This window comes from Parasteatoda tepidariorum, chromosome 1 (assembly GCF_982258835.1).
Source record: "Parasteatoda tepidariorum strain Cologne lab strain chromosome 1, Ptep-v5.0, whole genome shotgun sequence".
Taxonomy (NCBI): domain Eukaryota; kingdom Metazoa; phylum Arthropoda; class Arachnida; order Araneae; family Theridiidae; genus Parasteatoda; species Parasteatoda tepidariorum.
Window position 1 is genome coordinate 431,133 of NC_141755.1, and position 144,179 is coordinate 575,311.

Genomic DNA, 144,179 nt, shown 5'->3' on the forward strand with positions numbered 1-144,179 from the left:
CATCGGAACTGCCCGAAATTTCAAAATGCATACCAGTTGATGACCGGCGCTAGAAGTAGTTTCTGAAGACATGGAAGTGGGACCTATCTGCTGCTCGTTGAACAGCACATTGGCGCTCTTGATTGTGTCATTCTTTGATGGCATGAAAACACGATAGCCATCATAATCACAATATCCAACAAAATATCAATTTACAGCCTTGTCGTCCAGTTCACTTCTGTTGACATCCGGTACATGTACAGAAGCAGTTGATCCGAAAATCCGAACCATACCTCGAATGGAGATTTTCCTGTGATTTTACTTGGTCCAGTTCGATTAAGAATATGGACAGCCGTTGATGCTGCTTCTGCCCATAAAGACTGCGGTAGGCCTGTATCTTTGAGCATAGTACGTACTGAGTCCATTATTGTGCGGTTTTCTCTTTCAACTGCACCATTTTGTTCTGGCGTGTACGGCATAGTGATTTTTAACTTGATGCCTTCATCATCAGTCAGTTTTGTCATCTTAGCATTGTCGAACTAACGACCCCCGCCTGTAACCAGTTCTTTCACATTTGTGCCATCCTTATTAGCCCGAGCAATTCTACACTTCGAAATTTGGAATAATCATCTTTGATCACTAGCATGTACTTATTTCCACCTCTTGATAAAACTGGTGATTCGAGTAAATCTGCATGTATGATTTCACCTGACTCCTTCGATTTGAATCGCTTTGATTTGAAAGTCCGTCGACATTGTTCACCGTACCTGCAAGGTTCACAAAAGAGTCCATCATCGGTGAAGTCTATACCATTTTGGTGCAGGTACTGTTTCACATATTGTACTCCCTGATGCCCGAGTCTTCTGTGCCGAACTGAAAGTGGCAACTTTGTCGTTGTCATCATTGTTGTATCTGGGAAAGCTGTTGTTACGTCATCGTCGACTAGGTAAGCTGAAGCAGCAGAACCTTTTTCTGTCTGGACCGGTTTTGCACGTTATTCAAAGAGTCCACTTGATGAACATGGAGCTTCTAAAAGTACATTTTCCGGGTTTTCTTTACGAAAGAAACTACAAACCATGTCATCTGAATCTGCGAAGTGTGAAATTCCTCGTTTCATTGCCTTTGACGCTGATAGTAAATTTTTGCCAATATCTGGTGCATATAGCACATCACTGAGCTCAATAGACTTTTGTAGGGTTCCAACAGTTGCGCACATGTCAACTTCTCCGCAGCCATACGCTGGTATTGTCTGCTTGTTACCAACTACGATTTCTACTGGCTTGCCAAAATGACGATACTTCTTGAAATATTCGGCTGAATTTGTGATGTGTGCTGTAGCTCCATCGTCTTTGAGCCACACATTTCGGCTACTGTCATTTTGGCAAATAAAAGCACTACAATGAGTAAGAAAAGTTTCGGTTTTATTACCTGACATCTTCGGCTTGTCTGGAAAATCAGGACAAAACTTTCCCATGTGCCCTGACTTATTGCACCGAAAACAGTTGCCACGGAAGCTTTTCACGCCGTCATTGGCCTTACTAAGTTTCATGCATGTAGCTGTTGAAGATTGAGATTTTCTCGCCATCTGGGACCTTGTCCCCTTCCACCATTTCTTCACTCCGTTGGCACCATGCCTTGCACCGCTTGTTACAAAAGCTGTTGTAGCATCTTCTTTCATGCATACACTTTGCCTTTGAAGTCGCATCTTTATTTGCTCCATCAGTCTTTTCAGCTTTTGGTATTGAGTCCCATTGGGACTTGAACTCACTGTATTCGTCATCCGGAAGAATCGTTAATATGCGAGGCATGAGCAAATTCTGAGGCAACTTTCCTACGCCACTTGCCTCCTGTTCCCGTTGCAAGTCGACCCACAGCGTACGCAAACGTGCGAGAGATTTCATTACGTCTTCATCATTCTCTATTTTGAAAGTGAAAAATTGTTGAAGAAGAGTATCCAATTTTACACTTGACACGTTGCCGAAGTTGTTCAACAACTGCTTCCATATTTCCCGTGCAGAGTTACCATGCATACGAATTAGATTTAAAATATCAGCCGATACATTTGATCGAATAATTATTGCGGCTTTCGCAGTCGTCTTTGTGTAGGATACCAGCACTTTGTTGTACTCGCTGACCGTCTCGGCACTGGCGTCTTTCACAGGTACCGACGGTTCTCCAACTGAGCCATCCAGAATACCAACACAGTCATTAAGGACGAATAAAGAGTTAATTCCTAACTTCCAGTCAGTCCAGTTGGACGCACCTTCCAACTTCGTGCACTGTATAAAGTTCCTTCCATCCATCGCCAAATTGTTAATCCACAAAAATGAGCAATCACTTCACCACTAACGTTAATGAAAAACGAAGTACTACTCACGATTTGGCATACAAAAGTTCATACACGTCGTCAAAAACAGCTATCCACGCAGTAAAACGTTGCTAATAGCCCATAACCATGAATTAGATATAGCCTCCCGCAACGTACTTCTCCAAGTATTTGCACCTCCACCGTAGAAAGATATCACACCTGTTCATCCACCGTTCATATTAAATACTATTTAAAATAGCTGTCACCTTTATTTTGCTAATATTTACAACAACTCTCATAAGTATGAACACACATGTTATCGAATTCGATTAAGAAATCCAAAAAACAGCGTAACTTGTGACATGGAAGCTTTGGATCAGTCTTTTACATGTGATAACATTACACCTGTTACTTAAGTTTCGTGGATCAAGGAGCTTCGGGAAATGAAGATAACTTTATCAGATATTGGTAATGAATTGCAATCTGTACAAGTGCTTCTTGGAGCTGACGTGATAGGGAAGCTTATGACAGGTCAGCGTAAAGTATTAACTTGTGGATTTGACGCCATGGAAACTTTACTTGGTTGGACTTTGTCGGGAAAAGTGCCTGAAAGCAATACATCTTTATGCAATTCTATGTTGGTAACTTCTCTTTTAGTAAAAGAAATGGATATATCTGATATGTGGACATTAGATTCCACAGGGATACAGGATCTATCAGAACAGGAGACTAAAGACGAACTTTATAACGCTTCAGTGGATCACTTCTTAAAGACTGCTAAAGTTGATGAAGACCTACGTTTCCTTGTTAGCCCTTCCCGGACAATTTTAATTTAACACTAAAAGGATTGCAAGTGACATCTCGGAAGCTAAAAGCAGAAAATTTGTTTGAGGAATACATTTTATTTTATTTTCGACCGCCATTGAACAGTCGACCCAATTTTTGGGTTTAGAAATGTTTTCAAAGAATGGGAACGAGGAGGCATCATCGAAGAGGTTCCTGTAGAAGAACTGAAATTAACTAGTCACTATATGCCGCATTGTCACGTGGTGAAGGAGAACAGTACAACAAAGATTAGGCCGGTGTTTAATGCTTCGTCTAAACAAAAGGGACATCCCAGTCTTAATGACTGTGTTGAAAAGGGTCTTAATTTGATCGAATTAATTCCTTTCATAATGGCAAGGTTTCGTCTCCATAAGTTTGGCATAACAGCAGATATACGCAAAGTGTTTTTGTTAATAGGTCTCCATAAACCAGACAGAGATTTTCTGCGTTTTCTATGGTACGATGAACAAGGTGTGCTCAAATATTATCGTCATCGAAGAGTAGTCTTTGGTGTTTCTTGTAGTCCATTTTTTCTTGCGTCAACCATACGATACCATTTAGAAAACAAACTAGATGAAGCCACACAAGGAAATGGAAGATATCCTGAAGGCATTATCCGTCAACTACTACTCAGTTTTTATGTGGATAATTGTTTAGTTAGTGTTGAAACTGAACAAGAGTTAAAACAGTTTATCGAAGTTACCACATAAATTATGGTTGAAAGAAAATTTGATTTAAGAGGGTGGGAGTTCACTAATCCCTCTGAATCCACTGTAAGGTCAACAAACATTCTAGGAATGATATGGGAAAGACAAAGTGATACTCTTTCCATAAATATTCCTGATGTTAATGAAACAAAGAATGAAGTGATCACAAAGTGAAATATTTTATCAGCTTCACACAAAGTTTTTTATCCCAAAGGGATAACCAGTCCAATGATGATGCGTCCAAAATTCTTGTTACAAAATTTGTGGAAGTCTAAAATTGGTTGGGACGCTGAAGTTGATTAAGAAAACGGGCGAAGAATTTCTAAAATGGTTAAATGAGCTTGAATATTTGAAGAATGTAAAAGTGGCAAGATGGTTGCACTGCGATAAAGGAGTTGAAAATATTTCACTTCAATTTTTCGTGATGCGAGCAAATATGCCTATTCGGCAGTAGTCTTTCTGCGAGTTTGTTATGGGACTAATGTTTATGTACAGCTGGTACAAAGTAAAACAAGAATCGCCCCTTTTGGGAAGAAAGAGACAACAATTGCAAGATTAGAACTTCTTGGTGCCACAATATCTGCTCGTTTTTCCGAAAGAAGTTTAAAACCGACGATGTGCATTTTTGGACAGACTCCACCACAGTGTTAGCTTGGTTGAAAAGAGAAGAAACGTGGGGTGTATTCGTGCAGAACCGTGTTCAAGAAATTAGGAAACTGACACCAGTTCAAGCATGGAGACATGTACCTGGATCCCTGAATCCCGCGGATCGGCCAAGTAGAGGTTGTTCAACTAAACAATTGCGTCGGTCAAAATGGTGGGAGGATTCCTGTTGGTTGTATCTTCCATTACGTGAATGGTCAACTAACGACTCAGAGGAAGATGTCAATGGAGAAGAAATAATTAGAGGAAAAAGAAGAACAATCGCATCTTCAATTGTAAATATTGAAGTTTCAGAAATATGGAGCTATCATTTTTCCTCTTACAGTAGAAACATCAGAGTGGTGTCATAGATTCTTCGTTTCATACATAGCACATCATATGAAAATAAATTAAAAGGTAACTTGAGCTTTGAAGAATTCAAAGAAGCAGAAACTTAAGTTCTCAAATCCATACAATTAAAAGCGTTTCAAGATGAGAAGTTTCTTAATAAAATGCAAGCATTTAGAGATGAAAAGGGATTACTGCGAATAAGAACCAAACTCGTAAATAGTGATGAAACTGAAGATTTTAGATTTCCCGTTCTCTTACCTGGTAATAGTTTTGTTATGATTCTTTAATTTTTTTCTATGTGTTCTTTTTGTGTTAATATGCGTTTGTCATGTGTTTTCTTTGTTTGTTATTGTAATTTTGTTCCTTTTTACTCCTTTTTTATGTCCACTTAAAGTTGAACACTGTATATGGATTAATATTTCCAATAAAGCCATATGTAACAACAGTTTCGTTATGAAGTTAATACGTGAAGAGCATGAAAAATCAATGCATGCTGGTTCCTCTATCATACTTATCAGACTTAGGGAGAAGTTTTGGATTCTTAAGGCTAAAAAGTTAGTAAAAGAAGTCATTTCTAAATGTGTGACATGCAAGCGTTTCAAATCTAAAATAGGTGAAGTTCCCTTCGCTCCGCTGCCTAGAGAAAGAGTTACCTTGACAAAAGTCTTCGAGGTAAGTGGTGTAGATTATGCTGGTCCTCTCTACTTGAAGTCAAAAGGAAAAGCTTGGATCGTTTTATTTTCGTGCGCCGTTTACCGAGCGGTCCATTTTGAACTGGTACAATCTCTCACCACAGATGCTTATATCCAAGCCCTCAGACGTTCATTGCCAGACGAGGCCGGATTTCAATCCTTTATTCCAACAACGGCACAAACTTTGTGGGAGCCAACAGAACATTGAAAACATTAGATTGGGACAAGATAGCCGCATACTCAACCGCTCAGAGAATCACTTGGAAATTTATTCCACCTACCGCAGCATGGTGGGGTGGGTGGGTAAGAATGGTAAGAATCCTCAAAGAACTTCTACGCCGAGTTCTAGGGAAATCTACCATCGATTAAGAAGAATTCAATACGATATTATGTGACTGTGAGACAGTAATAAACTCAAGGTCATTCACTTACATGCAAAATAATCCGAATGAATTAGTACCGTTGACACCCGAAATGTTTATTCACAGTGGCGGTAACAGCGAAACACCAGATCTAGATCATGTAAATCGATCTTGCCTCATAAAACGAATAAAGTATTTACAGAAGCTTCGTGAAAATCTCAGGCAAAGATTTAGAAATGAATATCTTGCTCTTTTAGTCCATAAAGGGATAAGAAGAAATAACGTTTTAGACGTTGGTGATGTTGTGTTAGAACATGACAATGTCCATCGTATCGATTGGCCACTTGGAGTTATTTAAGAAATTTTTCCTGTTAAAGATGATATTCCTAGAGTTGCAAGACTGAGGACCAAGAAGGGTGAAAGGATCCGTCCATTTCAAAGGCTTTACCCATTAGAAGCGTCTATCAAAACTGATATTGAGGTCTTAAAAGCTGCTAGAAAAACTGACACTTTTGAAGAAAACAATGAATCTTTTGAAGAGAATTACTTTCCTAAAACTAGGTCTGGAAGAATCATCAAAATTCCTTTTCGGTTATACTTGTGAACATTCTTTTTATTTTTAGCTCTTGTTAGTTTAAAACTCTAACTTTCGTAAAATTTTGGTTGAAAAATTCAATAAGCCTTAACTTTGCAAGGTGGGAGTATGTTAGAGATTGTAATATGTTGGTATAGTTAATGTCAAGGGCCTGTAACTACTTCTACTTCCACTTGAATGTTATTGTTTTACTTTAGTTTCGCTTATGGCAACGTTCTTGAAATGTTTTATGTTAGATATTTTGATGTTCGATTTTTCAGGATTTATGAATATCACTAAATTTAAGTTGCTTTAGAATTAATAAATGTTTGCTAAGTTTTAATTCGCATCTGTTTATTCATCTGTAGAACTAGTAGTTCATTTGAGTAACACTAAAAGGCGTCCGTAAGATTTATTTGTTTGCTGCAATTTACAGTCTTTATTCTAATTTCGTCATTCTAGTTCACAATATTCCACAATGCACTACGGTGAAGTTTCGAGATGAGGAAACATTTTCGTCATATGTTTGAGAGTTCGCGTTTCGTCACAAATCACGCGATTTCGTGATGAAATGATTCTCAAAAGTAACAAAAGACTGCTCAATGATTGATGGATCGTCTAAAGGGAGAGGTTTATTTCTGAGAGTGTTTTACTGGAAACGTTAAAAAATGCCTAATTATTATTGACGCTACTGATGCGGTACGCACACAACTGGTACTACAAGGTAATATGCTCTATAGGTTTTGTAGTGATCGGTACCATATACATCTGTAGGAACCCATATATAAGTATATAAATATAGGTACCTAGTATGTAAATATATAAATATAGGTACCTAATATACAATTATATAAATATAGGTACCAAGTATATAAGAATATTAATAAAGGTAAATAATATGAGTGACTAATACACAGACTTGGGCGATAAGAATTCCCCGCGAAATGGTTAAACTTTTTTACGAAACGTCTTAGTTTCCTTACATGAAATTTTGTATGAATGTATTAAGTTGAATCAGCGTGCTTTTTCCACCGAAAAAAATGTAACATTTTCCTTATAATTTCTTGGATTCCTTTGCAAACATTTTCAGGTAAAAATGGTTCAATTTTCCAGAAACTTTATTTAACTATTCAAGAATATCTTATGATAATTTTCCAATTACCGGCCAGTGTGTAATAAAATAAAATGAAATTCCAGAGCACGTCTTCTAGAAAGTAAAGCGGTTCTTTCTATTGTAGGTCTTTTCTGGTATATTTAACGTGAGAAAGTCTTTCTAATAAGTTTAGTGTGTCTTCCGTAACCATGGTGATGCTCTTTATCCCTCAGCAAGCTGTTACATTTTTAGTATAGGGGAGATATTTTTCTGTGATTCTAATTTAAAGATATAGTTTAACGATACAATTTAAATCGAAATAAAAATACTAAGTATTTCAAAACAGTTTATCAGTTACTCAGTATTCAGCAACATTTACAAGACATAGCATCTCTTTGGTCATGTTTTATTAAAAAACAAAACTTATAAAGTAAAAATTTGCAATTAGTATCAAAAGTTTTTAAATCAAAACTTAAAGAAATTTTTTAAATATTTATTATGATAAGAAGTAAATATGGAATTTCATTTTTTTTATTTTTTTTATTTTTGTCTTTGTGGTGAAGTAATAATAAGTAGTAGTTTGTAGTAGATATACTTTTGCCTCTAATCAGGAAAACAAAAGAAGAAGTAAAAACATTTTTCAGATGAAAATAAGAAAAATCGCGAAAAAAATAATTAAATATTTACAAAAAAATGCCAAGAAGCAAAATAAAGAAAATATATAATCTTGTCGTCAGCTCACAGGACTATATCCACAGAATAGTGCTTTCTAACATAGTATTTATCTAGCCAAAGCAGAATATATCACTACAACGGTGTAGGGAACATAAAAAACAAAACAAAAAACGCTTTCAAAATTGTTTTCTTATTGTCTTAAAAAAAATGTTTTCTATTTTTTATTTCCTTGTCTTCTTTTCCATTTTTATCTCACATTATGGGTTCCATATACACTCATTGGTATAAGAAATAACGTACTTAGAAACAGTAGTTAGAATGAAACGAAATTTTACATACAAATTTGATATAAGTAAAATGATTAAAAAATCAAATCAAAATGATAATTTAATACGGGAAAAAGTGAATATGAAAGAAGGATTTACTACTCTCTAGGTCCACTTTCAGAATGAATTCAGGATGAGCTACGGCCAGACATTGAAGCTTATAAATCTTCTGTGATGTCCTGAGGCATCACGTTCTACAGTTGCTGCAAAAATACCGATAAATCGACTAACTTTAGATGTTGTTCAACTAGCCATTCCAAGTGGTCCTAGATATGCTGGCTCGAAGACAAATCTGGGGATCGAGGAGGCCAGGGAATGGCGTAGAGAAGTCTTTACTACTTTGCTGTGTGTGGCCGAGCATTGCATGGTGAAAAACGGAAGATCTGCCATGAGAGTCTAAATGTCATGGATCAATATTAGGGGTGATCGTGTGTTTCATTGCATCCCACCAGCTTTAGAAGCGGCCTTCAGCTGTACAGCATAGTCATAATTGAGGTGTTCACCCCAGGTCCTCCACACTTGTACGACATGGTCATCACTGCCCAATTAAATTTGGATTCGTCACTGAATACGGCCTGATTTCATCCGCTTGCAGTAGAATCCTGTCGAAAATGACTCTACTCCCACGCTGTACAGCAACACACCGTTTCTAGAGCTGATGGGATGCCGCCATGACACACAATCATCCCTAACATTGATTCACACCACCATGATACCAAAGTGTAACGTTCGTAACATCCTTCATATTGTTGTCATGGCAGGGCTCTCAGGAGCAATTTTTCAACTAGAGAATGATCAGCCATTCAGAAGAATATCACTCCCCCCCCCTCTCTGGCCTACTGAATTTTTGAACCCAGATTTGTCACACTGAAAGAGCATATCTTAGATCACTTTGGACGGCAAGTAGGAGAGTTTAGTCAATTGAGCGTGTTTTTACAGCTAATGTGGAACGAGAGACCGCAGGTTATCACAAAAGACTTGTATGCTTCAATGTCAAACCAATCCTGCTTTAAAGCTAGGATTGCCCAAGTTACATTTGTATTTTTTCCTGCAAGGATTTTTTAATCTCTTACTTATATGAACGTTTTACTTGAATGAAAAATTTGATTTCTCTTTCTAGGTGTGCCAATTTTTATGACAATGAGGGTATTTGTAGATTTTGCGCAATTAATAAAACTTGCTGGAGTGGTTTGCTACTCCTCTGAATACATTATATTGACAGAATTAAGTTTCGGTCGTGTGTTGGCAACAGATATTTTCCTTTCAGATAACTAAGTGACGTCATCCGTGGATATAATTATGGAATCTGTATATAAGGCATGCATTGTTGTAAGAATGGGTTCTTATCTTGTCTCTTCACTTTGTCACGTCACTGTATTATTGTTTCCGGTGATGGTGATGTACCAAACATTTTGTTACGCTGTATTTATATTTAATATCTTCAGTTGTACGCTGTATCGAGATGGTACTGTATGAAATAAAGAAATGTTTAAATCTTCAAGTTTCTTTATGTGAGTTAACACTTTCACTCACTACTGTGCTACTCCGCTAACTCATCAACAAAACTTAATAAATTCTTAGCAAAAAATAAGTTTGAAATTTAACGAATCGTTATTAAGATGGTGAGACTGAAAACATCAAAACCTGTTAGCTTATTTAAGGGTTTAATGAATTTTGAAGGTGCACCAAATGTTTTTCCCGACAACCAAGTTTTGATGGTTGTAGTCCCTTCTTTCTTAGTGAAAAATATTGACAGAGATAGATTTTCATCGCATTTTTATTTTTCCTCTCATTTAAAAAACTTATAGAGCGTGAAATTTTTCCGTGAAGATTGCAGTGATGTATAATAAAGATGTCTCTATGATTACACTATTCGTGAAGATAGAAAACACACTTAAAACTAGGAATTGGGAGATCAATGATAAGTAAAAAAAAAAAAGAGATTTTAAAGTGAGAGAAATAAGACATCATTATTTTTCTTTTTGTTTCGAAGTAATAATGATGAATGAATGAATTTTATCAAAGTAACTTTTTCACGCGTCTTATTCCCAATTCAGAAAAATAAGAAAATGAATTCGGAGTGCAGTAAATGTAAGTTTAAAATTTTATTATAAGGTACTTAATGTCTCAATAACTAAATTATTTTAAGGGAATTTTATCTGTTATGCTTACTGTATTTACTATAAAAACTATTGAATGTATTAGATAAAATCAAATATTTCAAAACATAAATTTTTTTTTAAATATTTGTAAAGGAGCAAACCATAAAGTAAGAAATATTTATGTTTAAAGCATAAACCATTTGATATCTTAACATAGAAGTAAACCTACTAATCTTTGCCAAATACTGTATGTAATTGAATATGAAATATGTACATGAGATGGAAAAAGAATCTTGATTAAGGCTTTGAATCGACTCTGCATTGAGTCAATAAATTTATGCAGTCCGTATTTTATATTTATACAGAAAGTTAGTGATAAGGAAAATCTAATTTCTTGTTGTTTACTTTTATTCTTCAGAGCAGAATTATTCAGAACTGAAATAACATGAAACTGACAATGTTGACTAAATATTAATTTGTTCAAAAATTAATACACTGCAGGTAGAAAGAAATTCTGATAAAATTACTGTACTGCCTGGTAATGACATTTTTAGTTTAAAACAACTATAATCCTGGTTATAAAAATTTAAATATATATTTAAACCATACATTTGGTAGTTTTTTTTTGTCAGCAAGTAACATAATATCAATTGCTGATGTTTTTGCAAAGATCTCACTTTAACAAGTAGCAGATTACCTAAGCATTTCAAGAAAAAAAATTTTTTTTTGGCACTTTAATGCATCTCACAAGCACATTAGTTACACAATCACGCTAGCAAGGAAGAAAAAATTCTGGTAAAATTGCTGTGATGTCATTTCCGTTTATATGGTGACGGTGTTGTTGCGTTAGCAGAGCAAGCACAGTGAAAGTGTTAACTCATATGAAGAAACTTGAAGATTTAAACATTTTCTTTATTACATACAGTATCATCTCGATACAGCAAACAACTGAAAATAGTAACTATGAATACATCTTAACAAAATATGGTACATCGTCACCGGAAACAACATAGTGAAGTGACATAGTGAAGCGACACATACTACAACAACGCATGTCATATATACCGATTCCATAATGATATGCACGGATGACGTCACTTACGTTATCTGAAAATAAAATATCTGTTGCCAACACACGACCGAAACTTAATACTGTGAATTTAATGTATACAGAGGAGTAACAAACCACTCCGACAGACGGTTTACCGGAATTTCTTATTTTCAAAATTATTGTTCTTATTGCCACACATTTAGTAAAAAATACAAAATAGAAAAGTTAAAATAACTGTACAAATGGTTTTTATACCATGCTCTGAGGTACCATGATAAAATGACAAAATTTTACCAAATTTTATGACGTATATTACGATATTTTATTGTTAGCTTTACGAAAATTACAAGCTAAGCGCATTTGTAAAAATTATCGAGCTTTTTGGTGTTCCAGTAGAGTCAGAAACTCCAATAGAGTGAACTTTTTTATAGATAGGTGTTTCAATAGAGTAAACTTTACCATATTCTGCTATTTTTGACCATGTTTTTTTTTTAGAGTTTAAAAATTTTTCGTATATAACGTCAAAAATGGAGATAATTAGTTTACACTAAAAATGGTATAATGAAACACCAAGGATAGTTCTTGGTTTATTAAACACAACTGTAACACATTTGTAACTGAATTTCTATTTTTTTTTTTAAATTTTTAACAATGTGCAAGACTATAACAAACTCACATCTTCTCGAGCTCGATAGTAAACAATCCAATGTTGTCATTCCAGACGTAGCCAAAATTGTTTCCGCAAGCAAAAACAATTCATGAATAATGTAAAAACATGTAAAAAATGAATAATGTAAAAACATTTTCTTATTATTGGTGTTTAAATTTAAATACACCCTTTAAAGTTTATATGAACCATCAATTTCCGTCTATTTGAAATAAAATATTAATTTCGATTATGCTCGTAGTTTTTCATTCGGAGAAGTGTTACACCTCAATTTATTGTTCATTTCATATAATTTCACCTCCAACATTCTAGTTCTGTTTTAAATTTAAAAATGTTTTCTAATCGTGGTTAAAAACCCTATAAAAATAAATCATGATTTCTGAAAGCAATATTTTCTAGCAAATGCCACTACAACTGAAAGAAGAGATGGAAATAATTTGGCCAGTATTGAATGGTAGACTACAGAGAAAAATTCAAAATAATATTTTTGAAACTTTGTGAAACGTCTCTTTCTGTATCACGTTTGAAACATATTACTAGAGAAATCTTTTAATCTACTACAAAATTTATAGCTTTACTTAAAGTTTATCATGCATAAGCAGAAAAAAAAGCTGAAAATGAAGCCGACAGACGCATTAAAAACTTTGTTTCGAGCTCACGTATTCCACAAAAACGGAAACGTTTTGAAAGAAATATCTGAGCAGTTCTTTTTAGTATAAAAACGGAACTAAATTTTTGTTTAAGATCTCAGTGGGAGCATTTATGGCTTCGTAAAAGTCACAAATGTAAGTTTCCAGTAATAGTTTTTTAAGTATATCCTTTATTTATTTGGACAACGTCTTTATTTTCATTATTAACTAGATCGCCCATTCTCAGAGAAAGAAGTATAAGTGGTTCAAAGATAATACATGATATCAGTAGTTTGAACCATAATAAAAATGTATGTTGATGCATAAAATATTTTGAATGAAAATATCGTGCAAAATTTCTTATAATCTAAATAAGGTGGAAAAAAAAACCAAATTTACTTTGTCCATTCCTCTTAAATTCGTATTAAAATTTCAAAAGTAACACTATAAGGTGTTCCTAATATACCTTGAAGATGTTTCGAATAGTCTACTTCCCATCGCTTTCAATTTTCTCTGGCTATCAAACATGTTTCGATATTTGTAATCTGAACTTCCACAATAGTGATTCGTGAGATTTTAATTTGTCTTTCGTTTTTTTTCCTGACTTAAATATTAATTTGCATCTCCTTAAGCTTTTATTTAACTTCATTTTTTGCATAGAAGATAATAATTGCGTATGAAGAATAAAGTACTTTGTAAGTATTATATCATTGTTTTTATATATTTTCATCCTGAAACTTCTAATTAAATTTTAAATGAAACTAGGAGGCTCCGCCCCCTGCTCGCTAACGCTCGCCAACCCCCGAGAATTGCTACGCAATCCTATGTGGTTCACGCCGTGAATCATGGCTCGCTGCGCTCGCTCGCCAATGAACACAATGTTCTAGCACAAAGACATAATATATTATCATCAAAGACATAGTATTTTATCATCAAAGACATAGTATTGTACTTATGTCGAAGAATTCTACCAATGTTCTTATTGGCTTTTAAAAAAGTATATTAGCTATTTAGATTGTACATGGTGAAAAAATCAAAACATTAGCTAAATAAGAAACATATTAGCAAAATAAATTATCAAATATTGCTTCACTAATATTCTGCATTTTAAAGCGTGAAAATTCAATGCATAAATAAACGCGAAATATAAAAAAATTCAAAGCATTCAATACAAACACTTAAACGTTTTTTAGACGTTTAGGTAGCTCCCAGTAGAAAAATATCAATTCAACAGCGGCCTTTTAAAGCATTCTCACTTCAATTAATTAATTAATTCCTAATTGAGTTTAAATTAAATATTGTCATGTTTTTAGTGCATGAATCTGAATTGAACAACCTGATAATGCTCACTCTGGTTATTGTTATCTGGTTGCTCACTACGTTCCCAATTGTTTAGAGAGCGGTATAAAGTTTGGACCCCTAAATGCTAACTTTATTTCTGTACTTATTTATCATTATTTATTTTTTATTACTATTTATTTTGCGTTTTTGGCCGAAAAAAAATCGAATATCATAGTTGTGTGAAAAAACTGTCTGCTTAAGTTATAGAAAGATGGCGAAATACCCAAACTCTGTGGACTCTATTTTCTAGATTGCAGCTATCCCCCCCCCCACCATATTTTGATGGTCAAAATTCCAAATCCGTCTAAAAAGAGTATGCTTATTCTGAGAAAAAATTTTGTGTATGATTTCGTATTTTAAAATATCATATACACTAACTAATTAACATGTTTCAAATGATGCTGTAGAACACTTAAGATTGATTCCTAGCACGTGAAGGTCTGACCATTAATTTAAAAGCTATTCAGAGGGTCGACTGTCTTATTTTGCACACTGTACAATAAACTAGGATTACGTTAGACTCTCTTAAATGTGATCTATAAGTTATATAAATAGTTTTGCTTTGTTTGAAGACTTTTCCACGTTATATCTGCCGTAAATTAGAGAACTAACTTTTTAACAAGTTCTAGTAATTCTAGAAATCTTTATTAAGACAAATATCTCTGGTGTTTAATCTTGGCCTAACGCCTTTTTCAATGTTATTTAAAAACTTCACTGAGAAATACTTTTAGCTTCGAGCTCTTGTTAAAGTATTCCTCTTATTGAACTTTTATTTGACTATGGTGGCGTTAGAGGCTCTTTTTTTCTTCACTTTAAAAAGGATAAAAATCAAAACCGCTGTGAAATATATTCCTCCCAGCAATGCGTGTGTGGATGACTGCCTTTTTCATTCCCTGTTGAAGAGTTCGACAGCCGAATCGATTATTCCATTGTTAGACTATTCAGATAAATTCCAGAGTCAAAGAATATATATTATGAGACATTTTAGCATTATTGCTGTTGTAAATATAACACTATTGAAATTTGCTTGGCTTTGTCATGCATCAATTGTTTTATTTATTTGTTTAGATTTTTTCAACAAGATAATATTGCTATTTATTCCCGGGTGCCTATTAAAGTTTGGAACTTTCTTGTTATTAAAATAACTTGTTGCAAATAAATAAAATTAAGAATCGATAATCTTTAAAAATCCTTAACCCTTAAGCACTCTCAGAAATAAAATTCTCCCTTCTGATGATCCTTGAGCAGTATTTCGTTGATTTTGAGAATCATTTCGTCACGAAATCATGTGATTTGTGAAGAAACGCGAACTCTCAAATATAGGACGAAAATGTTTCCTTAACTTGGATTCTCATTGCAGTGCATTGTAGGAGATGGCCAGCTAGAATGAAGACTAGACGAGCGGAGCTAGAATGACTCAATAAGGCAACCGGTCTGTATAGATATATGATGGTCAATGAGATGGTCTCATACCGGGAAGATCCCGGGCTCAAATCCTCTTGGATTTAACTTATCTCACTATTTTATGCATTCTTCTTGTGCTGTTCCACTTACAGTCTGACAATGGAGAAAATTCCCCTCGTCTGGTACAGTGACTATGGTTATGAGGTTTAGCTATTTTAAATAGGGATGTTAGGTCAATATTTAAAACATGTTTTAGATCGTTTCAGAGGGTGAAAGGGAACCAGGGAAAAGAGAAGCTCCCCTCTTTGAAATGTGCTGTTTCTTGTTTTCATAACTGCAGACGACCTCAGACCTTTTGGCGAGGGCAGTTCTTTCTAGATGCAAACTATATTTGGTGCATGCGCAAACTTATCAACAATGTCACCCACTAGTTTTTCGTCTTTTTATTTCAAAAATGAAATAGAATGACGAAGGATTTCTTCGAAAGTTTTTTGTGACCCTCGAAGAAGTGGGAAAAGTTATTTAATAATTTTGACAAAATGTTCGCTCGGAGCATATACCAAGCATATATCGTCAAAAACGAAAAAACGTTTCGTGGGATAAGAGTATCTATTTTTTGCACTGAACGCGCAAAATGTACAAGGTCAGAAAAAAATTAACCTTAAAAATGCTTTGATCAATTCTGAAAGTTTGCTTAAGAAAAATAATGATCAATATCTGTATGGTGAATTCTCGTATTGATATGAATTCTAGGAAGTTCATAAACTTGCTTCGAGAAATTGAGATGAATTCAAAACAATTTTGGAAAATATATTTTCACTTTTCCGACTTATTAAATTTAACTTTGAAAATCTAATCCCAACACTACGATTAATATTTTCATATAAAAATCTTATCAAAATTTAATAACACCCTACAATTTTTTCAAACCTATGTTTCTGGTATTAATTTTACTTGAGTAATTTTTCTACTTTATATTCTGCATCAGATTCCTTCTTCATGATTTAATCTAAAATATTCTTGATTTCTATTTTTACGGCTTGAAAGTTTTTGAAGAATATTTTAACAGAACTTTAATTTTATTTGCAAAACACTTTCTGAACATATTATGATTAGATTTTCATTCATTTTTTATTGAAAAATTTCTCTCAAGCAAAGATTAAATTTTGAGTTTCATTACCGAAAAATTAAGAAATATATATGCTCATGGAAGGGAAAGTATTTCAAAAGACTTATTCCTTTTCTTGTGTAAAAAAATTTCAGAGTGAAAAAAATACACACCCTAAAATGAGAAAATTCAAAACATTAATTTGCATTCATGTGATTACAAGCAACTAATTATTTTTCCTACTTTATTTTGAGCAATTTCCTAACAATAAAGTTTGGGGGTAACTTCACAGTCTTATACCAAATAGAAAAAAATCTAATAATGTATCCGTTTGACCAGTGCTCAGCAGTCAGTGAATACGTCGCTCACACCGCTGGCGGAAGGATGGAGGGTGCAAGTTCGATCCTGGCAGCCGATTAAACACGAGTACGCACAGCAAGATCCTTCTGCGTCTCTCTTTGATTGTGGAGTGTAAAATTGAAGAGAGGGATTCAAGCGCTGTCCGCGTCACTTGACCGGTATTAAAAATCACTTAGTATCTCTACCGTATCCTTTAAGGTAATGTGATGTTAATTCCTAACTAAGCATAAATACATTGTTTCATTTGTCCTCCCCTCTTTATTTCGAACATAATTTTAAAAAGCAAATTAGTTCCAGGGTTTAATTTTTCGACAAGTTATCCGACCTTTAAATTAGAAACAAAGACAAGCAGATAAAAAGGAAAAGTGTTCAAATTTGGTCAAATGAATACAAAGGTTAACTTCATGCTGCTAGGTTCAATTGTTTTTACTCTGACCAACCCTGGTTTTTAGATAGAGCTCAACCCATAACGTATTTTATTTCTCGCTTTACCATTGTAATGGAATTGAAGAGTTACTTAGGATATTATTTTCCTTTCTTACTCTGTCTTCTTTACTGCTCCTTTCTCTACAAGATTGAAACAAATAAGACTGAAAGAGAAAAATATTTAGATTAATCTGTGTAATATTTATACAGTCTAACTCATTTATAACGAACTATGATTTAAGGAAAGCCTGGATTTAACGAAAAAAAAATAGAAATTACTTGGTTTGTACAATGTTTAATCTATTGGAGGAACTTTTAATAAGCGATCCCCGATTTTAGCGAGTAATATTTTTGCGATTTATAAAATTTTGCGTACTTCTAAATCACCAGCTTTACTAATCACTAGTTGGAAAGACTTGTTTAACATTATGATGACAGCTGAATACGAATCCAGCAGACGAAAGCAGGGTTGGAAATGTTTTTCGGGTCTTTATCTGAAGAACACATAATAAAGAGACAATGCGATAGTACAAAGCAAATTAACTTTTCGCAGTGTAAGGAAATAAACATTTCATTTATAATTTAGTGAGTATGAAAGCTTGTGATTTTTCACGTACGTGTTTTTTTCGAGAACTCGGTTATAACAAAGAAATATTTCAGTCTCTTTGCACTCACTATAATAGGCGAGTTCAACTGCATTCATTTTAAATTTAAATTTTCAGGATTATTCATGGACTTTAAACTAGTTTTTTTTAAATCTTATAAATGAAGTAGCAAAAAACTACTTTTCATCTCAACTAATATAAAATATCGGTACGACAAAACATAAACGCAATACAAACTAAAAAGTAATCGAAACACTATCTTGTCTTTAATTTATAGGTATTAATAGTTTTGTGAAATTATTACGAGTAAGTATGAAAACGAGTAAGTATGAAAAATAAACAGAGCAAATAATTTGAAAGAAACCAAGCGAATCCCAAGAATATTCCAAAAATGACTCTGTGTCATGATTTGAAACCTACCTGATTGTGAGTTATGCTAAGAGAATTTTTGGGAGACTCTTTATAATGTGACCAGAAATGAGGCGCTACCCACTCTATTCATAACTAACTCTTAGATTAAGGAGCACTGTTATAGATACCTCTGAAACGGGAAATGAAAGCTAGAAAAGGAACCAAAACATAGATGAAAGTTTACTCATTTAGATAGAGGTTATTACCTAAGTTTGCTACTTAGTGAAATAGTGTTAGTCTAAATAAAATTCCGAAACAAAACAAAGATTTTCATCTAGTCCCAAGTCTATACTTAATAATAAATTTCAATTATAAGCTTAACTTTTTAAACTGAACAGATTTTTTGCTAATGTAGTAGAAAATCTATATCAATTATAAATTTAATTATCCTCAGAAAATAAACTTTATTTCTTAATTATTGCAGAAAAATATATAAACTGGAAATTTAAATTGCCATATCGAATTCATTTTTACCTAAACATAGTAAAATGTATTAATCAAAAATTTAATTTTTAATACCGAACACATTTTTTCTTAAATATAGTATAAAATATTAATAGGAAACTTAATATTCGATAAGGTGCAAAAGTTATTTCTGACCTTACAGTTTTGCAAAAAATAAAGATTATAAATTTAATTTTCAATAAAGTATCCAATTTTTTCCTAGTGCAGTAAGAGACTGCAGTTTTAACTTCAAAAAAGCAATACTGCTTAATAACTTGATAAATTAATTAACGGAAAAAATCAGAGAGATTTAGTGAATTAGTATAAAGTCTGTTTCAGAATGTTTAATTGTCAGAAAAATGCTTGTGAAATTTGATCAGAATGGAAAGATAGTCTCATTTGTTAAATGATTCAAATATGCTATAAAAGTACAGAAATTTGTCCAAACTAAATTGAGGGAAACTATTTTCAAATCGATGGGGGAGCACCGCAAGTATTAATTTTGAACAAAATGTACAATAATATTTCCTGTAGACAGTTGTTTTCCAAAATATGTCTTGAATACTATACTGTCCATTTTCAGAAAAGTATTTCGATTTTCAGTAAAGTTTTCACTGTTTGTAGGATTTAGAATTTAAATGAATAGCATAAAATAATACTTTGTATTACTTTACCTTTTCAACTTTTTAGGAACAAAATTAATGAAAATTAAGTTATCTAAAAAAATTTTTTAACTTGATAAATAGTTCAAAAAAAAACGTGAATAGTTTCTTTTCAGAAAATAATGCAACTCAGACATATATAAATAATAACAAATATGGTATGAATGATTAGAAAACTAAACGCCATGAACTTTGAAAGTAATAATGGGCGACTTTGAAGTCATGTTTTTCAAGTGTTCCTAATTTGAAGATACGGTGTAAGATGTCGATTTTTCACAAAAAATACGATTGGGTCGCAATCTTGTTAGTGTTATTATTAGCTAAAATTCGTGCATCGAGTTGTGTATTTTTTTTTCAAAGAAAAATTTTGTTATTTATGACTCCAGCTTACAGCATGGGATATCTTACCTGTATATCTGTAAAGTAAAATTTTCTCAACCACATTACAACATAAATTAAGGTATATAAAAAAACATTTATTAAATAAAAAATGAAAGCCCTTACGGGACTGGTAAGATGAATACATTACAACCAAAAAACATAATTGTTAGGGCAACCATGCTCATCCCCCCCCCATTCCATTCAGTTGACACATCACTATGGATAAGCAGATAATCACACTAGTGAGATTAAATGAATTCAGTTACCATCACACACACTTTAGTCTACATCACTTGAAGGCCTGCACACATTCACCTCCCGATCGGCCAACACGTCTCAGCATAATCCATCCAGGTGGGGATTCAAAGTACCCCTTATCAGAACTCTCATTTCTGACCACGTTAGATTTCCAAACTAAATCACCTCATCAGACAATACTTTAGTGGCACTTTCAGCCGGTGACACCTAAAAACATCTCAATAGTTTAGTTGACTTAGAGAGGTGTTTTGTTGTCATCCACGACCATTGATGCCAACCGCGGAATCTTCATTACTAGCCGGTTGCCATCCCAACCAGTAAATGCATACAAAAAGATTTTATCCAAATTGACACATATAAAAATTGACACTGTGGGAAAATAATTGTTAATATTACATAATTACAACAATCTATTGGAAATCGATTTCAAATTTAAGCTAAAATAATACCATAATTTGAGGGAAAAGTTTTTTTACTATTACTTTAATGAATCACGATGTATTTAAATGGGTTCATACTGCCACTTATTGGTAAAAAAAAAGAAAATAAAAGTATAACTGTGAAGATACTTCAACAGTACCATCTTAAGCATTTTGATGATGACTGAGCTTTGACAAACCAATATCGTGAAAAATCAATTCTCCCCGAGGGTAATAACACAGTGAAGAAGGGCCTTGCTGGGGTGCTGTCCACACTTAGACAAGGGGTACAAAGAGAGTGAGAAAGTATTGATTGGGAAGGAAAAACGGTTCTCGTCCAAACCGATATTCAGATTTTATTTTTTCTCAAACTAAAAAAATGCTAAATTTTCTTTTGAAAATTTTAGAGGTTTCTAGTAAACGCTGGTGCCATTCATCTACATTTTTTTTAATGATTTTATTCGAATGCTTCCTCCTCAAAAATCCCCAAACCTTAAAATTCTCAGAATCAGCTTTTGTGAATATAAACCGTCATTCATTTGTAATACGCTTCAGAGGAAGCCTCTCAAATGAAATTTATTGTTCACTTTTTACTGTTCAACTTCTGATTCATCAATCGTTGTCAGAGATCAACCATCTATGTTGACATTTATAAAATTTAGAAAAACGTTTTAAAAATGACGTTAACTATGAATTGACTTCGAGTCATTCATAGTTAACGTCATCGCGATATTTTTGGATTAATAATTTTAGTACATATTTATAAATTCTTTACGTATAATGTAATTTTAAAATGTATAGTTTTAAAATTATATCCTAATTTTTTTAAGCGTTGATGAACACTTTTCTAGGTGTAAGTTAACATCAAAACTAAAACTGAATGCGCAAGATCGAAATAATTTAAATAGTATATTGCCTACACGTTTTAAAGAAGATCTTCTGAAATAAACTGCAAGAAAGACAATATTAAGTATAATTTGAATCCTTTTTAAATCATCTATCTATTCCAATCTATCTTCTGAATTATATATTCTAATACTCCGTTGCAATGAAAATCTCCTCAAACCGTGGTTTCTCTGCAAGAGATCACATGTATTCACTAAGATTTTATGGTTTACACTATTTCCAATTCTAGAGATTTGTAATGAAATTTTCTTGATCATAAATACCACGCCTTAATGTTTCTTAGAGTCTTTAAAGAGTTGTCAATGATTTTTATTTTATAATTTCTATTATATTTTCTTATTGGTATTAAATAGAATTCCATTCTAAATTTTATTTTTTTAACTTTCAACTAAGGTAAGGTATAACAAGAATGATTTCAACGTATATAAGAAGAGAACTTTGAAACTTCTTTTTCTACATTAAATTTAAAATACATCATTATTACAACACTGTGAACCGGCTAAATTTTAAGAATTTACTTCGGTATATTTATTAAATTATAGATCAATACTGATAAATACTTTAGTAACGCTTAGTTAATCATAGTACTACGAACTGTATACAAGGGTGACTCGTTATGGCTACGCTTTATGTATAATTTCAGAAACCTTGACAAAAAAAGAAGTCGGAAAAGTACACACAAAAGGACTCACAAATAAATATTTAAGTGAGGGATGCATAAAACTTTAGAAAATGTTTTCTATAGGATTTGATAAAGATATTATAATATGAGTGTTTTGCTTATTTACAATCAAATTAATTTATTACATGCTTTTGTGACCTGGACGAGATATGTGATGAATGGTCCACATTAAACAGTTGATTTGCTTAAACAATATACTGCTCAAAGGAAGAAAAAAAATCCGGGGAAGTAAATAAAGGTTCCCGGTCAAAAATCAATATTGAAGGGAAAAAAATGAGCGAAATGCTATAAACAGAAAATGAAGAAAAAAATAATGAGCAAAATGCTATAAACAAAAAAAAAATTAAGAAAAAAAATAATGAGCGAAATGCTACAAACAAAAAAATGAAGGAAGAAAAATATAATGAGCATAATGATATAAATAAAATAAAAATAAACAGCATGAATCAACAAGTGATATTCTTTCATCGAATTCTATGACAAATAAAATTCTGGAAGGGGAGTAATGTGGCACCACTATGAATATTAAATACCAATTCACAAGACATGTTAACTTGATTCCATCATGAGGAACCTTTTGATGGATGAAGGTTGACATAGTCTAATTAAAACCTTTCACTATACTCTCAAATAATGTAAACTCAACAAAAGCTAATAAAATAAAATTGAAGTTATCTAATAAATCATGTGAAAATTGTTATAAATTCTGAATATCATAAGTTAGTGAAAATTTGGCCTATGGTTATTGATTCCAATGATGTTTAAAATAATTTGGTAATAGGTGCAAATTAAAAAAGAAAATTTGACCTAAATATCTTAACTCATTTAGAAATATACACATTCATCTAAGAAAATCATAAAGAAATTTTTTTTTTATTGACGCTAATCTTTTTTTAGTAATTATGTGCTACTAACATTATATTAATTGATATTTTTTTTTTGAAGAAGGCCCACCCGTATGCATTGATATTCGTCATTCGGATATCAAAATGGCAGATGACCACTCTTTCAAGTAAGAGAGAGAAGGATGATTCGATTTCGGGACCTTTCTGCCATAAACTTTCTAAAGCCACCGAGAAGAGCGGAAAATAATAATATATGTGTCAGTTTTGTGCATGTATAGTCTTGATCAATACCGATTTATTACTTTTTTTCATCCTCATCGAAGAACAGGTATTTAGCTAGTTATCCATTAAAGCAGAAAACAATTGAAACATATATTTATTGAGCTTAAATACATCACAAATGAATTATTTACAATCATAGTAGATAAGATGTAAATAATCTTAATTTTTTTTAAAAATCCATTCGTTACATTAAAAGATAAATTTACGAATTTTGAAAGCATTACAACATATTTAATCACGTAAAGACAAATTTTCAAGCAAAAAATAAATGCTTTGCTAAATTTTTATTACTTGATTTGAGTAATTCCATTTATTTAAAATTAGAAATAAGAAATTTATTCAACTCTCGTTTAAATATTTGACATGCTTCTTCTGTAGTTTCATAAAAATATTTACAAATAAGGAAAAAAATAAACCTTTTTTATCTAAAATATTTTCTAAGCTCCATAATTATGAACAGAAAAATTCATAGCTCTGATGTTCAATAACAATTTGTAGAAACAAAGCTTAATTATAAAAACAATTTTTAATAAAATAAGGCGCCAGAAATTTCCATTCGACTGCATAACCAAGCATCCATGATGAAGAGCAAATTAAGCATTTAAACGAGCATTTCTGTAATAAAAAAATACTTTTTTCTCTGAAAAAGAAATTCATGCAGGGTATTCCGTAATCACAGCTCTTTATACGAGATTTCTTCATCTCGTACATAATTTTAAAGTACTAGTAAAAGACATTATAAATTAGGTGGTTATGAATTATAATTGAAGCAAAAAAAATTTTGAAATATTTGGTCAATCATCATCAAGGAAGACAGGTTATAAGAATCAAAATCATTTCATTTGACAGATGAAGAATTTTTTCATATCTCCTTATTTTTCGTCATTTTTTTCCACCAATTAAATAAGTATAGATATTTTCATATCTGTACTTATCATATGCGCTATTTGCTTTTACATTACGTACTTATTTACACTCACGTTAAGGACTAGTTAATTTTGATACCGAAATTATATTTTTTCTTCGTTTGTTTAAATAACAATTTGCTATCCCAAGAACGCATATTTTATTAATTTATTTTGTACAAGGATTCGGTGATTGCAGAACATTGTGCATAAGAATTTATCAGAAAATCGTTCCATGGCGTGTGAAGATAATCAACGGTCCACTAAAACATTTAAAGCTATGACAAAATTTTCATTTTAAAATATGTTTCTTAAACTACTAGCTTTTTTTTACTGAATATTTTTGGCTATTGTAGCTTGTGAAATTATAAATAAAAATTTTTTATTTGATGTTTATATTTTATTTATGTTTTGTTTAAATTTTGCCTCTGCAATAAAACGAGATTATTTTAAACCTCGAGATCACTTTTTTAATTTTCTGTCCCATCATCTATCCAGTGCCCATCGTTTTTCTGACGGTGCCATCCTTAAATCTATTCACTTGCTTAAAATCTTGCATATATTACAAGCAATGCTATAAAGTTCTTACAATAAAAGTGCAAATAAAATTTGAGTTTAAATGCATAAATATAGTCAGAACGACACAAGGAATACGAAGCTCGTTTACAGCAGCTTTATTCATGAATATTCTGTAGATACTTATCACAAAATAACAATTATTCCTTACAAAATGAGATGTCTGTTTAACTATTATTTTTTATTTAAACGAGGCTAGAAATTTAGAAAGCAAGTTTTAAAATAAAACTAGCGCATGTTTTTCTTAATACAACAAATACTTATTCTAAGAAAGCTTTTTTAGTGTAACGAATACATTCTAGATGTATAATAAGGTGTTCTAAGTCCTTATAAAAAGATTCCGCAAAAATTAAAATGAATTTTCTGATATTGTGCGTAATTGATTTATTTTGACTTGGAAGTCACCTTTTTTCTGCTCTTCCCAAACAAAAACTGCATATTCGATATAATTTGTTCTATATCATGATTATTATTTTGATAAGTCTTTATTTATTTATTTTTCAAATGTGTGTATGAATAATACACCAAAACAGGAGCTATTTCAGGCAATTTAAAAAGTCACATTGTTTTGCGAAAAAGGGAAAAATGTTATATGTATGCGCCGAATTTTTTAAATACAACTTATTCAACTGATACAGACTACATGATAACAAATCGAAGTTTACGATTCGTTTGAATAAAACGGATCATGAACAAATCACGAATTTTACCGATTACTGTTATGCTGTTGAATCTAAAACACGTTTTAGCTCTAGGTATAACTGAAAAAGCTGTTCTGAAGTTGTTTTTCTTTAAATCAAATATAAAAGTCTTTCCAATGATGCGTGTCACTAAGCGCATAGCCCAATTTTGGTTTTATATAGAATTTTATCTTTATATTTAGCCATGAGGAGGTAAAAATGAGTTTTGCATATTTCATTGAGGAAGACTGAATGAATCGATCAATTGAGAGGACTGTATCCAGAGGAGAAAATTCAAGCTTTCTAACGATGATGAAATGAGAAGAGGTGGCTAACAGTGACACGGATTTTTGTTGATCTAAATATGGATGAAACAAAAATATTTAAAAATTCTTATTTCCCCGGTGTATATGAAATGGGTGTAGCATTAAATGCCACAATTTTTGGAGAAACGCTATACTGGATACTGAACCCCCATTGGTATTTTAAAATTTGGAGAAAAATAAATTTAGGTAAACCTGGAATAAACCATGATGTTGAAATTGCTTATCAAAATATTAAAATAGAAGTACAGTAAAAATATTGCTTTTTCAAAATTCAATTTCTCTGGACTGCTCCACCGATTTCACTCAAATCTCGTATTTGGCCATGTAAAATTGCATTCTTTGAAATTGCGTACTTTGCAATTAAATTTTTTTAAACTATTTGTAAAGAAAATAATAAAAAATAATAAATATTTATTAAATTTTATTTTTGAATGCAATTATCGTTGGATAAACGGAATCAGGATTCGAAATCCGTTGAAAAACAGTTATGTTTATTCAGAGTACAAAGTACATTTCTGTATCTGAATTCGTAACTTAAATTCGCCTACACTAATTAACTAGCATATTTGATGTCATTCCTTCGAACTATTAAGACTGATTTCTAAAAAGTGAAGATCAGATCGTTAGATAAAAAAAAAAATTGTGGTTGGTCTGCTCATTTTTTTGCGCAATATAAATTATGGCAAGATTATTTTCCCACTTTGTAATCCTGAGTAATTCTGTTGTCATTTGTGTGTAGTTTGATATTTTGAAAAAAAAACAATAATTTGAAATTTTATGGATGACTCTAGGTTTACCTAAACTCTATTTTTCTATACTGTTAAAGTTTTAACTACATATCTGGGTGAAAGAGAATTTGGTAAGAAGTATTTCTGCCATGGTATGGCATTCTCTTAATCATAGCATCAAAAGGTGTAGAAAAGTTAGAATTGCGACAACTCAAATGCAAGTCAACTCCGATTGCTGATAAAAAGCGGAACACTAAAAAAATGAAAATAGTTTTATACTTATTAAAGCCATCATAGTTTTATACTTATTAAAGCCATTTAATCTCACAAGGAGTGTGCCGACACTTAATGTTCGGCCTCAAAATACTTTGTATCACCCTGCAGAACATTTATAGAAGAGCTTCACGACCATCATCAACCACAATACATATCGCAGATAGAAAACACAAATTCTTCGCAGAAAATGTTCAACAACTTTGTAAAAAGAGAAATCGAAGCAATATAAATATGTAGAAGCTTAAGGGGAAGCCATTGATTGATGCACTCGTTATTTTCGACGATGTTGACGATGAATTTAAAGAAGATAGGCTATATCCGTCTACCACAGTTTCGGCAAGCAAACCTTTAGTCCTCTGAACAATAATGTTCGAATAATTGCTGTAACCAACAACATTCCGAACAGCTATTCGAATCGAATAGTCACTTTCTAAGCTAAGATCCTGTATGATGAATTCATCTCCTGAAAGAAAGAAAGAATGATTTCAAATAAAAATAATTTTCAATGTTGATTCATTCTCTATTTCAAAATTTATATTATGATGGAGAAGTTTATTAAAAGCATTAAATCATGCGTCTTATATGTGTATATATTAGGGCAGTCAGTTAGGCACTCATTGATGCACAGTCGTGCCCAACGTGTTAAAAAATTACCAAAACGATCTAGTACATAATTAACAAAGTGAACGGCAGTTACATAATAGATCCAATTTTATTACTAGAGTGTTTCCTACACTTCATTTTTAAAAAAATTTTTTAATTCTTAATAATTTCGTCACTTGTGAAACAATAACCCTAAATTTACTACATATACTAACAATCTGTAAAGAGACTTCATTAATCTGGATTCTTTGTATAGAGAAATGTTATGCATTCTCTAAATACATATATATTTGTATTTTAAAGCAAGCTGAAATACTTTATTATTTTTTTAACATGTATTTTACCTTCACTAGCTTGGCGGTATCGAGCCTGATACCAGTCCTTCTCTGACGAAAGTTTCCACTCAATTCTGTATCCTAAAATTGGCAGAAACTCAATGGGAGGTGGAGGTAGGAAATTCATTTTTAAAACTCCTGGTTCGTCACTTCTCACTTTCAAACTTGGAGGATCAGGATGAACTAAATACAAAAAAAAATATCCTTCAAAAAAGTATTTATGTAATGGGAAAATTACCCAACCTTTTTCTATACAATATTTAATAATATCCAACTTCTTGTGATTCTCTTTCTTTAATTTAAAACTCTAAAGACCAAAAAAAGTTCCGAGAAGAAAAAAATTTCGTTAAGAAGCTTAACATTTTGAATGCATTTCAAATGCATTTTTTTTTGTTTCAAATTTAATTTCTTAAAGGTACTTTGCGTTGAAAATAAAAAAAAAAGTAAATAGAAAATTTTATTTTTCACACTAACCCTTCGCTTTCTGATAACTTTTAATAATTAAGAGATAGTATTTTTAAAAAAATCAAACAATGTTGGATACTTGAAATTTTTATTTTTTAAAAATTTTCAGGATAAAAAACTGTATAGGATATGAGCTTCTTTGTGTAAAACTATTAGAGACACATTTTTTTCCGAAAAAAAATATGTTTTTTTTTTTTTGGAGAGGAGGAAGAGTAACCTCCAAGGTTAAAAGTAAACCTCTTCTGGAATTTTTAGAAAAATACATGAAATTACATGTGTGTAAATATTTTTTGTAAAATGTCTGAATTATGGCATCGACCATTATTTTGTGTTCTACTACCTTCATACTAATTATTAAGATATAAATACTTTCAGTGGACCTTTGCATCAAAAATCATTCGAAATCTAATTGTGCTAACACAAAGGCATATATTTCTATGTATGCATACCCAGGAGTAAAGATATTTGTGGTGTTAATTTGAGTGGTCTCAAAATTAACCTTAACAAAGCAAGAAAAGGAAATTTTACAAAACATTTAAGTTCATTAATTGCTTTCACCAGAACCAGACCAGTACAGCAAAAACAAAATCAATTTGCAGATCTATGGTTACTGATTGAATTTTCATATGAAATGGTTCTAAAGTCTGAGACTCATAACAGATTAACTGAATACGGAAAAAGTTATGGAAAAGCTGTAAATTGCTTTAAAGTATGTGATTTGCGCCTAATATGTATATTTGAAGGAACCCCCGAGAAGAGCTTCTGTCTCGTTCTAGAATTTACTGAGGAGGGTAAACCATACACCTTGGCAAGAGCACTCGCAGAAATAAAACCATTTCTTTTAACGATTCGGTAATCCTTGGGCTGTATTTCGTAAATTTTGTGAATCATTTCGTCACAAAATCACCAGATTTGAGATGAAACGCGAACTTTCAAATATATGACGAAAATGTTTTCTTAAGTCGAAACCTCATTGCAGTGCATTGAGAAACATAGCCAACTAGAATGAAGACTTAGCGAGGGGAACGAGAATGATGAAATAGAACGATCGGCTATATGGTAGTCAGGGAGTTTTCCTCCTACCAGGAAGACCCCGGGTTCAAATCCCGTTTCTGTCAGTCCTTTTATGGTTGTTGGGTGGCGGTCCGGAATAAGTGATCAACAATATATGACAACACCTGTTAAACACAATGCGGTATCAAAAAATTAGATTGACGAAGTATTTTCATTACTTTTGATGGAATTTGTTTCCATGAAGAAGTGATGATTGTTATTTCGTCACTTTGATAAAATGTTCATTCATAGCATTTATCAGAAAGCGGTTGGGGTAAGTTTTCACACTGATTCGAATAAAATCACATCAGAATCAATGCATTTAATAGTTAAGGAGTTATTTAAGTTTTAAATAGAAAAAGGGCAAATTCTGACTCATACATATTTATGCGTCTGATATATCTATCCAAGCAAGTAAGATATTGGTTCCAAAATATTTTTTAATCAATCAATAGAATCACTTCACTTTAACAGTTTAAAAATTATACAAGATTTCAGTTTTGTACGTTTAAAAGTTTAAAAACTACAGTTATGTATGTTTTTGCACTTACTGACTTATTCAACTTTCATACTGTTATTGAGCACAGCGTTCCAATCAATTGTTTAACCAATACACTGGACCTTAGTCACCTGGGAGAAAGGTATCTGGGACTCAGAATTTGCTCCCTTTCTTTGTAAAACTTAAATAATGTTTTAGATATATCGACTTGGATCAGAGCACTTAAAAGTGGCTGCACATTGAGTTCCACTAACCAAACTAACCACCCAATTTTTCGGAGGTTTTTTTTTATCTCTAATACACATCTAAAGTCTGATTTTTTTTGGAGAATTGAAGCAAACTTGATCGAGACTTTAATGTTGCTATTCATGTTCACATATTTCATTCAACGCCTCTCCACAGGATTTTGATATTGTGCAGAGAACTAATGTGCTATTTAATACCATAAAGTCGTGCAGCATTGGCTAAGGACACAAGAACTAAAATGAAGGATTTCAAAGTTGAAAGACAACCTAATGCATGCAACCTAAGAAATTAGTTGCCAACAATTAACCACCTGTTATGGAACAGAATAGTCTTCTGCCTCAAGTCTACTGAACGATGCCTCCCAGATGATTACTCTTGAAATGTACTGCAGACTTTAATAGGAATTTGTTGAGAAAAGACCAAATGTTCTACTACCAGATTATTCTGAAATCAATTCTTGCGTTGCCCTTATGCTGCAAGACTTAAAGGAAGATGGTATTAAATCACTTATCAATGCGAATTAGAGAAATTCCGAAGTTTCCCTTCCAGGCTATGGAAAGGTGACTGGGCTTCGAATAAAATAAGTAAACATGAGGCTAGAGATAGATATATCCGAGTTAATCCTTATTTCTCCAAAAAAAAAAATCAGACTATAAATGTGTAGTAGATGTAAAAAAAGGAGCTTATCAATACCGAAGATTTCTACTTCATTGAAAATTATTGTAGATAGTTGTAAATGTAATAAAAAAACACATAAAAAACCGGCGGTGTGCAGGTCATCTTCACGTAGTGATTTCTGATCTAACATAAAGAATGAAGTAAAAATTACGAAATATTGGAAAGCCTATGTCTTTTTCTAAAGCGTTGTGTGAACGAAAAAAATAAAATTATTTATCAGAATTTAATATATTTAGATTATGATAATATATTTAGATTAGATTTAATATATATATTTAGATCAGAATTTAATATATTTAGATTATATTTAGATTACTATAAAAGAATTATAAAAAGGTAAAGCATGTTTATTTCAGAACATTTAGCCTATCTTAAAAAATTAAAATGGGGGTGATTTTTTCCAATTTTCATTAATTTTAAGCTCGATGCGCTAATGAAAAACATGAAAAATTTTATGTCGTTTTTTTCATTTACGATAGGCAACTTTTCCGCACTGAAGCGTTTCGAAATTGCAAAATTCACTTTTTTTCAGCCCACTCACTCTCCTGTACATGATATACCATTGGATTATTTAGATGGAATTCCTTGAAGTGTTTTTTTTATTAGGGCACAATTCAATTTTTAAAAATCTAGTTGAAAACTACTTATTTTAAAGTTTTCAATGCAGCATTGCTGCATTAACACAATAATGTTATCTCATAATCACCACTTTTGACCATCATTTTCATCGTCAGTCTCTTATTTTAAAATATTTTTGGCATCAAAATTTTTCGGATTTATTGTTTAACTTTTTATACCAAATAGTTTGAAATAAATCATCTTAATTTACAAAAATAGAAGTTAAAAAAATGTTTTAAAAAAAGAAATAAAAAGGATTTGTATCTCAATACATGTATATTTTATTCCTACAATTATTTTAACTTCTCTAAAATTTTACTTTACTTTTTTTAATTTTTAGCTGCTATTTAGTACAATAAATCCATCATCACAAGTTTAAAAATAAAATAAAATAAAAAAGTTATTCATATTATGTGTCATTTTAAGCAATAAATTAATAGGTTATTAATTAAATTTAAAATAAGTTAGGCAATGAAAACTAAAAATATGTTGCATTCCATTGAAATCTCTTAAGAAGCTATAACATATTTGCAAAATATATTAAAATTTAATATAGTTAAAATTTTATTGAAATCGAATGAAGCTAGAATTCCGCAATTATTGTTTGATTCAAAACATAAGGTTTAAGTTATGTTATGTTAAACTATGTTTATGTTTTATGAAACATATATAAAATAGAATTTAGGCTAATTACACTTCCTTTTATTAATTTAAATTTTCATATAGTTGCTTTTCTATAAAAACACTATAAACAACCTTGAAATACTCTTCGTAATAGGTTAGAGAAAAATCAAAATTGTCAAAATTATTTTTCGATCAAAATTTCTTATAGATTTTCATCATCAAAAATATCAATACCAATAAAACATAATTTTCAATTTGGCTACAATTTATTTCCATTTTGTTCAGATGAGAACTATGGATATGCTAATAAGAATAATCTTCCATTAATTTAAATGAGTTAAAAGATCTCTGATTTTAATTGTTGAACTCCCGTGTGGCCTAGTCAGATGAATTAATAATGATTATTCGTAATTGCATTTTCGCTATCCAAAAATAATAATGACAGAAAATTGTTGTAAAAGAGTACTTTAATAGAAATGTTTCTCGAACAACCATATTTGTCAAAATCATTACTGCATCTTCATATCAATTACTTTGTCATTATTAGTTTTTGAGAAATTCCTTTTCCCTTGAAACGTTTCAGAAACAATTAACTGTGCTTTTTTAACGTTTTGAATGTATTATTTTCAAGTGTTTCGCAGAATTGTAAATTTATTTTACTATACATATTTTATGGGAAGGAAATAAACTTCGTTATAACATATTGTGCTATATCATTTATCTATTTAATCATGGAACCTTGCAATTATGTATATGAGAAACACAAGTTGATAATTAGTGAAATATACTATCATAATTATTTTTTTCTAGTATCAAAAACGTGACGGACGCAGTATTTTTTCTTGATAAATTTCTTTGAACTCTATAAGTGTAATTCATTTGTAAATTGATTTAATGATTTATACTTCTTAAATTATCGCAAATAAAAAAGCGTAAAAAATTGAATTTTTTAATACTATATTCGGAACTATTAGCTACACTGTAAAGAATTCCGGATCAAATCACGCTATAAAGTACAGGCACTTTGGGGAATCATCCGTAAAACCCATTTTTACAGTAATATTTGTTTCATTAGAGTGATTCGGCGATTTTACGGTGATTATTAATGTAAAAATAACGGTATTTCAGACTTTTTATTTCGAAACATGTTCTAGTAAAAATGAACTTTTCGGAAAAGAGGACTGAGACTCTGAGTGCCGGTACTTCTTACTTTTTTCGGAATTTGATTCGGAATTTTTTTGAGACAGGCTATCATCGATTAAAATGAAATAAATTAACGCAAATATTTAAAGGGAATAAAACAAATCATGCTTTGAATGCTATTCAATTAAAAACTGAAAATTATTTCCAAATTAGATTATAAAATTTGGAAGAGCTGATTACCCCATATGTCCGTATCTTTTGGAGTCATTGAAAGATTTAACAGAATTTCTCTCCCATAAAGAGGAGGTGGGTCAGTGATGAACAAGACATGCATGTCCGGATGTTTGATTTTATAATTTATGTTCAAAATTTTAAAGTTCAAGATAGGATAACTAAGAGATGCATAACAGCTACACTAGCGAAGAAATAAAAATATTTAATACTTTTATATGACTCAAAATTAAATTGTTTGACATGATTAAGTTTTTTAAAATTTATCAAAGATTTTGCCAAATTTTATTAATTTCTGTAAAGTTATCGAATAGATAAAAAAAATGAAAGACTTAGTTTACTTACTTCCTTCGATCAAATTAATGATTCTCTTTATTTCTCCCATATTATTACTGACAACACATTGATAGCTTCCGAAAACAGACGAATCCTTTATGCTGACCTGAAACAAAACCAATTTTTTTAATGTATTATATTCCATGAACAGAATAAAAAGCAATTATATTGATTTGATTTATTCAACAATTTAATGAATCTCCAGAAAGGTTAGATCTAGGAATGAATATTTGAAAATAAAGGCTTAAATTCCTACCTTTTAGATAAAATTATAATAATTTCTATTTAATTTTAAATGTTAATCCGAAAATATTATTCGATTGATTTTTCAGTTTTATCATTTATAGACTACATAAATACCTTATTCTTTCCATCAGTAAAATTATATTAATTTTCAAACAGTGTTGCAACTTAAAAAAAAGGACCATGAACTGCCGAAAAAGGTATGGTCAAAATTATCAGAATTCGGTAAAATGTGACGTTTTTATGTGACGTTGCTCTATTGGAACACCTAAGAAAATCGAATTTTAACAAAAGCTCTCTGGGGATGATTTTGGCAAAATTAACAATAAAATAGGGTGTTATAGTATATGTGGTAAAATTTGATGAATGTTTTAAAATTTGGTAATTTTATCACGATACCTTAAAACATGGCATACGAACTATATTCGGATAAATTTACTTTTCAGTTTTGTATTTTTCAATAAATGCTTAATAATAAGAACTATACATCTGAAAATTGGATTTAGCGGTAAACCGTTACCATATGAACGGAAAGTTTACCAAATGAATGGTTGAAATACCGTATTTTAGTTTTTATTACCAGAATTATGGTTTGCTTTTTTACCAGAAATGCCATTACTATACAGTAAAGTTAATTGTGACAGAATTATTTTTGTCCGTGCACACTTAAATATCCACCTTTTGGTTTAAATTATAAAAATGTGCATTTAATTTATCTGAAAATATTACTTAATTCATGTTTTAGTTTTATCATTCATTAACTATGTAATTTAATTATTTTTCACATCAGTAAAATTATCTTAATTTTTTAACCGAGTTACAATTTAAAGAAATTCCCAAATAAGCACCATGCTTTTCAATGCATAATTTCGGTGAAAATTTGAACAATTTAATTTACGGATATAATTTTGTTACATACTTTTATCCTAATTACTAACATTCAGTTTCTAGAGCTTTAGAATTTAAATAAAAAAGTACTAATATCGCAATATTTTTATAAGCACTGTTTAATTCAACACATTATCTAACATTTCTGTAGTGTTGTTGTTGTCATTTGTCAGTAAGGCAAAGGGAGTGCGCTTTTTCTAGTTTTCCAGTGACGCCCTCTAAGGTCAAGAATTCGACTTCTGCCCCCTACACACATACATCTGAACCCGTTTATAGGTCGGGCCCATTCATACATCTATTCATTCATCCACAAATCGTAATTTTGACCTAAACCAGTGAACAATCAATCTCCTATTCGGTATGATTTTTTTACTGGGGCATGAAGGAATTCGTGACCCGACAGATTTAACATGCAACAGTCACCACTTATTACACGGGGAGTCTTCGTCCGGCGGAAATCGAACTCATGACCCTTGTGGACATGGACCATACCCGGCTATCCCGGCCCATCTATCATTTCTCCTGAAGTGAAATAAAATCTGAAGCATTTATTTCATGGTGATATTGGCTCAAGTTTCTAAAGAAAGGAAAAAATAATTTATTTCTATTGGACAAATCAATTAATTTTCTTAAGTCAAATTCATTCTTTGTTTTGATCCATATCTATAATGTTCGTCAAAGGTTGGTGAGGTTGTGAAATAAAATGATTTTTACTATAAATAAGATTTTAATTATTTTAGAGGAAAAACTATCTATTTAGAAAATAAATAATTAAACTTCCCGATAAAGAATGCAAGCACAGAAGCCGACAATTGTTTCAAAACTTTCTTTGTATGTGAATGCTGACATATAATTACTTGAAGGATACTTTTCCATTTTTTGTTTATTAGTCTATATATTTTACTGTTGCCAAGCAACGCTCTTTCTCGAAACCATTCGAACACTGGAGGAGGTTGTGAATGTGCAGCACAAGTCAAATTAGAACTGGATCCAATGGTACCATGGGTTATCTCCATCTGATGGATGTGCCAAACAGGCCTATCTGTGAAAAATGAGTCAATATAATATATACTATTACTTACTACAGTTTCAATTAAAATGCTTATTAACAATCACCAACAATGACTAGAAGTAATCTTGACTGCATTTTTAAATACTGGCCAAAGTTTAAAAAAAAATTCCAAATGCTAAAAAATGAAAATTTAGAAGAATTCTATTGAAAGAAATTAAAAAAGTAAGACATTTTTGTTCAGAAAAAAATGATAATAAGTGTTATAAACTGCTGCTTATATACTGTTAAAAATGTCTAATTTATAGGGAAAAAAACTGTCAGCTAATATTTCAATATAAAATATTTTATTTCGCAGAATAACGGATGTCAGTTTTTTAAGCAGATACGTAAAGTTATTTTATCAAATAAACTTCGTTATTTCAACAAAAAATATCTGTTACTTTATTAAAAGAAAATTATAAAATAATATGTGATGGATGCGGGCCGAGATTCGCATAAGAAATCAAAGACAGATAATATTACCCTTATAAACTAAGTCCACCCTTGTAAAAATGTCTTTAAACTTCATTCACCGAAAAATTATATCTAAAGGCTAATAATAATCAAATAGAGTATCAATTCGGCAATAAAGTCGAATCATTTATACGCTGCTCAAAACCATAAACTAATGTTTCGAAAAGTAATAGCAAGTATAGAAAATAATCGCAAATGATTTGAAAAAAGATGAAGTTATCTTACGGTAAGCAAAACTACGTGGCAAAAACTAAAATTTGAGTTGACAGTTTTAATTCGTTTATAAAAAACAGTTTTAAAGCGTCAAATAAACGGTCTTTTAAAGATGGAAATCTTTCGCAATGATTAAAAATCTGTATTTGTCTTCAAACAGTTCTTTCACTGTGAAATATAAGTTTTTTTTCGTAGAATTTATAGTTATTTTTTACAATGTAAGAGACCCTCCATTTAAATCGTCCTTCAAATGGCACATAAGAGTTCTGTCACATAAAAGTGAGTAGAAATTGTTTTAGGATTCAAAGAGATTATTAATAAACTACTATTGATATATTAAAAAGTACTTTTTATGACTTTCTTTGTCTAAATGCACAAAAGAAAACCTTTTTTAACTCCTTTGAGTCTGGGGGGCTGTCTAGTTAAGCGATCCACTTTATCATCAAAAGAAATATTTATCTTTACAAGTTAAATGAACTAGAGAATGCATCAACCAAATTCAAGATTTATAATAATCATAAATAATTTAAAAAATCACACTTGCACCTTCATACGGAAAAAAAATTCAACAATGATAAGTATACTTTTATGATATCTGTTAACTTTACTTTTACTCAATTTACACTTTTACTCAAAATCATTAATTAATATCATTAGTCATTAGTTATGTACTGGAATTCGTTACTTTTTAAGAGAAGAATTTCCACGCCGGCAAAAAAAAGTATGGCCAAAATTACTAAAATGTGGTAAAATGTACCGTGTTTCTGACTTTATGGGTACACCTAAAATCTCGGTAATTCTTACCGAAGCGCTTTGGTTATGATTTTGGTAAAACTAACAATAAAATATAACATGAGTAAAAATTTCTTAAATGTGGTAAAACTTAGTAATTTTATTATGATACCTTGGAGCAGGGCATAAAAACCATTCTTTTCGGTTCTATTAGCGTTTGTATTTTTTTACTAATTGGGAAGTAATAAGTACTATAATTTTCAAAACCGGAATTAGTTCAGTAAATTTAGCAAACCACCACATGAACGGAAAAATTACCAAACGATAAATACTCCCTATTTTTGTTTTATTAATCAGAGTGATGGTTTTTTTACCAGAATGTTTTTTCCGCGTATTTGAATAAATGAACTATTGAAGGGTGACCAAAGCAAACCGTACATTGAACATAAAGTGTGATGTCCTTATCTTTCATTTGAGAACTATGAGGTGTGACAACGAAAGCTCGACACGTATATTTCCCATAATCTGAGGGTCGTAGACTACGAATGTGAAGACCATCATCACTCATTGTGTATCTTGAACCTAGAAGAAATATAATTAATTCTTTGAAAACCATAATTATTTTAACCTCTTAATCGTTCTAAATTTTATCTGGGATCCATATTTCGGATTAAATAATTAGAAAAAAGGAAATGTAAAAATATATAAGAGTTCTGGATAATTAAAAAGATGATTAAATCATATTTTTAATGAATCTACTTTTTTTACTTAAATAATTATATGGAAAGATAAAAAAATAAAAAAATTTCAATTTAGATTGTTACTTCTAAGTGGAAACAAAATAATTACATTTTGTAAACTTGGTTGCAACTCATTTAATTTTCGGAAATGTTATCATTTCATATAAAAACGAAGTTGTTTATTTATCATTCATTTGTTCTTCATATAACCTATTTAACTATGAAGAAGACTTTTAAATATTTGAACCAAATGTTCTTCAAAAACGTGCCAGAAACATAACTTTTCTACGATTTGAAACGTTTTAAGTGTTTCAAAATATCCTATAAGTGTTTTCTATTTGCTGCAAATTTTTATTTGTAATACAAAAATCTCCACTTTTCGGCCTCATCTATCGAAACCCTTTTTTCAAGTTTAAAAACTTATTTTTAACGCATCACAAATCCTTTCATTTGTTACCAAATCATTGAATTTTCATACAATACTACCAGATGGTTTCTCAACATAAACTATCTTAAGATTTTCAACAGTTAGATACATTTCTGAAGCATGAATGCACCGTAAATGAGACATACTTTATGGGCTGGATATTTTTACACTTTTACAATTTAGGCGCCTGTCAGTAGTTTTATGTTGGATAGATAAAATTTATAACTGAAGAATTGGCTTATTCTTGATAAGGTATAAACAGGCGGAAAATACTTACTATCTAAAATAAGAGTTCCATTAACATACCACGAAATTATAGCAGTTGGATCAGATCTTACATTACAGGTAACTGTAAGGTCTTCACCTTCCTTACCATGCTGTTGCTCAGGTGTACCCCAGAATGCAATGGAAACTGAAAGAATTGTATAATATTACACTGCTCGAAGTACAACATTTTATACAAAAATTCCACATTAATTTTTCGTATGGGTCAGTTATAAATTTTCAAAGACTCATGAACAAGTTCCTAGACAAAAATCTATACCTGGGGTCCCAAAAGTAACCAATGACTTGGAAAACCAATTAAAGAAAAACGGATTGAAATGTCCTGCGTTTACTTAAGAGATAAAATATTTAGTCGCATCAAAACTTTAAATTTAGTAAAAAATTTCCTCAATGGATGACGCATAGTGCTTGAAGAAATGTAAAATTTCTATCAGCATTATTACTATCTAGCTATTCGTCTAGAAATTTAAGGTGTTTTATTTTATATAAAATATAGTTAAAGTAAAATTATACTTTAAAAAAATATGAAGAAAGAATAAGATAAAAGTATGTAATTAAATAATTATATTGTATCTAAAAATGTATAGAAATTTATCAAAATTTTATATTATATTGGCTTCTGTTGATCTGCCGCTGTAAATATTATCCCCCAAAAAGTATTTTATTTTATTTAATAACCATCGTTGAAAAGCTGACCCAACTTTGAGTTCAAGACTACTAATGTTCAACTCCGTGGCCTTGTAATTTTGAGCTCATTCCAGAAGACAAGGAAACTCCCGGATCAGGTATTGGGAGAAATTTGCCTTCGTGGAGAACTTTTTTTTAATTGAACTAACCTGCATTTGCGCTACATAGAGAAGAAAACCACGGAAAACTTCCATGGTTTGTTGGTGTCAAGGGGACTCTAATCCAATATCTGTCTACCACTGAGAATATTTTGCAACCGCACTGTGGTTGGAGCGAGCCGGGTGCGGAATTTGTATCGCTGGGATTCGAACCCGGCTCTCCTCATTGGAAGATAAACGCTCTACCCCCTGAGCGACCATGGTTCATCCCAGAAAGTATTTGGAAAACCATTCCTATTGGCAGAGGAGAAATTTTTCATACAAATATTTGTGGAATCACCCGTTTCCTTTTCAAACAAAAGTTTATAAACGTATTGGTTGAGGAATATATAGATAGCGATGGTCGTTGTACCCCATAAATAGGTGATCTAACTCGAACTATATATTCTTATTGGGGGTCTGGTGAGGCCAATTCCTTCGGCTGATAAAATTTTTGCCATGCTAATTCAAGGTGGACGTGACAGTTAGCGTTATCGTCCAACAAGTAACAGGGGTTCAACCGTCCAAATTGTCACAGCGTGGTATGCGTGGTTGTTGACGTGTTAATTGATGTTTCCCCTTGTAATTAAAATTGGTGTCTCAAGGTCGTCTACCTTCGTCATCTTGGTAACGATATGACAGGCGTTACTCTTTTTATTCACACGGCCGTTAAGGATATACCTCATTACAGAATTATAACGAATCAAGATATACTAAGAAACAGTTCCTTTTATATATATATATATATAACAACTTTATTCAACAACCACAGACCAACCATTCAACAACATGACCAGGACTCAAGCCTTCGCAGAGTGCGGTTGTGCTATAACCAGCTCTGTGCGAATCATGTCTCATCGAACTGCCCGCCGCGGGAAGGTTAGCCCTCGCGGGCGCTCACGGACCTCATCTACTGATGTTGCACCTAAGTTAGATAAACGGTTTCTACCGCCTAGTGATTATGACTCCTACCAGATTAAAGATAATTGATTGAACATCATATACGTAAAGACTTTCCTCGAAACGAAGGATCGATATTATTTGGGTATCGCCGGTGGAGCCTTTCATGCCATTCAAACCCTAAATGCCAGACCGAAGAAGCCGAGGCAGAATTACTCCCCCCTGAGCCAATGGAATCTGAAATGATGCCTAATCCAATAGAGCCAACAAAGCCAGAGCAGCCTGTTCCTACACCTCCAGCTGAGATCACTGCTAGTAATCCCACTGAACAACAGCCTGAGCCAACAGAACAAGAAAAAGAGACACAGAAAGAGGACACCGAACCTCCAAAAAAGAAGAAGAAAAGGAAGAAGAAAAATCCTCCTTCAGAACCCTCAGAAAGCATCCCACCTGCAACCAGCATCCACGAACCTGTAGTCTCACCTGCAGCCCATTCAGCAGAAGAGATCACAGTTCATAAACAGACTGATAAACTGCATAAGATCAACAGAAAACTTAAATTTCTCATAAAAGGACTATCAGAAGATTCCAAAACAGAGACTTTGGAGAAAGAACTCATAGCTATTGGTCGACGGCCAATCAGAGTTGAACAACTGAAGAAGAGGCGGGGCGAAGGATACAAGCTCTTCCCCCTTTTTCTGATCATACTGCCAGATAGCCCAGAGAACATGGATTTTCTCAACACCAAAGAGATTCTATCATCTGAAGTCCAGATAGAGCGATTTAGAGGAGGTCGTTTTGACATACAGTGCTATCGATGCCAAAAATTTGGCCATACACAAAAGAACTGCTCATCTGATCCAGCCTGCATGAAATGTGCGGGTGATCATATCACATACAAGCGCACTAAACTAAGAAGCCTGCCTGCTACTTGCATTAACTGCAAGGGAGAGCATCCCGCCTGTTTTACAGGCTGTGTTGCGAGACCAAGACGAAAGCCACTTCAAAAGAATGGAGAGCACAGGAGTGCTACCTAAACTGCAGGGGAGGGGGAAAGATGGGCGCACGATGAGCCCACTTAAAGCTTAAGGAGGGGGGAATTTTTACACTAAATAAAATGAATAGTTTGGGGGGGGGAATTTAGACCAGAGAATTTTTTTTAAGTACATAAATAAAAGAAGCAACAGGCCATTTTCAGGGCTTTTTGGGAGGGGGATGAATGTGCCCAAGATCTCGGAGGGGAACAAAACGAGGAGCCGTTCCCTCTTACCAGAAACAAGTCAAAGTGACATCACTTCTATCCACCAGGCCAACTACTCTTCCAAGCCACCTTCAAAAATTTTTCCTAAGGACATTATTCTAGGTGCCCACGGGCACTATCTTCGATGAAGCAGTGAAGTGTCCGCTTCGCGAACAGGTACTGCATATACAACTTTAGTTCAAGTTCAACAACCACAGATAAAGTAACAAAATTAAAGTACCCGTCATGGGTTAGTAACAACCTCAAATTCAGAAACAAAATCTATCTTCTCAAAAATCAACAACTCTCTCCTTCAAAATATTGTACTTTTAATTTATCTCGTTATTTGTCTTGTTTCTTTTGTCCATGCTTTTGCTAGCCAGAGATTTTCTTAAAAATAATCTTAAACTTTATAACTCCTCTCCCCTTGAAGGAACTTTTCCATAGAAAATAAATGAAAAGTTATTTATAAGCTTATTTGTGTACTTCATACAATTTTTATATAGGAAGTGATGTACAATATTTAACTTTAAACTCAAAATTACTAAATTATTTTTAGACTTTTGTAGTAAACATTAGTAGACAATTCACTTGTAACTCAATTTAGATATCAAATTAAAAATTCAAACTAAATTTTGGAATGCAAATAAATACTATAATTTAACTTCACGCATAAATATATTACAAAAGAAATATACCTATTTACACGTATGCAACAATATCTAAAGACTGAAGCTAACTGGAGCTTTTTCTTTATCAGAATGCTTATTTTCATCTTGATGTCACTAGTTTTAAAACCAAATAAAATACTTAACACTTTTAAATTTCGCATAATTAGATCCTAACACAATCTTATTAATATTTATATGCATAACTTGAAAAAACATAATTTAAGAACACTAGCAGTTTTCTCTACAATCAAATTCGCTTAACACTAATATTTCATTTTCAAGTAACATTTTTTAAACACTTTCTCAAGCTAAATTTTGACTGGCTGAATTTCAAAAGCTTCAATATTTTTCTTATTTTTTCTATGACTAGCATAATTTAACTTTAGTTCAAACTTCAATAATAAACTGATTTCTGTGCGAGTTTTTTTTTTTTTTTTTTTAGTAAATCAAGCATATGAATAAGAAAATAAGACTAAACTGTACAAAACATCACAGCTTACTATTTATAATTAAGAAAACAATGTTTAAAACAAACTAAAGAAATAAGAAAACAATCTTATAATTTAAATAGAAATCATTTGAAGTGAAATAATTAACTTTCTTTTAGTTTAGTTTAAGAATAATAAGCCTAAATTTCAGTTGTCTTAAGTCTTTTCTTTTTTTCTCTTTTTTTGGCGATTTGATAAATTCACGTTTTCTCTTAAAACAACAGTCAAATGCAACTGGCGAATTTTGAGATGACATGACTTCTATTGTAGATTTTAATATTTTTTTTACCAGTCTTTGAATGTTGTTCTTTGAATGTTATCTTGAGTGAATGCTTGGCTTTGGTTTCAGAATCAGGTCCCAAATTAAGAATATAGTTTTCTTTATCAAGCCCCACTCTATAAGGGAATGTTTATCATATTTTGCAATAGAATTTGCTTTTTCTTTTTAGAAATATGGTTTACTGGTATTTCTCTGCCATTTTTCTTTTCTTTTTTCTAGATTTCCAATTCTAAGATCCTATTTCAGCAATTATCTCCAACTTTTCCTTCGCTATCTCCACAATTCTTTTCCTAAACCTCCAGTCCCACTAATTAATTTTCTGGCAAGTTTTACCAATTCTGCCAAGTACACTGGATTTCTGTTTCTTGCTCCAAAAACAGGACTTTTCTTTTAATCTTACTTTATTAGCACGGTAATTTTTCCAATATGGTAGATATCTCTTGCACTTATACTCTTTGGTTCGATGATCAAAATTACATTTGACTCTTAAAATTTTCCTTTTTACTTTTATCCGCAATAAATTTCCTCGAAATCGATTCTTTTTTTGTTTCAGTCGTGTGTGAATAAATTTGTGATCAAAATTATTTGGCGATCATTTTAGTTTAACTCTTTGCTTGGCACTAATTCTATCAAAGTACTTTTTTCTTTTCCTTTTGACATTGACTCTTCGCAATTTGATCATTTTCCGGGCACTTCCATTCTTAACAAAGTTCTTCTTAGGAAAGAATTTTACCTGTTTTGCTGACGTTTCCTTTCTTGAGCAAAATTGTTCATTCCTCTACGGTAAGTTAACCACTTGGTTTCAATTTTATCTTCATTACTGTTCCAATCTCTTTTACTTGAAAATCTTTTCCATTTCACTGTGATTAATGCCTTACTTCCCATTTTGTCACCAACAATACCTGGCAAACTTTGCTACCTTTATTAGAATCAATCTCCATCACTTCTTCCATAACTGATGATTCAGTACTAATATCTTACTTCCGAAATTCTTTTAATTCTTACATTTACTCCTTTCTGATAAACATTTTCATTTTCAACCATTACACAATTTTTCGACGAAAAAGTGTCTGCATACGATACTTCTTTCTCGCATTCTGGAAGTGCTATTTCTTCTTCTACAATTTCTACCACAAAACTGACTCGATTGACTTGGCAATCATCTTTTTCTTCATTTTTCATCACAACTTTTCCCTGAATGACTACCACCTTTACTATCTCTCTAGAAACTCCGCCGATTAATTCGTTTTTCTTTTTTTCTTTTTTTTTTTTTTTTGGTGCTGCAGCTTTTATTTCTGTGTTTTAAGGAATACATGGAATAACTTCCAACATCATATCTTTTTCTGCTCCTACTTTTTAATTGCGTTCCTTCCGATCCTCTATAAAGATATTTCTAACACTTCCCACAATACTTTCATCAAATTTTTCGATTTCTTTACGAAAGTATGTTTTATTTCTTATTATTTTATACGCCTTGTAATTTGGAGAACTCCAATTAGATACTTTTTTGAAAATATTTTCTTCCTAATCAATAATTACTTTCTTATTTACTTTAGTAATTGGTTCCATTTCTTCAGGTACAACTGTTGGCGAGACTATTATTTTTTTTAAGTCGATTGGCTACTTTCAGAATAACTGTTGGTAACATTTCCAGACTTAGTGCCATTTAATTTACCAATATCAAGCCAACTTGACTCTGTGTCCTTCGTTTCAACTGATGTTTCAATATAAGAATTTGGTACTTTTCGGGAAACATTTGGCGATATATTTTTTTAGTTGGATTGGTGGTTACTATATTTATAACTTCTATCATAATTCCCTTTTCTATAATTCAAATCTCGATGTTTACAGTATTTCTTAATGTTCTAATGTAATTTCTTAATGCCTTAATGTAATTTCTTAATGTTTACAGTATTTCTTAGTTATTTGTCCTATTTCTCCACAATGGAAACATTCACGCTCAGATCTATATTTCTTCCCAATACTTGGAGAATTCCATTTCACATTTAACTTTTCTAACTGGAACTTGTTATTACAGGGAATATCTTGTGAATCATACTGAAAAATTGATAATGAGATTTTCGTTTTATTAATCATGATCCTCGTCATAAATTTCTGGCATTTCAGCGGGAATAAGTAGTAAAGTACACGAAAACCAGAGATCAAAATTCACCTTAAATCTCTTTCTGTTCAAAGAGTTCGAAGTACCATCGAATTCCACACTTTTTGGCGTCAATTTTAAACATATCATTCACAAATGTTATGGTCGATTCCGGAGGAGATACAATCTGGCTCAAAGGTTTACTTCTATCCAGTTTTTCATCCTTCCTAGGTTTAGATTCTGATTTCCTGTAATATCTTTTCCAACAATCATTTGTAAGTACATCACATTATTTCCTTTTTGAACAGGAAAGCTATAATGATAGTTCCCGCACGCTTCAAGCCTAAAACATTTCTGGAACTGATCCCGACGCTGCCACCAATTGAATATAGCTGTAACGCATCAAGCTATAATAAGAAACAGTTATCTTTTTTTTATAAAAAAAGACACATTTACTTAATAACCACACATGAAGTAACAAAATTAAAGTACCATTAACTGCTTAGTAATAACCTAAAATATAGAAAAGCCTGTAACAGGTTAGTATATATCTCAAAATCAAAAAGCAAAAACTATATCCTCAAAAATCAACAACTCTCTGGCGTTCCATCATAATTTCGTGTTTTTAAACTTATCTCGTTATATGCTTTGTTTCCTTTATCCATGCTTTTGCTAGCCAGAGATTTTTTCAATAATTTCAGACTTTATATTATTACAATAATAACAAATTTTGTGGATGGTAACGGAGAGGAGAAATCACGCAACCTTGAAATGCCTAATCTATTTACAAAGATTATAAAAAAATAATTTATTATTTTCATAATCATTTTTTTACCAAGCAAAAATAATAGAAAAATAAAAAATCGAGACTGAATCAAAAAGAAAAAAAAACTGTGCGTACACTTGTTAAAAAAACAATTGATGGTCGTACAATATTTTGCGCTTTTAAAAAAATTACTGATGAAACTTTCTACGAAATGTCTGTTACATTGAAAGAAATATTAAGAAGGAAATATTAATTATAGTAATATAAAATATTTTTCTGAAATTACTGTTATTGTTTTGAAGTAGCTATTTTTCTGAGCAGTAATTACTCATCAGTCTATTCAATTTCTGAATTAACAAATGAAATATATTACGAATAAACATACAGAAATTATGAAAGAAAAGAAGATTATATATTTAAAAAATGGCATACTTGAAAAATAAAGGTTCATTTTATTTAAGATTGGAAATTTGATTCTTAATCCAATTACATAATTTAAATGTGAATAGCCAACATGTTAAGTAATAAGACAATAAAAATATTGCAGATATTATTTCCTCTATCACTTTAACATGAAATCTTTATCCCAAATCAATCAGTTTATTGATATTCTATTACTATTCTTTCGGAATTAGCAAAATCATAAAACTGGACTAAAAATGCTCTTTGAGATAGCGTGCCAGAGGTGTTTTTGACAGCGAAACAATTAAACTAATTAACTTTCGTGAGCCATTCTTGTGTTTAATTAAAATTCTTCCGTTGCCTTTCCCTCATTAGATTCGTTCGTTAGAATAAATGCTTTTCTAGTTGCCCCCATCATATATATCTTTAACTATTAATTACATTTCTTAGTTTGCTAAATAAAGGAGACTTCTCGCTCAAAATGAGATCCTGATTTGGAAACATTTGGTCTTATCAGATGTTTCCTGTATCAGAGTAAATTGAAAAACATAAATTCATTCGTTTCGTGTAGGGCTGGACGATATAAAACTTAGACAATATTTCAAAAAGAATTCTCATAATACATCGGGAATCTTTACAGTAAATATTGTATAAATTAAAATAATTGAAAAAAAATTTGAGAATTAGAACTATAACTATCGAATATAATAAGGTAGCTAAATAATAAGATCGCCTTCTTTATCGATTACGAAAAAAATTATTCAATGCAATAACATGAGGGTATATTGATTTAAATAAGTGTTGAATAAAATTTTTTCATATCGACGACAAGTATTGTAAGCGATTATATTGTTTGTATTACTAATATTAATAAGTATTCAAAAGGGCGCTTTCCCGAACACTTTCATCAACGATGAATATCGAATATAATATTATGGATGACTACTATTGTGAGTGTTAATTTAATCGATTTAAATGGGGTAGAATAAATTGTCGTTTCGACCGCCATTTTTGTTTCGTAAACATACTAAGCAATAAAAATTCTTTTATTTGTATTTTGTCAGCTATTTATAATAATTATGCTTTGTTTTACTTTTACATGAGTTGGCTTATGAGTCTCATAAATTAGTTTAAGGCAGGACACTATATTAAATTGTAAAAAGAAATATAATGAGCAAAAAGTCCTGAAAATATTTGAAACATTCCGAAAATAGCTATGAAAATATTATGAAAACAATCAAAACATACATAGTTTTAAATGTTACCATTTTCGGCTTACTGCAAGAAAAAAATAAATATTTTATTATATTTTTTTCGAATACTTAATTTTAAACATCTAATAAAGGAAACAAAAAAATATGCGCTAACTAGTACAAAACTAAAAATATGACATTAGTTGAAATCTCATATTTTCTTGCACTTTGAGATTACAGTAATAAGTTAAATACATTCATAGATATAATTACATACATATAATTACATCGATATAATTGCATAAATATTTGCATAAAGGGAAATAATATCTGTAATTTAATATTTTAAGTAGAAAATTGAGTTTTGAGATATCAAAACTTATCAGATCTTCCTTTTTTTTTTTTTAAATTACATCCATTTCAAAGATGAGATTCCCGATTAATAATGATTACTAAATATATTTTTTTAGTAATGGTTCGTTACCAGTTATTAAGCATTGTTAACGTGCACTTAGAGTTTAGTTTCGAATTTTTTAAATCGAAAAAGTTAACATCTATTTTGAATTTAATTGTTTGTTTGTGTTCATCAAATATATTTTAGAGACATGATTGCTCATATAATAATAGTTTAATTTATAAGCTTTCAATTTAGAAAATTTAAATTTTGTGCAATAATTTATAATTAATTTTCCATCTTTTTCTATTGGCTGTAGAAAAAAAAACAGCTTCGTAAAATTCACAAAGGTGTTTCTGACGGTTTAACACAGTTTTGCGCTAAAAGGTGCAACAAGAAAAAAAGTATGGTCAAAACTATTAGAATACGGTAAAATTTATAATGTTACACTTAATGTTAACACCAAAAAGTTCCACACATTTACAGAAGCTCTTTGGTAATGATTTTGGAGAAACTAACAAGAAATATGGTTTTGTTATAAGTGATAAAATTTGGTAATTTTATCACTACACCTTCAAAGAGTGACATTATTTAGTATTAACGATTTTTCTCTTAAATAGACTTTTCAGTCATATATTTTTTTATGAAATGTGTGATAATAAGTACTATAATTTTGAAAAAGAAAAGAATTTCTAGTAAACCGTTACTATATGAACGGAAAAAAATTGCAAATGAATATTTTAAATATTAAATTTTATTGCAGGAAATATTTTTTATCAGAAATGTCAACACCATAATTTTACCTTAATTTTTTCCTACAATTGAAAACCACTGCTTTTTTATTTCCCATGAATTGTGCCCCATAACCCCGTTAACTCTTGTTTTTTAACTCTAACAGAGGCGCCTTCCACCGGAAGAGCAATAGCGATGATTTTATCCTACATGTTATCCATTCAAAGCATTAAGAAAAATTAAAATCTCATGTGACACTTGCTGAATTTCAGTGTAATATCATTAAGAGAAAAAACGCTTTTTAATAACAAACACATAATAACATTAAAATAAACACAAAACTACCATTGATAATTCAAATTGCATTTTTAATTTTACAAATAAAACGTTCTGAAATAGAATTAGATTTTGGAGTTTTTTATTCTGTTTTTTTGCGCTTTGTTTAAAAAAGGGTAACCAGATGCAACAAAAAAAAATGCAACATAAGCACAGCATGCATTAATTTAAAAAGATGTGATATATTATTGAAAAAGAATAAAACTGTAATGATGTCATAATATTTTTTTTATATTTGAATTTTAAACAAAATATAACGCTTGAAGAAAGTTGTTTATATGTATAAAGAAAAGAGATACATTTGTCTTAATAAACACGAGCGCTTAAAATCTCTTATAAAAATGTGTTTTCTGCCTCCTATAATAACGGTACTCCTAAAAATACATTTAAAAAAGAAAAAGAAATCATGACTAAATGATGCAAAATGAGTTTCTTTTATTTTTGTTTAAGATTAATTTCGGGAACGAAAAAGAGTTGAGAAAAAAAGTTTCTGGAAGCATTTTTCATCTTAATTGTTGTTCACCATAAAACATGCGGAATTAAATTGACATTGAAAAATGAGGGAGCACTTTTTTTGAAATGAAATAAGTTTTTTTTAATTCGTTTCAATTACTTGTCCAGGTAAGCTTAATCTAAGTTTAAAATTATTATTTTTTAAATAAAGGTGTTTTTTTTAAAAAGATTTTCTTCAAAATTACATTTCAACACTATAGGATTCAAACCATATCCGAGTACTATCAATTCGGAACTATCAGTGACAAGTTAGTAATATTATATCATAAGAGTGTCTCAAATGTAAACAAGAAAGAGTTTTGTATCTTAGACAAAATGTAGAGTGCGCAAAAATAAAAAAACCAACACTCTGAATAGCTTATAAAAATGTGTACTCAATCTTACAATCTCTAATACTAAGAATCAATCTAAATTTTTTTGGGGCCTAATCTTAAATTTTCTACTCAATTGTGACAGACGATATTTGAAATTACGAAATCAGACACAATAAAAACATACTTTTCCTGAATAAAGGTTTTTTTTTTCTCCTTCCCCCGATAGATTCAGACCCTCAACATGTGGGCAGTCGGGAAAATAGGCTCCCATTTGTTTAGGCCGGACAATGGTCGAAAGTTTTTGCCTTTTTATCCCTTTTCGTGAATTTTGCCATATCTTCGGAACTAATGAAGAGAAACAAAACACTTTTTGCACACAGTTATAGAACTTAAGAGATATTTACACACGCTTTGAAATATTTTCGAAAAATATTGGAAGAGTTAGGTTTACAAATTTTTAAACCAATTTAATTTACATAGTTTTAAATGTCGAATTTCAAAATGTGAAGAGAATGGGTCAAATAGTTCTTGCGAAATGAGAATTTAAAGATATGACTTCATTGAAATTTCTTACTCCGTTCAGCCAATTTTGCATGTGCGAATTGGTTGAACGGATTTTGTGTGCGAAAGTTACTTAAAAATGATTCGCTTAAAAACTGTCCGCGATATTAAAAAATATGGAAAAAAAGAAGTTAACTTTAACTTTTGACCCCCAGATTATATTTTCACAATATCTAGACCATACTGTATGAGTCAGAAACTTTATCAGGAAATATACGAAATTTGAATGAAATCGGTTCTTAAAAAAATCGAATTTTTAAAAAAGTTATGTGCATTCATAATTTTATTTCTAAGGAGCTCTTCGACTGATTTCACCTTTGATTGGCATCGGATCAAATGTCAAAAATCCAAATCCGTCGAAAAAAAGGGTGTTTATTCAGAGAAATTCGTTTTTTTCTCTTTTTTCTTTTCTTTCTTTCTTGTATTTTTTGCCTGATTTCGTAATTTAAAATATCGTCTGCACCTATTAATGTTGTTTAAGACTTTGAACCACTGGGATTGGATCCTAAAGAACAGCCGAGATTAAAAATGAATTCGAATGTTCGCTTATTTATTTTGAGCTCTGAACCATTGTAAACATTTGTGCCACTTAGTGGCAGAATTGTGCAGTCACTATAAGGGGTAGGTTGTACCTAAGGGCACTTTGGACCGTGTTCAATTATTTTAATGTTATTAAATATTTTTAATAGTTCCATCTATTAACATTTTGCATTACTAGTTCTACAAATTCCATAAAAGAATCACGTGTCTCAATTAAAGTGGTCCATTAATATACAGTCAGTCCTGAAAAGTAATTTTTTTAACTCCACTACTTGACCTTAAAATAATTGTTCAGTTAAGAATAAAACAATAACCTGTTCAATGGTGACAAAAATATTTTTATCCAATGAATGTCTAATAATAATGCATGAAGATAATATAATTCTTATTTTTTATGAATTCCATTCAGAAAATATCAAGTTATAGTCACTGAACAGCTATATTATTTAACTTGCGCTTTCATAACTTTCATAATTCACTATAAATTATTTTAAACACTTACGTCTTGTTTCATTAAGCAAAGTCCATCAGTATAAGCTTCGAAAATTTCTTAATAGAATTTAATAAACGTAGAAGAATTTTTACGTTTGAAGCGATACATATTCCGTTCATCTTTATATATTTCAATTTCTAATGTTAAAAAATCTAACTCAATCTTAAATCAGTTAAAAAATCTAACCTTCAATATTGTTTCCGAATATAATTTTGTAACAACATGACTCAAGTGGTAGAGAAAACTCTTCTATTTTTTTTCTTCTTAATAATTATTTTAAAAAAATACTGACTAGAGATTTTCAACAAATTATGAATGGGGGCAGTAAGTAATTTATTTTATTAAAATTTAAACTATATGGTTATTTAGGGAGATAAAAAATAAAAGGCCCAACCAAGATTGGTTCCTCTTATATGTGGCTGTAACAGTTTTCATTTCAGATTTCTATAGAATTAAACCTAACGATCAGAAGTTATCAAAATTAGAAATCAGTGAAAATGTATAAATAAATGGATATAAATAAAGTTCACCTCAGGAAAAAATTTTGATATCGGTTTCAAAAATATTCTACTCTGTAAAAAATTAAGGTTTCTCAAAATTAAGCAAGAATGTGATAAAATATAGTCAAAACAAATAAGGTCGAATTTGAATACCTCATATATTCATTTTTGTGTAAAGTGACAAAACAGCACTAACTCATTTTTGAAGGTATGTCCACAGTCGTTTAAATAACAAATTACATTAAATGAGTACATGATGGTGTCATTTTTAAATCTATGCATTTTGCTCGACATTTTTGTATTATATACCGGTTTTCAGCATTTAATGAATCTCAGGACTGATTCCGAAAAAGTGACAGTTTTTGAGCTAGATTGAGCTATGAAAAATATTTCTGAAATGTGTGATGCGATTTTGTTGCTATCCCTTAAAGCTCCTTTTAAAACCTGGATGTATAATTCTTTTTAGAGTCAGGAACAATACTTAACAGTAATCATTAGAACATTTAGAGAAGTATAGACTTGAAGACATAAAAATTTCCAAAAATAAATACGTACGCATGATGTTAAAAAAAAACGCAATCTCGAAATTCAATAATTCAGATCTGTCGACGTTTAATTCTCGCTTAACCCCCCAAGAATTAAAAGTGAAAAAGAAAATGGAACGCGACTAAATTTCAGTAAAATTCGTGAAACACCTTTCCCTGAAAGATTAGTACGACATTATCATTAAGAACAGATCATTTCCTGAATTAATAATAATAAAGAAAACACTTTAAAAAAACACGTACGTACGGTAAACCGTAAGCACGAAATATGTCTTCGCTTCTCTACCATCTATAATGGCTGAGCATGTATATTTCCCTCTATCTTCATATTTAACGTCTTCGAAAACCAATTCAAGACGATGGGGAACTTCAGTTGTGGCTTCCACATGAACTCTGAAAACAATATCATGACGATTAGTAAGAATCTTTGATTTATACTTATTATTAAAATGAATTTTTTTAAAAGTAAAGAAATTTACCCTTATATTTCAATAACTAATATTAGACAAAAAAAATTTCCCATAACTTTTGAGTCATTTTGAGTTAGATGATTTCCAAGTTAACTGAAATAACGTTTATCTTGGCTTCTAAAAAGAAATAGAGATAACAATAGTTTATTTTGTCAACTCTTAGATCATGAAGATACTAAGTAACAGTCTTTGAATTTTTAAGCGGAAAAAAACCCCCAAATACATTTGACAACCAATTGTACATGAGCAACTCGGTGAAGCCGCCATTTTTTTACAGCCAAAAAGACCAAGAGTGCGAACGCTCTGACGCAAACAGTTCAAATGAATGTTAGAGATTTATAGATTTCGCCCCCTGTGAGCTTGAGGACAAGAAATAACGAAAGGCAAAACCTTTATTTCCTTCATAAAGGCAAAAAATTTTAGTTAATTAACTCAAGTTCACTAAAATGTCATTTAAATTCTTCAATCCTTCAATTATCAATAAAGAAGAAAATCACTTTTTGAAAACTATAAGGACCATGAATTGATTGGGAAATTTCAGATTTTAAAGTACCTTTACTTTCGTGCTTGTGTGATTTGATGGAATAGTATCAATGCGTAAAATTTAAAATGCAAATGCTTTTATTTACCTTCCAGCACTGGTAGTGATGTCCCTTCCATTAGGCGCCTGCCAAGTGAGTCTAGTGGCGAAGCTATTTGAAGGTGCAGCACACGTAATGAAAAAGTTATCCCCAGTGAAAAAGGCATGAAAGTGACCCGCAGGTTCTAACTTTAAGTTTCTATACGAAGATCCTAGAATAAAAAATAGTTACACTAAATCAACAACTTTTAATTCGTTCATCAGCGAGGAAAATTGAAAAATCATTGCAGTAACTTTTGATTAGGATAGGTAGAACTCCAATCCACCCCAGGGGGGTAAACGGAGATACGAAGTTAAATTATTACGTAAAAAATGTAAGCTAAAAACTAAAAATACAGTAAAATCTTGCCAAATGAAAGTGGTGATGATCGGTCAAAAGTGAATTAACTTAAAAGTTTGACAATTAACAACATGTTTTAAAAGCAATGAAGGCTAAAAGCGCCGGTATAAATGTCGAGAATTAAATAATTATAACAATAAGAAAACAAGAGATGAAACTAGAATCTCAAAACTAAAATCAATGAGAGTTAAAAGTTCTAAGTGTAAATGTTTAAAAGTAAAAGTCTGAATAGAAGTCTAAAATCACAAGTAGATAAAATTTCAAAGCGCAAGGCTAAAAGTTGATCAGTACAAAATAACGATGACATGTTCTATTGTTGGTTCATGACTGGGGTCAGTTGATCTGGTGCTAAAATGTCCTCGGGGGTTTGTTTTATAATTTGAATCACAATTTTTCCTGCAGGTCAATATAGCAAAGAATTGGTGTTCCTCTTCGTAATTATTCATGTGGGTTCCACGAAGTGTCCTGAATCTTGGGCAGTGCTTAATAAGATGTTTAATGTCCTGTTTCACCATGAAACTGACTTCCTAAAATATTTTTGTTGATAGGTCCCGAACACTCTGTTGCCAGTAAGGAGCTGGTTTAAGTAAAAATTAGCCTGCAGGCGATTTATTGTAGGGTCGTTAAAGAATTTATAGGTTTGTCTTCTCCTGTCAATACACTTGTAACTTTTGATTTAATGAGCCGTCAACAAAAAAGAAATACTTAGGATTCGAGAGACTCATCTTTAAATACACTGTTATAATCTTCATTCTGAAATTACGGTAAAATAACTTGAAGTAGTCTGCCCAATTAATTAAGCATAAGGTTTATGGCCTGGAACATTTTTTTACCTTTACGGTTTTCAAGCATTTACAACTAGCATAGTTTTAAAGCCATAAAAATAAAATTTAAAAAAAGCTTTAGTGACCTGTAAGTGCTACGCCATTTATGAGGGAATTATAATTTCGTATTCTAATAGTCCAGGGTCATCGACTGAAGGCACTGGAAAATCTGTATGTATTAAAGAAGGGGACTAAATATTGTGATGTCAACGCTGGAATTTGCACCCTTGTTCATCCGATCATAAGATTGACCGATTAGTCCTCTCAGCTACAGTATGTACTCGGCTTCATGGAACAAAATGGTTTCATAAGATAGTACTTCTTGGTGTGGATAGAATTCTGGTTGTTAAACCGTATTAGATAGAAACCTGTTTTTCTTGTTGTTAAACCATATTTTCCTAACTCTTGACAGCTTCAATATCATCTTTTTTATGCTTATTTGACTTTTTTGGTTGAATATGGTTAAATAACAATTTTAAAAAAAAGTGTAGTGTACCCATTTTTACTGAGAAATTTTTAACAATGTACAGAATATATAAAATATATATTAAGCTGCGGATTTCGATTATTTCACTCCAATGCGTTTCCTTCAATTCGAAATGATTTTGTAAAAGTTAAATTGTTTTTATAAGATAAAGATCCAAGACATATGTTAATCTGAAACTGTAAAGAAAGAAAAAAAAACGCAGCAATTGATCTCTTAAAATTGTTTCAGTTTACAGAAAAATTTAAACAAAACTAGTTGAAATTGGATAAATAACTTTTATTTATACTAACTGCTTCAAAAAAGAAACTGTGCGTGAAGGAAATGATTTAAAAAATGGTTGCCTGATAAAATGTAATTCTAAATAAGCTAAAATAAAAATGGATGGCTGTTGTCTTTTGAAATTTTATGATATTCCAATAATAAAAAGATGTTACATATTATTTTATTAAACCCTATGAGTGTATAAAATAAAAATCAAGAAATCAATCAGTTGGACAAAAAAAGGAATATAATGCTTTAAATGTCGCAAAAAACATAGAACAATTACTAAAATCTACCTAAAAATTGTTTTACTAAGAAAAAGTATATTTAAATTTAGAAACGCAATTCTAATTCAAATGCAAGCAAAAAAATTAAAATAAGAGCTAATATATGATTTAAGACAAAAAAGTGTTGTTACATTCCAATAATTTTGTACCTTCTATAATATTAGCTAAATATGAATAATTATTAAAAAGCTAACACTTGTTTTCAAACCGTGAAAAATATTTTCGCTTTCAGTTCGAGAATTAAAAAAAAACATTAAGAACTGAGGGCTTGATAAGTGCTGTCATTATAACAATTTAAAAATACATGTATAAATTTTCAAAAAAATATTTATTCCAAGAAAATTCCTTTTTAGCTTAAAATGGAATTTTTAACCTTTCCTACGCCCTCGTAAGTTTAAAAAAATAAAAAATGACATCTCGAATTTTAGAAATTCCTTTCAACTAAACTATTGAACAAGGGGATTCCATTTTTCTGATTTCAACCCATTGTGATCCCTTTTAAAGTTCACGAATCCACTCTAAAATCACGAATATTTCTTTTTCCACAAATTATTCTAAAATAATTTATGTTTATTTTTTAAATTTCTTCATTAACAACACTAACAGTTTTTTCCGATAATAATGTTGTCCTTTTAATTTATTTTTTCATTTTATTTTTAGGTCCGTCTCGAAAGTATAGTTCGTTGCGCGTAATGTAACGAACGAGTGATAGTTGTTTTATTATTTACTAATTAATGTACAGTGCGCAAAAAAATAAACGGACTACCCTGAATAACTCTTGATCTAATAATCTTGTCTTTATGTTCCTGGACTCAATCTTAGTGGTTGATATGGCAGATTTCAAATATGCTAATTAATTAGTGTTTACTATTAATTAAGTTACAAAGCGAATAAACGACTCTCAAAATAACTGCAATCTGAGAAATAGAGGATTTCTATCGATCCAAAATTTGGACCCTTTAATGCTAATTTTACTTTTCGTGGTTTTTCGAAAACTTCTTAAATGAATTGAAATATTTTTGCACACAATTTAAAAATTCGTTTTGTCCAGAGGTGATTTCATGCAAAAAAAGACTTTTAGTAAATGTTTATAATTTTTTATTATCACGTATAATAATAGCCGATAAAATTTTGAATTGTAAGTAACTGTAATTTTAAAAAAGTCGTACATATGAAAATTCCAATTAGGAACTATCAGGCCTCAAATTTGGAATTTCCTATGCAAAATTGTATTCTTTAAAATTATGTAAAAAAAATTATATACCTTTATTATTCAACTCAATTTAGAACAGTTATTTTACTCATAAGAGAAACAATGATAATCTGTAAATTTTAATACTAGTTATTTATGATATTCTAATAAATAAATACAATTACATCTTGAATAATTCCCATTTACAATTATATTACCTTTAAATTTCATTAATAAAGCAAAAATTAAATTAAAGCAATGACACTATTCAAATACTTCGTGAAAGATACGAAGTTTAATTAAAATCCTTCATTATTTTCCATCTTGGACTGTTTAAGAGATTGTTTTTAATCAAACAATACAATTTTTTTTTCAATTAATGCAAATTTTGTTGAAATTTAATGTTTATTATGCATATTGTTTAAAAATGAATATTGCTTTTATTATTTTCCTAATATCTTAAATTATACAGTCACATTAATTAAAGCGTGACCAAATAAAAATAAATATAAACTGAGTTTTTATGTAGCAATTTTTATAAGTATTTTTATGTAATGCTTTTAGATTGATAAAAATTTACATGAATATATTTATTTATCAATGTTTATATTACATTATGTTGTGCAGTCAAATGTAACCATACAACGTGATTTAGAAAAAAATATTTTAAATTTGTTTCGGTTATGTAGACAACTTTTTCGTACTTCAAAGTAAATCGATCAAAGTGTATCGTATTTAACAGACAAAAATTAATTTCGACAAAAAGTATCTCTAGGAATAATCATATCAAAGATTTGAGTCCAGTTATAGTTGGGTAATATGGAGAAATTTCTCTCTTTATAAAACCTTTCTTTCTGAACTGGGAGTACGACTGTATAAACAGCAAAAATAATTACAGAGTTAATTATACAGTTAATTATAAAAAGTACAGCTGTATAATTAACTCCATAAAATTAAGTTGGTTATTATATAAAGAGGAAGTGGTTAATTTCTCTCGAAAAGTACTCCTCACAACTTCTTTGTCAATAGCTAGTTCAATGGAAAATTTCAAGAAATGAAAATGTGGACGTCATGGTTCACTATGAAATAAACAAGTATAAAATGGTAAGAAAAAATTAATTTTCAATAAAATCAAAAGGTAAGTCAAGCAAAGATAAGGGATGGAAAGGGAAGCGAGCAGGATGTGGGTTGTAGGATTGAAAAGTTGAACAACGTACGGTTGCGTTACGTTAGTATGAAATATGAGTGTAAAGTAAATTATAATTATCTTTACAATAAATAGTTTATTTTAAAAGCTAATTGATACTTTTGAGCAACAAAGTATACATTTGTAAAAGATTTGCTCAATTAATGATCTACGTGCAGATTAACTAGCAGCGCCACCTTTCCGTGACTTCAAACACTCAATCTTCGAAATTGAAGGTCTCCAACATCTGGCTATCTTCTAACTCTGTGCCATGTGACAATGTGATTAATTGTTCCTTCTATCCATCTCTGTTTTAAACAATTCTTTGAGAGAAATGAATTTTAATATCAAATGACTCTGAAATCATTAGAGATGAAAGACACATTCAGAAAGGTTTGACATACTTTTGACGAAATGCCAAGTGAAAGCAAACGAACATACAAAAATAAGGTTTTTGGACCGTCAAAGATTTCTCATTGATTCAAATGTCTTGATACGTTGAATATTTGAAGCTTTCGTCACGCCAAAATTATGAAACTTTGCATTCATTAGCAATTCATTTGCATTCAAATATTTCTCTCTATTTGACCATTTAAAAAATCTTCTTAAATTTATAAATGAATTAAAAACAGAAGTCGATTATTATTTCATTTTAAATTTCAATTATTTTTCAACTCTAAATTACAGATAAAAATGAGAAGCATACCTTTAAAACACCTCAAATTTTATTCACTTTTATGCTTTATTAATTGCTTCTAATTATGGATTTTGAAAGCGAGTGTGTTTTTCTTTTATACTTCTTATTTATGTTGAATCCTACATTAAGCTTTGTAAGCATTTTTGCTCTGGGTTTCGTTTAACTGCTTTGGCACAAATAAACTAAAGACTGAAAAATCATATTGATCAGTTGAGGAAATAAATTAATTTTTAATTTAATTTTAAAGATAAAATTAAAAAAATTATTTAATCTTTCACAATTTCTTACTTATTTTTGAATTAAAAATTGTGAAGTAAATTAATGAGACGGATATTGAACTGTTTAAAAAATATGATCGGAAAATTTGCACTTGAAATTGTGCAACATATTCTCCAAAACAGCTCATTTGGTATAAATTTTTAAATAAATCAATGTTAACTATAGTTGGGGATTTTAAACTTTAATTAAAACAGAGCTTCATAAATGTAATAATCACATTGAACTAATATATTTTAACAATAAGTACATGGAGAAGAAAAATTCTAGTAAATTTTAAGTATATTTTATTGTGATTTTCACAAATTTCATTTCTTATTTTTTTTGGTAAATTCTAGTAAACAGAATTTTGTGTCTATAAAATTTGTGTTGCGAACACAAAATAACAATTTCTAAGCATTTTTATGCAGATATTAAATTGATATCCATGTTAAATGTTTTAAATATTCATTGTTAATATAAAATGTTTTCATGCTTTTCGGTAGTTTTAAAACGATATCTAAAAAGCATAACAAGTGTTTATAAATTTTTGGCGCTGACTTTGACGTATAAATGTTGGCAAAATTGAGAGGGACTCCCTGTACCAAATTTTACTACAGTGACTAAATTTTTTCTCATATTATAAAGCCATATTTTAGTGTTCATTTTACCAAAAACGCTACCAAAGTGTATTGATAAAACTTTCAGAGACTTTTGGTGCTCCCATAGAGCTAAGAAATATAGTAAATATTTTGATAGTTTTAATCATAATTTTTGTCTCATTGTAAGATAGGTAGGTGGTCGTCTATCCATTTTCTTTCCATCACTACAACTTAAGTAGATTTTTTTATGCGTCATTAATAAATCTATACGTATATTTTATTGTGATTTTCACAAATTTCATTTCTTATTTTTTTGGTAACATTCAACCAGCACTTATCGATATCCTGATATAAACCTTCCAAATAATTTTCAAAATCCTTTGAAACTATATATTTTCTCTGTGAGTAAATGAGTAAATTTTCTATGAGAGTAATAAAAATATTGTTTTATTTTTCAATTTTCTAATGTTGCTTGTTTGGTTATAACGGGAAAAAACTCATTTCCAACAATGAACACATTATTACACAATAGAGCTTTTCATTCGATTACTTTAATATCTCAATAAAAACATGATAAATAATCCTTGTACCTGGCTAAACTCATCCTAACGTAAGAATTTGCCTGAAATTTTTAAAAGAATTTTTTTTTTCAATTTCTTATAAATCGAGGAAACAAATTTCGATATTTTTTAAGTTCTTACGCTTCAAATACTTTATTTTTGATTTATTTACATCCTTTTTTATCTTATAGAGAAAAAGTCAATGAATCGACTTTTAAAAAATTTATGTTTAAAATTAATTAAACTGTTTAAAAATTAAAAACTAATTAACGTTCAAAAAATTTATGTAACATAATCCAATGTAGCATAAACATGATTACTTCTTAAATGATCGAAACATAAGTTTTGTAGAGTTTTAATCTACAGGATTTCAGATATCGAATGAAATGAAACTAAAAAAAAAAGAAGAACGCAAATAAAATATTAGCAAAAATTTAAAAAAAAAAAAAAAGAGACGAATTTTTGGTAAATAAAAAAAATTTTCTTAGCAAAAACAAATTATAAAATTGCAAAAATTTAGCTTCCAACAAAGCTGCAAATTGGACTCTTGTTTATATAAAATGGCATGTGTCACTTTTCTCGCTTAAATTAAGCAATGAAGATTGAATTGCAACTAGAGATCAGCCGAGACCGAGCCACCTCGGACTCATGATGTAAATTTTACTCCTTTTATATAAACGTACGTAATTATATCAAAACAAAATTTGTTTCAATATGTTGAACAATATTATGCAACATTTTAAATCATTCTACATCTTGAATTTTGCTACATAATATTATATTCAGACAGATTACAACAGATACAGCTAGGTATGCAGTTCGATATTATGATATGAAGATGGTGATAAACAGAGAAAACGTAAAGTTGTCAACGAAAAAATGAGAAAATGGACTTCTATTCATTGTTTCACTGCTAAATTTACATTTTCTATTTTAAACCACTTCTGTTTTCCTCATTTACGTCTGGCCAGTTTCGAGACTGGGCGCCTATTTTTGAGCGCTTGAAGCCCTTTAATTACCCTCTTCATGCTTTTTGAAGTAAATGAAAATTTTTATATTTATCTTTTCACCTCAGTTTCTAGGGATTATTCACTTAATATCATTACTAAAAGGAGAAAAAAAAAACTCTGGTAAAAATCATTTACTGTAGGGTAATGATATATCTGGTAAAACAAAATATCTATTCTGATTAATAGTACCAAAGTATACGGTATTTAAACCATTCTTATTTGGTAATTTTTCCGTTTATATGATAGAGGTTTATCGGAAATTCTGGTTTTAAAAATTATAGTTTTTATTACCACATATTAGAAAAAAATACAATGTAATATAAATGTAACCGAATAAATGGTTTTTACGCCGTGCTCCAATAAAATTACATTTATCAAATTTTATCACGCATTATAAAACCATATTTTATCGTTGATTTTACCAAATTCATTAACAAAGCTCTTCGGTAAAAATTGCAGAGCTTTTTGGTGTTACCATAGAGGCAGAAACATGGTACATTTTACCACTTTCTGGTAGTTTTGACCCTATTTTTTTCTGAGTATATGGTTCAACGTCAAACTAATTTTATTAAATTGTAATTGGAGAAAAAGTCCATAATGCATTTATTTTTTTTCTAACAACTATCTAGCTTCATCAAAAATTTTATATTTTAATTAATATTTAAGTATAGGTATTTAACTTAAATATTTAAATAATAATTTAAATATTTTTAAAAAAGTTTTCATGAAAGTTTCATTTTAATAAGAACTTTATTCAAAAATATTTATTTGTTTAAGAATTCAAAAATCATGATAAAGTTAGTGAAATGCTTATTTATTTCGAAATAAATACTTGTAATAATAATTATAGATTTGACAGTAATAATAATGATTATAGTAATAATTATAAATTCGAATTATGTAAAACAATAAAGCATACCAAAAACTAAAGAGATATTCAAAAAGTACGAAAAATTACTGGTTTTGTAACAAACTTTGGCCGTAAGAATACTTTTAAGTTTTCCATGAGCAATTAACTTTCTTACAATGAAATTGTTTTAAACTAAGAATCATAAATATAAAACCACCGATAAATTATACAACTAATATTTACAAATGTTACACCGGAATATTTCACATTCAATGTCTTTTGAGGAAATGAATTTTCTATGTGACGAAAGATCTAACTGAGAAGAAAAATGAACTGCTTTTTTTTCAAAACTTTTGGAAAATATAAAATTTTTGAAGATTCGCATATACCATTCGCTGAAAAAATTTACTTTCAGGTAAAAAAAAAAAAGAAAAGAAATGTACCGAGAGCAACTTTATGTCTGTACAACGCAAAAAGAAAAAAACACATCTAGTTGATGATTTGAAAAGAAATTTAGCTGACAGAAACTGCTATTCTTTGTTTCATCTTTTCACTCCAAAGAATTTGTAATCAAATACAATATTTCGTTTTTTTCTCAGGGATATAAAAATTTATTCTCTTACTGTATTTCTGCTTTTTTAAATTTTCAATCAATATGGAATTGAATTCAGTCGGTTTATATTTCTTTTACTTTCTAAAAATAGAAAGTATCAAAATTTTATCAAGAAGAAATCGATAAGACAAAATAGTACAAACAAATTATTACTGAAAAACTGAATTGTAAATTGAATAAAGGAGTTTTTAGAATATTTTCCCATGGAAGCACTTTCGAGGGATGAAAAATAAAGAATAAAAAAAGGCCGATTTATAAATTTTAAATTAAATATGCATTGCATTTCATAATAACTACCCTTAATATATATTTTTAAAATCCTTCTCATAAAGGTTGTAAAAAACATGCACATCTGTGGCCGTAAATTATTAAAGTGGTGAAAGAAAAACTCTATCTAATTTAACGTATCCCAAAAAGAAACGTATGACTGAATTCATTGAAACTTGTTTGATTGCAGAAATAAATTGAAATAAGAAATAAGGGGATTTTAAGAACTTCTTCCAATGCTATCAATCTCAATGCAATCATACCGATTTTATTGTTTTTCCACACACACACCCATACTCATTAATGATTCGACAGATTTTAATAGTATTTTCTATTCTTCCTTGTTTGAATATTAATTTGAAACCCTAAATGTACAAATTTGTGTTTAAAAATAAATTCTAAAAATAAATTTCCAAAATCATTCTAAAAAAAGAATTTGAACACCCAATGAATGGAATAGAATATTTCATTTATGCATACACTGACAAAAAAGTACTGTCAAAACTATCAAAATATGATAAAATGTATCGTGTTTCTGGTAAAAATCCTTGATAATTTTTACTGAAGTGCTTTGGTAATGATTCTTGGACGATAAAATATGGTTTTATAATTTGTGATAAAATTTGGTAACTGTGGTAAAATTTTATAAATGTTGTGAAATTTGGTAGTTTTATCAGCATGGTATAAAAACCCATTATTCGGCTAAATTTACTTTTCATTTTTGCATTTTACTACTAAATGTGGGGTAATAAGAATTATATTTTAGAAAACCAAACTTTCTGGTTAACCGTTACCATATGAACAGAAAATTTTTCAAAAGAATGATTTAAATATCGTATATTTTGGTTTTATTAACTAGAATTATGTTTCCTTTCTTTCGTTTTTTTTTTACCATAAATGTCATTATTACCATACAGTACGATAATTTTAACCTGAATTTTTTGCTCCACATGGAAATGCTTACTATTTTAAATGAAATGTTTTGGAAAAATTAGTCTACTATTTTGCATTTTAGAACCAAATAACTTGAAAAACAAAATCCCGAAACTTTGGGGAATGTAACTGGAATTATGGTAAAATTGAAAACATTGGGGAGCTAATTATCAATTAGCTGTGAACTTGTTTGATTTTAATTTTAAGTTCTTAATAGCTTTAAGAATTGAAGATTAAATCGTGGGGTTAAAAATCAATAAGGTTTGTCACATTTTCGTTTTCAAGGAAAACAAATTAATCTTTCATTCTAAGTTTTAATTTGATCTTGAAAAACGATTGACTTAATGTAAAGATTGACCTAATTATTACAAATGCTTTATTTACGTTTAACATACAAAATATATACAAATAATTCCGAAATCATTGTTCTTCATGAATACTTTTATAATCCATGTCAAAAAGAAAGACAAAATTATAAAATAAGAGTCAAAAATAAATTTTTAAGCTGGTAAATATTTCACGTAGTGAAAATGTGACGAATCACAAGAAGGGAATAAAAACGAAACCAATTTAATTACCTGAGGAAACGTAGAGGTGTTCCTGATTAACGCTTTCAAAATCTTGTAAATTCTCTCCTGTTGTTGCCTCAATCAAAGGAATTTTCATGTTTTGAATCTTGCTTTTGATGGTCAAAGAATGATAACGTTTAAGTTTTCTCTCTCTTTAATTCTGATTGGCTATCCCAACCTAATATGCATATATTTATGATTGATTTTAGCAAAGAATATAACGGATTAAGGACGGTGATTACAGTACACCTTACACATATTAACATATTTTTGTTTTTCAGATACTCGGAAAAAGAATTCTGGTAAAATCACGGCTCTATAATGACTTTTCTGGAAAAAAAACCTAATTCTGATCATAAGACCAAAATATACGGTATTTAAATCTTTCTCATTTGGTAATTTTTCCATTCTTATGGTAACGGTTTACCAGAAATTGTGATTTTTCAAAATTATAGTACTTATTACCATACAATTGGAATACAAAACTATAAGTAAATTTAACAAAATGTATAGTTTTTATGCCACTCTCTAAGGTATCGTAATATTTCTAAATTTTACCACATTTGCAAAATTTCAACGCATGTTATAAGACAAAATTGTATTGTTAATTTTCTTAAAAAAGAACCTCAAGAAAAATTAATGAGCTTTTTCTCTTCCCATAGAGCCGGAAACACGGTAAATTTTATCATATTCTAATAGTTTTGACCATACTTTTTCACTGTGCAAATTTAAAGTTAATAGCTCAACATGAATTAAGTATGAATAACATAAAAAATTAAACTAAATATAAAAGTAACGTAGATTAACGAAAAGAAGGATGAGAAAGGAATTTCATCCTTCTTTTACGTAAAGAAGGATGAAAAATGGCACAACTTTGGTCCTTGAGGATGAAAAACTTAATTATTTTTTCCTTTTACAAAACGAACTCTTATTGTCTAAATATTGTCTACTGCAAATTAGGTTGAATTTGGTTCAGTGATTTTTTTTGTTGTTGCTATGAAGCTTTAAACACCTCAACTTTGAGTATGCGAGTGGAAGCGTCGTAATGAAAACAGAACTCTCTCAGAAAAATTACTTGTTGTTTAATATGCCACTTGCCAGTACCATCAAGCTTGCTATGGAAAACCAAGAGAATTTAAAGCATTGGGGTGTGTTTCTTGTTCTTCATTGGCGCCATCTATAACTAAGAATACAATTTCAGTTACATTTGCAGCCAGTTTTACTGGTAGAATCCATTCATTCATTCACAGATCATAATTTTGACCTGAACGATAAATCTCCAATTCAGTACCCCTAGAGGTACTGAGATTTGCTATGGAACTTGGAGAACTTTGTGACCCCTACAGATTTAGCGTGCACCAGCCACTATTTAATACACGGGAGATCTTCGGCTTGTGAGATTCAAACTCATGTTCTCACGAATACGAGCCCAACGTCCTATCAACTTGGCTACCCCGGCTAGAAAAATTAGTTTCACATTGGACAATTGTTACGAGACTCTATCAGAAAGTAAAATATTCTGTCGTTCTCTACTTCTACTCTAAATAATAAATCTGACTCCAACTTTTAGTAAAAAATAACATTCTATTTACATATAATTTTTAGAGGTTCATTTCTTGTTCCACAAAAAGAAACGGTTGCCATAGCAACTCGACAGTTTTAAAAGAAATCAAAAGTTAGCTTTTAGCTTACATAAAAAGCATTTAACAACTTTTAACATCCTCCCCCCTTTTGATTTTGAGAAAATCAAATTTTTAAATATTTTTAGAATTATCTATCTCTAAATGATGAAAATTCAAAGAAGCAAACAAATAATAATATCAATAAAAAAAAATTATTGTCTATAACGTAAAGGTTTCACAAATGTCCTTCCACATCTAGTTTTTAATGGCAAGTTATTGTCTTTGAGTGTACACATATCAACATCTTCTGGTTTCGTTATTTCTGGAACGTTGGACTGATTTTCAAAAGCTTCATTAAATGACTTTTTCTTAAACAGTGGATCATGATGAGATATCTGTAATGGATACATTTCCTTGTACTGGTCTGTCAACTTCTCCATTAGCTGTTTTTACTCTTGCCACTCAAACATGGTAGTCTTTTCCTGGGAATGTGGAAATGATTTTTCCCCAGGGCCAATCTATTCGGGTTTTTTTTTGTCGTAGCATATCAAAACAACATCACCAGGTTTTAAATCTCGTATTAGATGTTTATTCTTGAGTGGGTTTTGAACCAAAAGACTAAGGTATTCGTCCCTGAACCTTTTTCGAAAGGTGTCTCTTCAAGATTGTTGATATTTCCATCTTTTTGTGATGCTAACAGTATCTATGTGGTCTAAATCTGGTACACCGAAGTCTCGTATATCTTGAATGAACATTGATGAGGTGAGTGGGAGTAAGTCCTTTGAATCTTCTGAAATGTAAGTAAGAGGCCTGCCGTTGATAACAGCTTCGACATCGCACAAAATAGTTGACATTTCTTCATACATGAGACAGGCTTTTCCTAAAACTCTTCTTAGTAATCATTTAATCATTTGAACGATTCTCTCCTACCGCCCACCCCACCATGCTGCAGTGGGAGGGTTGAATTTCCACTGTATCCTGAATATTGAAGCATCATTAATGATTTTATCCCAATCAATTGATTTCAACAGTTTATCCGTTCCAACGAAATTACTTCCATTGTCACTATACATTATTTTGGGCCGTCCTCGTCGAGCAATGAATCTTCTGAAACCTAAAATGAAGCAGCTTGCTGTCAGGCTTCGAATGAGTTCCAGATGCACGGCTCGATATACGGCGCAAGTAAACAGGAGAATCCAAGCTTTTTTGCCATCTTTCAAATGAAGTAGGCCTGCTAAATCTACCCCAGAAACTTCAAATACCAAAGAATCGCGAATTCTATCTTCTGGTAAGGTAGTTGGCACAGATTCCACTCCCCTTGAATCATGTCTTCTGCATCGAACCCATTTCAAGATCACTCTTTGGAGGATTTTTCTCCCTCTCAAGATCCAAAAATGTTGTCTGATATCAGCCAACACAAATTGTACTCCAGCATGTAAAGACTTCAAGTATCTCTCGAGTATCAATTTATCCACAATCTCCTGTTTTGAAGGAAGAGCAATCGGGCACAAAAAATTAGTATAATTTCTTTTGGTGATTTTTGTCTTTAGTCTTCGAGTTTCGTAGTTGTCAATGAAAGTGCAAGGCGTTTTTACATCTTCTTCCTTCAATGCTTCACGTTACACAAGCTTCATTAATTTTTTCTCCGCCGATTCTAATTCATTTACTGAAAGAACTCTTTCTTTTTGAATTTTGCCTGTTCGGGTATTATTGATTAATCGGTACATCCAAGCAATCATTCTCAATATTTGTGAGTACTTAGAAAAACGTCTGCAGTACCATTGAACATCTACATCATTACAAGAAGAAATAATACTTTTTCGTCTTTCTTTTAAAATATCCTCCTCTTCTTCATTGAATTCATTTTTTGGCCATTCTTTTACACTCAATTTTAACCCTGATGGTCCCCCCCCCAAACACTTTGAATTTAGGAAGACTTTAGCGGAACAACCTCTGGAAGTTAAGTCTGCTGGGTTCTGCTCACCGGGTATGTGTCTTCAATGCAACAGGCAAGTAACTCCAACCGTGGAATAGTCATCTTACTCTACTTTTGGTTTGTGTAAAATGTAGGGATACTTTTTCTTCTTGGACCTTTCGAAGGAATATAACTGTGCTGTATGCGAGTTTACTGGCATCACGAAATACATGAATACTAAGTTCAGTTTTTAAATCACTCATACCTAAGCATCTTGGAATTTTGACATCATTCGATAAGGACAAATCGTCATACCAGGTCTCAAACTCTTTTCGGTAATTTTCTGGTAATTCAGTATTCCATCCTATTTTAAGAGTCCACGTGCTGTACTATGATTTTAGGAGGTAGAGTGAATGGGCACAAAATACCAAGAGGATCAAAAATCTTGTGAACTGTAGACAAAACACATATTCTTGTTAGAATAGGTTTCACTTCTTTAATATTGTTCAAATCGCAAAAGATGCTATCTTGCTGTTTGTCCCAGTGTAATCCCAACACATGAGTAGGCTTTTCAACTTTGGAAGTGTCGTGCGAGTATTCCCATCCTCTGAGATCAAAACATGCACTATGTAACAATTGGGTCGATTCCTGAATAAATTTCTCAAGCTTGTGTTGACTAGGTACTGAAGTTATGCAATTGTCAACATAAAAGGGCTTTTTTAAACTATCAGCAGTGTCTTTAATATCTAATGAACCTGCTTCTGGAATTGCATTTATTACTGCAGACAAAAGGAAAGGACTATGCGTGAGTCCAAAAACTACTCTATTGTGTCGAAAAATCTTAAATTTTTTCCTTTTAAAATCTTCCCACAAGAGGAAACGAAGGAAGTCTCAATCTTCTTTAACAACAGAAATTTGCAGGAAGGCCTTTTCAATGTCTGATACTACACCAATGTTGTCCATCCGAAATTTCATTAACAATGTCGGTATTTCTTCTAAGAGATTAGGTCCCTTCTCAAGACAGTCATTCAGCGAAGGAAAACCTTTTTCATGAGAAGAGGCATCAAATACTGGCCTGACACGAGTTGTAGAATGTTCCTTAAAAACTCCTCTGTGGGGTAGGTAGTGAGAAGCTTCGCCGATTTCAGATTCCGGCACCAATTCAATTATTTTAGAGTCTTCCCATTCCTTAAAAACTGCATCATAATCTTCGTATCGGCCTTAAGCTTTGAGCTTCATTGAAGTTGAAATGTATCTTCTTTCAGCAATGGACTTATTTTGCTGGAGATAATCTTTAGTTTCCAGCCATGGCAAATGAACTTCGTAAAGCCCATTTTCTTTCTTCGTGACTGTTTTCTGAAAATAATCAAATGCTGCTACCACTAACTCTTTTCTCGACTTTGTCTCTATAGGATCTCTTATACCTAAAATGTCAAAATCTCATAGTTTTGCTATGCTGCAGGTCTGAGAAAGGAGTGAATTTATGATGAGACTTGCAAATCCATTTTCTGTTTCCTTTGGAACTCTCTTCATAATGATCCAGCCAAATTTCGTTTCTATAGTCGTTAAACCACATTCCAGTTCATTCATGTTTCCAGTAAAAAGTTGTCCACAAATGTCAGCTCCAATGAATAATTCAATTTCCAGTTGGCATTCACCGTAATCTGTTATCCAAATTTTCAAGTTTTTAGTTTTTCAGCTCTTTCAACCAAGGTCCTTTTCGTGACCATCAAGTCTATCTTTCACAGTGTCGCCAATTTTCGACTGTCTGTGCCACACTCGAAGAAGCTCATCAGAAATACATGACTTTACTAACGGGAATAAAATTTCATCATACATTTTAGTGGTTATGCCTAATGATTCCAAAGCCCTTAATTGTGATTCTATTTGGTCATATAGAGAAGAAAGTGAAAAAACCATTCGTGATTTTGTGTTTTGTATGACTAAAGATAAAAGTTCTCTAATGTAAAACTCAACTAAAACATTATCTTTGCCAAATCAAGATTTGAAGCTTTCTATCACTTTTGAATAATTTTCGACTGTTGCCGGATAACTTAAAACAAGTTCTCCAGCACGAGAATTATCAACCGTACACTGTATAAGATAGTGAAATTTATCACCAGGATTTAAAGTTAAATCTTCATCTATTTTTTTAAATATTGACCAAAATGATAACCAGCCTCTTATACTACCGTCATATTTGACAAGTTCAACTTCAGGAAGTTTAAATTTACGATTAGAATGCTCCCTACTTATTGATAAATTTTCTTTATCGAGCTCTTTAAAACACTTATCAATAATAGTTTTAACTTTATAATAATTATCACTATAATCATCAATTGACTTACTTTCATTTTCAATGACTTCCTCAGATAAATCATCTGATTGTAACATAAGATCTAATATTTCGCTGTCTAAAATTTGAAGTTCTCATTTTTTTTCCTTTCAGTGTTTTAAATTTGGCTTTAACTTCCAATAATTCATCCGTTTTTTCTGATTTTACTTCCTCCAAAATCTGGTTGCATAATCTTGTAAAAGAGCTACGAACAATCTTCCGTTGTTTTTGAATTTTATTCATCGTATTATTAAAAATACTTCATACGCAAGTTCGGATTACTTCCTAATATCACGTCCTCAGGTCACCAAAATGTTACGAGACTCTAACAGAAAGTAAAATATTCACAAGCGACTAGGGGAGGGACGATTCCATAATGTTAAAAACTTAGAGTTTCGTCGGAAGAGTGAAAATAGGGAAAGAGGTAAATTGCACTGAGAATATTGGGGATTTTTTTGTTCGCTTCCTTGGCGCGTATTGGCTAAATATCAAAGATTTACCGTCACCGTTCACATTTGCTTTTACGTTTATTTTTTGCGACGGTTACTGTCTTTTTCGAACTTGTATAAAATATGTTATTTGTTGAATTTTTCGTTATGTCTTTGTTTTTATTATTGTTATCTGTTTTGCTTTTGCTTTTAATTTTTTTTTTTACTTTAAAGTTAGTTAGATCTAAATATATGTATGTTACCGGCAAAGTATGAAAAGCCGGCATTGTATAGAATGCTGGATGTTTTTAGGTAAAGTATGAAATGTGAGAATTATAACATATTTCCCCTAGGCATTGTATGTAATGCCTAGAGATTCTATAGAATGAAAAATGCTATTTAGGCAAAGTATGAAATAAACGTCCTGATGCGGTTATTATGTAAATGATGTGCATGTTACTGTGAATGACCGAAATCGGTGGTTGTTGACTTTCATCGGTGAATGTTGACAATCACATTGTCGCTTCGGTGAATGTCCGAAATATTTATTACATCCGATTTGATGTTAATTTATTCGCTTATATAATTACATTTATTCGATATTTTAATACTTACTGACGATAGATTAGAAGAAACATCAGTGTTTGGAGTATTGGGCAAATGTATACTGGGCAGTGATACTAAACCTTGAAAAAACATAATTGCATGGTATACCGGGCAGTGGCACTTCTACTAGGTCTAGTTGACTAGACTTTTGGTAAACGCCTGAAATATATACAAGGTCTAGTTAAGTGCCACTGCCCGGTATATATTTGCCCGGTATACCCTACACTGATGTTTTTTTAAGGTCAAGTGCCACTGCCCGGTATTCCCTGCACTGATTTTTTTTAAGGTCAAGTGCCACTTCCCGGTTTATACACGGAATTCTTTTCACGATCTCCCCCCCCTCACGCTCCTCCAACACGTATAGAATTGCTGGAACAGCAACCGATAATTGTCAACAGTACTGAGGTACTTGAAAAAAAATCAATTCTGACTGTCTTCTCTGTAAAGCCTAATAATCAATTCTTTCTTTTTTGATGACCCTAGTTAAGTTTCTTTTTCGCTTCAGGAAATCCCGTTAAAATTTGACTTCCAATGTTGGCCCTAAAATAAGGCGATATTTTGCTAAGCTAAAGCTCTCACCAGCAACGTTTTCCCGATATTGAGCTCATTTTCCCCTTTCTAAATTTTTTAAGTCCGTTTGTATTGTGGAATCGTCCTGTCCCTAGTCGCTTGTAAAATATTCTGTCGTTCTCTACGTCTACTCTAATAAATAACAAATCTGACTCCAACTTTTAGTAAAAAATAACATTTTATTCAGATAATAATTTTTAGACGTTCATTTCCTGTTCCACAAAAAGAAACCGTTGCCATAGCAACTCGGCACTTTTAAAAGAAATCAAAAGTTAGCCTTTAGCTTATATAAAAAGTATTTAACAACTTTTAACAACAATAACACTAAGTAGCCTTAATCAACTTAAGAAAAGTAGTTCAATTTAACTTAAGTATAAATAAGAACTATTAAGTAAAAACTATATTGACAAATCGAACCTTAGTCTCATTTAATCAAGTTTTAAAGAACGATAAAATGGTTCAGCTTAACTCCTTATTAAGGTATCAGCGAATCTGAATCATATTATGATTCAGCTGGGTGGAATTTGGTGAGCGCATAATTTAATATTTTTCATTTATCAAACAGACTGATACATGAATTTCATTACGAATCTCTTGAACATTCAACGAATGTCCTTAACTGTTATTTATAATACCATATTAGTGTGACTTGTACCATAAAATAATCTTTGTGAAACGGCTAATAAATTTAGATACTAATTTAAATAAGTTTATTTTAAATTTCAGCTCATTAAGGTAATAGAATAAAATTGCCAAAAGAAGCAAAATTACAAAAAGAAACAACTCTTTTAGTTTTAAACTCTTAACTTTGAAGACAATCAAAATCAGCATAAAAATTAGAATTAAAAAAAGATATTTCAGGTAAATACCTTCAGGAATACAAATATATTTTGCACGAAAACGATGCGTTTAAGACTTTTATAAATTTTATCCTGATGACAACCAAAAATATAGTGGCATTAATGTAAAAAAACTGTACCGGTTAATAAAAATGCATCGACAACTTATTAGACTGTTCCGTTTTTATTTTACATAAAGACTTATAGCTCGTATTTGAAATAGTTCATTAAAGTAACAATAATTTCTGATTTAATAACGTTCTCATTTCTGATCGGCTGGTTGATACATTTGATAGATTATCATATTTAGTTAGACATACTCCGAAACTTTTAGCAGTGTCTTCATTGCTTATCTGAAATAAATGGACATTTATCTTGTAAATAAATTCCTCCTGAAGAAGGTAAGTCAAGCGCTAGCAAAAATTAAATAAATCTTTTTCCCTAAAATCACTTTTCAAGGAATATATTCAAATTTTTAAACTTCTTTTTAGAAATGTCAACGAATTCTTTAATAGAATACCGGGTGTAAAATTTTTTTACATTCCACCTTGCGTGATACTCTTTTTTCTTCGTCAATCTGTGTGTACTCAAGTTTTGCGTGGAATATTAATACATTTATGAATATTTATTAAATTCTGAATGATGGCTATTTGATGAACCCTGGTTATACATAAATCTTTATAATGGATTTCAATTACTTCATACATAATTCGTTTCTTCATTGATTTTTGCGATCTTCTTTCATTTTTATTAAAGAATAATAAAAATAATCTCATTTTAATTAATTTTAAAAGAAATTCTGCATCAATGACAAATTTTGTAACTAAGTCGAATCATGTTAAAATGTTTTTTGAAACAGTTTAGAAATGCCCTCCTGCACTTTCATTACTGTATTAAATTAATGAAACAATTTTGCATGTTTGGTTATTTACATATATTTATTTCTCATATGATGAATAATCTAAATAAGATTTTCGATCTATTTTTTGTGGGAGTGTTCAAAAACGTTATATATCATGTGAGGTGGCGTAAATGTTGTGACAAGCTCTTCAAGGGAAATTCGGGCGTATCATCAGTTTTATTATAACGCAGAAACACGTGACCGTAAATGTCGTCGTGCGCAGTGAAAGGCGCTTCCCTATTATGACCATACTAGAAAATAGTTCATGATAGGGAAGTGCCTCTATCTGCGCATGATGGCATTTCTGGTCATGGGTTTCTAAGGCGATTTTATTCCTGATTATGTGCCCTAACTCGCTTAGAAGTTTGTCGCAATATTTATGCGAAACCATGTGTATAATGCGTTTAAACGTGTACATTTTATTTTTTATTATAACAGTCGTTGAACAGCCGACCTAATTTTATGGGTTTACGACTACTAATGCTCAACTCCGTAGCCTTGTAATTTTGAACCCAATCCAAAAGACAAGGGAACTCCCGGATCGAGTATTGGGAGAAATTTGACTTCGTGGAGGACTTTTTGATGGAGCTAACCCACATTTGCGTTACATGGAGAGGAAGATCAAAGAACCTCCCACGGTTAGCCTAACGGCATCGGGACTCTTACCTATGATCCGTCTACCAGTGAGGATATTTCATGTCAGCACTGTGGTCGATGCAAGCCGGATGTGGAATTCGTATCGACTGGGTTTCGAACCCGGATTGCCTCATTGGAAGGCAAACGCTCCATCCCTTGAGCCATCGCGGCTCAAACTTGTACATTTGGTCCCTGCAGGTGGCCAGACGACCCGCGAAGCGGGTTTGCGACTTTTCACGACTACTGCATAGCATCTCCCTTTACTTCCAGAGATCGTCAGGACCCAGGACCCTCGGACGCGGAAACCACACAGCCGTTACCCAGAAGACGCGTTTGCGGTCCTGCGAACCTTGTACACTTTGATAATACTGCTGCTTAGAAAGAAAGAGCGCAGATTTGAAATCAGCGACGTGAAAATATCCAAGATCCTTTAAAAAGTCGCAACTCATAATTTTAAACATAAACGTTGATATGGTACTCTTTACTGTAGTACCAATTATTAGTGACGGCCTTTATCGAGCAATAGCATATATGATACTCAAGTTATAACTCGAGAGGTGTGTGAAGAAGTAGTACAGCACATAATGGAGCTTTGGAATGAGTTTTCTATGTCACGAAAGAAATGGAAATAATTTTAGTATGTCTGCTGCCAATTATGCTTAAATGTTCTGGTTGTTGATGGTTTATGTGATTTTTAATGGCTGCCGGAGAGATTTGATATTATTACTAAAATTTAATACATACTGAGAGCTTTGACAATATCATAGACATCTCTTGAAAATAGTTGAAATTGAAATCAAAGTGCTACACACGGAAATTTTTCCTAAATCTTTTAATTTGAATTAGCAGCTCTTTTAACACGTTGAGCGCAGCGGCAGCCATCGGTGGCTGACACTGGACTTTCCATTTAGGCCGCGTCAGTCACCGGTGGCTGATACTGAAATTACATTCAGGCAGCGTCAACCACCGGTGGCTGACACTGAAATTACATTTAGGCTGCGTCAACCACCGGTGGCTGACACTGACCTTTCACATAGGCCGCGGAAAACAGCTGGCTGACAGCGTATAACATGATATAGAACTATAAAATTTACACTCTTTTATGGAGATGCAGAAAATTTATTCAAAATTTACTTAATTATTGTGATTCTTGGTTTAATAAATTCAATTTACAAGGCTTTTATCCACCACTATTTCTAAACAATTCGTAATAATTCACCAATTTTTTTCAGATAAGTCATGCTAAACCTTTTAAAAACTAGCAAAATCTGTCTAATATTTGCAAATTTAGTTTGTAGTTATTTACCGTTGTGGCCTGGCGGGTAAGGCGCGTAAAATTAGCGTGGTGCTCAACGTGTTAACAACGTTAAAAATTATAACTTTTATAAATTGAAGTATCATTCAGCTCGGAAAAAAAATCATGCGAAAAATGTCGTCAATTTCAGGAGAGAAACCTACTAAAAAGAAAAGATATCTCAAGCGCTAACTTTTCAAAGTTACGAAATTAAGATAAAAATATATTGATCTAAAAAATTTTAAAAAATAAAAAATTTTCAATGGGTATGCTCGAAAAAGTAATCAATAAAATATTGCTTATAACTTATAAAATTCGAATTTATATAATCTCGGTTAATTTTTTTGTTATCATATTCCTTTTATATAAAATTTATCTTAAAATGTGTGGCATGAATTTCTAATAAAAGTTTTAAAGAAAGTCAATGAAAAGTGGGTGGTTTTCGAATAACAATATTAAACTCAAATAAACTATCGACTTTTCAAAATAAACCACAGACCTTTTTCTAATGACATTCTTTATAAGAAATTTTTACAACACATGCTAAGATGATCTTTATATAAAATTAACGTAATACCTGAAAATTTAACAGCGAATATATAAACTCGATTCTTATAAGTTACATCCAATATTTCGTTCATCATATTAAATTTTGTGCCGACCCGTATGCTTTTTAAAACTTTTTAAATTACTTTATTTCATACTTTTCCGTCTTAGCACCTTATGTGGTCATGTGCTAAGACCTAACTAATTCTACAACTTTTAGAATTCATATTATGTAATGCAAATTAGGTCTTAGTATAAATCGCTCCTTATTTTTCCTAGCAACACGTTTTAAAAGCACAACTATAAACAAAATAAACACGTTGTTTCCAATAACTTCAGGAATGCTAATTCGGTGAAATAGTACTAATCCACATGCCATTCCCATTGGTGACTATATAGTAAAAAATAACACATTAAAGAACGTACGATCAAATTTTAAACAGAATCGCTCACAATATTCATATGAGAATGGGTGATAATAAACTTAATATGAAAAAAAAAAATCATTTATCAAACATTTTTCCCCAACGGAAAAATTAAAAATTTTAAACGATGTTTCTGATCGAGGGCTGAAATTGCTCTTTGTAGTTAATGTCTGGATTTCAAAACCCTAACACTAACGGTTTTGGTGTTATAAAAGATTCAAAATAGCATTCCGGGACAAGGACACTTTACTGAAAACAACAAAACACAAATGAAAGTTGTGAAATAATGAAACAATGTTGGTAGTTTTAAATCAAGCAAATTGTGAAGGGTTGCAAGTTGCCGTATCTTAGTGCAGTATCTCAAATAAGTTCTAAAGAGCCTATCCGGTTATAAATCTTTACTTCAGAAAATCACCGACTAGATTATTTCCTTTAAAATTAAATCACAGCCAACTGTTTGAAGACCCTCAAGTAAGTCAGAGTATTTCTTTTAAAGACTTGGAAAAGTATACCACAGCCGAGACCTTTCATCTATATTACATGTATCATATTATGAAGTAAAATTGTCCCAAATCAGAACGGAGCATTGTTACCAATGAGCATGAATGTGTATTATAAGGGCTGAATATCGTTTTTTCATGTATTCTACGAACTACGAATTCCTATAACAAAATTTTATTAATATACACCGCAGGTATGAACATAATCGACACTATTTCAAAATTCCTTTCATTTTAAAGACAAATTCAATAGGAATCAGGAACAAATTCTCGATTGAATTCAATGCACGAAAGTAATTTAAATTAAATTGTAAAATTATATGTTTGAAATATGAAATTTTATAAAATATAAGCTTGAATAAATAATGTGATAAAAACTTCTTTCTCCCCAAAACTGATAAACCAACCTTTCTCCGTAGCAAACATTTAAAATATACGACTCTGTCAAATTCAGAGTTCAAAATTAGTATTGATTCAGTGGGATTTTAAAATGAATAATTCCAAATATACATAATATTGGTATATTCCTGAAATAAAATAATAATACAAACAGGGAAAAGTTTGGTAAATCAAATAAAGTATTGATTGGGTTGACATATGTAACCTATATAATAAACGACACTATATATTTTTATTATTTAAATACATATAGGAATTAATTTGTTTTCCTGGATATTGGTCTGTAAAAGGTGAGACTTTTGTTTTTTTATTAAAATTGTGGCAGAAGTAAAATTTAATGAAGTAATATTTAAGGATTATTTGAAAAGTGTACTATAATTATTCAAATTTTTGTTCGAACATAGCAAAGAGAAATATCAAACTATTTTGTTTTCATTTGCATAGTTAATGTAATAACTATTACCAAAAAGAAATAATTATGAACATATCGTATATAATTATAGTAAAATAACTATTGTGAATTATTATAAATATTGAATTAAAATATATATTAAATTTTAATAAATATTGAATTATAATAAATATTTTTTAACACTGCATTTAAACAAATCTTTTTGCACAAAAATACGTTAGAAGTATTACTTTTCATGATAAAATATTTATTTTAGATACCGATGAGAAAAAGTAAAACTGAAGAAATTCTCGCTCTCTTAAACACAATATATATTACCTTGTAAATTATGAATCAGAATTATTATAAAACATTGGGCATTTTTGCATTTTTATATTTGCTTAGATACCGTTGAGAAAAAGTGAAACTGAAGAAATTCTCGCTTTCTTAAACACAATATATTTACCTTTTAAATTATGAATCAGAATTATTATAAAACATTGGACATTTTTGCATTTTTATATTTGTTTAGATACCGTTGAGAAAAAGTGAAACTGAAGAAGTTCTCGCTCTCTTAAACAAAATATATATTATCTTTACAGTTATGGATCAAAATTATTATTAAATATCGGGCATTCTTGTATTTTTATATTTGCTTCGATACCAATGAAAAAAAATAATAAAATTGAAGAAATTCTCGCTCTCTTAAACAAAATATATATTATCTTTACAGTTATGGATCAAAATTATTATTAAATATCGGGCATTTTTGTATTTTTATATTTGCTTCGATACCAATGAAAAAAAGAATAAAATTGAAGAAATTCTCGTTCACCTAAACAAAATATATATTACCCTTCAAGTTATGAATCAGAATCGATATAAAATATTGGGCAAAAAATTGAAACAAAACTTATTGATTGTAACTTGTGTATTTCCATGCCATCATATGAGAGAGCCTGTTATCAAAAACTATTTTCCCTTACAAGTGACCTAAAAGTCGGGTTTCAGAGATTCCTAACCTAATAAATTAGGTATTTGCTGAAAGTAATTATAAGGTCCAGTAAGTTGAAGATATCTTTTAAATTTATTAGTCGATTTTAATTTTATTTTCTTCGTTGTTTTAAAAAAGTAACGATATATTTGATTGTTTCTAAAACTTAAAACACTATTTTTATTATTGTTATTAAGAAAGGTTATTTCCTTTAACGGTGTTAGTAGAAACTCTTACAACTCAGCCATTTTTGTAAATCGGAATAAAAAGAAAAAAGTTTGTTCCTATGCACTGAGATGAAAAAAGTTTGAATAAAACTACCAGAATATGGTAAAATCTACCGTGTTTCTGGCTTTATGAGATCATTGAAAAGTTCTGTGATTTTTACTGAAACGTTTGGGCAATAATTTTGATAAAATTAAATACAAAATATGGTTTTATAACACATGATAAATTTGGTAAAGGTGGTAAAAAGGTGACATGATACCTTAGAGCATAGCATAAAAAAAATCTGTTCGGTTAAATTTACTTTTAAGTTTTGTGTCTCTTACTAAATGTGTGTAATAAGAACCATAATTTCGAAAATCAAAATTTCCGGTAAACCGTTACCACGTGAACGGAGCAATTACCAATAAATGGTTTATTTATCGTAATCCATGCAGAATTTTTCTTTTTTTCCAGAAATGCCATTCCTTTATAGTACGGTAATTTTACAAGAATTTGTTCCTTTACAAATGAAATCATTTTCAATGTTTCTACTATACAAACGTACAAATAACTCTTATTCAAACACACAATTTCGAATTTTGTTGTGAAAAATAATATTTATACTAATTAATAAATTGTTTTAGTAATAAACTAAATTTTGAGCTTTTTGTGGCTTTTAAACTCTTTTCGAAATAAACTAATAAACTATCATGTTTGTTTAGTAATACACTAACTTGTAAATAAGCTTTTTTAGTTTATTTACAATATCTTAATTTGTTAGTTATGGTTAAGATATTGTTAATAATACTTCAGCTACATATTAGAGGTTTCATTATTTTCAGATTTGGGAGAACGTGTTTTGAAATTTATAATTTTTGCATAATTTTATGCTTTTATACATTAAACAAATGTGTGGCATAATAGGAAAAAAAGGAATTTTTTTTCAAAACGAAAGAAAAAACAAAAATAAAATTTAACAATAGTTATGTTTTTGATTAAAAAAAAGCTGTATTTTCTACCGAAAATTAAAAAATTTCGTAACACGCACTAGCAATAATTATTTTCAAGATTCTAGAATTTAATTTAAGATCAGTAGGCATAAAACTGTTTGCAAAATCATGCATATTTTTTTTATTAAAAACCGACTGATGAACGATTCTTATAATTTGGTACCTACAATTCCGTTTTAACACCAGGTAACTAAACATGGGTCGACTGTCAGTTTCAGACAGTTTTGTTACTAATCCAGATGGTGACCTAACAGTTTATCACTTTTATGTTTTAATAACAATGTTAAGAGTATTTCGGTTGGTGAAATACTCTTACATTTTTATTGAAGAGTATTAGTATTCACGCAACATAGTTTTTGGCATAAATAAAGGAAATATGTACAAAAAAAATGCTTGGAATGCCTATTCCATGAGTTGAATAATTAGATAATGGCTAACTCTGATTTATCTTTATTTAGGTATTTAATTTATTTTTCTTCAACTATGGTTCTCGACAAACGAACAAAGAAAAAACTACTGCATAAATGATTTATTTTATTTTTTTCCAGCCTAGAAAAATGTAAAAATTTTCAACCATTATGCTCTTTTTTTTTAAATTCATGCTTCTTTTGTATTACAAATGTAAAAATGTAATATCATGCAAAAAAAAAAAATTCTAATGAAAGGTGAATTTTATGTATATGTAACCCATTAATAGAGGATGGAATCTTCAAAATATATAATATATGCTTTATAAATAATAAATAATTCGAAATCTTTAGACTGTTTAAAATAAAATATTAATAGCATCGCTTTAAGTAATTTGTTTTTAAATCACTTTTCTGCAAACTATTTGATTAGAAAAATAGTTATCCACTCACCGGAGCCGAGAAGCCAAAGTGTAAAATGTAAAAATGCTACATATATTCTCATTTTCTGTTAAATTATGAATGCACTTTTTATAATCGTTAAAAATCCAATAAGTCAGCAATACTATTCAGAAAGATGAAACTTGTCACCCACTTTCTTACTGGGAGAAAGTTTTCCTCCCAAAGATGAAAAACACTCACTGAATTCATCAGATCTTTATCCTAAGGGAAAAAGGCACATTGATCTTTATGTATAGCGGTCAGCGCCCTCTCTTGGCGTTTTTATGCAGTAAAGACTGTTGAAGAGTGAGTTGACTTTAGAAGTAGCTCAGGGCTACTTTAGATGAGAGCATTTGTCGAGAACTTAAAAGCTACCAGTTGCGCATATTTCTTTTCTGCGCCTCTGGAAAACTTGAGGTATTGATTTTAACTGTTTTTAGTTATCAGCTAAACTAAAAATGCATAGTTCTAGTTGTCAGAAATAATAAAATAAACTTTTTTCAATTTTATCTCATAAAGAGTAAATTTAATGGACGTTTATAAATTTTGCATTAACTTATTCGTAATTTAGTAATGCAGTTTTACCAAATTCAAAAGATTTAGAATTTAATTTTCATGACAAGTATTAGTTTAGTGGAGAACGGATAATCATTGTTCCCCTGCCGTCTGGTTAATTATAGGAGGTGTTTGTGGTTTTCCTCACCATGTAAGGCAAGTTCGAGTTAGTTTCGCCTTCAAAGTAATCCACGAGGGTGAATTAGTCCTAATCCAGGAGTTCCTTTGTCTTCTGGTTTCGGCACAACATTACAAGGCTAAGGAATTGAAGTCTGATGTAACCACGCTTAAAAGCCGTTGTTAAATTTAAATGAGTATTAGTTCGTATATTCGTTTTCAACAATTCATATATATTAACATTGAAACAATGCGTTTCGGGAAGGCATTCATACTTCTATAGATTATACAGGATCAAGGTAAGTAGACAAAAACGGATTTTAGCTTCTGCAAAATTGAATCCATATTCAACAGTGGATAAAAATCAAAGATTTGGTAATTTTCTAATGGTCGGAGATTTACTAATTTTTTGATTGACAAATTTTTTTTTAACATTTCAGCTTTAAGGGAAAAGAGTTGTGGAATTGCCCGGAATGCATTTCAAGAAAAAAAATAAGACAAGTTTTGATACAACATTGCCACAAATCGGAATATAGATGAGAGTTCCAGGCGTTTCATTTGTTCTATGACTTCTGAATGCAATAATTTTCACCCTTTTTCGCTATTCTCTTCATTGTTTCTGTCCGCCAACGCAATGAGGTGTTTTACAGACAACGCTAAACACAACAAAATTACACGAGGAGCTCTGTGTTAGAATGACAATTTAGTGAATTTGAGTAAACGAGCGTTAAAGTTTATGCGTTCACTCAGCATGTTTGTCTTTAACATGTTTGTAAAGACGCAACTCTCAAAATTTTTAAGGATCTTTCGTCAAATATAGTTTTGTTTGAAAAGATTAAATAAACATACATTTAAGCACGCATAAACACACATTTAAGCATTTAAACTTACAATCATAGAATAAAATTTTAACAACCTTAATTTATGACAAACTGGTATCAAATATAATCTAACCTTGTTAGTCAAAAAACAGATCAAAACCGATTCAGAGGCTGCGATAGCTCATCTTTCACGGAGTAGACATTTTACCGATATGTATCGCGTTAATTGGCGAAAATTCGATGATTTTCGAATTTAATTCTCTTTATCGATTCGATTTCGATTCTTTTAAGTGAAACTAAACAAGCATTTGCACAAAATGGAAAATAAAAACAGGAACACTTCTCGTGGTTAGTCCAATGCCAATGGAGCTGTAATATGTTTTTACCAAAATATAATTTGCATCCTGTCTATGCTGGTGGCGAGCGAAATAAAGTCAAACTCTCTGTGATTCGTTCAAAAGTGCCTGTCTCCGCTGAGCCCTGCAGATTTTTAAGTTGCCATTAGTTTTACTACACTACTGGCTTTTAAAATTGCTACACCAGGAAGGCGACACACTACGAACGTGAAATTTACAGGACGGATAAAACACGTTGTGGTGTGCAGATGATTAGCTTATCAGCCCATTCATGCAAAGCAGGCGGTGGTAGCGACACCTACAATGTATATAAAAGAAGAGATTTAACAGTAAGTTTCTCATACAGAAATTGAATTTGAGCCTTGTTCTTGGGTAAAAAAAAATTTTATACCTCATGTAAGAAGGAGAAATGCCTACCAGCACGTGTCTGAGTTCGATCGAGGTCGAATTGTGGCCTATCATACTGAATGCGGTTTATCATACTGAAGTATTGCTGCTCGTGTTAGTCGAGATCCCAGGACTGTTAGCAGAATATAGAATATATGGGTTCATAAAAGTCATATTTCCATACGCCGTGCAGGATCTCAGTGGCCCCCCATCACTAACAACCGAAAATACGGGCAGGTTATCCATGTGGCCTTAAGAGATCGTACAGCTACGTCACGAACCCTGAGTCAACAAATGGGGTCATTTGCGCGACAACAAGTGTCTGCACGAACAGTTCTATGACGTTTGAAACAGCATGGACTCTCAGAACGGTGACCATGGCTTCGGCTACCCTTGACACTGTATCAGGAGCGCCTCCAATGGTGTGATCAACGATGAACCTGGAGGCAGGAATGGCATGACGTGGTCAATCCAGGTTATGTATACAGCATCATTTTGGCCCATCCGTATTTGACGACATAGTGGATAAAGCCCATTGGCAGTTTGCATTCGACATCGTCATACTGGCTCATCACTGGCTCATCACCTACTAGATGCCGTTGGATACACGTCACGATCACCTCTTGTTCGCATTGCCGGCACTTTGAACATCAGCCGTTACATTTCTGATGTGCTAGAGCCAGTTGCTCTGCCTTATCTTCGAGGCCTCCATAACGCTACGTTCCAGCAGGACAATACACGACCGCATGTTGCCCGCACTGTTCTCACTTTCCTTGACACAGAACATGTTCGCCTGTTGTCCTGGCCAGCGCGTTCTCCTGATCTCTCACCAATTGAAAACGTCTGGGCAATGGTTGCCGTATGACTGGCACGCCACCACTCGTCAGTCACTACGGCCGATGATTTGTGGCGCAATGTTGAAGCTGCATGGAATGCTGTACCCGTCCATGCTATCCAATCTCTGTTCGACTCGATGCCTCGGAGAATACCTGCTGTTATTGCTGCCAGGGGAGGCTGCTCTGAGCACTGATTCCTCAGGATCTATACATCCAAATATCCTAAAAATTTAATCACTTGTTCTTCCAACTATAATATATGTGCCCAATAAATATCATTCTGTTATTTGCATTCCTTCCTGGTGTAGCAATTTTAATGGCCAGTAGAGTAAATATATGAATATGCTTTAACACTTAATATTTTAAGCGTGCTCACTCATCTTAAAGATTATTGAGGAACTCCTTCTTTTATCAATTCAATTCAAGTTTTAAATTTTATAATTTTTAATTTAAAAATAATAATCGGAAAAATGGAAAAAAATTGGTAATAGGTATTATTGATATTATTTGAATGTTTTAACATGAACTAAATGTACTAATAATATAGAAAAAATATAAAATTTATTATCAGAGCAATGTGTCTGAAACCCAATCTAATGCGACCAGAAACAAAACAAAATATATATACGTTGAAGCTATTTAAGGAATATTTTTTCATAATTTTTTTAATTATTGATTTGTAAAAAAATACATAAATTCCTCCTTAATGCATGCAAGTTGCTGTTTCAAGTTTTTTATTTTTACCCATTTTTTTCTTCCATCTCCTTTACATTTTGTTGTTTGTTTTTTAAAATTTGCCTCGACCCATATCACCATGTCAAATGATACAGCACATACTAAACTTCTGAAAATATTTTATGCTTAATCTAATAACATAAATAGCTGTCCAATATCTAATAACCTGAATGAAATGCATGCCTGATTAATAATCATTTTTAAAAAAATTAGAATTACTGTAGCTTAATTAACTGTGTCGGTTTATGTCTTTCAGTTTTATACATGATTTCAGACCGATTTATTGATTATTTATTTTTTTACCCTGTACAAAGAATGGATTTATAGCTAATATGTGTTATAAATTCTTTCATAATAAACTTGAACTATAATATCTTTCTACAATAAGGTATTAAACTTGTTTGTTTATGAACATCTCTGTTCGTATTATGTACTCAAGAAGGTTTAATTGCTAAATAGTATGGTACTGTAGGATATAAATGCACTTTACTTGGTATTACCATTTATTAAAATTTCAACAAAATTTTACAATATCGACTCACTCGAAAATCTCTAACAATTTCGTGACTCGACGTTTTTCGATATTCTTTAATTACAAATGTTTTATAAAGTATTCTTGTAATGATGGATGACAAGAGTTGAGTAAATAGACTTCAAGCTACTGATAAATAAAAAACAAAGGAAAACTTTCTATTGTTCTTAGAATTTAAGATAATTCTTCAAAATTAACATATTATCCTACTAAAACACATCCACACAAAAAATAATTTTTAATTTTATTAAGAACAAATACTTAAAATTAAAAAATGGAAGGTTTTTAGCGTTGAATGATTTTATTTTAACACAAAACAGACATAAAGACATCAAAAACTTTCATTTCAAGCATGAAGATTAATCCATCTCAACTAAGACTCATGTCTTAAATTTCTAAAATTGTTTAAAGTACTCTTAATAGAATACCTCGTGTAAAAATCTTTTCCTTCCTAGATGCGTGCACAATTTTTTCATCTTGCTGGTTTGTTCTTGCGCTATATACTTGCGTGGAATATTAATACATTCATGAATATTTATTAAATTTCGAAAGGCTGTTTGATAAACGATGGTTACGCATACACAACGTAATAGCCGCCGAGTTCTTGACAAATTATTTTTCACTCTCTCGATCGATTCTTGAAAACTCTCATCTTATCAAAAAATTTCCACTCGAATGGAGAGATTTTTACAAAAAAAAATTTTTTTTTTCAACAGTACGTAAAATAAATTTCCACCAATTGCTTCAAGTTTGAGGAAAAGTTTGATGTTACTCAAAAGTTGAATATTTTCTTTTATAAGTTAATCCTTACTGGAATTTAAAAAAAAAAAAAATTCTCCAAATTTTAGGTTTTCATTTTAAGGCTTTATGTAATTTTAAAATAAAAGGAGCTATTAGTTTTTTATATTATAATAATAATTTAGTAAATTATAACTTAATTTGTATAGAATTGTTTTTGCTCTATTATTGTTGCTAATTAGGCTGGATTAGAGTCCTTATATTTAATTTATAGTTAGAAAGTTAGGACAATAGCTTCAAAAATTGGGCTTCTTAAAGATTTTTAGAATTGGCTACCACATTCTGAAACGCAATAAGAAATACAAAATCAAAGAAAATACAATAATCGGGAAGGAGTTCAAAATACAAACATTGAGAAAATACTTAAGATCTGAAGTTTCAAAGGAAAACAAAAATAATGATAACTAATCATAATGTAACATAAAATAAAGAACAGTATCTGGAAAATTATTCTTGACTGAAATTGAAATTAAACGAATTGTTGCTATAGTAATAGTTTTTAATGAGTCACAACCGAAAGACTTGAAACTGTGCCAAATTATTGATATACTGTTGCTTTTAATACTATAAATATTAAAATCTTGCTTTATACTTAGTTCGATTGCAAAATGTTTTCTTTAGATATAGCTTTTTAGCAAGAAAGCTAACTCTTTATGAAAAAAAAAGTATTCGGCATATAATGACATATATATATATATGTTATAACTTAATAAGAGGAAGAAATGGAGTTTTCTTAATTTTTCTCAAAATCTAACTATTTCACAAAAGATATGGCCTTACACTTTTTGTGCCATAAATACAAAATAAATTATACATAATTTTTGTTCATAATGGATACTTTGAATAGTCAAAATTAATTTTGAAAACGAGAAAAAAATACATAACTATAATTTTGAAACCTAATCAGCTCTCTAGCTATAGTTAGATATAAGAATTCAGGCTATAGACTGACAAAAAGTCTTAAATAAAATAAAATAAAGTAAAGTAAAATAAAATAAAGTAAATTGGTAAAAAATAGGAAATATTTTTAGGAGAATTAACATTTTCTAGGTCTTATTAAATTTAAGTTTTTATAATTTTGTTATTCTCTTTAGTATGTTTAAATTAAGGATTTGACTTATTTAAAAAATATTAATATGTGATTATTTTACAAAGAAAAATTTCCAAAGAGTTTTAAACAGCTTCTAAAAATGTCATTACTTTGATAATACTTTTTTCAGCTAGTTCATTCATAAATAACTTCGGCTACTCTTGAGCTTCCAATACTACACAGTCCCAAATCAAACACCCAACAGCGATTAATATCGCTAACCTATCTCGACAGTCTTTCGCAACAGTAATCAACGATATTATCGGTGAATATCAATAAATTCCATTTGTGTAACGAAAATATTGATCAATGTAAAAACAAAATAAATTAAATTAGAAAATGAAATTTCCGATTTTAAAACTATGATATCACTTACATCCGACAACCTCCATTTGACGTGACATCAAAGTAAATGTATTGAAACGATTTTATTTATTAATACCTCTTTTGATATGATATTTGAAACTTAAAATTAGGTTACCCCCCGTTATTATGTATGCGCAAATATAATAAATATGAACGCTAATTACTGTCACAATACATTTTATAGAGCAATAAAAAAATTAAACTTTATGGTTATCAGTTGATGTATGCACATTTATTTCAAACTGACAATTTGTAAGAATATAAAAAAATAAAATTTCAAGTTAAAGAATATTTACTTTGTATTTTTCAAACAGCAGTTGGAAGTATACTCTGAAAATATACTATTTTTGAGATCCCAAAACTGAAACTTTTCTGCACAAGTCTTGAGTGCTAGATTATGTATCTGTCAGGCAGGCATATCATATTTTATTCAGAAGTCATCACAAAACAACAAAGGCAAGTTTCTTCTCTCTTTTATAGTTCAATAAAAATACGAAATCTTCTTGCACATTATATTTTAATAACATGTGTGGTTGTTTTTATAAACTGTTTAAATATTAATTTCAATAAATTGTTTAAAAAAATGTAAAGCGTGTAAAGTAGATAAATAATTAAATTTATAATTTAATGTTCTATAAAAGTATGAGTAGAATGTCAGCACTGTAATTATAAAATTTCGAATTTTTAAATTAAAACGCAACTCATTTTAAAGAGCTTCGAAATTTTTCACTGATTAAATTATTTGAAATAAATATACATCATGAAGCAGTCTAAAATAGTGTGGAATGAGTATTAGGAAATGAAAACAAGATGAGGTGGGGTTTGAATCCCGCTTGATTCGAATGCCCAATCCAGAAGCCGATAAATTGTCGTTTGCCCTATGGGACGATTCCAATTTCCATCCCAATTCTTCTATCTGTAACTGATTGATCATCGATGGGCATCCTGTGGACTGATCTCATTGAAAAACCAGTAGGCAAACGAACCCTTTGCTTTTGGGATAACAGCACACAACACAAATGCTGGTTAGCTGCATCAAAAAGTCTGCAATGCCCCGAAATTTTATTCTCTGCACTGTAAAAAAATCCGGATCAAATTACGGTAAAAAAATCGGCACTCAGTGTGCCGGTACTTTTTACCTCGAAATTCGTTGTTCGCGAAACATATTACGGAACAAAAAATCTTATAAACCTTAATTTTTATAGTAATAACTACCGCAAAATCACTGAATCACTCGAATTTAATAACATTTACTGTGTAATATTTTACGATAAAAATGAATTTTACAGAGGATGCATCCAAACTGCTGGTACTTTTTACCGTAATTTGATCTAGAACTTTTACAGAGTACTGGATTCGGTTCAAAATTATAAGACTTTGAAGTTGAATATTGATATCCGTAATCTCTATATGGATTGGCTGTTTAGCTTGAATCCATATCCGACCGAGGATATAAACTGCGAAGTATAATAGTTAAAATAAACATTTTACCATTGTTAACCCTTGTGTGATATCCGACAGCAACAGGTTTGTAAAAACTCTGAGTTAATTTATTCCAAAATATCACATAACTTGTTTTCCAACTGTTTCAAACTTTAAGAGATAACTTCAAGAGGCTAAGTTGCTCCAGGTTATGATTTTTTCTGTGACAGTTAAGAAATGATTCCTATGAAATTTTTTATTTTGGCTGTAATGAAGTGGTGAACGCCGCTTTGTCCAGTAATCGGCTATGACGTTTTTGAAATTTTCAATAGTTATAATAGTGCGGAAAATTCTTTTGAAATGCAAAAATTTCTGTCAAATGGCAGCACAAAACTTATTTAGTATAATTATAATACTTTAAATGAAATGAATGATTTTAAATCTAAAGTTTCATGTCTCAATTAAAAAATTCTATAAAATAATTTAAGTTACGATTGCAAACTTCTTTCTTCAAACGCATTGAATTTCTACCTTTAGTAATTCTGATTCAGTAAATCATATTGAAGTTTTCAATTGTTAGTATCATATTTATGGATTTATGGTTTTCACACGGAGAGAAAAATTCTGGTAAAATTAACGTCTGTACAGTACCGAAATGACGTTCCTGATTTTAAATAAATAAAGAAATATACAATTTTAGTTCAAAAAACAAATTATAAAGGTATTTAAACCATTCAATTAGTAATTTTTCTGTTTACATGGTAATTTTTTACCAAAAATTCGGAATTTCAAAATTGTAGTTTTTATTACAACGCATTTAATAAAAAATACAAAACTGAAAAGTAAATTTAACCGAATAAATGGTTTTTATACCATGCTTTAAGGTACCATAGTAAAATTACCAAATTTTATCACAGAATATAAAACCATATTTTATAGTTAATTTTACCAAAACTATTACCAAAGCGTTTCGAGAAAAATTATCGAAAATTTTGATGTTTCCATGAACCAGAAACACAGTAAATCTTACTATATTTTCTATAAGTTTCGATCAGATTTTTTTTCTTTGTGCAAACGTAAAATAAGCATTTTAAGTAGATTTTCTATTCTATTTCTTACAATCATCTATATAATAATGCAAACAAAACAGATTCTCTCAGGAAAATTCTAAAAATATAACCTGATATTTTTTTTTGTTTGTTCATAAAAAATGTCACTTTTTCATACATTTTTTGAAAAGTAATGTGGCAAGGGAATTGCTGTTTTAAAACTCATCTGACTAAGTTATGAAAAAAATATTTAAAAATAAAGATAATTCATTTGAAAATTACTTAATTTATTAATGTGTTATTTTTACCGAATTATATAGTTTATTTTACCAAACACATCATTTTAAGTGATAAATGATATCATGTTTCGTTGATTTATTTAACTAAATTAACGAACGTTTCATAGGTTTAATTAAAGAAATATAAATTCATAGAAAATTTGCTGCTGATGAACCCTTTGCTTACTGTTAAAAAACATAAAGTCATATAATCGTTTGAAGTACAATAATTCATTAGTCACACTCATCCATCAAATAAAGCAGCTAAATTATTTCAAAAGTTTTAATGAGAGCATTTCGAGAAAAAGCATAAAATTTCAAATTATTTTTAATCAAGCACAAATTTAATGAAAGCAAATAAAAAAAACTACATTTTAGACCGAAGCTCCTATTATTATCACCAATTAGCAAAAGTAAAGTTAGTTAAATTGCAATAATCCTGTTACCCAAGTTTCAAAGCAACATAAAGTAAACTTAGTGACAAAATAGATATAAAACAAACGTAATGAACTAAAAACATTTGATTTATGAAGCCTGTAGTTACCTGAGGCCAATGCATTCTTAATAGACGCAATTAGGCATTCTTCTTTAATTATAATGACAGACTTCAAACAATCCAGAAAATCTGAAAAATATATAATTAAAGTTTTAATGAATATTGTCTCTTTTTTTAACAAAAATGTCTTTTAGTTATGAAAGGACAAAATCAGGTCTATGTGAAACTAAATTCAAAACTTCCAGATTTTTCTAATAAAATATTAAAAGTAGTATAAATGAGTGTGTCTGATGAGTAAACAATTTTTTTGGCTAATTAGTAACGAAGAGATTTTAAATTTTCATTAATGAAATGTGAAACAAAAGCTTCGGATGTCAATATGTATAGCTATTTCTTTTCGCAATTCTTCTTAAAATAAATCTCTTTTAAACCTGTTAACATAATCCAAAATAATGAAAGAAGTCATTTTTTGATGTGTTTGAATAATGTAGATCTAAAAAAGACTAGCACTAACAATGTGACAATAAACAGACATCGTATCGTAAGGATTTGCGATACTAAAACAAAGCACATTCTTCAGCGGGAGCAAAAAAGGAATTGAAGTAGAGAGCCAGATTGCGTAAGATAAGAAAAATATGTTGTGAGGTTGAGTGAAAACTTCAGGTTCTAATTTCTGCATGTTGTAAAACCTAGAGTTTATTGCGACACTATTTAAGTACCGCATATTCATTATTAAATTTCCTTTTCCATGCATGCATAATAAAGGGAGTTCTTTCACCAAATTAGTGTTCCACTCCAATATTATGTCCCCAGCTGCTTCAGAGCCAGCCTAACGTTTGGATGATTCGAAAACCGGGTTGTGTATTGTATGCATGAATCAGAATGATTCGCAGGCTGTCAGCCCACTGCTCAACAACCACACCAAAGTTTGTGCTCGGAGAAAAAAAAGTATGATTAAATTGCCAGAATATGGAAAAATTTACTGTGTTTTTGGCACAATGGGAACATCAAAAAGCTCGGTCATTTTTTCAACGTGTTATGGTAATTATTTTAGTAAAAATAAATAAAATATTGTTTTATAATATGTGATGCAATTTGGTAAATGTAGTAAAATTTAGGAATTTTTAGTGATAGTTTAAAGCAAGGTATAAAAACCATTTATTCAATAAAATGTGTTTTTTTATACTTTACTAATTGTGTGGTAATAAGAACTATAATTTTGAAAACCAGAATTTCCGATACACTGTTACCATATGAGCGAGAAAACTACAAAATGAATGGCTTAAATACAGTATATTTTTATTTGTAGTAATAGTATTATGGGTTTTTAACCATAAATGTCATTACCATACAGTGCCATGCATTTTACCACAATTTTTTCCAAGCGTTAAATTAAACCCAAAAATTTATCGTCAAAATAATTTTTTTAAGAAAAAAGTATTCCGTCTTTTCGGATTTTGAGTATTTTAGTACCTTAGTGATTTGATAATGCTTTCGTTATGTTTTATGTTTTAGTTAAAAGAATGAAAAGTAATCCACGGTTTGAAACAATTTCTGACGGAAATAAAGAGGCAAAACGCAAAAGTGATTATTATAAGTACACTGTTAACAATAATGACTGAAGACTGAAATTGAATATCGGTACATTGCAAAAAATTCTGGATATAATTATAATAAGAAGTACCAAAACTCGGGATGCCAGAACTTTTTACGTTAAAGATTTACGGGTCAAAAATTCTAATGCAGCGTAATTTTTACGGTATTATTTACTGTAAATTAATGTAATTAAATATATATTACTGTAAAAATTACGCTATAAAATTTTACGGAAAAATAAATTTTGAAAGTATGCTACACTTTTTACTGTAATTTGGACCGAAATTTCTTATAGTGTACCTTAACTCTCAGGCTTTGACTTGTTGCTGGTTTTAACTTTAAATTTTTTGAGCGCATGTAACTTTTTTGTATTACCACTTGTTGGTTTTATTTTCATGAGTCCCTATTGATTCATGGTTTTAACTACCTTGATCACTTTGTACCCCTTTTGGCTTGTTATTGCTCTTTTAACTTGTCGTTGTTATATATTTTTAACTTTCCCTTTGTGGTTGTGTATTTCCATTGTTTTATTTCTTGTGAATGTTTTGGGTGCTTCTTATAGCGGCGAGGCACGGCCATAATAAGGGTCTGTAGACCTAATATAAGGATCTTTTGATTCGGCTGCCTCTTGCTCAAAACACAACCAGGTTTTACTTGCTTTATCGTTATGCATTGTTCTTTATCTTTCTTGTGTATTGTAAATTTTGCATCTGATGGCCCTTTGCCATCTATCCACTTGATGTAAATTTTGTGTTTTTAATGCCTCTCCCGTATGCCCATAGATGGGCGGGTCGGGGACATACAATAAAAAAAAATTATAGTGTACCTTAAACCGCAATGCGAAGCAAATAGTTGTAGTTCTAATGAGGTATTAAACTGAACCATGTTTCCATTCAAGTTGTACCATACCATCATGTAACCAAAAATAAGATAAATGATAGCTTAACTCATCTTAGCACCATAGTATTTAGATTAAATATTCTAACTGTAGCAAATTTTAACGATGTTATAATTCAACAAGCTGAAGTTTTTTAATTGCGCATGTGCAGATTTAAAATTGTATCGACAAGACTCTTCTAAAACTGAAATGGTAACCAAAACTAAAAACTATGAACACATTCATTTATGATTCACCTATATTGCAAGATGTTCAATATTCTAAATTTAGAAAAGAAACTGACAACTGTTCATGCAATGATGAAGCGCAGTTAAAAAAATAAAAATTATAAATATTAAACTTTCAATTCGTACATTGCAGAATACATTTGAGATACACATTGAATTATGCTAACAGAATAGTTGAAAATTTCAAGGAAATGTAATGAGCTGAATGTCATTTTGGAATCAGAATTTTTAGAAAATCAACTATAGCACCAAAACACTGTTGAAAATGTTCTTTAGTCGGTTTCAAATCATTTTGCTTTAAGAATTTCCAAACATTGTTAATTGAGGCATGGTCTAAACAACGAAAATATCAAAATTTACCATGTGTCTGGCTCTATGGGAACGCAAAAGCATGGTCAATTGCTTTGGTTATAGCTTTTGGTAAAATTGACAATACAATAAGATTTTATTCCCATGCTATTTGATAGTAAACAGGGGAAATTTGATATCTTTACTATGATACCTTATGGCATAAAATCCATTTATTTTGTCAAATTTACTTTTTAGTTTTGTGAATTTCGCGAAATATGTGGTAATAAGAACTATATTGTTCTTCTTTCGAATCCCCATTTCTAGCCTAGCTTGACAAGGTCCATGAGTTTGCTCACCTTCAAAAAGTCTAAAACAAGTAAGGGTCTTTCTATAAGGTGTTGTTTTAAAAGACAGTCCAGTAGATGTTCAGGAGATGCCTGGGCCGAAGAGCACTTGGTACAGAGGGCAAAACACTTTTCTCCTCCAGAGTACCTCAGTGATTTCAGGTGTCCACAGCGGAGACGTGGAATGGTGGTTTGAAACAGAAGGTCTTTGTCAGCTGTCAAACAGCTACCCGGTCTGGTACCCTGGTACCAATTGTGACTGGGTGGAGTGAGCCATGCTGATTTATTTTTGGCTTTAGCAATGGAGAAGAGCTCTGAGGAGGTAAGAGACACTGGAGGCGCAGTTTCCTCAGCTGCACCTGCCTCGGCAAAACTATCTGCCATTTCATTGCCTGATATATCTACGTGTGAGGGTATCCATTGTACGTGAATTCGACAATGCTTGGAGAGGTTTAAAAGTTTATAAAGGGTGTTAGTGCTAGTATTGTCCGTCACTCTGTGCCAGCTAGACAAGTGCTAAACAGCGCCTTCTACTGTCGGTAAGGATCCAAATCTCTTTCGGAATTGAAAAAGACAGTATTGAGGCAAGTCCCTCATCAATGGCGATAAGCTCTCTCCTAAAAGCGGAACAGTGGTCGGGATTCCTTTTCTGGATCTTAATTTCGCTCATCTGAGTTTTGATGAATATCCCACTCCCGGTGTGATTGTCTTCGTTCTTGCTTCAATCTGTATATAATTGAACAGCCTCCGTTGGGATAGTGTAGATTTTATCAAGTGCTGCTTGTCCAAGAACAGCAGGGTGATCATTTTTCTTGTTGACAGCAACCGGGAGGTCGGTGTGGAAAGACACCTTGGAAAGACCTTCTGCAGGATCAATGCTCTGTTTGAGGAAGTGCTGTTCCACGTTTCCAAAAGTGATGTTGGACGAAAATACTTGGATGAAGGGGCTGTTTCACTTGAGTCTTTGACTATGTTGCCACTTCGCTAGTAAATCCGAAGTCCTGTTTTGTGATTCAAAACTATAGAGTTTACTGTAATATTTTACCATGCATGCCCTTCTTCGGAGGCTCAAAGGTTGCAGGTCAGCCTCAAACAGTACAATATCTCCAGGACAGGAATAAGAACTATAATTTTAAGAACCAGAATTTTCTGTAAACCATTACTGTATGAACAGAAAAATCACCAAATGAATAGATTTAATCCTATATATTTTGGTTTTTATTACCAGGATTATGGTTTTTCCCAGAAATTTAATTACTATACAGTACCGTAATTTTAACAGACATATTTCTCCGTGCTTCATATTAGCTATTGAACATGATTTATTTTTACTCTGAGAAGACTGAGTCTTATTTTTACTTTGAGATATCTGAGATTTATTTTTATCCTGAAAAATCTGAGACTTATTTATAAAATTATAAAATTTTAAATCATATTGATTTACAAAAATAAAGAATATGCATTCACAAGATATTTGTATCGCCGTTTCTAAACTATTCTTTAATCTATTGGACCCAAGATGGATAGTAACGCGTTTCCTTTAAATTATTTTAATTCATAAATTTATTTAGCAACACAATTGGAATATGTTCTAAGGCGAAATGTAAATGTTTTGGCAGTCGCCAATTAAGGCTTTTGTGAAATACGAGAACTCATATGCCAAGATTCTAATAACGACTCAATAATGATTTAAGCTCACTATAAATTTCATAACAATTGAGAGATCATTTTAACAAGAGATGTAATCCTATTCAATAGAAAGATAGTTACAATTCATTTAAATGTAAATTTATTCTAAAGATTCATTTAATTTTCACCATACACAGAATAGTCAGAATTCTAGAATTATATTAAAATTGTTGCATTTGCATGACAAGCTGTTCAAGTTTAATTAAACTAAGTTACTAAGTTGAGAAACTAATTTTAACCATTGAACTCGATAATTTAAACTTATCTACCATTTTTAATTAAAAAATATTTAAATATGTCGTTAGATTTTATATTTTTAATTCATAGCGCAATAAATAAATACAAAAAGTATAAGAAGAAAAAAGAGAAAAATTAAGAAAATTAAGAACTACTTTTATTTTCGGGCAAATCCTTAATAACTAATAAATCAAAGATCAGTACTGCGGTAAGAACGTGGTATAAAACAAAATTTATAAACACGCAATATTTTTATTTTCACTTTATTTTAACAATTTTCATCTTCTATCCATCCAAAATTTACAATGATTTTAAACTTTTGAGACTCATTTTTAACAGAATTTTTACAGATCACAACATTTAACCCCCTAACGATTGGTTAATTTTCAAGAAAACGGTCATAAAAGTGCCTATTTTTAATCCCAGAAAATTATATGAAAAATATGTGTATGAACAAAATATATATATATTCATTTTTAATTTCTTATTTGTTTTTACCTTGAAATTTTAAAAAATTAAATTTTTAGGAAAAACCAATAATAAGATATTGTTGGCAATAATAAGACTTAGTTGGTTTTGCAGCAAGCAAGGAAAATTTTAAAAATATGTGTTTTAAACATTAAAAAAGAATTTTATTAAACTTACGTATAAAATAAATAAAGGTTAGTAATTTTTTCTCGTGTGATAAATTTCAAAGCATGAGATACAGAGGCCAACGTCACAATCTGGACACTAGTACCGAGTTTCCTTCCTACGTCTCTTATTGTTTTCATCTCTTTTCTACAATTGTTTTCATCTCTTTTCTATAATTACCTTAAAAAAATCCTGGTACTGCCATCTGGTGTGTAAAATGAGAAATAAAGTGTTTTCCGGGCAAAAGAAATGAGTTAGTTTTATTCTTATTGGCGTGTTACTATTGAACACTCCAGCCTGAAAATTTCACGGGAGCGAGAAATAGAGGGCGAACCCCCCCCCCCTTGTCATTTTCACGGGAGCGAGAAGGAAGGGGTCGATATAAAAATAAATTTTAATGAACAAAAATTTATTGAAAGCATTTTATTACGGATATAATCAAAGAGTTTTTCACGTCACATACTTTTCGATTTGTAGCTATACTAAATGTGTGCTTAACCTATTGAGACAGACACAGTCCAAAAACAAAGTCCAAAAATTATTATTTTTCTTGAGAACATAAATTATATTTTTTAATACTTTGAATCTTTCGGGTTGATATAAGATATTTCGATGTTTATGCTTTCTTCACAAAAAACATAATTAAAATATACGTGAAAGGCATTGGTGTAATACTTGTTTCCCGTTTACAATAATGTTTTCTTAATATTATGGCTTGAGCTTAGCATTGTTTTTTTATTTATTGTACGTGCAAGTACTTAAAGCATTTCAGTCGGTAAAGGTGAAGAGTGGAAGGTTGTTTGTTCAATCCCGGCAGCTGATTAAAAAACAGGCGTGTATGCGCATCAAATACGTAAATGGATCAAATATAAACGATACTTTTTTTAATAGCAGCCATTATTCTCATTGTGATTGTATCAATAGAACTTTATCGAACTAAATAAAACCGCGATCAAAGAGCTGCACAAGGTGCAGCGGCTCCTACTAGTCAGAATAACAAGATCATTCAAAACAGCACCCACACCAGGTCTGAATGTTCTGGCAGGTTTACCGCCATTGCACCTGCAAATCCAAAAAGAAGCACTACTAGCTAACACACTAAGATTCAATCAAGAAAACACACAATACAATATAAAAGCGGGTGATTATCAACAAAAGATAAAAACACATATGGTACACCCGGCCAATAAGACTAGCCATAAATACACTAACCTACCAACAAGTACTAGTACTAGCAAAACAACGACGGTACAAATCTACACCGATGCCTCCAAAACAGACAATGGCGTGGGAGCTGCTTTCTGTGTTTACCACAACAACCAACATACAGATACATACAAATTTACGTTAAAACAAGAAAACACAGTGTTTCAAGCAGAGGTTTTAGACATCAAAGAAGCCATCAATTGGTTAGAGACACACAGCTGCAAAGATGCAAAAATTTTCACAGACAGTCTGGCTAGTATACACGCTATTAGAAAAACGAAACAAAAAGACCCACACGTGGCAACAACACAAAGACAACTAGAACACCTAGTCAGAAAATGCAACACACAAATACACTGGGTGGCAGCGCACACAGGTAACATAGGCAATGAAGCAGCGGATTTAGCGGCTAAAGACGCAGCAGCAGGTCACGGGATTCCCAGCGGTGTTCTGCTTCCACCATCGAGCCTAAGAAATAAACTTAAAAACATCACACAAAAACTTTGGCAAGCATACTGGGACGAAAATGAAAAAGGCTTTACAACAAAATCATATTATCCTAAAGTAGACACAGACCGACTCATAGGCCATCCAGCAGCAATACAATTCCTTACAGGACATGGCTTCTTCCCCTCATTCTTACACAGGATGCAGCGAATAAACACAGACACATGCCCATGCGATGACACAGGTACTCCAAGTCACTACCTACATGACTGCCCACTAACTGAATCATACCACCTCAAAAAACCCAATGAACAAGGCAGAACGATATTTTCAGACAGTTTCAAAAACAAGCATATTATGCAAAAACTAATAAATATTCTAGCCATAACCAGAAACATCACAGACAATATGTCATAAACCTTATAATGACTTTGTAAAAATACTGGCAGCAAATACAATGTTGAGGTGTCAGGGCTCCAGGCAAACCATTGCTGCAGCATAAAAACACACTCTGGCCCCACCCCTGACCAGCAAGCATTTGGCAGGCAGTCAGTCAACACAAGCTGTTGTCCGTGAGGCTAATAAAATTCAAAAAAAAAAACTCAAGCTCGATCCACACAAACAAGAGATGGCTTAACTGTCTATAATAAACGCACACACAATAAAAAACAGTAATCTATATCATGATCCGCCAAAACACTGCCTCAACTACTACTCATAAGAAAAATAGGTAAAACACGCAACACAACATAAACAAAACATACATACCACACAAGCCTCACCACTGATCCTGCTCCCAGTCCCTGGGGACAGACAGTGAGTCCGGAGCTTTTCAGCTACCCGTGATGGCCATTTATGTTAAATGTTAAAAAAAGGAAAAAAATATTTAAAAAAAAAAAAAAAAAATTAATAAAAAAATAAAATAAAATAAAATACCTGTGACGTGGCTAGCTATTTTATATTGTACTATTATTGTCGATGTCCATTCTTTGTGGCTGTAATGTAACGCTGCTAGTTAATCTATGTAAAATTAAATTGTCGCTACTAGGCCGGGATAGCCTGGTCAGTGGGGTGCCGGGCCCATGTCCAAGAGTTCGTGGGTTCGGTCCCTGCTGGTCGAAGACTCCCCGTGTAGTAAATGGTGACTGATGCACGTTAAATCTGTCGAGTCTCAAAGTCCTCCATGTTCCCATAACAAATCAATACCTCTGGGGGTACCGATCCAGGAGTTTCCTTGTCTTCTGGATTGGTTCAAAATTACAAGCCTACGGCGTTGAACATTTGTAGTCGTAAACCCAAAAATTGGGTCGACTGTTCAACGGCGGTCATAAAATAAAATAAAAAATAGAACTTTATCTAGAGTCTAAAACTGTTTGACAGTGCACTTATCAGTATGTATAGCACTTATCAGTAACTTGAAGTATGAACGAACTTATGCATTTGCACAATGCTTAATAATGCTTAATAGCTTAATAATAGCTTAATAATAGCTAATAAAGTATTCACAAATGTTTTTTATAGAACTCACAGGGTGTTGTGTACATCAATTTCTTCCATGAACGATGAACAATTAACGCAAGTTAATATTATTGCAAACTTTTAGAGAAAGTCAAAGCAGTCCTAAAGACGGGGCATGCTGAACCGCAAAGTGCTCTGGACAATGCGACACTTCATCAAGCCACAGTAACACAACAAAAGTTACAAACATTCATTACTCTGAGAACCATCTGAACATCCTCCATATGATATTGTGGACCTGGCACCTTCTGACTACCATTTGTTGGGACCCCACAAAAAAGCTTACGGGGAAGAAATATTTTCAACCAATGAAAAGGTAAAAGATTTTAGGCTCAACTGTTTCATTACACGGTTGACTTCCTTTGATGCCATCGGAATTTTAAAAAAAACTTCCAAACTGTTAGAAAAAGTGTGAAGTTCACGGAAATGATTTAGAAAAATAACATTTTTGTAATTCTTGAAAGCAGGATTTTAATATTTAGTCATTAAAAAAATCTCATTTATATTTCATCCACTCTTGTATTATTAAACGACATTAAATCTCTCGTGGATGATCATACCTCATCATAAAAAAAAATAATAAAGTCATTTTCAAATTTTTCTGCAGTTGCTGATTTACAAAAGCAAATTCAACTTTAACTTTTGATTCAGATTATTAAGTAAGCTACTCTTCATTAAAAACAAAAATGTATTGAAGGTATAATTCATTTCATCCTTTCACCCGTCTTCTCTCTGCATTACATAACAACTGATTTCATAGGATGTATACTTATAACCAAACTTCTTAGTTTTCCCAAACAACTCCAACTTTGCCACCTGAGCCTCTTTTTATTTATGTATCAATATAAGTTTTACTCGAATGTTAAGGCTGGAAACCAAGAATCTTGATTATGCCCAAATCTATATTTCTCGCTTCTCAATTCAGTTTTTCAAAAATAGAGTTGTTCTTCAAGTGTTTCATTCTGCAGCTTTGGAATAGTTAGTCGATAAAACAACCTATCTGCATTAATCGAGCACCGAAAACTCTAGAAAGAAATAGGCGTCATTTCTTTTTTTCAGTGACATTATTTGTAATGCTATCTAATTTAGGGAGAGAGGTTGTGCTATATAAATTGCTATACTTTTCTTAAATATTTCTTACCAACAAAATTCAACTATCTAACTGGCAAAGAATTCAAACGCTTTCCAATTGAAGAAAGAAAGAAGGATAACTTTTATTAACTTTTAATCTCAATCACCCCTTTTGTACAATTTGAAATGAATCAAGTTATACATTTCTTTAAATAAATCAAGTTGTATATCTAACTTAAAAGAAACAATTTTATTTTTATCTTTATAATTAATCAAACCATTATATGAATTATTTTATTTATGTATCTTTAAATTTATTAAGATTATTTAAGGGAATTAATTTTTTTAATTAATGAAATTTCCTAAAAAGAATCAATTTTCTTTTAATAAATTTATTTTAGAAAACCTTCCAGTGTAATCAGATTTTTTATAAAAACTGAACGCTATAAAACTTTTTAATCAATAATTCTTTACTTTCGTATTACTTTAAATGAATAAAGTTCTATAAATCTAAAAGACTAAAATACACTTAATTGCAATTCGATGAATCACGCTTTGAAGCTTCATTCTATATGAAGTTTTGAAGCATCATATGAATCAAGCTTTGATAGTCTAGATCAACAAAATTAAATAAACTTTTAATGCAACCATGTCTCCTATATTTTTGATTAAAATCAAACTTTTTTTTAAAAAAATCGTTTGATATCAATAGTATCTATTTTTTTAAAAAAATCTTAAACTTTATAAAGCTGTATGCGCAACCTAACTGTTTAATTAAATATTTCAATAAATGAAAGTCCCTTTCCGAAAACCAATTTCTGAACTTTTACATATAATGATCTTTACTTATTGATAATTTAAAAAACCATTACTTCATACACTCAAATTACTATGCATTGAAGTACAAAAACATTTTTTTAATAAAATTTTATTTTTCATACGAATAAACAAGTATAATTATCAAACACTTTTTATGTGAAAGATTTTTTTCCAGAAAAAGATAAGAAGTTATTACTGAACAATAAATTACTCTTTAGATTTTAAATGACATACATCTAAATTAAAAAAGTGCAATTAAATTTATCTCCGGAAACTTTAATGAAAAATGAGGTCAGCATTAAGAAAAACTTTTCTTTTCGTTAAAGAAAGATTTTAACAAAAACCTTAAAAAATGAAATGATTACTATATTTTGTTACATAAAACACGAATGTTTAGTCTGGAAGTTAAATTACTTTTGTCAAATTCCAAAAAATCTTTTCTATTTACACAGGTAAAGTTAATCTTACTTTTCATACGTCAGAAAATCTCAGTTTTAATTATATGCTTTTTAAAGCAGTTTAATTTTGAGACGACAACTTCAGTAAAAGAATGAATGTTTCTAAACTCTTAAGAAAGGTTTTTAAATATAAATTAACTCGCTTTTCAAGTGTTTCTTATTCATGAAGAAAATAGTATTTGAATAATTTTTAAATATTCCCGTTCTTACTCTTGATCTTGCATTTCATTCTATTTTTCTTAAAAAAAGATTTTTTTATATGCAAATAAACAAAAAAAATTCTTTCTCAGGTAGGGATAGCCATTTCGATAGGCCGTTGGTTTCAAGAGGTTGTGAGTTCTTTCAAAGCCGGTTGAAGACTTCCCGTGCAGTTAATGGTGACTGGAGCACGTTAAACCTATCGGGTCGCAAAGTTCTCCCATGTTCCCATAATCATACCTCTGTGGATACTGAATTGGAGATTGATCGTTCTCTGATTCAAGGTCAAAATTACAATCTGTGAATCAATGAACCGATCTATGAATGATCTATAAACGGGCTGTGAAGTGCGTGTGTGTGGCTGACATCGTCACCAAGTACAGGCCTGTTGGTATTGGCAAGTGGTATTAGAAACAGCAACAAAAGCAAGATTTTTTATCGAAAGGAATATAGATTATATATTATATAAAAACTTCTAAAAGCAGAAGTTAATTATTTATTAAGTGTCTTATCTATAGTAAAACTTAGTAAGTAACTAGATATTTTATTTTATCATATTTGATTAACCGACGTAGAATTTTTTAAACAGAAAACAAAGAATTCTATAAATATCTTTGTGAGACACTTCATAATTTAACTCGCATTCTCATCACAAAAAGTGAAAACATTTAACAGCTTATACATAGGTAAAGCTGCACTGTAAAAAATTCCAGAACAAATTATTGTATAAAGTACCGGTACTTTGAGTGCAGCAGCCATAAAATCCAATTTTAACTTAAAATATATTACCGTAATTTTTACATTAATATTTAAATAATTAGAGTGATTAAGTGATTTTGCGGTAACTATTACTGAAAAAATTGCGGTATATCAGATTTTTTTTTGTTCCGTTACCTGTTCAGGTAAAAATGGTACCTGCACTCTAAGTGCCGGTACTTTTTAGCGTAGTTTTTAATACTGTAGTAAGAGGAATATGAAGTTATTTCAGCCTCACAAAACAAACAATTCATTAAACAATGAAACAGCTATTGGAGCTCGCTCCAATTCCTTTAACTTTTGAAAAGTACACAATTTCTTAAATGTCGAATTTTCAAACTCTCTAGTTCATAAATTTCACGCAATGTCATTATTTTTTACTTAATATTTTCATCAATATCGAATCTCTCTATCAGAACTATCGGAACAGTCTATTAGCAATACAAACTACGACAAAAAAAAAATTTCAATCTTAATAATACCAAAGAAATTTTCGAAACTTAGGTAATATTCTTACAGAATCTGGTTTGATCTTTCTGATAAAAAGAAGTAACCATCAAATTAACAATTTCTAAATATATATTTCTAATAAATTTTTATTATGATAAAAAAAATGTAATAGAAAATACTATCGGTGTGAAAATATTTGTATGAAAAGGAAAATTTTGTTAACAAAACATTTTAATTCAATTGTTTGTTTTTAACAAAGCGAGAAAAGTTGAAAAGCTCTTCTCTTAAGATTAAAACTGATTCAACTTCTTTTGTTTTTATTGGAATGCTATCGTCAGAACATTTTACAGCGAGTTTTAAAAAACTCCAAGTCACGGAGCTAACCCAATATATGCAAAATCAGAATATTTTCTTTCTCTGATAAATTGTATGACTTCCTGCTTCAAAAATTCTAAATGCATACCTGAATTTATTGCGTTTCTGAAGAATAATATGAAATCTCTGCCGTCAAATAATCACTTTTAACTCAGAAGACACTATTTTTTTTAGCTATTCGACGAAAGTTATTCAAGTCTTCTACATTAGATAAGTTTTGCAAAGTCACTGCAACACCGCAGTGTCAAAAAATGTGAAAAATTAAGTATTATTCAATGATTTTCGTCCATGGGGAAAATTCTCAAAAAACGGGTAATTAATGAAAAATTTAAGAATTTTTGATTAAAAAATATTTAAGGTATTTGTCCGTTTCGTAACCCTGTTAATTCCTTATATCTCAGTAGTATTTACAATTTAGACGTTAAGTTTTGCTTCAGTTTAAGGGCATTCAAACTATACACTGTAAAACATTTCTGATAAAATTACGTTAAACAGTATTGGCAAAATGAATGAAAGTGTGTTTTATTGTAAAGTTCATTTTTACCTTAAAAAATTTATGGAACAAAATTAATCCAATAAACTCCGATTTTTACTGAATCAATGTAACTAAATAAATATTACTGCAAAAATTATGGTATAAGATACAGACACCTTGAATTTCGGCATTTTTAACAGTCGTTTTATCACGAATTTCTAACAGTGTAACTCTCTTATTTTTCTCGGAGAAACATTTTCGAAAAATAACCTTATAGAGGAAAATGATTGACAATGATACTTTAAATTACGAAATTATGATAAACATAATTTTATCAAGAATTTATTAATTTCATTAACACTGCTGTCATCGCCAAAAGCATTAAAGGAATTAAGTAGTCGGAACTAGAAATAGAACCTAAATTTGTAATAATGAGACGTTTGTTTTCGTTGAACCTTTAAAATAATGAAACTTTTTACCGCTATTGAACAAACGTTATTTCTAATGAAAAATATACAAAAACGTAGATTTTTCGAAGTTTGTCGGCAAATGTTGATTGAAAAAACGGAATTTTGTAAAACTATTCTTTCAGTTCGAAACATTTATCAAAATTACAGTTTGAAATAGCATAAAATATTCATATTTAACTTAAAATACCTAATGGAGAATACTAACTTTTATTACAGAATAGCGTTTAACTTAACAGAAAACTTAAATTCATAAAAGCACGAGCTTTTTTTTACTTTATATTAGAAGCCTCTTTTTATTTAACACCTTCAATGCAAAACTTTGTTTCGTTTTACACCGATACTCAAATCAGACTAGCTATAATTAACTAGTTTTCACAAACTTTGAAGTACTCCATTTTTACAAAAAAAAACATTTCACGCAAAATCACAAGGATATGATTAACATAATTTAATCAACAAGGATAAATTTGATTTAGTAATTCTAGAGATTTTCTTTTGGTGTTTTGTTTAGTTTGGACACTTTTAAAATAAAATTCCTTTTCCCTTTTTACTATTTTGTGAAATAAACTTTAGTTGCAGGAGTCAGTAATAATCCAAAATGTAGACAGAATTGTTAAAAAAATGCGAATTTTATTGAAGTGAGATGTTTTCAATTATGACTACTATATATAGAGCATGATATATTAAAATATACAACAATAATAATATTGTGTTCGTAATAAATTAAGAGTATTTCTTTGCAGTAAGTTTACATCAAAGACTTGTTTAAAACAAATGACAAAATTTAAAACAATGAATAACGCTATCAGAATATTCCATTTCGTTTTTCACTCATCCCGCTAGAGCAGTTCGTCGTAGAATGTTCTAATGTTGACAGGGACCTTCCTCGTGCTTTATACTAAGTATGCCAAGTTTCATCGCTTTCTGTCGGATGATTTAGGAGCCTATAAAGGACATATATATATATATATATATATATATATATATATATATATATATATATATATATATATATATATATATATATATATATATATATACGCACCTGGTTCCTCCACTAAGTATATCAATTAATATAAATAAAATAATTTAAATTTTTTTTAATTTAATGTTTTATCTCGTAATCTTCGGTGCCTTTACCTTATTGAAGTAAGCAAAGCTCGTTGTTTGTAATTTAAACCTTTGGAATAAAGATAAAATGCATTTAGCATCTCGTGGCATGATGCTATTTCTCGCGGCCGATTCATGATGTTTAAATTTACCACTATGAAGTGATTTTCTCATATCCTTTTCGAGGGGCCGTAAAATACTTAATTCCAAAGTATAGGTATTAAAACTGATTGGTGCAAGTCTAAAAATCTCCAAATATATCAGTATAATATTTTATACCTATCTAAGTATATTTGGTACTTATTACGTAACCCTTCAACATTTGAGTACATATTTGTCAGTGGCAGCCAACTAAAGCCGAATTATTTCTTTTGAATATATATATATATATATATATATATATATATATATATATATATATATATATATATATATATATATATATATATATATATATATATATATATATATATATATATATATATATATATATATATATATATATATATATATATATATATATATATATATATATATATATATATATATATATATATTTGAACTTCATAAGGATTTTGGAACATTACGATTTCTCTATTTGACCTTTAGTTTACTGTTAAAATATTTATAAGTAGTGGTGGAAAAAATTTCTTTTAATTCTAATTCTTTAAAGTATTAATACACATTCTTAGCTACCACTAGAAAAAATATTTTCTGAAGCTACGGAAAACCAGTTGTAGAATTCTTAACAAAACCAATTAGCCAATTACCACAATACCAGTAGTACATATTACCGTCAGTGATACATATGAATTAAGCGTCATCTGTGAAAGGCAATTTTTTACGGTTTTCTTAAACGAATTTCACATTAATCTTTATTCCATGAGATTGGTTCACAGCTTATAGCACATAGCTAATTTTATTATATTTCAATTAATACACATTATCAGCATTAATTGAGCATTAGTGTCAATAATATGCAAATTCTTACGGTTACCCAAAACGCGAATAAGTACCTTTTCTACTTATTTTTGCATTTTAGTTCTGAAGTTACTTTTTTTATTTCAATTAATACATATTACCAACATTAACTAAGCATCATTGCTGTCAATGATAGTGACCGGTTAAAAGTATTAAATAAAAAATTTTATATGTGCTACATGCCAATAGCATCTATCTTTTTTTAATGATTTCGAAGTAAATTTGGCATTAAATTTTATGTTTCTGTTAGATCTGGATTTTTCCAATTTCATTTCAGGTTTTTTTTTAACAAAATTAAAATAGAAAAAAGCATGTTCTGACCTGAAATATTTTTAAGTATGTTTTTATAATCAAAATAATTAAAGTTCTTAATGCATTATTCTAAATGTAAATGTCTACAATCATGAGAAGTATTAAATTTTTTTTCAAAATGAAGATTTAATTTGAAATTACTTTTTTTCAATTGAGACGTTGAATTTTCTTTAAAACATAAAAGGACAAGACGAATTAAGATTTTTAGCTATTATTATTATATAAATAGAATTAATAGAATGGGGAGGATGAAAAAAGACGCATGATAAATTTTTAAGTAACTTATTTAAATAAACATCTTATTTCAAATCACATTTTCATAACATTTATTCAAATAAGTAATACATAAATAAGGAATACAATTTAAAAAAATATATCTATATATTATTTATTACTAGATAGAAATAGTTTTTACACATTTTTGGTTCTTTAATAATAAAATAATGAAAAGTAAGCAAATGGAGAGGAATTAAGTAAACTTATAATTGCATTAGATTCAAGCTTATCTAAAATTGATCCTAATACGGGACAGCCTATTACTTTCAGTCTTCTTTGAGGAATTTTTAAGAAATTTAGAACATTGAAAATTGTTGGAATACCACCCGGTCTTAATTTATTGTTACCATCTTTTCTATTTATTTCTAGTTGAGATTCTTCAAAATGAACCTGCAAAAAGAGTTAGAATACTTTTTATTTTTATTTTCATACATTAGTTAAATTACATTAAAACAAATTAGAGTTTAAAATTTTTAAGAGTTCTCCCATGAAATTTTCTATCACAGAAATTAATTATTTCAGCAATTTAACACAAGAATTACGAAGGAAAAAAAACATTGGTATATCCAAAAATACATGAAACATCGCATATGAAATAGACTTCTTATGATAAATGTAAAAAAATCGTTTGAAAGTTAGGCGATATATTACCATAAATAACTAAAAAACTTAATTAGCGAAGATTAAAAAAGTAGCTACTTGATCTTAGCAAAATAAAAAGGAATACAATGAAAAACAGGTAAATATTTGTTTTTAACAAAAAGAAATACTTAAAAGTGAATACTAAAATTCTGAAATAAGTTTGGCTCATCTCTTGCCTTTATTTGTTGGTTTTATTGCACATAAACACTTAAAATTGGTAAATAAATCAATGAATGTTGTTTAAAAGTCATATTTTAAATAAACATATACTTAATAAATACAATTTTCAATGAAAATTCCTATATTTGGTACATAGTTAAAGCTGTATAATTCAAGTAACCCTGAAAGTTATTCACATATGCAAGCACTCAAAAACAAATTCCAACAACTTAATATCGTTTATATACTACATATATAAGTAAATAAATCTAATAAGCTATAAATAAATGAGTATTTACCTCTCATAAGCGAGTTCCACATCCAGGCTGCCAGTTGTATCTTCTGCAATTTATTATGCATTTCTTCTTTCTTTTCAAATTTGAGGGAAATCTGAACATTCGAAAACCTTTTTTTTTAACTATTTGTTCAATTTATCCCCGCACAACTACCCATATCTATAGATACAGGTATCCAAATAGTCTTCAAACTCTCACGCTAATACTAACATAACGTTAACTTGCGAACTTGTCTGCTCCATAGTTCAGCTCTCACAGAATAGGAGTTTTAATCTGACATAACAAATATAAAATAATTAAATATTTAAATACGTGCAAAAACCATTTTTTTTATCAAACAGAGCTATAAGGTAGTAATTATCACTGATGTATCTTTAAAATATGTGAAAAACTGATTCTTTAAATTTAAAACAATAGCTAACGCTTAACCAATCAGAAAACTCCATTTCGTTTTTCGCTTCAGACCCGGCAAACGTTGTTTTGCCATATGAATTATTTCTAGAGTATGAAAATATATCATATTTATTGTAAGTGTGTGCGTATGTGGTATATGAGTGGAAGAGGCAAGGAGAGCTGTGAACGATGATGGAATGTGAAAATAACAACACACCAAATAATAGTTTTTTTTAAATTTATTGTAACTTCTTTTTATAAATTATATATACAACGAATTATGAAAATATTAGTCAACAATATTTATCTCTTAGTGCAATGGAGTGTACAATATTTTTTGTCATTTCATCTTCAGCTAACGAAAAATAAACTGGATGCTTTGCCCACTCTAGAGCATGCCACGTAAAATTGTCCGTGTGAAAAGCATGGTGTGCTCAAATCTAAGCCACAAACAGACATTGTTTGGCCTTGACATTTATTAATAGTCATTGCAAATGCCAATCTAATGGGGAACTGAATGCGTTTAAATTGAATTGGCACATCTGTGGGTATAATAGGGATTCGTGGAAGCAATATACTTTCACCCCGGAATTTGCCATTTAAAATAATGAATTCGATAACGTTGTTCATTAATTTTTTAACGACTAATCGCGTGCCGTTGCACAGTCGTGGTGGTTTCAAATTACGAAGTAAAATAACCTGAGATCCAACTTTGAGTACTAAATTATGCGGTGGTATGCCTGGTAAATCCAATGAGTTTAAAAACTCTATTGGAAAATTTGCAGCTTCAAAGGGATCGCAAAATGCATCAACGGATTTATATGTCATCAAGTTACCTAGCAATAACTGTTGTATATTCAGATTCAATTCGCTTACGTCCACATTTTTTGCTGCTAGAATCGCCCTTTCTACCAGCCACTCATGATGAATATATTGCGTGTGTACATCGGGAAATATTAAGTTAATGAGAGCATCTTGTGAATCAATGATTGCGCAGAGATCGTCCGGTAATTTTACGCATCCAGTCTCATCCTTAGTAACTTTTCCATCACCGATGTCTAACAATTGTTTTGAGAATGTTTCAGCAGATGGATTCTGAAGCATTTGGACTCGCATGTTTGCTTTTAGTTGAACTTTTTCAGCATTACGCCACAGTGGAGATGATTTCAAGCAAGCATTGATCTCATCAGCGTACGTTGAACGCGGAATGACGGGAAGTGTTTGTCTGAAATCACCTGAAAGGAGTAACGGAGTGCAGCCAAATAATTTGTCATTGTCTTTTATATCTTTCAATGTCCTGTTCAACGCCTCAAGCGAATGTTTGTGTGACATAGTTCACTCATCCCAGATGATAATTTTACCGTGTTTCAATACTGTAGCCATAGACAATTGCTTTTTTATGTTGCACACTGCGTCTGGATTGTTTTGAATATTTGGTGGCAGCTTAAATACTGAATGAGCTTTTCTGTCTCCATCCAATAAAGTTGATGATGCAACGGCCAACGCGATGCCATTATTTGATCGTATTTCAGCCAGAATTAGCGAAATAATAAATGTTTTGCCAGTTCCACCTGGTGCATCAAAAAAAATCCACCTTGTCCTGCCGAAACGCGAGCATAATGCTGTCATATATGTTCCTTTGTTCCTCATTCATCAGTGGAACATTGCGAGTGACAATCGCTGCTATTTCTACAGTATTGTATTGAAACTCGCGATTCATGTCATTGTTTAATAAATCAGATGCACTTCGATTTGGCGAAAGCATACCGAAACGACTGAGAGGCAAGTTGGCAGTAATAATGCAAAGATCCTCAATATCAATCAGTGCTTCATTGTACATAGCATCGCTGAATGCTATCGTTAGATCGTTGCAACGTGTGCGATGTTGATACAGTATATCATCAGTCATCGAATCTTTGTAATTATCCCATAACGTTTCTATTCGGGCCGGGAAACATGTAGTTAATACTATAGCGAATAGTGGACGAATTTGCTTTGCAGTACAGTTCAATGCTGCTTCAGCAAGCATACATTCCCCCTGGCTGTCGTCTTCCAGAAAGCCGAGTGTAAGGCATTCATCTTTATACGTTGTATGCTGATGTTCATCGACTTTACATACATCTTGAAATGACAATGAGTCGGTGACATTAACCAACAACAGTCAAAGATAAAAGAACTCAGTCTGCCTTGGATTGACAGTAAATATTCTCCCCAAGGCGCTTGATTTGAATAAACCGGGGCATGCATCAACCGGTGTGCCTTGCTTGCGGGGTGTCCATTTTTTTGTTTGAGACCATGTGAAATAGTGTGGTACTTCTGAGTAAAGTAAAGTCCGTGCGAAGACACAGAAAGCATCAACACGATAACACATATCAAAAAATTCTGTGAGTGTAGTTTTTGGAGGATTTACAGCTCGGTCAATCGCTGTCTCGTTCGTGAAATATGCACGCTGACCGTTTTCAAGATGGACGGCTAAATAAATAACGGTTGGATCCCGTTCATGAATTAGGAAACCAAAGATGCGCCAAACAGCTTCATTGGAGCTGATGTCCCAGCCAATTTGGTACAGCGTTATTTTATCGCTGTTATTCACTGGAAGAGCAGTCACATTGGTATTTTCAACTCGAAATACTGCCATTTTACTGCCTTTCTTCACATACTTACAAATATATTTGATGCTCTATCTTTTAAAGGTGAGCATAAGTATTAGAGTTTAGTATGACTTGTTGCAACATGCGTGAATATTATTATATTTCTATGTCTAGTTTGGATCCGAACACGATTAAATAAAGATATATTTAAAATATGCGTTAAATTTGTCCAAAAAATGGAAACAAATTTGTTATAAAGCTATTCTCAGACCTACTGAATATACATATAAAATTTCATCAAAATCGGTCTGGCCGTTTCGGAGGAGTTTAACCACTAAAACTGTGACAAGATATATATATATATATATATATATATATATATATATATATATATATATATATATATATATATATATATATATATATATATATATATATATATATATATATATATATATATATATATATATATATATATATATATTGAGGCGGGCTTCTAAAATATTAAGTGGTTATAACGACTCAATTTTCAACAATTGAGAATTTTTTCCACCAGAGATTAACTATTAAAAGTGTAGTTTACTATAGGGATAATCTCATAAAATTATTTTGTTACAGAATTTTTTTCTTCTCTTCTTTATTAAGACTCTTAGAATTTGTTAATACTCAAGCTCTCATTGGATATTAACAGGTTCCAATTAAATCCACTTTTTATTAATATAAAGTGTTTTAACTCATCAGCAGATTAAATTTCAAAACTCCTTCTTTAAAATTAGATTGAAAGTTATTCGTTTCTGTTATGCTTAACTTTCAAAAAAATTAGTTTAACGTTGAAGCATAATTTCGAGAAAATTTATAACTATCTTAATAAGATTTTAAATTGAACCATGTATCCCTTTAATTATGACCATACTTTTACCCTATCAAGTTTAGGATTTCTGATAATATGGTTTGCATTGTATTAAGATAGGAGTAAATTTGAACAATAATACGGTGCACAAGATTTCTAAAAATGTAGCATGAATTTCTTATCAAAACAAATTGAATGTTTGGGATTCATTTGTTTGATTTGTTTGAAATTCCATATTTTATTGCTTCTCAGAAAAAATGAAATATTTTACTTAATGTTAATCAAATTGATTAGAAAAATGTATTTTTAATTTAGTTCAAAGATGTAATTATACTAATATTTAGATATCTACACAAATATCAGAAAAATATCTTCTCACAAAAAGTAACAAGTGATTTCCGTTAATCGGTCCTGTTAGAACGTGCTATAATAAAGCGAGTATTTCAATTTCCTTTCAACGTGTATTTTCTTAGTCAACGTTTCTGACCGGATTCTATCATAATTGTTCATCACTATTTAGATTTTATATAACAAAAAATAATCATTGACGTTAACAATTAATAGATTATATTATTTATGGAATCTTCATTTAGGGAGTGAAATTTTTAAAAAAAAATGGGGTTTATATATATATATATATATATATATATATATATATATATATATATATATATATATATATATATATATATATATATATATATATATATATATATATATATATATATATATATATATATATATATATATATATATATATATATATATCCAACCAGAGCTTGAATATTAACAAATTGTACGAGAGACTTAATAAACAAGAGAAGAAGAAAATTCTGTAACAAAATAATTTTATGAGATTATTCCTATAGTGAGCCACATTTTTAATAGTTAATCTCTGGTGGAAAAAAAATTCTCAATTGTTGAAAATTTAGTCGTTATAACCACTTAATATTTTAGAAGCACGCCTCAAAACTCTCTGAATTTTATTGTTCTAACATGGCCACCCATCCAAAATTTCAACTAAAATTAGTTTAATTTTACAAATAACAGAAAAGAACAATTTCTAAAGATCGAGCATTAAAGGCAGGATTAGTTGGCGAAAGGTAAATAATCTGAAGCACAGAATGAAATGGTTATATATACTTTTCCCGTTTAAATCAGTGGTTTGAAAAGGATTCAAGAATTTCTAGTTACCATGGAGATTCGTTTTGTGTGAAACAGCAGTTCCCGACATTGTCATCAATGAAAACGGTTTACCCTTCCTTTCATAGAGCATTATAACAAAATAAAGAAACGGAATTTCCTTACATGCTCTTTGAATGCTTTCTATAATCTTCTAACAAATATACCGGAATGAAACTTTCTAGAGCTGCAATTGAAGAAAACTTAGATTTAGAATAAATATTCTACATTGACTTACATTCTTTCTTGGCTATTTATTTAATTTTGTTGTTCTCCAATCTAAAATTTTTTATTTTCATTCACATTTTTATAAGAATTAGATGAAATTTTAACAACTTACAAATGTATCCTGTTTGCACAATTTTAAATCTAATAGGTTGCTAAAATTTATGACTCATAAATATCTTACAATTATAACTTATAACCACCAAATTATATTACAAAAATGAACTTTAAGTTAGAAAATTGATTCTAAAATTAGCCACTTTTTAAAATCGCTAGCTTAATTTTTTTGTGTTTGTTTGTTTCTCGTTAAAATATTTTTAAGAAATCAAGGAATATCGAGAGACTTTTTAAGATCAAGGTATTTCAAGGCAGTAGTTGTTTATGTAATTAACATCTAAGATAATTCAACCTATTTCTATTAAAATTATTTTTAGCTTAAAATTGGGGAAAATAAATTAAAAACGATTCCAAGAATTAAGTCATTATTTGAATCGTTTGCTCAAGAATTTCGCTTGTGTTTGTGCTTGTTTGATTTTAAAATACTTTTTTTAATAAAAGAACAAATATCGAAGCATTTCATAAGTAAAAAAGGGTTTTAAGGGAATAGTTGTTCTGAGAAAGTAACGCTCAAACACTTCTTGCAGAAATATTTATTATGAAAATTTTAGAAAAGGAAATTAAAAATTAGATATCTTTAGGTTTCGAGAATTGTGCTAGTTTTCACACTAGAATACCATTTCTTAATCAATAAACAAATATCAAGACGCTTCAAAGAGACTTTTACAGTAACAACTGGTTGAGATAATTAAGTTAAAAAATAGCTCTCTGAAAACCTTTAAAGCAAAATTTGAAAATATTTTATTTTAAAATATTTGAAAAAAACTACAAATTGTGTTTTTCCATGTTTCTCCACGGAATTCAATCTCCGGTTTCCAAATGATGGCACTGGATATTCGTAATAAAAATTACTTTTCCAAGAATTTTTGTGCAATCTAGAAATCAATTTTAAAACGATCACATTTGCAACATTTCAATGAAAAAATTTCAAAACTGCTCTAATAAAATAATGTTTGTTTTCAAAATTACTTTCGCTGCAGAAACGTTTTTGATAAAAATTACGTTTTTACTTCATAAAAAAATCTTCTGAAGTTTCAATAAAATATTTTATGTGGTGTGAGTTTTGAATTTAAAAGAAATGTTGAGTATTTAATTCACCGTTTCATCATTTTAGCAACCCATATTAATTTCCCTTTCTTTCAATTATAAAATTGAAAATAAGAATAATGAGGGCTGTAATTAAGATGTATTCCTTTTCTCTTTCAATGAAGCGCGTAGCAAAATAAACTAAGTTATCTTGCCTAATTAATTCATAAGTTTTGAAGATATTTAAACAAAGTTTTCGTTGATCTAATTATGAAGAAAATTATTCCTATAATTGTGTTGAGATGCATTCATTATGTCTTATTTAATATTTTTGCATGAGAAAGAGTCAATGCGCATTTTCTTCAATTAGTATCGTTATTTGCTTTTGAATCGACTATTTTATCTTGTTTTATTTCATTTTAGTCAAAATACTCTAGTTATTTACATTTTATGAAATTGAAAACTTATCAATCAGTTTAAACTAATAAATATTTTAAACAAAAACCAAAATATTTTATAGAAGCAATACTTGAATTATGTATGTGCACTTTTATATCTTAAGAAATAGAAAGAAAAATTATATTAAAATATTTTTAGGGAAGAATAATTTATCAACTTTTGCTTGATTTGATGAATTTTGTTTTAAATTTGAATTATAAATTCATTGATTAATTTTTACTTGAGTTTCGATTAAGTTTCCCTTGAAAAATTCTATTTATTTATATTTATTACATACTTATAATATATATATTTTTTGCATATTTTTATATTTACATATTTTTTGCATATTTTTATATTTACATATTTTTTGCATATTTTTATATTTACATATTTTTTGCATATTTTTATATTTATATATATTTATATACATTTATATATATATTTATTATCTATATTTATTACTAAAAAGTGAATGAAAGTCTATAGCTAAACACATATCTACAAGAAGTAACTCACTCTACACCTAGACAGAAGAAAAACATAGAATAAGTAAAAATAATAGAGAAAAACAAAATTATCCCATCGAAATAAAGCCACTTCTGATTACAGCCCAAATATTACTACATATTTTTTATCTGTCTTAAAATATGTGATGTTGCACACCATTTATCAATTCTAAGAGGACATCACATATTATTTCAAGTTTCAATGATGACAGTCTTCAATTCTGCCACCAACTGAAACTGCTCCTTTTTTATATAAATAGCCCTACTAAGGATAGCCCTTCACATTTTCTTAGGGAGTGTCATGAGAAAGGGCAGATCATTTATGACATGCACCCTATTATCCAAAAACTACAACTTTTAATGGTTTTACAACGTAAAGGAATGAATTCTACTGCTGGAAACTCCTACTTGGCTCGACAATTCCCGTTTTTTCTCCTCTACTGCTTCGTTTTATACGTCCCGCTGGAGTAAAAAATCAGCGCTCATTGCAAACTATTCACAAGCAAAGGAGAGTAGAAACAGAAAACATTTTTGTGTGCCCTTACAATAGGATGAGAAAAGAAGTTGATTCTTTCGACATTATACAGCAAGGTGGAGGGTAATTAACTGTGTGGGAAGGCTTCAAATATTTATCAACCTTAACCTCTTCCTCACATTGCATAGAGGATGCCAGTGATCAAAAATTCTAGAAATCTATTTATTGCCGTTTACAAGGAAAAATAGTGTCCCAAGTCGGATTTCCCAACAGGACATTTACTTTTCAAAATTTTAGCAGCGTCGGTTTTTGTATAAAAGAAAGAAAGGTAAGTGTCATGAATGAACTGCCTTTTTACGTGTTGTGCATCCCCAAGAAAACTTGAGATCTATCCTCAGTAAGACTGTATGTACCAAAAAAAGCAGTTTTAGTTTGTGGAAGAATTGAAGTCTGCAATTATTGAAACTTAATATAGTAATATTGATACTAAGTAGATCAGAGAAATATTGATACTAATGTCCTTCAGAAATTAGTAAATTGTACGCAACATCAAATGTTTCAAGCCTTGTTTAGACATGACGGGTATTTTAGAAATAATCAGAAGTGGCTTTATTTCGATGGCACCCTTTTTTTCTGTTTTTGATTATCCGATGTTCTTTTTTTCATGTTCAGATGGAGTTAGTCTCTTCCTGTAAACATGTGTTTAAGTATTTAGATATAGATTTTCATAATACATATGTTTGGTTTTCTTCACATCTAGTTACGGCGAAAAATCAAGGTGGCTTCATTTAGTTGGGACACATTGTAATTTCAAAAACAAATAATGTCAATAGATTTGACAAATATAATTTACTAGGGTTAAGTAACAGCATGGTTCTATTATGTCTAGTGGTTGTATAATTAGGTACTTGCGAGTATAGAAGAAGTGAAATGATTATGTCAAGCCATGTGATTTAAATCAAATTTAATAGGATACTTGTAAGCAACGTCACGCGTGTGCGTCAAACCTGATTGGCTTTTGAATCGCAAGTGCTATGACTTACCTGCGATGGCTTCAACAGCAGGTATCCAATTGTGTTTCTAACATTTATTTTAAAAGTTGTTTATCGATTGAAAATACTTGAAAACTAACTAAATCTGAGAGCCATTGACATCATTGTGTTTTCATGGTCTATATATTATTTATTAGATGAAATATTTTATCGAAAACTTTTGGTAACTAATTATTCTGGAAAAAGTATTCTACAGATTCTTTGATAGATGCTCAGTTTTGAAAAGAAGAAGAAAAAAAATTATCCTTCTATTATTTCTGTTTTACTGAAGTTATTATATAATGCTACCAAATACTACGACACATTTCAAATAAGACAATAGCGGGAGAAGATAAGATTGCAGTAATCTCTAAGAATGGTGATCGTGACACTGCAAAAAAGGTTTCTCAAAATTGCGCAAAACTGTTTCGGTTTAGATAAAGTCTAACTAAATGGAGGCGACTTTTAAAGTCACATGAATTCGTTATGCTTAAAATTGAAGCATTCAATTTCTGAACAAAAGGCGTCGTCTCAAAAATAACACATCATATACTCAATTTTAACAAAAATGTTTAAAAATTCAAATGAAATTGTTCAATGTTGAAATGTTCAAATGTAATGTTGGAATGTTCAAATGAATACTAAATGTTCAAATGACATAACAAAAAATGTTTAAATACTTTCTGAAATGTTAACTCTCACTCAAATTTTTATGTTTTTTTCTTCTTAATGATGGTTAAGAGCCTCAGTTCATCAACCCCCATGATTGCTTCTCATTCATCAATGCTTTTTTTCTTTTTTAAAGTTTATACTTTTTAAAAAGCGAATAATAATAATAAAAAATTTGTTTTGTTTACAAGATGTATAAATATTCTAATTTAATTTTAACGATCACCTGGTTTGAAAAATCTACTATACTTGAAGAAAAAAATATTTAAACTTAGAAATTACAGAAGGTGTGACACATTAAAAAAAACAATGAGAATATATTTAATATATTATCAATATGTAACGATAACGTTGTAACATGCAACAGTTCAAATTGCAGAATCTTCTTATCGCTTACGATTTTTTTTCAATTTTTAAAAATTTTATATAAATGCTTGTATAAATGTTTTATATAAATGTTATATAAATGTTATATATATGTTTTGTATAAAAGTTTTATATAAATGATTGTCGATTGCTGATTTGTAACTGGATGAATCTAATCTTTTTCTCTTTTTTTATTTACTCAATTTTTTGTTACTTTTGACATCCATCAAGTCAAGAGGGAGCTTATAAAATAGATATCTCGAGACAAATAGATTTTTCTACAACAATGGATAAATAGTCATTAATTAAGGAAAAAAATACTAAAAATACTAGCAAAAGCACATAGAATCACAATTATAAAAAAACAAAACAAAAGTATTCCTCTTAAGTTTATAAACATAAGTGGCCCATTCAGCATGTCAAATTTCAAACCTGTAGTTGCATTTCTGCGGCCCACAGAGTGGCTCGTATTTTTTTTCATCAAGTTTAAGAGGTAATAATTTTCGAACTAGTTATCAAATGTCAAATATTTTTGAAAAAAAAACATGTTTAAAAAATTTTAATCTGAGTTCCTTTTTCCTAATTTTGCTTCAAATGTTTTTTTTAACCATCTATGTTGCAGCATAACGATACTGTCACCATTTATGTGGGTAAAATATATATCATGCAAACATTCCATATATTAAAAATATATTTTACTCGAAAAACTGGCATCAGTAATGCTCCAAACAGAACTTTATAAAACAGAAACAAAAAAGTTTTCTTTTTATAAAAAAAAAATCAATTCCTTTTTCAACGTTTAAGAATACTCAAAGTGTACATTTCTACCTATTTCAATTTAAACTATAAGAATTAATCGTATCCACTTTCTAAGAGTACCATCAGTTTTGCCTATAAGGGGAGGGGGTACTCTATTCATAAGATAAAGATTCATTCTTATATGTTGCCTTCAATTTGCTAAAAAATAATTATCTATCTAATTGAAGTCCTTACTTTAGGTTTTGAAAATTACAAAATCCTATTTTTACCAAAGATCTTTTATTTTTTATGGATGAAACATCTGCTACTTAAACTATGAAGATCGATATTGGTTTGAAATTAGGAATTTTCTGTCTCACAGCCCCTGGTAATTTAACATTAATTGCATTCTGGGATGGAAGACTAAAATTCAGCTTTAAATCGAATTTTCTTAATTGCAGCCCACATCTTAAATTGTTTTTTTGGTTTTTTTTACTTATTCTGATATACTCAGCAATGGAATTGCATTAAAATTAGTTTTTTTCCCTTGATTATATTTGCCTCTTATTCATTTCAAATTAAATTACCTGTGGAATTAGTTATCCTCTTTTTTCTTAATGAAGGAAATTAATTTATCTATTTATTCTATTTCGCTAAACATTTATAAAATTTAATCAAAACTTTAACGTGAAGAAATCAAATATAAATAATTAGTTTAAAATATAATAAAATATTAAAAAATTAAATAATCGTAGTTTAAAATTTAGCTTTTTCCCAGTGTATTCTTTAAGAGAGAAATTTTTTTAATGAAATGAATCGTAATTAAAATTTGAAAAAGAAAAGATATAAAAATTACTATCCATAAACTAAACAACGCTTTTCAAACAGGCCGAGATATAATACTTGAGAACAAATTTTTTGTTGCATTGTTAAAAATATTTGATCTTGCCTAGTTAGGGTGTTAGAATTTCAAATCTGAAATTAGTTTTGCTCCTAAATCTACAGATTTTTTTAAATGACATTTTAAGCCTATTTCTGATCGAAGTGTGCAAGTTTAAAAACGCTAACAGACGATCACTTAGATGTTGCAACTAATTCCTAAGGGAATTGGGACGCATCATCAGGGTCAAAATTGCATAAAAACCCATACCCAGAAATGTCATCGTACGCGAATAGGAGCGTTTTTATATATGATCTGTTCAGAAACACTCTAAGAAACGGTTCATAATGGGAATGTGCCTTTAGAGACGTGTAATGGCATTTCCGGGCATGGGTTGCTATGCGGTTTTAATCCTGATGGTGTGCCCTAACTTCTCTAGAAGTTTTTGTCGTATTCATGTCACACCTTGCTATATATAACGTTTTGAATCTTGAGTATTTCGACAAAAGTTAGGCTCAAAGTGTCATTTGATTTTCCGAGTCACTGACTTGATTTTCCAATTAACTGACTTGCCACATTAATAACATTCATTAATTCACCCATTTAAGGATTAGGAAATCTTCCTAGCCGAGTGTTCTCGTTTAATGGTGTGCAACGTGGAAGTAGCGAGTCCAATCCTGGGTAATCTCTATGAATGTCACTCTCCAACTTTCACTGTGGGATCTTCGTCTAACAAAGGCTTATAAACCATCTTTATAATCCCAATCCTGCAAATCTATATTTACCGATTCAATTATTCATCATTCTCTGCAGTGAATCCTTCTGGACTCATTTAAAAACACTCCTAATATATTAGAAAGTGAAAAATATTGAATTTATAAGAAAAAAAATAATTTTATTTCATACAGCAACAAACTTTCACTAATAGATATTTTGTTATAAATATTATGTAATATAGATATTATGTAATATACTTTGAAAATCGTATAGTTGGATTAGCAATATCTATTTCCCAGTAAATATCTATAGAAGCGAGAGAAAAAATGTTGAATCGTAAGGTCTACAATATCTCACATTGTTTTAAGTATCTAATTTTTACACGACAAAATACGAAATTTGAACGAATTCGGCGGAATAGTTCCTGGGAAATCGAACTTTAAATATACGACTTTTTAGAAATTCGATTAACTAAAATTAAGTAAACATGTATCGTGTATATATGTATAAATCTTTCTTAATTCTATAAGAAAAGTTAAGATTTTTTTCCATACGAAAAATTAAGTTTTTTTTATTTTTTACAGATTAGTCGATCTTTAGTTGTTATTTTAACTGATTCACTCACACCTTTAAACCCTCCACATATTCAAAAAAAGAAAGAAAAATTTCCTTTTACATTTGTTATCAATTAATCTTTCGTTATTATATTTTGAAAATTTTAGGCTCTCTAAGTATTTTATATTTTTAATTACAATTTTCATATTTAATTGAACTATTTTGCAAAAAAATATAATAAATACGTGATCTTTATTTCTTTAATAAAATATTTAATAAATGCTCATAGTAACATAGTGATTTAAAACTAAAAATTTAATTTTGATGCCATAGGAAATTATTACTTTTAAAACTTGACATTTTTTTCATGTTTAAGAAAATTCTTAAGTGAGCATGTCAACTCTTAATTATGATCTTTAATATTTCATCCGGAGTGAAAAAAATTTTAGACAGTTTTATTTAATCCTATTGAGCTCATTCTTGAGAAATATTTTTTAAAAAAAATATTTCCATTGAGACTTTTTTTAATGACTTAAAACAAATCTGAAAATTCATTTTTGTTTGATTGATGCTTCGGCTTTAGTTTTATAAGAGAAAAATATGAAATAAAATTCGGAGTTCAATTTAACAATCAAGATTAGTGAATATCCAACGTTGGAAGACAATAAAAAAAATTTTTAATGCAAATCTCAAGTGCTGGAATTAAATATCTCCATTTTTTAACAGTTCACGTTTGCAAAAAGCTGGTTTTAAACAGTTTACTATGGAGTTAAGCATTGGTACAATTTTCTTCGATATATAGTGCATTAAATGCCATTTAATTTCACCTAACAAAATCCTCTACAAAGTTCAATTCGCCTCGACATTTCACTTAAAATGTTGCGTCATCTAAGTGCTCAAATCAACAAAAAAAAATTTAAATATTAATAACTAAATTAATTTTAATTTATTTAATAACACTTATTTTATTTGATCAAAAAATTTATTAAATTATGAATTTTATGTTTTGAAATAAATACTAAATACTAAATTTCATTAGTAATTCTCAATTTATTTGATTAACAGTTTAAATATTAATAATTAATTATAATATCTAAAAAATGTTAAATCAATGATATTCGCTTCCTATAAGATATTTTTCAAAGTGTCATGAATTAAAATGAATGCGTTCTGTAAAGCCTTCTGAAAATATAATTTTTAAAGAAAATTGATATTACTTATGAAAATTTTTATAGAATGTCGAAAATGAAATATACATTCCTTCATTTTTTTAAACCGAGAAGCGTCAACCAAAGAAATATATTTTAAAGTGTGATTTTTTATATATATAATAGAATTAGTTTTTTTTTATTATTATTTTTTTATTTTTAGGAAGGTAAGCTTCACAAAAAAATGACCTTACGTATGGTTTTTGTCATTTTTTGTTACATCTTTGCCAGTCTTTTTATATTTTGTGTATAAAAAAAAAATTTATAACTTAAATGACATTATTTTTTTATTTTATGTAAAATATACAGGAGAATATTAAATTCGGTAATCATATTATAAACTATATTTAATAAAAAACTATGAAGAAATCGATCTCAAAACTTTATTCATTAAAATTATTGTTATATAATCAAAAAAAAATACAGGTAGAAAAGCTTTCATATTAAACAAACAAAGAGCAACAATTTTAATTTTTTTCAATGATATTTAAAAAAAATATAAAAATTGATATGAAAATATTGAACAAATATTTAAAAGTATAAAAAATTTTCGTTGCATTAGTTGCAGAAAGGCTTTTTCTGTTTAAAGAGGAATATAGATAATACAAGAAATCACCTCACATTTAAAAATCTAATCTCTACTAGCACCTTTTATTCTTTTATGACTTTTTATTGATTCATAAAAAATATTTTAGTTTCAATTTCGAAAATCAAAGACTTTTTCCAGATAATATTATTTTAAAATTGAGCAAACATTTTACATCGTACAAAATTTAATTTTAAAGTGAAACAAATATCGTTAGGGAATTTATTTTCATCAAATATATTTATATTTAAATAAATTACTCATTCATTTTGCATATTTGTGAATGCATGAATATGTAAGTAACATTTACCAATTCTGTTACATTTAGAAAAACCTCATCCATCGGAACCACGTTTTCAATTGTATCAAAATTGAGAACGATTTCAATTCCCAAATGAAAAGATTCGATTTATCATTTAAGCTTTTGAATTGACTTTTACAGGAAAACCCGCGTATTCAATTTGGAGAAGCATATTCTTATACCCTTAAGAAATCTCACTTGCATTGCGAGTATACAATCTCAGATTTCTTTCCTTTTTTAAAAGAAACTTTTGTTATTTTAGCCCCAAAAAATACATCGATAGTTTCTGTAAAAGGATTGTGAAAGAATCAATGCATCTAATGAAGACAAAAGTTACCTTAAACCAATAAACCAATAAAAAATAATAAAAATTATGAATTATGAATTGATTAGATATAAAGACAAGTAAATAAACATTAATTAAGTATAATAAGCAAATAGTGAAGACTAGTAAGAAAATCAATGTTCATAAGGACTAAGAAATGAATAGATACTTATAAAATTAATAAGTTAAGGGAAATAACACAAGGTAATAACTAAAAAAGACCATTTGTTATTAATGTAAGTAAATAATGAATTGATAAAATATGTAGAAATTCAAAAATCAAAATTTATAGAGATTTAGAAATACTGTAAGACTAGTAAATACCAACAAAGAAAAATACTAAAAAATACTTTTAAGTTATTTTAGTATTGACTTATAAGTAAAAAAAAACTTATCAGTATTATATATCTGTAATATATAAATAAAGTAAGAAAATATATGAGTTAATGCACTGTATGGTAATGAGATTTCTGATTGAAAAAAAAGGCAGGTATTAAAGGCCAAAGTATGCGGCATTTAAAACCTTAAGTTGATAATTTATTCGTTTAATGGTTTATTGGAAATTATGCTTTTCAAAATTATAGTTCTTATTACCACACATTTAGTAAAAAAATACTAAACTGAAGAATATGTTTAACTAAATAAATGGTTTTTATGATATGCTCTAATTTTTCATGATAAAATTATTAAATTTCACCACATTTATCAAATTTTATCGCATATTATAAAACCATATTTTTGTTAATTTTGCCAAAATCATTACCAAAGCGCTTCATTAAAAATTACCGAGTTTTTGGTGTTCCCATAGAGCCTGAGGCACACTAAATCTTACCATATTCTGATAGTTTTAACCATACTTTTTTCTCAATTAATTAACGTAATTATAGCATAAATTATTAACGTAAAAAGTGGTCAATTTATATAGCAGAAAATAAAAAATAATGGATTTGTCTTAATTAAAATCACCCATCATCTGCCATAACAAAATCATACGCTGCTTTTAGTATCTAGATTTTAGCAATTGATTATTTGAGAAAAAACAAGTTGTCATTCAATTTGAAAATTATGGAAAGCATATATAGTTAAAGTTACGTAGATTAAATTTATTATTTTGCTTTTATAAAACAAAAATATACATATTTTTGTATTAATAATGAAACATTATTTAAACAAACAAATAATTAAATCATTAATTTGTTCATATATTTTGTATCAGGACGGTGTTCTTTTCTTTAATTGAATACAAAATTTTAATTTGACTGGAATCACCCATTAACTAAAAGCTTGTGGAAAATCCACTTCTGAAAACATTACGTAATTAAAGAAAAAAAGTTTTGATACTAATAAATGTTAACTTTCTTAGCTTAACATTTTCGGCAGCATCTATCGCGCGATACGATAGTACTCAATTCGATTAAGTGAATTTTACTACGGATTTTCTTTATTTGTTTTACTCTGATTTAAAAAGAGGAAAGAAAAAAATTTTAGACTAATAAGGTGAAATGAAATGGTGAAGTTACACTATGCTTGTATTTTGGTAAAAAATGTTGTAATTTTTTAATCCAGAGCTACTAAAAATATTTTTCTTCAATTCCAGAGTTCAAATATTGGTTTTCAACTCTACATCAAGAAACAACTGTGCAGTTAGTGTGTGGAAAGTAAAAAAAAAAATATTAAAAAATGCTTCACTTTTATCTGATAGTTACTTAAAACTTTTTAAGTTTGACTTCCTATCCTTAAAAAAATTAAATTTAAAAAATCAATTTAAAAAATTAAATTAAAAAAAATTTTTTATGAAGAAAACTAAACACGAGAAAAATATAAGTAAAGTAAAGTGAGAAAATAATTTAATGTGTTAGAGAAGTTATGTTTAATTACTAGGCTTCATTTAAATTAAATAATCTAGAGTAAAGTCGTCATCAATGAATTGCTTTAGTTGAAGAAATGATTAAACATCAGGCATTTTATTTTAAAGCAATCATCAGTAACTATTTATTATTAAAATACTATTTTATATATATATATATATATATATATATATATATATATATATATATATATATATATATATATATATATATATATATATATATATATACATATATATACATATATATACATATATATACATATATATACATATATATATATATATATATATATATATATATATATATATATATATATATATATATATATATATATATATATATATATATATATATATATATATATATATATATATATATATATATATATATATATATATATATATATATATATATATATATATATATATATATATATATATATATATATATATATATATATATATATATATATATATATATATATATATATATATATATATATATATATATATATATATATATATATATATATATAGAAGAACGGCAGCTTGAAGAACAACGCCTTCAGTTGCTCTAGATATTTCCTCAGTGTAGCATTATTTTCTGAATCAAATTACTTTAAACATTAAAGTATGTAAAATATACAGAATCATATAATCTTATGTAATTTAATTTCGAAAAACAAGTTTTTCCACAACAATCTTTATAAAAAGGTTTAATTTTTCAATAAAAAAAATAATTACTTATAAACTAAAAATCGTAAAATAGAGACTGTTTTTATTAATAAAAATTGGCCCTAGAAACTTCTAATATGGAAATGAAACATTTTCATATTGAGTTGATTTTTTTTCTTTTAATCTCTTAATCAGAACTATCATCCAATTTGAAAAAATTGTAATTTAGAAGTAAATATTTAATTATAAAATCATAACACTTACCTGCTTCATTTATATGCTTGATGTAAAAAAAAAAAAAACTCTAAATATACATAGATTATCACTTCATAACTTTGAGATGACATATCTTACCATAAAATTTTACAATAGTAAGGTCTCGATATGAATTTCAATATCTAGCTTAAAAACAGAATAGTTGGATTCTAGTTGAAATTGATCATTCAAAATTAAAAAATACTTACCAAAAAAATATTAAAAATTTATTAATACAAATATACTATTTCAAGTAAACCTGGTCATCTCTTACTGTTTTTTCCGAACTATGTATATTCAGAAATATATAGTATTCAATAAGGAAGAAGAATGTTCAAGAACTGTTACAGTTCTTGAATCACATTTATTCATTGAAATGAAGTAGGACTTAAATTTCTTCATTTAAATTTACAATGAATTGAACACTAAAATTTAATTTTATACTTATAAATATCCGTAATAGTATGCGATCACGAAATCGAAAGTTCTCAGTTCACCAAAATGATGTTGGAAGTTCGTTAAAAAAGGAAAGCATTGAAGAAAAAAATTTTGTTTGCGTCCTGTTTCAGAAAGATTTATAGAAGTTCTAGATTGCTTTGTTAAATTCTTCAGCTTTCTTCTTAGAGAAATTTTATTTCCTATTTGTTGATGGAAAAAACACGTCCTACCTATGCACTTATTCTAATGGAACTGAATGGAAACTTTAGCCTGAAAATTTACGCCCCGCTAGATGCGATCGCGAATTAGAAATTTCTCTGAAAAATTGAATAAATAACAATCAATTCACTATATTTGACTTTCAAACTGCTATCTCGAAGAAAAATTGCTTATTGACAGTTTTCACCTAATACGGTTAAATAAAAAAAAATTCTGCTCCAACAGCGAAGAATCCTTCAGCGAATGAGAATCGAACAATATATATTAAGAGCAGTGATTACTAAATACACCATATAATACGTAAACATCATAACAACCTAAAATAAAAATAAAATGCTCCAAAATAATTAAAACGAGTAATTGCATGACATATGAATGCAAGAATTCTTTTATGTAAGTTACAACCTAAACCTCAAATTATAACTTAAATAAAATTTCTTTTAATATCCAAAGATCACGTGATTCATTCGATTAAAATTAACTCAGGAAACTATACCACATCTAGAAAATAATTAATTGCTTTTACATTCGTCAGGAAAAAAATACTAGTTAATCTAGCATCATTAGTATATCCAGATACGATAAGTACCATTTTGTATATTCATAATTAGTCCAACTTCGAAACTCGTTTATTTTAGACTAGCTTTATGAATTAATTAAACAGTCTAATGCATTCTTATTCAATTACTTATTCACCTAAGAAGGAAAAGGTTAATGAATACTTTGTTCTATCTAACCGTAACTTTAATCGTGGTTACTTTAACTCGATTTAAGGAATTGAGTGTTCAAACTCAAGGAGAAAAAGAAGATTTTTGAAAATTATTAAAAAAAATATGCAAATGAATATGTGTTTAATCCTTTATGGTAATATCTTAATAGGTTTTAGCAATAAAGAAGATTTAAAAGTAGACAGAGTTTTTGAATTGAATGTTTTTGCAGCAATATAATTTTTTTATAGAAAAAGATTAAGGCTTTTAAGAAAAATGAGTCTTCAATGAAATATTGAAACAAAAAAGCTGTATTTAATGAGCAATTTATAAACATTAAATATTTTATGTTTTAAAAGACTTTTTTTGAAAGTAATCAAAGCAATATCATGTTAAAAACTGCTTCAAACCATTTAAAAACTATAATTTTAAGATGTAATCTAAGTATTTCATTCATGGATTACTTTGTAAAGATTTCTAATAATTATAAAGGAATGAATAAAGTAAACGTTCTAAACTTTATATATTGTAAAAGCTTTCCTCAAATCCATGTTTAAATAATCTAAGTTATTTTAAATATATTTTCTTTGTAAAGAAAGTTTACCTCAACAAAAGATTTCTTTTTAAGCATTAAAAAGGGGAAAGGTTAAGTTTTAAATTTAATTAATAGAAAACTATTCATAAAATCCAGTCTTGATACACCAAAAGAGATAGTTTAAAAATAAATTGTTTCAAACTATTATCATTACTGAAAAATTAAAATGCAAAAATGCTTTTTTTTTAGTTAAGGCAATTATGTACGTAACGTGTGATGCAATTTTTTAATACTTATAATTTGCATTGAAAGTATAAAAAAGGAGTTTTCAACTAAACAAATATGCCTTCAAATCAATAAATGTTTACCTGTTTCTGAATATATATACCAGTCCAAGAAGACATTCCGAAAACCGCAACATCAGCTGAAAGTTGATAGGAAAAAAAAAATTTTTCTTCGATTCAAAAACACATTTTGAAAAATCACAACTAGGGCTGGGCGATATTAGAAATTATATATCGTGATATATCGTCAGTTTTGTATCGCGATATAGCGATGTATCGCGATATAGTATTTTTGAATTTCATTTACTTTAAGGCACAGAAAGTCAGATTTCTATCAAGACTTCATACGCATATTGATTTAAATCAATTTATAAATTTGAAAATATATATGTTTTGCTAAAGAAAGATATTAAATAAATTGACTAAGATGTACAAATCTTACTTAAAATATTTATTGAAAAAATGTGTGTAGATACAGAATGAAATATTTGCACTTCTTTATCGTTTATAAGGTATAAGCAGTCTTAATTTAAGTTAACCCCTAAAACACCCTTAATGAAAAAAAATATTGTTATCAAACAAAAGCTGATTTTAAAATTTCAAAATATATTTTAATTAAAATAAAAGTTAGATTGACTAAAAGCCGAAATTTAAAATTAAAAATGTTCGAATTTTAAACTAAAACGTAAACATAAGATTTGTAATAATTTCTTAAAATTTTCGTTCTCTGAAAGATTTCTCAGTTTAAAAATAAAAAGGGAATTTTATAAAGATATCTAGCTGAAATTATTGAAAGAAAATTTAAAAAATTAAAAAAAAAGTTTGTTAAGAAATTCATTATACACTTAAAACAAAGTGTTAAAAATATTTTTTTTTTTAAAAAAAGAAACTTTTTTTAACAAATCAATATTTGCTTGTACTATTATGCGTAAATAATTACAGAATTATTAAGTTCGATCGTAATGTTCAAATTCTGAATGAAGAAGTAAACACAAGTTTTGTTATATTTTCTAAAAATGATCACGCAAATAACAAAAGATTTCTTACTTTAAAAATAAATAAATAAATAAAAGTGAAATTTATCAATATATTTACCTAACAGCATAGAAACAAAATTTAAAAAATAAGTTCGTTAAAAAATTATTTGTATGCTTAAAACAAAGAGCTAAATAAATTTTAGAAAAAAAAATGCTTCTTAAACACTATTTTTATTATTATTTCATACAAATAATTAAATTAAATTAAATAATGACCGAATTATGAACGAAAAACAAAGTAAGGCAAAGTTTCTTAATTAAATTCTTAAAAATAAAAACAAAAGAATTGTGATATTCGGTAATATATTTAGCTAATTAACTAATAATATAAAACGAAAATTAAAAAAAAATAATGATTTTACTCTCTAATAAAACGAAGTAGTAATTGATAAAAAAAAAAAGAAAGAAATGAATAAAATTCGCAAACTTTTCAAATTCTTTTGAACAAATAAAGTTTATTGACTTATGTCCAAAAAATAAGTTTTGTTTTAACTTTATTTCTAAAAATAAAAACAACTCAAGATTTATAAATTTAAAATCAGTAATAGAAGCCCATTAAATTATTAGAAGTTTTATCCGAAAGGTTTTTAAAAAATTAAAAGAAAGTAAAAAAATAACCTAACAAATTTATTTACTTTGCAATTTAATTCCTTATGGGTGCCTTAAATTAGATTTCCGATAATTTTCACATTTAAAAATATAAAAAAAGTTTTGTCAGAAAATAAATAAGAAACTTACCTAATTAATGAAGAAACTTTTCTTTATAAATTCTTTTCAATAATAGATTGCGTTCAGAACAAGGTTACGACGGCGATCACGAAGTTAATCCCATTGAAAATAATCTACAAGAAACGATTTCAAATCGCGAAGGTGCGAAAACGAACATGTGATATAACGATATAAGGTCTCAAAAGTGATTCTGATTCTACCGCTCATCAGTCAAGGCCGTCTCAACAAAACGAAACAATATCGTCTTCCACAGCGCGAGTTGGCATCGGAACGTAAGAGAAAGTCCTTGCGTGTATCGCTATATCGTTATATCGTCTTCTTCACTCGACGGCTTAAATCAGATTTCTGATGCATCGCTTGGAATGAAAGTTGCTGTATCGGTTTGCCGATATAGGCGTTAAATCGATATGTCGCGATATATCGATTTATAGCCCAGTCCTAATCACAACATCAGATGAAATTTGATCTTGTTTCTTTGTTAAGAGGAATCACAAATTAACACCGACAGTGAAGGAGAAATTGAAGCTTATTTTTCTTTGAGTTCTGAGTAGGAGTGTGGGAATGTCGAACATCTAAGTAAATCATCGTAAACCATTCGGGGTGTGAGAACAATTATTCCTGGACGATAAAATGCAACGCTTTCAGGAAGGGATGAGGGTTTTCCCAAGTCACAGCCGGTCTCCGCTAAGCTTAGTTTCTGGGATAGAAAAGCGTAAGTTTCCTCCAAAGGTTTCCTCAGCAAGCAACTATGCTACCGACTTGTAATATCAGCCGGTCTCCTCTAAGCTTAGTTTCTGAGATAGAAATGCGTAAGTTTCCTCCGCTAAGGAATTATCCTGGCGTCTTGTAATAACAGGGCTACATCTCTGTTATCATTGGTGTATTCATATTAAGAAATGCAGTCAAAACCATAATAAGTTATCAAAAGGTTTATTAAAAGATATGCTGGTGGTTATAACAGTTCACATCCGCCCTCCCCAAGGAAGGGGGTGTGGACGGAACTCCGGATGGTTCCGACAGATGTTTTGTGGAACGCGTTATTCAGCAAGAGACATGCGAAAACAATCGCTCCCGCATTAAATAGAACAGAGATTGGTGTAGTTAGGTTACAGTCGTACATGCCATTGTAACTCTGCGCACTATGGAAAATCATTTAATGCTTCCTAATATGGAAGTGAAAGAGGGACAAGATTCTAAAAGTAACTCCTCCTTTCAAATATAAATCTAATTATTATTCAATGGTATGTTTACAGCCTTGAATTCCCAAAATAGAATAGCTCTACGCTTACTCTTTAACAAAGACATTTTCTGAAACCGAAAGAGTTTTAATTCTTTTATTAATACAAAAGTATTTATTATTTTTGTATTATATATATATATATATATATATATATATATATATATATATATATATATATATATATATATATATATATATATATATATATATATATATATATATATATATATATATATATATATATATATATATAATAAATAAATGCAAGAAAACACGAAAAAAGTTAAGAAAAACAATAAGTTTCATTTATTGCGCTTAAGCTGCAAGTAAACAGAACTCATTAGATAAGATCAAAATGAAGAATAAAACAAAGAAAAATTATAGACATATGAAGAAGAAAGAAAGAAAAAAAGGGGGTGGGAAATAATAAGTAAAAAAATAACAAACAACAGTTTATTAAAAAAAAAGGAAAGGTTAATTAACAAACCGGAAAAAAGATATAATCCTTTCTTCAGCCCACACGGTTTTGCGGATATAATCGTGTGGGCTGAAGAAAAGATTATATCTTTTTTCCGGTTTTTTAACTAACCTTTCATTTTTTTTTTTTTTTTTTTTTTTTTTTAATAAACTGTTGTTTGTTATTTTTTTACTTATTATTTCCCCCCCCCCTTTTTTTCATATGTCTATAATTTTTTTTTGTTTTATTCTTCATTTTGAACTTCCTAAATTAATATAATATAAAATGTATTATTATAAAAATATGTTTAATAAAAGCTCAGCGGTAACAAATAAAAAAGGCCGACAGTCACTAATGGATAACGTAACAGAAAAAGTGTAGTAGAACGCAACAGAAAAAAAAGTCCCATAATACATGGATTAGACACATAAAAGGAATTATTTTAGCATTCATATTAAGATTCCTCAAACGAAAACATTATTTCACTGCGAATAAATTTCTTCAATTATTTATATTTAATAAGTAGTTTAAGTGTTTCCAAACCATACTTGAACATTTGCAGAATTTGAAAATTTTGTTTTATTTCTCACATCTGTAGTGAGGAAATTGCAAAGAAATGTGTGCTTTGTAATAGTAATAACAATAAAAAAGTAATAATGTGGAGAATTCTCGAAACTATGTTCAGTTTTATTATCTTTAAAAGAAAACTAATTGAAAAATACCAAAGTTCTTAAATTTTATGGCAATCTTTATAATGTAAAGCAATGCAATTTTTCATTTAACTTTCATTAGAAAAAACAATATAAGAGTTATTCACGAAACATTTTCATGAAGAATAAATTCCAACTTCACTTAATATGTTTTAAAATCGAAGTTTTCAACCAATAAATTCATAAAATCCCACGGATTACACATCTACCAGACAAGTGAAACAAATTCATTTACTAAATTTTATAATTTTTAACCTGTTCGTACTTTGTGACAAATTGAAGTATAATCAATTTAATTTTGATTTCGGCTGAAACAGACAAAATATGATGATAGTGATATATGAAAGTGAAAAAAATGTGAGTGACAGCACTTTCGTTGTTTCGCTCAGAAGAGTATTACTGATCAAAATAAATGAACAAGCAAAAATTTTTAAAAAAAATACTGACAATACAAACGAGATAAAAAAGAAGTTATTTCATTCTTAATGTGAAGCTTTATATTATTTTTGTTTAAGTGACTGATGTCACTTTAACACAAGTGTTGTGAGAATTATTTGTAGCAGTTAATATCGAAGTATCCTTCAAATGATTCTTCTTGTTCTTTAAATTTCTGCTCTTTGAAGAATAAGTCTCTTTGGTGTTTAATTATTTAGATCTTAAACAATAAACATTGTAATTAATTTAGCATCAAAATTTTTTACTTTTTTGCGAGCATTAGGTGTGAATTTTACTCGGCGAACTATCATCTAAAATGCTTTCTACAACTAGCATTGAACAGACGATCTATTTTTGTGTTTACGACGTTTAATGTTCCATTTCACATTCTTGTAAGTTTGAACTAAAACCGGAACACAAGGGAATTCTTGGATCAAGTACTGTTACCAACTTTCATGAAGGATAATATGATGTAACTAATATGCATTTGGGTTACAAACCACGAAACCCTCTCTCAGTTAGCCTGACGGGAAGGGAATTCTAATCCTTGTTACGTCTACCACTGAGAATATTTTAAGACAGCACTGTGCTCGGTGTGACCCGAGAGCCTAATTCGTATTGAACAGCTATCCCTGGGATTTGAACCTGGGTCACTTCATTGAGCGGCTAGCGCTCTATTTACAGAGCCACCGTGGCTCTATCTGAAAGAGCTTTTATTTTACTTTTTATAACCAGTGTTCTATTGCAGATTCAGTTCTGAGTTTGCGACTATCAATATTCAATTAAGTAGCCTTGTAATTTTTAACCCAACCAAGTCAAGGGGATCAAGTAATGGGACAAATTATTTTTCGTGGAGGACTTTTTGATAGAACTAACCAGCATTTGGGTTACATTTAGAAAAGACCGTGAAGACCTCCCACTGTTAGCACTACGGCAAAGGGATTCTAACACACTATCTGTCTACCACTGTGGATATTTTATGTCAGTGCTGTGGTCAGTGCGAGTCAGAAGCAGAATTCATAATACCTTGCCACTGCTGGGATTCGAACATGGGTCAACTCATGAAGATAGGAAAACTTTTTGAAGTACTTATCCTTTTTTTTCATCGAATATTCATTCTAAACTGAATTATATGGTTTCAGCCAGGCCCTCAGTTGGACTGCAAGGCAAGCATTAAAGATCCCTATTTCAAAATATTATTAAAATGAGTCAAATTCTTCTAGTTCTTCCTGACTCTTTCTTCTGTAAGGTATTGAATAGAACTTTTGATAGTATACCAACCTAAACTTCCAGCTTAAATAACTTCAAAGCACATTTTGTTTTTATCAAAACTTGCTTATAAAAAATTGAAATTGAAAACATATAAAAATCTATAAAAATGTCAAAACGTAGTTGACAAAGTCTTCAAACAAATTGCAATTACAAATTTTAGTTCAGTAGTTGTACTGTATTTTCATCCTACAATATTGACTAAAGCACCAAGAATTCTTAAAAGTTTAAGAATATTAACCGAAGTTTCGTCTATTTCCGAAGCATGTATTGCAGGATCAGAGTTCATGTAAAAGTTAAAAACAATTTAGTATTAAAGAATGCCGGACTCACCCAAAATATGGTATAAATAAATGAAAAAAAATATGATTATTCGATATATTTTTTCAAAAAAATATAAGTAGTAATTTGAGCATTAGCAAGATATAATAATTATTATAAAATAATATACGTTGATTTTCCAAGGAAATAAATATTTTTCCTTATTTTTCCTTATTACTTAGAAATATTTTTCCTTATTTTTCCTTATTACACTGTAAAAAATTCAAAGTAATACAGAAAGATCCATTTTTACCAGAACATGTTACGAAACAAAAAATCCGTAATTTTTACAGTAATAATTACCATAAAATAACTGAATCACTCCAATTAAATAAGCATTACTGCAAAAATTACGATAAAAATGAATGTATGATGCTCCCTAAGTGCTGATACTTACTATCGTAATTTGATACGGAATTTTTTACAGTGCATCCTGCTAACTTCGAGTACTCCACATAAGTATGGAAATGCAGAGTAATTACTACATCGAAATAAATATTCAAATTCAAATGCACTAAAAATCTAATAAGGAAGTGACGTTTTTTATTTTTATTTTTTGAGGAAATAAATCCCGTTGCCATGTTAGCAAGCTAATAACACGGCAAACTAACTTTCGCTGATACGAACACATCGAGTATGAAATATATGAACGCATAAATATGAAATCATATTTAATTATATCAATTCAATCTTGAAGTGGTTCTCCTCAAGCCATCAGAAAAGGAATACCTGAAAAGAAAACCCGAGTAAATAAAATTTAAAAAAAAACGATGCATTGAGAAGAAAACTAGTTTCACTTTCTTCAAGGTCCTGTATCGCTTCCTTTCAACTCTCAAAATACCTTATTTAAATGATCTACATTGTTCAGGGTTATGACCTTACGAAATGGCTTCGGAAACATATTAGTCGGAAACATAAACGGATAATTGATTTTGATATAGGAGGAAATAACATTGAATATTAATAGATAGGAAGTTCATATTAGAGGCGTTTTGAAGGTCTTCAATGTTTATTGTTAGTATTTAGATAGTATAAATACATTTTATTTTCGACATGTCGGTTCACTGCGACGCTTCAAACAAACAACATGAAACTGGTAAGACCATAAATTGTTTCGATTTTAGTTTAGTATAAGATTTAAATAAATCTCTTAGATCAAATATTTCGTAGTGTAAGATTTCACAAAGGTGTTCTTGTTAGTAAAAAAAAAAGACAATAAAAGCAAATTGGTAAAATTTGAGCAGTGATTAAAAGAACCAAATTGCGTTGTATAAGAATTAAATAAAATCAAAAAGCAAAAATATTCTTAATCCATTCTAAAAAGGCAACAATTATCTGCCTCTTATATTTTTCTTAATTCAAAAACCCATTTTAAAAAAAAAAAATTTAATTTCATAGTTTTTCCATTTATCACGACAAAATTCATTGAAACAAATGAGTTAATTTTACTTGAACTCAAATTAAGTTTTCTGTTCTAGGTATAAAAAAATTGAGCAATCTTTATTTAAATAAAAATACGTATTAATATAGTTATGTTAAGTAATATAATTATGTTAAGTAATATAATTACTTTTTAAAGCTTTAAATTAAGTATTTGTGTGTTTTTTGCTAGTGAAACATTGTTTTCTCCAAAAATCCTCCATTGCAATTTTTTCAGAATATATGCTGACATTTTAAAAGAAAGCCTAATTCAATTTTATAAATTGCACTTGAAAATAAATTTTAAAAAACAACATTGATCAAACTTTATTTGCTTATTAATACTCTTATTGCAGAAAATTAATACAAAAACGTCAAACAAATATTTTTTACGGTCTGAAATATTTTTTTTCCATCATGGAACATCAGCGTGTTGACGTTGCTGCAATCATTATAAATTATTGCGCACAATGTTTCATTCATCACTTTGAAATATTAAGAGAAAAAAATCTGGAAAATTCTGATTACTTTTTTCATTTACTACAAAAATGTTACGATTCTAAGATCATATTACAGAAACATACCTGAAAGCATACTTAACTTACTTGATGTCTTTGTAATATTTAAATTATTTCTCCGTTGAAAATGTCATTTTGTTTGTTGTGTGTCGTTTTAATTCTCAGTTCTTTTTTTATTTTAGTTAGCTTGTTTTGTTAACCGAGTAATTTGCATAATTAACTCGACCCGAAAAAAATATGTATTAAATTCCTAACATATCTAACGAACAAATTTTTACAAATGAGGAAAAGGAACTAATAAAAAATCATATTATGTAATTCGAAATTTAATTTCTCGTCAGATTTATAAAACCATATAAAAACCATATTATAAGATTCAAAACAATTTTTCCATATTCTTATATTCTTTGTGTTTAATAATCCTGCAAAAATTACTTCTCAATTCCATACTTTAAAATCCAACTAAATATAGCTACTGTGACTCAATATGGCTTATGACATCCTTGTTTCAGCGTAGCATATATATTATATTGCTAAATTAGCAGATTTCTGTTTTATTTAACCAGAACTATTATACATGTGTCATTTATACATGCTTGTTGAGGGTGAATATGAGAAGGTAATGTTTTCAAGCTCATTTTATTAAGCAAAAAAATAAAGATTTTGGTAAACAAGGAATAAATCTCACGACATTAATTAAATTCTATCAAAATTACTTATAATCTCAATTAACTATGAAAAAATTGAAAAATGAACTATATATTGATTATATAAACAAAAGTATTAAATGGACTACACTGTAAAAAATTGTAGATCAAGTTACGGTAAAAACTACCAGTACTCAGGATGCTGGTACTTTTTACTGTAAAATCCATTTTTCCGGAACATGTTAAGGAACAAAAAATCTGGGGTACCTTATTTTTACACTAATAACTACCGTAAAATCACTGAATCGCTCTAATTAAATAAATATTTTGCGGTAATAATGGATTTTAAGTATATTGCACCAAACGTGCCAGTATTTTATACCGTAATTTGATACCGATTTTTTTAAAAAGTATGAATGCCTCATGTTTGTCATCAATGTTTTTTACAATGTATGAATATTTACAGTAAAAGTAATGTTTTTTCTTTGAAATCTCTAATTTTGTTAAAAAATGAATTCCTATCTTACTAGCAGAATTTGTTTAAACCTAACTCCTAAGATTATAAATAAGTGTTTTTGAAAAGCGACGTAGTTTATCCAATAGTAATAAACAAAAGTGGACAAAAATGCATCTCTCAAAAAAATTAATTCAATTTTGAATCATAATTTCGGTGCTTTAAACCGTTATTTTGTTCTGATTTGCTGCAACCTTAATAAAATGCTGAGCTATACAGTATTGCCATTTAAATTAAAACATAGTATCACGTGTCAAATTTAAGACGGATTAAATTAGCGATAATGCGGTCTATTTTGGTACTTTAATAAACGAAAAAAAAATTAAGTAAAATTATTATTTGGTATTGTATGGTAAGGACATTTCTCGTAAAAAAAAAATTCAAAACAAATTGATTAATAAAATTAAGATATACGATATTTAAACCAATCATTTGGTAATTTTTTAATTCATTTTGTAAAGTTTTTCTGGGAATTCTGGTTTTTAAAATTACAGGTATTATTATCACACAAAACTAAAAAGTAAATTTAATCGAATAAATCGTCTCTATGCCATGCTCTAAGGCAAACGGCGCGTGTGGGTAGTCATTGCATGCGTTGCTATGGCGACCGCTGCTGTTTAATAATTTGAAAACGATATTATTTTTAGAATCCTTTTTTTTTTTCATTAAGCTCATTATGCATTGAGATTTGGTGAGTCAATTCTTGAAATGAGGGACCCTTCGAAATACTTCTCGAGTTGTATCATTTGCAATGCTTATTTAAGAATCAAAAATCTAGTTTACTGGAACATGATAAAACTGTACGTTTTATCATGTTCTGGTGGTATTTATCATACTTTTTTTCTTAGAGCCTATAGAAATGCATCAAAATGGTTCCATGCATTCCGAAATTACTTAAAGTGTAGCAAAACAATTTTAAAAAAATACAAAAAATGCTTCAAAATAACATACGTATTACGCGTTAAAAGTAATCAGAAATTGCCTCCTTTGATTTGACATTCATTTATAGCCAGTTCAATAAGTAAGATGAATCATTTTTCTCTTACAGTTGATGACTCTCATTTTCGCTGGATGCGCCTTCATTATTATTGAAGGTTTGCCGGTGACGAGTGAAGATGTGAAAGAACAGGCCGAACAAGATTACAACCATCATCAGGAACTCATTAAAAATTCTAACCAAGACTTGGAAGACAAGGTTCATAGAGACCGAGGATATGCTTACGAGAAGGCTTACGCTTATTCCAGGGAAACAGCTTACCTCGACTTTTATGACGATAAAGGAACGCTGAACGCCGAAGATATCGTTAAGAAGTTTTCAGGAGAATCTTGAGTCTTGCTGCTCTTCGTGCAATTCTGTGATATTTTCAGAAGTTGTTTTTACTTCAAATGCAACAAAAATGTTCATATTACTTTTGAAAAGAAAAGTAATAATCGCTATTTTTATGACTGTGCTTTAAAAAAAAAGGTATCGATTGGATATTATTCGATTTGATTCGATGGAATATGACTTAAAAATTTGCTGTTTTAAAATTATGTTTTAATTGATTGTTTTAAAATTGTGCTAAATAACAATCTTATAATATTGATATAGAAACGGAAAACACCTCTGTCGTTTAAAAGTTGATGAACTGTTTGCAAAATAATTATTACTTAGAGTTCTTCTTTAGATAATCAATATTAATTTAAAACATTTCGTAGTATGCGTGTATACAAAAATATTCCCATTGGTATGCAATGGCCGCTTTAAATTATTATTTTTAAGTTGTTTCTTACTTTGAAAGAGCAGTTTAAGTATTTTTGTACAACGTGAACGTATTTTATAGCACGAAACTTATCTAGTCCATATGTGTTATAATTTAGAGACCTTCTGAAATATATATAATCAGTTGTAAAAGCTTAAACTTCTTTTCATAGAAGGCAAAAAATGTTTTTTGTTTGAATAATTTTACTTTGTAACAAATTCTATTTATTATTTTTGTTTTTAGACGTAAAATCAATATTTCATGTACTGAAAAATGAATATTTTATTTCAAACTATTTCATTACAAAAGACATAATAGCTTCTATATTTAATGATAAGGTTACAAGCTAAAAATATAAAAATTTTAATTTATGATATTACATACATTAATTTAATATCTTATTCGAAAACATATGAGAAAAGAAAAGACATTTGTATATAATGTATTTTTTTATTGCATAAGTAAGAAATGTGTTATAAATAAATAGTTTTGCTTTTGCTTGAGATTCAAAGTGTATTTTTTTAAATGCCATATTCTAAAATGATTTGGTCGAAAGTGAATTTTTTTTTTTAAAAAAAATGCACTTATTCTACACAATTTTCCCATTATTTTTAAATTTCAAACTCGTTATTTGTATCTTGAATATAATAAATAAATTTTCCAATATCAATGGAAACTAATCCCACCTACATTATAATTTTGAAGTTATTGAAATCTCCTTATAACAAAGAATAATTACTTTTCAAAAGTACAAATCAATATTTAAGTTTTGTTAACCCCTTTATCTTTATTCACTTCAGTTTAAGAAGCTGTTAATAAGCATAACAGTGCAAATAAAGTAAATATAGTGGGCGAAAAATTATTTTAATGAACAGATTTTGATATATTTCTAAGCTTTAATTTATATCAAATTAAATTAAATATTTTATATATAACTAAGAGAACTTCGAACAGACATAAATACTGAGCGTCTGGAGCTCTTTGGTTTTCTCAACTCTTACATAAGTCTTTCTTTTAAATACATTGCTTATGTTTGCTTATGTTTTTTTAATTTATAAAATTAATGTGCAATATATATATGCATTCACAGCTTGGGAGGAGGCTACAAAAAATTGGAAAGAATTGTCCAAGCTGAACACCCTGCTATAACTAATAACGTAACAGAAAAAAAACCAGGGATTTTAAATTTTCTAAAGCTGAAAACATCATGCCAATCACCAGCGACAGAAGAATTTATGGCATACATGAGCTCAAATGTCGAAACGGAAAGCATATCAATTTTGAATCGATATCCAATAGTAAAAAAATTAATTATTTGTGAAATATAATTCTGCAGTACCTTCTAGTGGAGCGCTTATTCTGCGTGGCTAAGCACGTTCTGAGAAATTCTCGCAGCAGACTCAGTGACACCACTTTCGAAATGCAATTATTTTGCAAAATGAATAAAAATATTAATTAGCAAGTTATTTTCATTCATTTTCGAGTTTTATGCATTTATTTAATACATTTTAAATAAAAAATGTTGGATTTTGTTATTACGTTTTTCAATTTTCTTTTTGAACTCAGTAATAATACATTTTTGTCTTAATACATTTTTTACTAAATACATTTTTACCTAGTACATTTTTTACTAAATACATTTTTACCTAGTACATTTTTTACTAAAATTATGTTTATGCCTGACCTTGTCAAACAACGCCCAGTCAAATCTCTAAGAACTTCAGAACTATTGGTTCTATTGAAAACTATTATAATTACTATTTTAACTCTTGAAAACTCGAAGGTATTAATTTAGCCGCTGATACTAAAATTCGTTTACAAATTTCATTTATTCCATTAGGCAGAAATGTTCGGAAAATGATTTTCTCGCATAACTTCAGCATTAGCCATTGTTACAAATGAAACAGCAGACTGTTCTGTTTCTACTTATACTGCGCATTCAATTATTTTTTACTAGCTCAAAGATCACAAAGCTATCTGAAACCCCGTGTTTGCTTTGTTTATGTTTGTGCTTTTAAAACGCGCTTCTATAAAGTAAAACAATTTTAAATCAATGGTAATTTAAATAAATAAAAATAATAAACTAAAAATTAAAATCATTAGATAAAATTTCTTTTTCGTGCAAATCCATAAAAAGTTTGGTATTAAAATTTTATTTGATTTTAAAATTATATTACACGATTATACAGTCAAACCCCGCTATAGTGAACCCTCAAGGGACCGAAATTTCGGTTCACTATAACCGGGAGTTCTCTATATCCGTTACGCAGGCAATTTCACTAATGGTTCCCAAACTCCTCCCTTTTATTACAGTATATTCATATAAATGACTGAAAAATACTATGTAGTAGCAAAAAATGTGTTATTTTTCATCACTCTTCGTCTTGCGTGCAAATAAAAATTAGTAATCTTTAGCTGATGAGCAATCCTCAACATCAGATATGGAAACACTTCTCGACTCACAGATAATTTTTCCTGAATTTCTGTTATTCCGCTTTTTAAACCTGTCTAACCTGCCATTCGAGCACATAAAAGTAGTTTCCATAGATGGTTTTAAAATTCGGTATATGTATTTATTTTGAAGTAGAAATTTCAAAATTATTGCAAAGAAAATGGGGGGGGGGAAATCAGTCGAAGACAGAAAAAAGTTCGTTATATCCAACTTCCTCACTTTTTTGGTTCACTATATCCACTAAAAATAACATTATACGTGTATAGCAAGGCACGGGACCGAGCATTTCGTTCACTATATCCGGGAGTTTACTATAAGCCGCGTTCACTATAGTGGGGTTTGACTGTATTATAAAATTATATTATAATATTCTTCCGAATTTAAAAATAAATTTTTGTCCACAACTTTCAAAATTAAAAATAACTAAATAAATAACAACAATTTTGTAAAAACATTAAAGAACATTAGAATATTATTCAATAAAATTTTAGGTTACTTTGAATTTTCGATTTCCTACAAATGTTCTTTTAAATCGTTACTTTTTTGTTTAGTACTTGTACTTTTACTTGTACTTTTTACTCGTTACTTTTCTTAAAAATACTTGTACTTTTACTCGTTACTTTTTAAAAGTAACGTTGCCATATATGCTTGTTATGCTGTTCATTGATTTGTTAGTTACCAAGGATGGGCCCGAAATGGATGTGCGCAAGGTAATATTATACTGGATAATTTAAAAAAGTTGACCATAAATAATTTTAGAAAATAAATATTTATTTAAGAAAAAATATAAAATAGAAAAGAGAAGCATAAAATGCCTGTTTTACAAATAATTTTAGCCACTGATTTGCCCTAAATGGATTTGCACATGGAAAAATCATATAAATTATCAAAGAAAAATAAATTTAGTAGATAATTTTAACACGGATTTGCCTGAAATGGATTTATGGAAAAAATAATACAGAAATGTTTAGTAAATAATTTTACCCGCGCGGAATTGCCCGAAATGGATTTGCACATGGAAAAATTAAAAAAATTAACAAGGCAAAAAATTTTTAGTAGGTCATTTTAGCCACGGATAAGCCCGAAATGGGTTTGCACATGGAAAAATTACATAGATTAACAAAGGAAATTTTTTAGTAAATAATTTTGAAAACGGATTTGCTCGAAATGGATTTGCACATGGAAAAATTATACCAATTAACAAAGAAATTATTTAGTAAATAATTTTGGCAACGGATTTACCCGAAATGGATTTGCACATGGAAAAATTAGATACATTAATAAGGAAATTGTTTAGTAAATATATCCACAAAATTATACGATTAAGTCAGTGATTTTATACAAAATTTTATAACTTTAGTTGGGTATTCATAGTTTTTTATCAAATTTTGAAAGAGTTTATCAATATTTTTTTTGGATAAATAAATATTACTGCATATTCTTTTAATTCTGTTCATTTCATTAAAAGTGGTATTTAAATAGATGCTCCTAGAAGCATTAGTATTCCAAGCAATTAGTTTATTAATATGTATTAAAATTAAAATCATTTCTTTTCTCG

General features: G+C 29.8%; 4 protein-coding genes across 4 annotated transcripts; 3 read left to right on the forward strand and 1 right to left on the reverse strand.

The window, feature by feature from the left end:
• The first annotated feature begins 2,730 nt into the window (after window positions 1-2,730).
• LOC139425482 (uncharacterized) lies at window positions 2,731-3,822 on the forward strand. Its single transcript, XM_087154645.1, has 2 exons — window positions 2,731-3,085; window positions 3,254-3,822. The coding sequence occupies exons 1-2, from the start codon at window positions 2,731-2,733 to the stop codon at window positions 3,820-3,822; spliced, it is 924 nt and encodes a 307-aa protein (XP_087010771.1).
• Window positions 3,823-24,590: 20,768 nt separating this feature from the next.
• On the reverse strand, window positions 24,591-81,418 carry LOC107442656 (limbic system-associated membrane protein). The gene is made up of 9 exons (XM_071180292.2): window positions 81,207-81,418; window positions 53,785-53,947; window positions 52,933-53,078; window positions 38,885-39,019; window positions 37,879-38,022; window positions 35,828-36,012; window positions 33,849-33,945; window positions 27,956-28,129; window positions 24,591-27,471 (listed from the first exon to the last, which is right to left on the reverse strand). The coding sequence occupies exons 1-9, from the start codon at window positions 81,256-81,258 to the stop codon at window positions 27,200-27,202; spliced, it is 1,368 nt and encodes a 455-aa protein (XP_071036393.2). The 5' UTR covers window positions 81,259-81,418; the 3' UTR covers window positions 24,591-27,199.
• Window positions 81,419-98,117: 16,699 nt separating this feature from the next.
• Window positions 98,118-99,017, forward strand: LOC147816252 (uncharacterized). The gene has a single exon (XM_087154649.1). It carries the CDS (start codon window positions 98,118-98,120, stop codon window positions 99,015-99,017), a length of 900 nt encoding a protein of 299 aa, XP_087010775.1.
• Window positions 99,018-136,265: 37,248 nt separating this feature from the next.
• On the forward strand, window positions 136,266-140,610 carry LOC139425514 (uncharacterized). Its single transcript, XM_071180525.2, has 2 exons — window positions 136,266-136,425; window positions 139,476-140,610. The coding sequence occupies exons 1-2, from the start codon at window positions 136,417-136,419 to the stop codon at window positions 139,755-139,757; spliced, it is 291 nt and encodes a 96-aa protein (XP_071036626.1). The 5' UTR covers window positions 136,266-136,416; the 3' UTR covers window positions 139,758-140,610.
• Window positions 140,611-144,179: the final 3,569 nt, after the last annotated feature.

Coding starts and splice junctions, on each gene's coding strand:
- LOC139425482 (XM_087154645.1), top strand. CDS start 2,731: ATGAAGATAACTTTATCAGATATTGGTAATGAATTGCAATCTGTACAA. Junction 3,086..3,253: donor TAAAGTTGATGAAGACCTAC/GTTTCCTTGTTA, acceptor ATGTTTTCAAAG/AATGGGAACGAGGAGGCATC.
- LOC107442656 (XM_071180292.2), bottom strand. CDS start 81,258: ATGAGAATATATGTAGCATTTTTACATTTTACACTTTGGCTTCTCGGC. Junction 53,948..81,206: donor ACTTTGGCTTCTCGGCTCCG/GTGAGTGGATAA, acceptor TTTTTATTCTAG/GATCTTCGTATAGAAACTTA. Junction 39,020..52,932: donor TTTCGTGCTTACGGTTTACC/GTACGTACGTGT, acceptor CAATTCTTTCAG/TTTCCATTGCATTCTGGGGT.
- LOC147816252 (XM_087154649.1), top strand. CDS start 98,118: ATGGTACACCCGGCCAATAAGACTAGCCATAAATACACTAACCTACCA.